The sequence below is a fragment of the Oncorhynchus keta genome, chromosome 9 (assembly GCF_023373465.1).
Source record: "Oncorhynchus keta strain PuntledgeMale-10-30-2019 chromosome 9, Oket_V2, whole genome shotgun sequence".
NCBI classification, from domain to species: Eukaryota; Metazoa; Chordata; class Actinopteri; order Salmoniformes; family Salmonidae; genus Oncorhynchus; species Oncorhynchus keta.
In genome coordinates, this window is record NC_068429.1 from 18,799,676 (window position 1) to 18,943,854 (window position 144,179).

Here is a 144,179-nt window from a genome sequence, read left to right on the forward strand (position 1 = left end):
CCTCTATAGATATGAAATGTAGGCATTGTTGATAAGTACATTTTTAAACATCATTGTTCTGTGGCGTATTATTCCTTTATTGTTCGGATGGGCAGTGCCTATGGCAAAGGACTGACTACAGACAGCAGAAAACATGCTGAAAACATGCTTGTTTTAAAAGAGTGATTATGTTGAAAAGTTAAACATAATTATGACTTACCTCTCATTCTCCTTTTCTGTTTCCACCTGATAACTGCTATGAACAGAGCAATTTGAGAAACTATGAAAACACCAACTCTGGCCACAATATAGGTCCCAATGGGTGTTTTAGGAAACAAATCACCTGAAACAAAAAGTTGTTTTAAGCATCATGATGCCTACAGAGGGAAGACAGGGTGAACTTTCATCTCGTTTTCTCATTGTCCCATGGCACTCCTTCAGCTGTGCTCCCAGCTTTGTGTCTGTTTGTTTGTTTGTATATTGTGACAGCAAAATGATCAATTACCCTTGAACAAGGAACAATAATGTATATGTACTAGGCATATATATATATATATATATATATATATATATATGCCATTTAGCAGACGCTTTTATCCAAAGCGACTTACAGTCATGTGTGCATACATTCTACATATGGGCATACCCAGCAGAATGTGATGTGATGGTTTTATTTGATGTTTTCGGGTGGAGTTCCATCCTATTCTACTGAAATAACAGTTCTTACCTGGAATATTAATATTGTGTTGTGTGATCGATCAGCTTCTGTTGAACTCTGCAGATGAACCTGTTGGTGTCACGGCTGTAAACAAACACATGTCCTGTCACAGTATAGAAGTCATCAGCGTCCCTGTGTGTCTCTGCAGGTTCAGAAGTGAGGATACCTCCTTCACTGTCCAGCCACACCACTTCTGGCTCAGGGTGCCAGCCTGTAGATTTACATATCAGATCCAGGCACACAGTAGTATTGTACTGGTACCATATCAATCTTGTTTGCATTTGTCACACAACAGTATTGTAATTTTATTGTTATTCTAAAACACTAAGTTTCCCCAATGGAGAACAGTGGTATAGATCCTGCACCTACACAGAAGTAAATATGGATCACAATATAATTTTGACTTATGTGACAGGCGGTTAAACTTACATTGGGGAAAATCAAATACCTGTATTGTAAATGTACTATCAATAAACAATCACAATTGCTGATGTTTGACCAAGAATCCTTCTTCTAAATTCTAACTAATAACATCGCTTAAAGTGCATCATAAGTCACAGGACTCATTTAAAAATTGTCAGTGTTAAGGACTGATTGCATCCCTGCTTAAATATGTAATCAATAGATGGAAGTCAATTTGACAAACAATTTATAATGTTGTGCATCTGAATTACTCATGCCTTTAACAGAAACTTCAAGATCAGCCTCCTCAAACCAGGTCGGCGTCTGAACCGAGCATTTCAATTTCCCCTCGGCAGAGAGTTTCACTTGGATCAGTTTTAATGACATGTTGCCTCTCTGAAGGTCCTTTTAGAACAGAGCTGATCTTTCTCTGTAGGAGTCACTCGGCCCCTCATCTATGTCTCTCTGGTTTTCATAAAGATGGACAGTAGCGAAGGCCATATCTGGTCTGGGCCACTGTACCTTCATGCCCACAGCACTGATGCTGGGTTGAAGGTTACAGGGCAACATGACATAATTCCCCGCTAACACAACAGGACCAGGTCGATCTAAGAATTTAAGTAAAAAATAAGTACGTTTTCATGATATCCAGGCAGTTGATTATCACGGACAGACCCAGCAGTGGGTTATAGGTAAACATTCTAGTGACCACAGGAGGGTTCTGAGAGGATGACGGCTCATAATAATGTCTGGAATGGAGTTAATGGATTGGTATCAAACGCATAGAAAACGTGCTTGATGTGTTCGATGCCATTCTATTAATTCCATTCCAGCCATTACTATGAGCCTGTCCTCCCCAATTAAGGTGCCACCGGCCACCTGTGCCAGTGATACATAGGCTAGTGGTCAATCGTCAAAAAGGGCTTTCGTTTTTGAGATACCCCTACCGAAGGTACAACCATGCTTTTCCATATCTCTAATGTCTCCCATTTATGAAATGGATGGTTGTGTAAAAATATATATACATTGTGACACACCCCCTTAAGTCAAAAAGTGCAGAACAAAGGCTGGCTGGTGGGGGGATGGGCCACAGGAGTTCATGTAACCCAATATTACAAGCTCTGATATTTCTAAAATTCAAAAATACAAGTAGTGTTGTCTGCCCTACATACACTAACAGAAATACACTTAATCTTGGAAATATAGACATGTAAACAAAGAGATACAATAGGCGAAAATATCAACTATGAATATTTATGATGAATGTAAGCTTGACTTTTTGCTAGCTGATGCAATAATTCAAGTGAAATCTGCTCTCATTTAGTGCTGTATTTTGTGGCTATTGTAATCGGCTCTAATGAAAGCAAGTGGCCTTGCTCCTATATCACACCTATAGCATAATTGTGCAAAATTGTATGCAGCATCATCTGGATATGTGTGTAACAAAAGATCAAAATTCACCTTCTGCTACCATTTCCGTCAAGCCGTCTACTCAAAGAGTCTGATGCATAGGTTTGATAAATCCAACATACGCACCACACAGAACTCACTGCAACGCAATGCTGCAAGGCAAACGTAGCATTCCACTGGAACTTAATATACAGTGGGGCAAAAAAGTATTTAGTCAGCCACCAGTTGTGCAAGTTCTCCCACTTAAAAAGATGAGAGAGGCCTGTCATTTTTATCATAGGTACACTTCAACTGTGACAGACAAAATGAGAAAAAAATCCAGAAAATCACATTGTAGGATTTTTAATTAATTTATTTGCAAATTATGGTGGAAAATAAGTATTTGGTCAATAACAAAAGTTTATCTCAATACTTTGTTATATACCCTTGTTGGCAATGACAGAGGTCAAACGTTTCCTGTAAGACTTCACAAGGTTTTCACACACTGTTGCTGGTATTTTGGCCCATTCCTCCATGCAGATCTCCTCTAGAGCAGTGATGTTTTGGGGCTGTTGCTGGGCAACACAGAATTTAAACTCCCTCCAAAGATTTGATGAAAATTACAGGCCTCTCTCAGCTTTTTAAGTGGGAGAACTTGCACAATTGGTGGCTGACTAAATACTTTTTTGCCCCACTGTATATCATTGAGTTAATAAAGCTGCATACAAACATGGGTTCGACTCATTCATTGCTGTATGTTCCTGCCTTACAAAATACTTAGTTATACATGTTTTTCTATGTTGTGGCTATACTAATCGGCTATAATTGAATACATCCTTGGGAGGTCCCTACCCCATTGAAGTTGAAATGTAAAATGGTTAATGGTAGGGTTATGGTTGGGTTAGGGTGGAGGGGGCTAGATTTGGCCTCAAATCTAATATGAAGTCCAAAATCCAAGATGGCTGCCTTAATACCATCTGATGGAGGTTAAAACTATTCTATCGCGCCCAGAAACCTGCTCCTTTTACTCTCTGTTCCGAATGTGCTAGAAAACCAGTTCTTACAGCCTTTAGCCATACCCGTATCCTACTCCTCCTCTGTTCCTCTGGTGATGTAGAGGTTAATCCAGGACCTGAAGTGCCTAGCTCCGCTCCACTCCACTCCTGCTTACCTATTGCAGATTCAGTCTTCCCAGCCTGGTGCAGGTCTACAATTTTGTTTCTGGTGTCCTTTGACAGCTCTTTGGTCTTGGCCATAGTGGAGTTTGGAGTGCGACTGTTTGAGGTTGTGGACAGGTGTCTTTTATACTGATAACAAGTTCAAACAGGTGCCATTTAATACAGGTAACGAGTGGAGGACAGAGGAGCCTCTTAAAGAAGTTACAGGTCTGTGAGAGACAGAAATCTTGTTTGTAGGTGTGACCAAATACTTATTTTCCACCATAATTTGCAAATAAATTCATTAAAAATCCTACAATGTGATTTTCTGGGGTTTTTTCCCTCTCATTTTGTCTGTCATAGTTGAAGTGTACCTGTGATGAAAATTACAGGCCTCTCATCTTTTTAAGTGGGAGAACTTGCACAATTGGTGGCTGACTAAATACTTTTTTGCCCCACTGTATATATATATATATAGCAATACAGAGAACACCATGGTGTTTGTGAGTCTCCCTTTTCCATAGTGGGCAAACCGTTTGGACGTTACAGACGTTTTCGTGAGACTGATTTTTGGGATGTCTCATGGTCTGACAAACACCGCTGTAGCTCTGCCACCTTTCACCGTAGACGCGGAAGGCCGCCATAGGCGGATGCGGTGGAATGAGATATCAGATATCTCTAGTTTAAATTGAAGGATGTTGATGGGGATTTTTTTATGTTACTTATTATGTCGACTCTAGAGGGTTTTAAGAGCGCCGCAACGCAACAGAATGAGAAATGAAGATATGGTCAATCAACGTCAGTCATATGCATCAATAGGAATTTATATAGATCAATGTTACATTAACACTCACCTTCATCAGTAAGATTGGACCATGTCAATAACATCAGTCAGTATCGGTGATATTGTTGAATAATGTGTCTGGCTGGTTCAAGGCTTTCTAGGGCAGCTAATAACAGACAAAATGTGAAGGGAACTTTTAATACCTCTACAGTGTTCCTCATCAGGGGAAACTCTTGTCCATTGTTTTTTTCTGTGCTCCTCAGGCCTCATTTGCACGACACCTGCGAAAGTGACTCAGCTCGCTAACGTCCTATCAAAAATACGAACATCAATTCCATTTACGTAACGGTTCCAAAAAAAAAATAGTACTTTAAGCTTAAAAAAGCTTGATATAATTTCTATAGATTTGGACGAGACAGTGAGGGTTGTCCGAGAATTCCCCACATATAACACACAACTGGAGAGACCACTGGTCTGCTAAACAAGACTCTGCACTCTTCCGATGAAGAGAGAAGAAGTTCAAAACGCCATTCTAGAATTTACTCATTCTAAAATAGCGCTCACATCCTCAAATAACAGTTTATCTAGAAACTTCTACAAAGCACATCAGTGTCTCATGTCATGCTGCTCTTCTCAAGCTTGGCATACAGCTGTCAATCAAGTAACTTCAATATAATTCGTCACTGTTTTGCCATGTGGTCATTCTAAATATACAGTAAATAGATGAAAAGAAGAGTAGAGAAAAGAAAGCAGTTTGTTGACAGTGTCGGTTGGAAACATTCAACAAGGTGTTCCTTGACTGGCTGACAGACAGATGCCAGTAAGAAATCAAGGCAGAGCAGGAAGAGATGAGAAAAGTCAGTTTCAGGAGAGTTCATTCTTTTTGGGATTGTTGTTGTTATTTGTGCTAAGTGTTTGGCCTCGTGGGTTAAAGCAGCATTCATAATGTTTCTCAGACTTAAAGCCATTTCACTGTTCCAGTTTCTCCACTGTCCATCCTGGAACAAAGACCTACATCTCTATTCTAAGGCCTTCAGAGAGAGACTCTGTGTCCTGCCGTTGGCGGCGTGTGTCTTCAGTTTAGTTATTAGCCACGCCTGATTGATTGGCTGTTTGTGTACTCAGGTTCTGTCAGTTTGTCCAAGGTCCTCTGAGCTCCAGCCTTTTACTTTGAGAAAAGACATCCAGGCTGTGTGTGTGTGTGTGTGTGTGTGTGTGTGTGTGTGTGTGTGTGTGTGTGTGTGTGTGTGTGTGTGTGTGTGTGTGTGTGTGTGTGTGTGTGTGTGTGTGTGTGTGTGTGATGGCACATACAGTGTTTAACAGTTTTTGTGTTTCCATGTGCGAGACTGTGTGTGTTAGACAGTGTGTGTGATGTAGAAGATAAACTCCATGTCCATGGCTGTCTGTGGCACTCTTGCTGAACCTCCGTGGATGACGGGGATCAGAGCGCTGTCTAGCTCGTTCATATAGCGCTGGGGTAGGAGCCTGCCTCCTGAACCGGCCTGGTACTCCACCTGACACACACACACACACACACACACACACACACACACACACACACACACACACACACACACACACACACACACACACACACACACACACACACTTCAGTTAAGATCCTTAATATCCTTACAGTTTTGTTTGGCTCCAGTGGGTCTCGTTTCTAGAATATTAAATCAACCAAATGTTTTTATAGCTCTCTACATTTGTCACAAAGTGATACCCTTTCATAGCATTACAGTGTGTTAGTACATTAGTTACCATGTCAGTGTGTGTAGAGACTCTGAGGGCGAGGGAGTTGATGCCGCTGGCTGAGAGGACAGAGAGGTGAGGGGTCAGAGCACTACAGCTGGCCACAGCCATCTCCCTGTGGAACACACTGCAGGACGGCAGCACCGCAGACAGGGACATGTCTGGACTCTTCAGCCAGTAGAACACCTGGAGGGAGAGACAGACAGAAGGATGGCGTTCGACAGGTACAGACAGACAGGTTTGAGTGACTGAATGTGTGTGTTTACAAGTGTGTGTTTCAGAGAGATGTGACTCAGAAGGTGAACAGAACTCCATGTCTGTATGTATGACCTATGTGCTTGTGTCCTACCTCAGTACACCTGATGGTGCGTCCGTCCGACTCAAATTCTGTGTCCTGCTGCATCCTCACACTGTGGACCCCCTCCAGAGGTTTCCTGTCTACACCACTGGTCACACTACAGGGACATACACACATAAATTCATGTATTGACCAATCATGCACCAGGGAGAAGATCCCCATTATGTATGAGTCTGTATGTTTTGGTGTGTATCATATCCCTTACCCAGCGTTGACGGGGGAACTCCAGTCAATCCAGCGGACGGTGACATTGTCCCGGAGCTCCCCTCCGTCAGCCTTGCCACAGGGGATGTGGAAGTCAGTCTGCCCCCTCAGGGCGGCACGCAGGGCCTCCATGGTCTCTGGGGGGATCTGAACCATCAGGCCGTCCTCCACGATGCTTGACTTGGCGATGAAGCCTGACGAGGCCTTCAGGGCCCCGTTGAACACCACGAAGCTGGCCCCCGTCACTATAGAATAACACAATAATACACTGGTTAGAATAACAGAATATCATAGATAAAATCCCAGCAGATTTACCCATTTCGTTTGAATTCTGGTTTGGTACTGATAAAAGACAAAGACACAAATCAAGTATATTCTTTCATTTAATTACAAATAATATGTTTTAACAAACAGAATGACAAGCAAGGACTACTTAATGTTTCAACTAGTCAAGACCACAACTCCAAAAGAAACACCTGCTTCATATGTGGGACGTATTCATTATCCACCAAATAGGAAAAAAACACTGACTGAAACAGGGGTGGGCTACATGTCGTTGTCCAATAAGAAACATTCTTTATCATTTTCTGTTGCAAAACATTTGAGATTTTGCTCTAATGAACACAACCCTGGTTTCTGAAGCAAAAGAAACAAACAGTTTATTCGGACCTCTAGTGGGCAATCTGGGTTGTTTACTGACCTGTGCGTGTCTTGCCAGGCTGGCTGTTGGCCTGGGTCTGATAGGTGCCCTCGTTGTTCTGGAAACAGACCAGGTGGGAGTCAGCCTCTGAGCTGAACCCGGCACCCACACTGATCACATGCTCGTTAGACGCATTCACAACCTTCAGCATCTGGAAAACACGCACATATACACTACCGGTCAAAAGTTATAAAAACACTGTTATTCTACAATGTATAGGTGAAGACATCAAAACTATGAAATAACAGAAATAGAACCATGTAGTAACCAAAAAAGTTTTAAATAATTCAAAATATATTTTATATTTGAGATTCTTCAAATAGCCACCCTTTGCCTTGATATCAGCTATGCAGACTCTTGGCATTCTGTCAACCAGCTTCACCTGGAATGCATTTCCACTAGTCTTGAAGAAGTTCCCACATATAGCAGCCACACATATAGCACTTGTTGGCTGCTTTTCTTTAACTCTGCGGTCCGACTCATCCCAAACCATCTCAATTTGGTTGAGGTCGGGGGGATTGTGGAGGCCAGGTCATCTATTGCAGCACTCCATTTAAAACAAATATTTATTTTATTTTATCTTTATTTAACGAGGCAAGTCAGTTAAGTACAAATTCTTATTTTCAATGACGGCCTAGGAACAGTGGGTTAATAACTTCCTTGTTCAGGGGCAGAATGACAGATTTTTACTTTGTAAGCTCAGGATTCAATCTTGCAACCTTTTGGTTACTAGTCCAACACTCAACCACTAGGCTATCTGCCGCCATCGCTCTCCTTCTTGGTAAAATAGCCCTTACACAACCTGGGTCAGTGTTGGGTCATTGCCCTGTTGAAAAACAAATGATAGTGTGACCAAGCTCAAACCAAATGGGATGGCGTATCACTGCAGAATTCTGTGGAAGCCATACTGGTTAAGTGTGCCTTGAATTATAAATAAATCACACAGTGTCCCCAGCAAAGTACCCACACACCATAACAACTCCTCCTCCATGCTTTGCGGTGGGAAATACACGTGGAAAACATCTGTCCACTCACACCTCATCTCACAAAGACACGGCAGTTGGAACCAAAAATCTCCAATTTGGACTCAAGATCAAAGGACAGATTTCCACCGGTCTAATGTCCATTGCTTGTCTTTCTTGTCCCAAGTAAGTCTCTTCTTCTTCTTGGTGTCCTTTAGTAGTGGTTTCTTTGCAGAAATTCGACCATGAAGGCCTGATTCACACAGTCTCCTCTGAACAGCTGATGTTGAGATGTGTCTGTTACATGAACTCTGTGAAGCATTTATTTGGGCATCAATTTCTGAGGCTGGTAACTCTAATGAACGTATCCTCTACACCAGAGGTAACTCTGGGTCTTCCATTCCTGTGGCGGTCCTCATAAGACCCAGTTTCATCATAGCCCTTGATGGTTTTTGCAACTGCACTTTAAGAAACCTTTTCCATTTTGACTGACCTTCATGTCTTAAAGCAATGATGGACTGTCATTTCTCTTTGCTTATTTGAGCTGTTCTTGCCATAATATGCATTTAGTCTTTTACCAAACCCCCCCGAGTGGAGGCAGTCAGCTTTTCTGAAACGATTTCAACATAATTGTTTAAAACAAGGACTTTCTTTGTTTCAAATTCCGAACATAAGAATTATGGAATTATTTTATATATACAGTGCATGCCCAATTGTTCAGTTTTTGATTTGTTAAGAAAGTTTGAAATATCCAATAAATGTCGTTCCACTTCATGATTGTGTCCCACTTGTTGTTGATTCTTCACAAACAAATACAGTTTTATATCTTTATGTTTGAAGCCTGAAATGTGGCAAAAGGTCGCAAAGTTCAAGGGGGCCGAATACTTTCGCAAGGCACTGTACTTCCTCAAATGACATTCAAAACAGTATTTATCATGTTCTATTGGTTTTTAAATCAACTTTCTCCAGCATCTAAAGGCACAACCCGTGTCATATTCACAACCCTTGTTATATTCACAACCCTTCTCATATTCACAACCCTTGTCATATTCACAACCCTTGTCATATTCACAACCCTTGTCATATTCACAACCCATGCTTGTTGTTCTTTATATCTTCCCTCTCAACATTTCTAAAAGAGATGTTCATCTCTGTCACATAGGCTATGGAACTGCTCGCATCATGTGCGCTGTTTAGAATGGTGTTTTCCTGGGAACCCTGAGACACACACACACACACATTGGTCTAACCTCAGGGAAGCTGCTCTTGGGAATGTCAATGTAGCTGTGGCCCATCTCCATGTGGATCCTCAGACCCTCCACAGCAGGCAGACTGTACTGGTAGTTCCTCAGGTCCTGTGAATGATCAAAACACACACGTCACCGGTTTATTTTGGGGACATTAATAGTATGTGGCCTACACTACTCTTTAAAGTCATTATTGGACAGAAATTACACACTGTGAGTGAGTGAGTGAGTGAGTGAGTGAGTGAGTGAGTGAGTGAGTGAGTGAGTGAGTGAGTGAGTGAGTGAGTGAGTGAGTGAGTGAGAGAGAGAGAGAGAGAGGTTCGTTCATGTGTTCTGAAGGCAGCAAACCTAACTGCTGTACCACCTGAGACCACTAAAGGCTCCCCTCTCCTTCCGCCAGACAACAGCTGGCAGGGAACCAAACTACTGCAGTATGTTCTCCCATCAGAGACCTGATCTAGCTCTGTGTGTCATTTCGGTCCTCTGTTTCTAATTTTTTAAAATTATTTCACCTTTATTTAACCAGTTAGGTTAGTTGAGAACAAGTTCTCATTTACAACTGGAACCTGGCCAAGGTAAAGCAAAGCAGTGCGACACAAACAACAACACAGAGTTACACATGGAATAAACAAACATACAGTCAATAATACAATAGAGAAAGTCTATATACAGTGTGTGCTAATGAGGTAGGACAAGGGAGGTAAGGCAATAAATAGGCCATAGTGGTGCAATAATTACAATATAGCAATATTGGCTGGCCTCCTGTGGGAAAACACACTGCACAGCATACGGCTCAGTGATCATCACAGACGATCAGCGAGACGGGTCTCAACTTTACATCAGGGCTAGAGACCTACATTTACTGCCTGGCTTCAGTGTGATGTGAATGGTTATTATCAATGTTTTACAGTGATCAAATTGCTAAAAGAAAAGGAAATACTCTAAAATACATGAGATTTACAATAAAAGACTCCAGCTATTCTTTATAACCATGTGTGTGTGTGTGTGTGTTTTCAGTACTTACAGCCAACAGGTTCATGATGGTGTGTCCTGTCTCTCTGAACACAGTTTCTCTGAAGCGGACGCTGACCAGAGTGCTGGGGTATAACCATGTGTGTGTGTGTGTGTGTTTTCAGTACTTACAGCCAACAGGTTCATGATGGTGTGTCCTGTCTCTCTGAACACAGTTTCTCTGAAGCGGACGCTGACCAGAGTGCTGGGGTACACTGCAAAATAACACAAAGGTCATTAGAATCAGGCTCCACATTCATCTAAACACTTGTTATAATCATTTCATTATTATTTCACCATGTCATTATTGTAAGTTATGGGCACATGTGTAAAGTGAAAGCAGTGGTGATCGCAGTAGCCTCCAGTCTACAGCAGATATCAAGTTCAAAAGTTTGAAACAGCTATCAAAACAGATTTGACTTTGAAAACCAGTCAAAGTGAAAAGCCTTCTAAAACGAATTACCATGAACACTACATGACCAAATGTGGACACCTGCTTGTCGAACATCTCATTCCAAAATCATGGGCATTAATATGGAGTTGGTCCCCCTTTGCTGCTATAACAGCCTCCACTCTTCTGGGAAGGCTTTCTTCTAGATGTTGGAATATTGCTGTGGGGACTTGCTTCCATTCAGCAAAAAGAGCATTAGTTAGGTCGGGCACTGATGTTGGGCGATTAGGCCTGGCTCACAGTCGGTCTTCCAATTAATCCCAAATGTGTTTGATTGTGTTGAGGTCAGGGCTCTGTCAAGTTCTTCCACACAGATTCCACACAAACCATTTCTGTATGGACCTCGCTTTGTGCACGGGGGCATTGTCATGCTGAAACAGGAACGGCCCTTACCTAAACTGTTGCCACAATGTTGAAATCACAGAATTGTCTAGAATGTTATTCTAAGCAGTAGCATTAAGATTTCCCCTTCACTGGAACTAAGGGGCCCGAACCATGAAAAACAGCCCCAGACCATTGTTCCTCCTCCACCAAACTTTACAATTGGCACTATGCGTTGGGGCAGGTAGCGTTCTCCTGGCATCCACCAAACCCAGATTCGTCCTTCGGACTGCCAGATGGTGAAGCGTGATTCATCACTCCAGAGAATGCGTTTCCACTGCTCCAGAGTCCAATGGCGGCGAGCTTTACACCACTCCAGCCAATGTTTGGTGATTTTAGGCTTGCTCGGCCACGGAAAACAAATTTCATGAAGCTCCCGACGAACAGTTCTTCGGCTGACGTTGCTTCTTGTGCTGACGTTGCTTCCAGAGGCCGTTTGGAACTCGGTAGTGAGTGTTGCAACCAAGGAGAGAGGATTTTTACACACTACGCGCTTCAGCACTCGGCGGTCCCGTTCTATGAGCTTGTGTGGCCTACAACTTCGCGGCTGAGCCGCTGTTGCTCCTAGACATTTCCACATCACCATAACAGCACTTACATTTGACCGGGGAAGCTCTAGCAGGGCAGAAATTTGACCAACTGACTTGTTGGAAAGGTGGCATCCTATGACGGTGCCACGTTCAAATTCACTGAGCTCTTCGGTAAGGCCATTCTAATGTCAATGGAGATTGCATGGCTGTGTGCTCGATTTTATACACCTGTCAGCAATGGGTATGGCTGAAATAGTAAAATACACTAATTTGAAGGGGCGTCCACATACTTTTGTATATATAGTGTACACTGAGTGTACAAAACATTAAGTATAACTTCCTAATATTTAATTGCACCCCCCCTTTTGCATTCACGACAGACTCTACAAGGTGTTGAAAGCGTTCTAAAAGGGATGCTGGCCCCTGTTGACTCCAATGCTTCCCACAGTTGTGTTAAGTTGGCTGGATGTCCTTTGGGTGGTGGACCATTATTGATACACACGGGAAACTTTTGAGCGTGAAAGACCCAGCAGCGCTGCAGTTCTTGATACTAACAAGTGCGCCTGGCACCTACTACCATACCCCGTTCAAAGGCACTTCAATCTTTTGTCTTTGAATGGAACACATACACAATCCATGTCTCAGTTGTCTCAAGGCTTAAAAATCCTTCTTTCACCTGTCTACTCCCCTTCATCTACACTGATTGAAGTGGATTTAACAATTGACATCAATAGCTTTCACCTGGATTCATCTAATCAGTCTAAGTGTTGGAAAGAGCAGGTGTTCATAATGTTTTGTATACTGAGTGTATTTATTTCCACTGAACTTCGACAGGCTAGTAACTGTTGGGGGCTCACCACTGTGTTCTGCTCCCAGCCGTAGCAGCAGTCTGAGGGGGAACACCTTGGCCCAGGGCACCTCCAGCCTCTGGATGAGCAGACCACAGAGGAAGGGCTGTGGGGGCAGACAGAGGCCCTCCAGGGGCTGGAAGGTAGGGGAGTAAAACAGCACGCCGCCGTGCTCCTTACTCCCCAGGAAACGACCTGTGAATGCCACGTTGCCCAGCTCCTCTACATACTTCCCTGGAGGTGAGGAGGGAGAGACACATAGTGGGCAGTGTGTGTGTGTGGCTTTCTAGGTGTCCTGGTAGATGGAGTGGTGTGACAGAGTGTGTGTGTGTGTATGTGTGTGTGTGTGGGTGTCCTGGTTAGTGTGTTACCTCTCTGTGCGTCCTGGTAGATGGAGAGGCGTGACAGAGTGCGTGTGTGTGTGTGTGTGTGTGTGTGGGTGTCCTGGTATGTGTGTTACCTCTCTGTGCGTCCCGGTAGATGGAGAGGCGTGACAGAGTGCGTGTGTGTGTATGTGTGTCCTGGTATGTGTGTTACCTCTCTGTGCGTCCTGGTAGATGGAGAGGCGTGACAGAGTGCGTGTGTGTGTGTGTGTGTGTGTGTGTGTGTGTGTGTGTGTGTGTGTGTGTGTGTGTGTGTGTGTGTGTGTGTGTGTGTGTGTGTGTGTGTGTGTGTGTGTGTGTGTGTGTGTGTGTGTGTGTGTGTCCTGGTATGTGTGTTACCTCTCTGTGCGTCCTGGTAGATGGAGAGGTAGAGTGTGAACAGGTCTTTGGGCAGAGCCCTCTCCTCTGGCAGAACCTCCAGGATGAACACCACCTCCCTCTGTCCCACAGTCTGTAGACCACTGGAGCCCAGACACCAGCACTTCCTACAGCAGTCTACAGCACAGTAGACATACACACAGTGAGGATACACAGACAAATACAGACACACATTGCCTGCAAAACACCTATAACCACAATCTGATAAAAATAACAGAGATACACACAGGATACACATTCGTTTTTAGAATGGGCCTAGGGGTACATCGCAATACTCTCTCCTTGTCACCTTTCCTTTAATAAGAACTGATCTGAAAGAATTGGACAGGTGAAAGCTAGCCCCCAGTAGGCATCGGGTATCGCACATTATTGAGATGTACCCCAGGAAGAATAGGAGAGTAGAGCGGGTAGGCTACATTGTTTCACTTGTCCCGTCTTTACAGATCAGTAAAGATGAAGGAAAGGAGACAAGAGGAAGACACTTCACATTATTGAGATGTACCCCAGGAAGAATAGGAGAGTAGAGATGGGTGTTCAACTCACAGGTGACCAGTTTGATGTTGACCAGCAGGTTTGCGTTGAGGACAAAGGTCAAAGGTCGCGGCCCTCCCTCCTCCAATAGGAGAAGGATCTGGCAGGGGGCGGGGCGCTCCTCCACCAATAGATCCCCTCCTCCTTCCTCCTCTCCGGTGGTGATGAGTAGAGGTGGCAAGCCCTCCTCATCCTCTGGCAGCAGACTGGGGCTCCTCTCTACACAGCCCCCCACCCCACACAGTAGGCTGTAGTCCCAGGGTCCTGACACTGGGGGGCGCACCACCTCCGACACACCACCCTCCGACACCGCTGCAGAGCCAGGGGACACTCTGCTGCCAGCCTGGAGGACACAGACGGATAAGATATGGATGAATAGACGTATTAACAGACAGAAAGAGAGATAACTGTATGTTTGTGTCCAGGTTACATGTGTATGTGCTCTTTATGTGTGTTTCTGTGTGGGGTCTAGCCACATATGTGTGTCTCAGTGTGTGTGTGTATGATGCCTCTTACCGTAGGTGGGTCAGGTGTGACAGGGCTGGACTCCTGGGAGCCCCTCCTGCCAGTCACAGAGAGCCTGGTGGTGTTGGCCACCTCTCCATTGGGCAGGATGCCATCTGCAAACCACACACGCTTCTGCTCACGAGGACAACCTGACACATGCACCACACAGGGACAGGAACTTCTGTCACTTTCCCTTTCATTTAAACTGTTGTTTAGATTAGAGTGTCAAAATTAATATAAATGTGAAACAAACAGAAAATAGAAAATCAGAATAAAAAAAAAAATAAAAAATGTAATCATAACCAAACTGTAGCTGAATAAGCTATTCTATGGAGAGTACCCGGATGTTTACGCTTTTGGGACTACTGTTACACAACTAGCGACTACAACGGCCCATGTAGGGTTGCATACGTACCGTCGCTGCCAGGGTATTTGAGCACGGAGACAGGCACCATGACGGTGGGCGGAGGGGAGTTGAGGGTGCCTGCAGCCCGGGCCTGCTGCAGGGGGGGGATGGTGCTGCAGTACTCTGACGGGACGTTGGGGTTGGGGCTCGGACCTGGCGGACTCCTCATACGCTCCAGCGCCTGGGCTAGAGGGGAGAGGGAGGGGAGAGACAGGTAGGTACAGTCGTGGCCATAACTTTTGAGAATGACACAAATATTAATTTTCACAAAGTCTGCTGCCTCAGTTTGTATGATGGCAATTTACATATACACCAGAATGTTATGAAGAGTGATCAAATGAATTGCAAAGTCCCTCGTTGCCATGAAAATTAACTGAATCCCCAAAAAACATTTCCACTGCATTTCAGCCCTGCCACAAAAGGACCAGGTGTGAGTGTTGACGAGGACAAGGCTGGAGATCACTCTGTCATGCTGATAGAGTTCGAATAACAGACTGGAAGCTTCAAAAGAATGGTGGTGCTTGGAATCATTGTTCTTCCTCTGTCAACGATGGTTAACTGCAATACTTATTTTCCACCATAATTTGCAAATAAATTCATAAAAAATCCTACAATGTGATTTTCTGGATTTTATTTTCTAATTTTGTCTGTCATAGTTGAAGTGTACCTATGATGAAAATTACAGGCCTCTCGCATCTTTTTAAGTGGAAGAACTTGCAACAATTGGTGGCTGACTAAATACTTTTTTGCCCCACTGTATAGAGATAGAGGGTGAGATATATATATAGAGAGAAGGTGAGATATAGAGAGGGTGAGATATATATAGAGAGAGGGTGAGCTATATAGAGAGGGTGAGATATATATAGAGAGAGGGTGAGCTATATAGAGAGGGTGAGATATAGAGAGAAAGAGGGTGAGATATATAGAGAAAGAGGGTGAGATATATAGAGAGAGGGTGAACACCGCTCAAAAATATAAAGGGAACACTAAAATAACACTTCCTAGATCTGAATGAATGAAATATTCTTACTGGCCTGTCTCCTGGTAGCGCCTCCATGCTCTGGACACTACGCTGACAGACAAAGCAAACCTTCTTGCCACAGCTCGCATTGATGTTCCATCCTGGATGAGCTGCACTATCTGAGCCACTTGTGTGGGTTGTAGACTCCGTCTCATGCTACCACTAGAGTGAAAGCACCGCCAGCATTCAAAAGTGACCAAAACATCAGCCAGGAAGCATAGGAACTAAGAAGTGGTCTGTGGTCACCACCTGCAGAACCACTCCTTTATTGGGGGTGTCTTGGTAATTGCCTATAATTTCCACCTGTTGTCTATTCCATTTGCACAACAGCATGTGAAATGTATTGTCAATCAGTGTTGCTTCCTAAGTGGACAGTTTGTTTTCACAGAAGTGTGATTGACTTGGAGTTACATTGTGTTGTTTAAGTGTTCCCTTTATTTTTTGAGCAGTGTATATACAGAGAGGGGGTGAAATATAGAGAGGGTGAGATATAGAAAGAGAGAGGGTGAGATATAGAGAGGGTGAGATATATATAGAGAGAGGGTGAGATATAGAGAGGGTGAGATATAGAGAGAGAGGTTGAGATATATATAGAGAGAGATATATATAGAGAGGGTGAGATATAGAGAGGGTGAGATATAGAGAGGGTGAGATATAGAGGGGGTGAGATATATAGAGAGAGAGGGTGAGATATAGAGAGGGTGATATATATATAGAGAGAGGGTGAGATAGAGAGGGTGAGATATCGAGAGAGAGAGGGTGAGATATAGAGAGGGTGAGATATATATAGAGAGAGGGTGAGATATAGAGAGTGTGAGATATATATAGAGAGAGGGTGAGATATAGAGAGGGTGAGATAGAGAGAGAGAGAGGGTGAGATATAGAGAGGGTGAGATATATATAGAGAGAGGGTGAGATATAGAGAGAGAGAGGGTGAGATATAGAGAGGGTGAGATATATATAGAGAGAGGGTGAGATATAGAGAGGGTGAGATATATATAGAGAGAGGGTGAGATATAGAGAGGGTGAGATATATAGAGAGAGAGGGTGAGATATAGAGAGAGAGAGGGTGAGATATAGAGAGGGTGAGATATAGAGAGAGAGAGAGGGTGAGATAGAGAGAGGGTGAGATATAGAGAGAGAGAGGGTGAGATATAGAGAGGGTGAGATAGAGAGAGAGAGAGGGTGAGATAGAGAGAGAGAGAGGGTGAGATATAGAGAGAGAGAGGGTGAGATAGAGAGAGAGAGAGGGTGAGATATAGAGAGGGTGAGATAGAGAGAGAGAGAGAGGGTGAGATATAGAGAGAGAGAGGGTGAGATATAGAGAGGGTGAGATATATATAGAGAGAGGGTGAGATATAGAGAGGGTGAGATATAGAGAGAGAGAGGGTGAGATTTTGAGAGGGTGAGATATAGACATAAAGAGGGTGAGATATAGAGAGAGAGGGTGAGAAATATAGAGAGAGGGTGAGATATATATAGAGAGAGGGTGAGATATAGAGAGGGTGAGATATAGAGAGGGTGAGATATATAGAGAGAGAGGGTGAGATATAGAGAGGGTGAGATATATATAGAGAGAGGGTGAGATATAGAGAGGGTGAGATATAGAGAGAGAGAGGGTGAGATATAGAGAGTGTGAGATATATATAGAGAGAGGGTGAGATATAGAGAGGGTGAGATAGAGAGAGAGAGAGGGTGAGATATAGAGAGGGTGAGATATATATAGAGAGAGGGTGAGATATAGAGAGAGAGGGTGAGATATAGAGAGGGTGAGATATATATAGAGAGAGGGTGAGATATAGAGAGGGTGAGATATATATAGAGAGAGGGTGAGATATAGAGAGGGTGAGATAGAGAGAGAGAGGGTGAGATATAGAGAGAGAGAGGGTGAGATATAGAGAGGGTGAGATATATAGAGAGAGAGGGTGAGATAGAGAGAGGGTGAGATATAGAGAGGGTGAGATATATAGAGAGAGAGGGTGAGATATAGAGAGGGTGAGATATATATAGAGAGAGGGTGAGATATAGAGAGGGTGAGATATAGAGAGAGAGAGGGTGAGATATAGAGAGAGAGAGGGTGAGATATAGAGAGGGTGAGATATAGAGAGAGAGAGGGTGAGATAGAGAGAGGGTGAGATATAGAGAGGGTGAGATATAGAGAGAGAGAGGGTGAGATATAGAGAGGGTGAGATATAGAGAGAGAGAGGGTGAGATAGAGAGAGAGAGAGGGTGAGATATAGAGAGGGTGAGATATAGAGAGGGTGAGATATATAGAGAGAGAGGGTGAGATATAGAGAGGGTGAGATATATATAGAGAGAGGGTGAGATATAGAGAGGGTGAGATATAGAGAGAGAGAGGGTGAGATATAGAGAGGGTGAGATATAGAGATAAAGAGGGTGAGATATAGAGAGAGAGAGAGAGAGAGATAAAGAGGGTGAGATATAGAGAGAGAGAGAGAGAGAGATAAAGAGGGTGAGATATATATATATATATATAGAGAGAGAGAGAGAGAGAGAGAGAGAGAGAGAGAGAGAGAGAGAGAGAGAGAGAGAGAGAGAGAGAGAGAGAGAGAGAAAGAGAGTAGATGATTCAAGGAAAGTGAGTGATGACCTCATGGGGGGAGGAGAGAAGTGCTGACTGGGCTCTGGACTGCATTATAGTGATGTAACGTCATATGATCTTTATCAACCTGGTTGGACTGGCCCGTGCTAACAGTCTGTCAGGCTACCTGTAGAACACACAAACACACACAGGGACACACACATACACTGGAACACATACACAAACACTGAAGAGTTTCAGACAGTTGAAGAGTTTCACCTTGATCTCAGACTGACAGAATGACACAGCATAACAACGCCAGCAGTCAGTGTCCTTCACCAAGCTGGGAGCAGACTCAACAAGCCCATTCAGATAAACACAGACATGACCTGAAATACATTCAGTGCGTGTGTATGTAAGCAGTCTGTGTGTGTGTGTGTGTGTGTGTGTGTGTGTGTGTGTGTGTGTGTGTGTGTGTGTGTGTGTGTGTGTGTGTGTGTGTGTGTGTGTGTGTGTGTGTGTGTGTGTGTGTGTGTGTGTGTGTGTGTGTGTGTGTGTGTGTGTGTGTGTGTGTGTGTGTGTATGTGTGTGTGTTTGAGACATCAAGCAGAAAGTTCTCCACGTTGCGCACCACAACAACAAACAGAGAATGAGATGGTGACAGATAAACCAGTATGAGAGAGAATGAGATGGTAACAGATAAACCAGTATGGGAGAGAATGAGATGGTAACAGATAAACCAGTATGAGAGAGAATGAGATGGTAACAGATAAACCAGTATGAGAGAGAATGAGATGGTAACAGATAAACCAGTATGAGAGAGAATGAGATGGTAACAGATAAACCAGTATGAGAGAGAATGAGATGGTAACAGATAAACCAGTATGAGAGAGAATGAGATGGTAACAGATAAACCAGTATGAGAGAGAATGAGATGGTAACAGATAAACCAGTATGAGAGAGAATGAGATGGTAACAGATAAACCAGTATGGGAGAGAATGAGATGGTAACAGATAAACCAGTATGAGAGAGAATGAGATGGTAACAGATAAACCAGTATGAGAGAGAATGAGATGGTAACAGATAAACAAGTATGAGAGAGAATGAGATGGTAACAGATAAACCAGTATGAGAGAGAATGAGATGGTAACAGATAAACCAGTATGAGAGAGAATGAGATGGTAACAGATAAACCAGTATGAGAGAGAATGAGATGGTAACAGATAAACCAGTATGAGAGAGAATGAGATGGTAACAGATAAACCAGTATGGGAGAGAATGAGATGGTAACAGATAAACCAGTATGAGAGAGAATAAGATGGTAACAGATAAACCAGTATGAGAGAGAATGAGATGGTAACAGATAAACCAGTATGGGAGAGAATGAGATGGTAACAGATAAACCAGTATGAGAGGCAATGAGATGGTAACAGATAAACCAGTATGAGAGAGAATGAGATGGTAACAGATAAACCAGTATGAGAGAGAATGAGATGGTAACAGATAAACCAGTATGAGAGAAAATGAGATGGTAACAGATAAACCAGTATGAGAGGCAATGAGATGGTAAAAGATAAACCAGTATGAGAGAGAATGAGATGGTGACAGATAAACCAGTATGAGAGAGAATGAGATGGTAACAGATAAACCAGTATGAGAGAGAATGAGATGGTAACAGATAAACCAGTATGAGAGGCAATGAGATGGTAAAAGATAAACCAGTATGAGAGAGAATGAGATGGTGACAGATAAACCAGTATGAGAGAGAATGAGATGGTAACAGATAAACCAGTATGAGAGGCAATGAGATGGTAACAGATAAACCAGTATGAGAGAGAATGAGATGGTAACAGATAAACCAGTATGAGAGAGAATGAGATGGTAACAGATAAACCAGTATGAGAGAGAATAAGATGGTAACAGATAAACCAGTATGAGAGAGAATGAGATGGTGACAGATAAACCAGTATGAGAGAGAATGAGATGGTAACAGATAAACCAGTATGAGAGAGAATGAGATGGTAACAGATAAACCAGTATGAGAGAAAATGAGATAGTAACAGATAAACCAGTATGAGAGAGAATGAGATGGTGACAGATAAACCAGTATGAGAGAAAATGAGATAGTAACAGATAAACCAGTATGAGAGAGAATGAGATGGTGACAGATAAACCAGTATGAGCTAGAGCATCAAGCTTCTCCTTCTCTTTTTACAAAAGTCCGTTCCCATCTTACCTTTTCCTCGTCTGCACTCCTCCAAACTCCCAGGTAAGACAGCCCCCTTGGTCACGCTAACCTACTTAGCCTTACTGACGCTAGCCCCAGTTAGCTGAATGTAAATTGTCTGTATTAGCTGAAGCTAACTATATTAGCCTTGTTACAGTAGATGCTAGTGACTGAAGCTAGCTCTGTTAGCCCCACTGGGCCGTTAGCTGCGTTAGCCGCAGACTCCAGGCTGGCAGGGGGGTGTACTGAGAACCTCACAGGCTGCTCCCCATACTGATGAGAGCAATGAGGGGGGGATGGAGGGAGGAAGGGAGCATCGCATCACTCTGTCCCAGCACTCACAGGCCCAAGCAAAGTAGACGGCCCCCTCTCTCCTTCACACGCAATCTCTACCACACTCACACAGCAGACAAGGAGCCGAGAATAGAATAGTCACACCAGCCTGTCCCTGGACCGCAGAGAAGCTCGGAGTATGTGTGTCTGTGCCAGAAAGGGAGTCAAGGTGCTGTGTGTGTGTGTGTGTGTGTGTGTGTGTGTGTGTGTGTGTGTATTACACTCTCACTGCGTCAGGTGGCTCCAGTCCCACACTCACAGTCAAGGACACACACCAACGTCCTGACTCCTCTCAGCCATAACTACTTAGCTCTCTCTCCCCCTTCTCTCTCTCCCCCATCCTCTCTCCCCCCATCCTCTCTCTCTCCCCATCCTCTCTCTCTCCCCATCCTCTCTCTCTCCCCATCCTCTCTCCCCCCCACCCTCTCTCTCTCCCCCTCCTCTCTCCCCCCCACCCTCTCTCTCTCTCCCCCCTCCTCTCTCTCCCCCATCCTCTCTCTCCCCATCCCTCTCTCCCCCCACCCTCTCTCTCCCCATCCTCTCTCTCCCCATCCTCTCTCTCCCCCATCCTCTCTCCCCCCACCCCTCTCTCTCTCCCCCCTCCTCTCTCTCCCCCATCCTCTCTCCCCCATCCTCTCTCTCTCTCCCCATCCTCTCTCTCTCCCTCATCCTCTCTCCCCCATCCCTCTCCCCCATCCTCTCTCCCCCCACCCTCTCTCTCTCCCCATCCTCTCTCTCCCCCATCCTCTCTCCCCCACCCTCTCTCTCTCCCCATCCTCTCTCTCCCCCACCCTCTCTCTCCCCATCCTCTCTCCCCCACCCTCTCTCTCCCCCATCCTCTCCCCCCCACCCTCTCTCTCTCCCCATCCTCTCTCTCCCCCATCCTCTCTCCCCCACCCTCTCTCTCTCTCTCCCCCCCTCTCTCTCCCCATCCTCTCTCTCTCCCCATCCTCTCTCTCTCCCTCATCCTCTCTCTCCCCCATCCCCTCTCTCCCCCATCCTCTCTCCCCCATCTCTCTCCCCCATCCCCCTCTCCCCCATCCTCTCTCTCCCCATCCTCTCTCTCCCCCATCCTCTCTCCCCCACCCTCTCTCTCTCCCCATCCTCTCTCTCCCCATCCTCTCTCCCCCACCCTCTCTCTCCCCCATCCTCTCTCCCCCACCCCCTCTCCCCTCTCTCCCCATCCTCTCTCTCCCCCATCCCCTTTCTCCCCCCACCCTCTCTCTCTCCCCATCCTCTCTCTCTCCCCCATCCTCTCTCCCCCATCCTCTCTCTCTCCCCACCCTCTCTCTCCCCCCCACCCTCTCTCTCTCCCCACCCTCTCTCTCTCTCCCCACCCTCTCTCTCTCCCCATCCTCTCTCTCCCCCATCCTCTCTCTCCCCATCCTCTCTCTCCCCATCCTCTCTCCCCCCACCCTCTCTCCCCCCACCCTCTCTCTCTCCCCATCCTCTCTCTCCCCATCCTCTCTCCCTCCCCACCCTCTCACTCCCCCCACCCTCTCTCTCTCCCCATCCTCTCTCTCTCCCCATCCTCTCTCTCTCCCCACCCTCTCTCTCTCCCCATCCTCTCTCTCTCCCCATCCTCTCTCTCCCCATCCTCTCTCTCTCTCCCCATCCTCTCTGCACCAGTCATAATGTCCTGACTCTAACCTCAGCTCAGTCTCTGGAGAGGATAAAGTCCTTCATCACCTGACTGGGGAAGCAGAACCATAGAGAAGGGATGCATAGAACAAAAACGCTTTTTAATTCCACATTATTTATCTCCACTCACCAATAACTGCATAGAGCAACGTAAATCACTGGTTAGTAGTGATCTGCGAGCACATAGAAAAGCATTGTTTTCAATGGGGATGGAGGTTCTAGCCATTTTGTTTCTATAGCAGCTCAGTCTCCCAGTGAAGGATAGAGTCGTTGTTCAGTAGAGCAGGAGACGACAGGAGATTGGAGAAAGCAGACACACAGAGAGACAGGGGCGCACACACACACGCACACACGTACACACACACACACACACACACACACACACACACACACACACACACACACACACACACACACACACACACACACACACACACACACACACACACACACACACACACACACACACACACACACACACACAACCTGATCTTAAGTTTTTACGCAGTCCCACACAGACACACTCAAACAAAGTAAACACTTTCACTCAGGCTGTGTAAGTAGGCACTAGGCTCTCTGATACAAGGTAGCCATTTTAGCCTTGAGATTACAATGCACATGTAACTTCACTGATCATTCTTAGGCTGCGTCTGAAAACTTCACTTGCTGTTAAGTCCTTGCTTCCTCAATTCCTCAGAAAGCCAATTAGAGGAGGTCCAAGAGAGGGACATTGGGTCCTCTCCTCCAATGAGCTTTGAGATAAATTGAGGAAACAAGGACGGAGGAAGCAAGCATTTCACGGCTAGTGACGTTTGCTACACTGTGACCATGCCACAAACAAGCACAACTAAAAAATAGGGCTATTCATCAGTCATGTATTGCTCTAGATATGATGAACCTTTATAAAGCGACTCTTCTAACACCGTACCCAAACCAACCACACGGGCGCAAATTGATTTTGTCCCCCCACACCAAACACCATCACAACACGCAGGCTGAAATATCAAAACAAACTCTGAACCAATTATATTCATTTGGGTACAGATTGAAAGCATTAAACATTTATGGCAATTTAGCTAGCTAGCTTGCAGTTGCTAGCTAATTTGTCCTGGGATATAAACGTGGCGCTGTTATTTTACCTGAAATGCACAAGGTCCTCTACGCCAAACAATTAATTCACACATAAAACTGTTAGCCAGATCGTTTCTAGTTATCTCTCCTCCTTCTAGGCTTTTTCTTCTTTGTACTTTATATGACGATTGGCATTTAACTTTCGTAGTTATCACGACGACTGACCAAACTCAGTTCATCTTTCAATCACCCACGTGGGTATAGACAATGAGGAGATGACACATGGCTATCTGCTTCTATAAACTAATGAGGGCGGCAGGGTAGCCTAGTGGTTAGAGCGTTGGACTAGTAACCGGAAGGTTGCAAGTTCAAATCCCCGAGATGACAAGGTACAAATCTGTCGTTTCTGCCCCTGAACAGACAGTTAACCCACTGTTCCTAGGCCGTCATTGGAAGTAAGAATATGTTCTTAACTGACTCGCCTAGTTAAATCAAGGTTAAAAAAATAAGAAATGGTGAGATGACCCGCACCGAGTTCAGTGTCACAAATAGAACTGACTTCTATTTCAGCGCTTGGCAAGGTTGGCGCGAGTGTGGGTGCAATATAACAATAACAATATGCTTAAATATATTGTTGTGACGCGAGTGGTGTGGTCAGCATATAACAGACCATGTCTGTTAATGACAACTCCAGACATGGTCTGTTAATGACAACTCCAGACATGGTCTGTTAATGACAACTCCAGACATGGTCTGTTAATGACAACTCCAGACATGACAACTCCAGACATGATATGTTAATGACAACTCCAGACATGGTCTGTTAATGACAACTCCAGACATGGTCTGTTAATGACAACTCCAGACATGGTCTGTTAATGACAACTCCAGACATGGTCTGTTAATGACAACTCCAGACATGGTCTGTTAATGACAACTCCAAGTTGAAACAGTTTAAAGATGAATGAGTCACCTTATAGGGCTAGCAGTTCAGAGTCAACATAAACTGGGTTCCTTTCCCTGCATCGTTCACTGACAACAGAGCTCCCTTCTTAAACATGTGTATGATCCTCTAGACGAAAACACACTCAAACCTTGTGTCTTACTTCTGTGTACGGTCTCGAAGCAGACGACACACACCCGGGCCTCCTTGTCCAGGTACTTTAGCTTGCATCTCCTGTTGCAGCAGATGGCACAGTACACCTGCATCACGGGTGGGAGGACAAACATCAGGCAGGAGACAAACACTACTGCAACACACCACTATACGTACACGCAATCTACATGAAGTTATTCATGCAATGTTAAGTGTGTGACCCATGTCTTGCCCTAGCATAAAGAAAAGCAGTAAATTAAAGGAATAATTGATATAATTGATTGTGCAGCAGGGCTTGGTATTACTACATGTAATTTGGTCATTTTGAGTGAAGTTACTTTTATTAATCATCTCTGCTGTCCTGCACCTGACTCCACTGTACCTGACTCCACTGTACCTGACTCCACTGTACCTGACTCCACTGTACCTGACTCCACTGCACCTGACTCCACTGTACCTGACTCCACTGTACCTGACTCCACTGTACCTGACTCCACTGTACCTGACTCCACTGTACCTGACTCCACTGTACCTGACTCCACTGTACCTGACTCCACTGTACCTGACTCCACTGTATCTGACTCCTCTGTATCTGACTCCTCTGTACCAGCTACACCCAGGCCATTACAGGTTTGGTTAGCTAAACTAACAAGTCAGTTTGTTTGGTTAAAAAGGCAACTAGTAAACTTGCTAGCTACTTCAGTGGATGTTGAACACATTTCTACTGACAAATAAACACATTTCTAGAGGCAAATGTGTTCAATTATAGCCATGGTATAAAAGGGATAATCAATTCGGGGCTCTATGTGTTCTCCTGAAAGTAATGCAACTCTGTGGAAGGTTAGTTCCACGTCATTCATTATTTTCCACAGAACACGTAGCCCCTCGCTGATCATCCCTTCCATATCCTGTAGTACTGCAGTAAGTAGCTTATAGTGTTAATACCCCTGGGACTCCTGTGTAATGCTGCTTTAAATCAGTGTGGGATTAGTCACTGGGTTGTTGGGGCCTTAGCTCTGGCTTTAGTCACTGGGCTGTTAGGGCCTTAGCTCTGGCTTTAGTCACTGGGCTGTTAGGGCCTTAGCTCTGGCTTTAGTCACTGGGCTGTTAGGGCCTTAGCTCTGGCTTTAGTCACTGGGCTGTTAGGGCCTTAGCTCTGGCTTTAGTCACTGGGCTGTTAGGGCCTTAGCTCTGGCTTTAGTCACTGGGTTGTTAGGGCCTTAGCTCTGGCTTTAGTCACTGGGCTGTTAGACCTGGCTTCTTAGACCTCAGAGAGGAGGAGATATATAGAGAACCTGGAATAAGAATAATTGACATGCCTCTATCTGAGTAAGCTATATATACAGTGGGGCAAAAAAGTATTTAGTCAGCCACCAATTGTGCAAGTTCTCCCACTTAAAAAGATGAGAGGCCTATAATTTTCATCATAGGTACACTTCAACTATGACAGACAAAACTACTATGACAGAGAAAAAAAATCCAGAAAATCCCATTGTAGGATTTTTAATGAATTTATTTGCAAATTATGGTGGAAAATAAGTATTTGGTCAATAACAAACGTTTACCTCAATACTTTATTATATACCCTTTGTTGGCAATGACAGAGGTCAAACATTTCTGTGAGTCTTCACAACACACTGTTGCTGGTATTTTGGCCCATTCCTCCATGCAGATCTCCTCTCGAGCAGTGATGTTTTGGGGTTGTTGCTGGGCAACACGGACTTTCAACTCCCTCCAAAGATTTTCTATGGGGTTGAGATCTGGAGACTGGCTAGGCCACTCCAGGACCTTGAAATGCTTCTTACGAAGCCACTCCTTTGTTGCCCGGGCGGTGTGTTTGGGATCATTGTCATGCTGAAAGACCCAGCCACGTTTCATCTTCAATGCCCTTGCTGATGGAAGGAGGTTTTCACTCAAAATCTCACGATACATGGCCCCATTCATTCTTTCCTTTACACTGATCAGTCGTCCTGGTCCCTTTGCAGAAAAACAGCCCCAAAGCATGATGTTTCCACCCCCATGCTTCACAGTAGGTATGGTGTTCTTTAGATGCAACTCAGCATTCTTTGTCCTCCAAACACGACGAGTTGAGTTTTTACCAAAATGTTATATTTTTGTTTCATCTGACCATATGACATTCTCCCAATCTTCTTGTGGATCATCCAAATGCTCTCTAGCAAACTTCAGACGGGCCTGGACATGTACTGGCTTAAACAGGGGGACACGTCTGGCACTGCAAGATTTCAGTCCCTGGCAGCGTAGTGTGTTACTGATGGTAGGCTTTGTTACTTTGGTCCCAGCTCTCTGCAGGTCATTCACTAGGTCCCACCGTGTGGTTCTGGGATTTTTGCTCACCGTTCTTGTGATCATTTTGACCCCACGAGGTGAGATCTTGCGTGGAGCCCCAGATCGAGGGAGATTATCAGTGGTCTTGTATGTCTTCCATTTCCTAATAATTGCTCCCACAGTTGATTTCTTCAAACCAAGCTGCTTACCGATTACAGATTCAATCTTCCCAGCCTGGTGCAGGTCTACACTTTTGTTTCTGGTGTCCTTTGACAGCTCTTTGGTCTTGGCCATAGTGGAGTTTAGAGTGTGACTGTTTGAGGTTGTGGACAGGTGTCTTTTTATACTGATAACAAGTTCAAACAGGTGCCATTAATACAGGTAACAAGTGGAGGACAGAGGAGCCTCTTAAAGAAGAAGTTACAGGTCTGTGAGAGCCAGAAATCTTGCTTGTTTGTAGGTGACCAAATACTTATTTTCCACCATAATTTGCAAATAAATTCATTAAAAATCCTACAATGTGATCTTCTGGATTTTTTTTCTCATTTTGTCTGTCATGGTTGAAGTGTACCTATGATGAAAATTACAGGCCTCTCATCTTTTTAAGTGGGAGAACTTGCACAATTGGTGGCTGACTAAATACTTTATTGCACCACTGTAGCAGCAGAGGATGGGGGTGTGGTATATAGGCAATATCGTGCCTTACTGTGTGATCAAGTGTGACGTATGTAAGCAGGGAACTCCGTGTTGCTTTGTAAACACGAGCCTGGAAGTGTTCTCTCTACAAACAGAAGATAGGTAACAGTCTGGATGAACTAAATCATAGGTAGGTCACTGTTCCACATTGTAACCCACATTTACACTTGAATCCTGACTCAGTAAATACAGAAATGTGCTTCATTGGAATTGGCAGTATCGCTGCTGTATTGACGTTTACTGATTGTATAATTATGTTTCATTGTTTCATTATGAGAGGAAGAGATTACCCTATTTATTATTTTCTTCAGCTTCCATTCATATTCAGGATCTTTGTGACTGGGTCACACACTTATACTCAACAAAAATATAATCTCAACATGCCACAATTTCTAAGATTTTACAGAGTTACAGTTCATATAAGAAAATCAGTCAATACATTCATTAGACCCTAGTCCATGAATTTCACATGATGGTGGACACCACTTCAAATGAATGGATTCGGCTATTTCAGCCACACCTGTTGCTGACAGGTGTATAAAAACGAGCACACAACCATGCAATCTCCATAGACAAACATTGGCAGAAGAATGGCCTTACTGAAGAGCGCAGTGACTTTCAACGTGGTCCTATCATAAGATGCCACCTTTCCAACAAGTCAGTTCCTCCAATTTCTGCCCTGCTAGTGCTGCCCCCGGTCAACTGTAAGTACGATGGCTCAGCTGCGAAGTGGTAGGCCACACAAGCTCACAATGGGACCGCAGAGTGCTGAAAGGTGTAAAATTGTCTGTCCTCGGTTGCAACACTCACTACCGTGTTCCAAACTGCCTCTGGAAGCAACATCAGCACAAAAAACGTTAGTCGGGAGCTTCATGAAATGGGTTTCAATGGCCAAGCAGCCGAACACAAGCCAAAGATGACTATGCGCAATGGCAAGCGTTGGCTGGAGTGGTGTAAAGCTCGCCACCATTGGACTCCGGAACAGTGGAAATGCGTTGTCACACTCCTCTTCAATGGCTGTGCGAAGTTGCTGGATATTGGCGGGACCTGGCACACACTGTTGTACACGTCGATCCAGAGCATGCCAAACGTGCTCAATGGGTGACATGTCTGGTGACTATGCAGGCCATGGAAAAACAGTGACATTTTCAGCTCCCAGGAATTGTGTGCAGATCCTTGCGACATGGGGCTTTGCATTATCATGCTGAAATTTGAGGTGATGGCGGCGGATAAATGGCACGACAATGGGCCTCAGGAACTTGACATGGTATCTATGTGCATTCAAATTGCCATTGATAAAATGCAATTGTGTTCATTGTCCGTAGCTTATGCCTGCCCATGCCATAACCCCCACTCAAAACTTGAGACATCTGTGGCATTGTGTTGTTTGACAAAACTGCACATTTTAGAGTGGACTTTCATTGCCCCCAGCACAAGGTGCACCTGTGTAATGATCATGCTGTTTAATCAGCTTCTTGATATGCCATGCCTGTCAGGTGGATGGATTATCTTGCAAAGGTAATATGCAAACAAATTTGTGCACCAAGATTTTTGTGTGTATAAAACATTTCTGGGATATTTGATTTAATCTCAAGAAACATGGGACCAGGACTGGGGCTGGGGCAGTTGGGCAGCTGGGGGCAGTGTCATAATACAGGGAGTTTAGGTCAGGGAGAGAGTGTGGAACTGCATGTTGCATTTATATTTTTGTTCAGTGTATGTTAGAGCTCTTTATTATGTGTTACTATGTAAAAGTATATTTAGCTACTAACACCTAATGTCAATAAAAATGAATATCTTCAAAACACCAAATATGTTATCAACAACAGTGCAAAAGATGACCCTAGAAATTAAGGTAAAGAAAGTCCCTTCATGGCCAGATTTGGGTACGTACCTTCCCACAGGCCCGGCAGTGGTGCCTCCTCCTGGTGAAGGTGAACTTCTGCCAGCAGTTCATACAGTTGGGTGCCTCCGAATCCGGCACCCAGGGGGGCTGCTTGCACCCCAGCCCATCTGCATCCTCCGCCTCCCTCCCCTCTGAGGACACGCTCCCCTCTCCAGCAGGTTTGCCAGGGTAGGGTGGGGGCTCAGACAGTTCGTCGTACCCCACACTGCTCACATAGAGCTCAGGCGGGGAGTAACCTGGACAGGGTACACCTTGGTTAGAGGGGTCCTCGGCAGGGTTGGGGCTGGGAGGAGAGGGGCTTTGGTCCACCTCTTCCCCAGTGTCGGTGCGGTCTGTGGGGCTACTGGGCCCTTGGTCCTCCCCCGCTGCTGGAGGTGCTCTGGGTGCTTGACAGTGCAGCTGTTTGGGTCGGGCCCCTCCGTAGTAGGGTGGTGGGAGGTTACTGGGACTACAGGGGCTGGAGTCTTTGTGGCTGGGGGAGTCCTGGGAGGGAGCGGAGAGAGCTCGACTCACGTTCCCCTCTGCAGACAAGATCCTGTCACTCTCCCGGGAGGCCAGCCTCTCCAGCCCTTCCCCTAGGCTCCGGCTGCAGCTCCGCAGCTCCTCCTCCACTAGCCGCTCCTCCAGGTTCCCGTTGAGCTCGGAGAAGCCCTCATCCTGGAGGTTCTCCCCGGGCCTCCCGCAGTCAGGGACCCCATTGTCCTCCTGGCCATGGGTCTCCCCCCGGAGGAAGGCGTCCAGCTCCTCATCTGTCACAAGCAGCCCGGCCTGGTCGCTCTCCGGCAGGTACTCAAACCCAAACGCAGGTGGGTCCATTGGGTTGGGGCTGGGCTCTGAGGTAGGGGAGGCTGGGCGCTGTGGAGCCCCTGTGACTGGCTGCTTTCCCACTAGGGAGAGGCTGACCTTCAGTGGCCACTGGGAGACGGTGGGAGCCGAGGCTGCCATGTGGAAAGGCATGGTGGTTGTCTCTGGGCTCTGTGTGCTAGGTGACTGGACAGGTTTGTTTTCAGGGGCATCATCAGGGTTGGTACAGTCCCCCACAGTCTCAGGGTTCTCTGGGAGAGTAACTTCCTCCTGGACTTCGAAAGCAGACAGGGACTCTGCCTCTAAGGTCTCAGTTAGGCCAGACTCCCCTCCCCCCTCTCCCATGCCTTCCTCAGGGTTCTTGGATGCCACCAGGGCCCCACACATGGACACACCCATGGGCAGGCAGGACAGCGAAAGCTCTGTCTCTGCTGATGGGCTCTCGGCCACACCACCACTGCCGTCCTCAGGGTTAGGTTCCTGTCCAGTGCAGCTCCCAGAGCTCTCTGCTTCAGTCAGCTCAGAGGGCTCCAAAGACCCCTCACCCTCCTCCCTGGCCTCTGTGTCGATATCACACGTGGGAGTGTCCTCTTTTTTAGTGTCTATGGCAACAGGTGGGACACTAGCCTGGTCCTGGTGGGATGGTGTGATTTTCAGGTGTTGATTGACGAAGGCCACCTCTGTCGCTTCTCCCTCTCTGTCGCTCTCTTCCTCCGTCTCTCCAGACTCAGAGTTCCTCAGTGAGGGGGGCCTCTCCACAGCAGCAGGGAGAATCACATCCAGGAGACTGAGAGTGGCAGAGTAACCACCAGAGTCCAGCCCCAGCAGCCCCTCCCCTCCCCCGGCAGCCTCCCTCCCCTCAGTCCTCCCAAGGCCGGGACCCAGACCTGCTGAGGAGTCCTCAGGCAGTGCCACCAAGGGGCAGGTGAAGTCCACCAGAAGCTCCTCCCCCAGCCGTCTCTCCACCACATCCAGCTCACTGAAGGCGTCGTGGCTGTTGGCCCGGAGGAGGAGGTGGGCTGAGCCTGTGTCACTGACCAGGTCACACACAGGCTTCAGGGCTCGCTTGGGGAAGGGTGGCGCACAGCTCTTAGCAGCCCCCCGGCCGTCCACAGAGGAGAGCAGGTCAACCCCCATGAGAGGCCGTCCCTTGGCCTCGCAATCTCCAGGACTGGGGCTGGGACAGTCAGGGCAGCTGGGGGCAGTGCCATAGTGCAGGGAGTTTAGGTCAAGGAGAGAGTGCGGAACTGGAACTGTGGAGGTTTCCGGAAGGAAACCCTGGGGGCCCAGAGAGTGGCCGGGGTACGCAGGAGGTGACAGAGAGACTGATCTGTAGTTGTGCTCATCTGGTCGGGAGGGAAAGAGAGATTTATCCGTTAAACAATTCTGTCGTTAATATCGCAGCAGAACATGTGAGCAACACGTTTTAAGTTAGCAACTACAAAGTACAATGTGCACCACATGTACAAGTATCAACTAGTTTAAAAACAATATTCATTTTTCAGTTCAAGGTGCAATATGCAGAATTCGCTCCACCATTTCCTGGTTGTTAAAATTCGAATAGTTTGCCTTATTTGAGTTCATGTGACAAAACAAGCAATGTTTAGCGTAGAGAATCATTGTACCATCTAAACCGCTGTGAAATATATTTTCAATACCCAGAAATATTGTATTTTTAGCTGTTTGAAACTGGTGTACAAACCCAAAGTAAAAGACGCACAAAACTTTAGAATGGGAAGCATAGAAATAGGGCACATAGAACAGATCTACTGCTTCTTAGACTTGCTTTCAATGCGAATGACATATCTATAACTCACATTTCTATGTAAAGTTGGTCAGGTCATCCAAAAAGTTACATTTTGCAGCTTTAACACCACACCCTCCCAACCCACATAGAGAAAATAAAAATAAATATATGCCATCAATGGGGTTTTTCATAGTAACCACATCTAACCTGTATTGAGCTCAAAGTCATCCAGAAGCTTGTCCAGGTCACATACAGCAGCCTTGAAGAAGTTGTCCATGCTAGGCTGTTGGCGGGAGAGAGGCTCCACTCACTACTTCACCTCCTGAAAGTAGAACAAAACAAAATAAAGTATTGTTATCTGTTATCTATTGGTCTTATGTGGACTGGGCGAATGCATTTCAATCAACATTTCGGTTTCCATTTCAGTTTCCAAGTCAGTGTAAAAATGTTGTAATTAGTTAGGTATAGCTTAGGTATAAACCGAAGCCTTCATCCACAGTTTCCACTCCTCAGACAGGTTGATGAATTAATAACATATCAATTGTTGACCAAACAGCATCTCAACGTTCTCCAGCTTTGTGTTATTGTGTACTTCAGACTCTGACCCCTGCTCTCCATGTTTATGGAGAAATCTAATTCAAGATCTACTATTAGGGAAGATACCAAGGGAAAGAATAGCCCCATAGGGTGTCACAATAAACAAGTCTGTCACAAGTTTACAGCAGCCTCATCCGTTTAAGGACACAAAGGAATTGTACAATGCTTTATGTGTATTGCACCAACTATTTGGTGTGGAAATGTGACTAGGGCAACCCTTAATGTGAGAAAACAGCCAGCTAGTCATTGTAGATGTATACAAATGTTGAAATCGTAGCAACAAATGGATACCAATCATGAATTATACACCATTTATTCAACTACGTGACAAAGACACTATCCACTTTATATTTCTACATAATTTGAAGGACGTTTTGGGGGGGTTTCTGTACTTTTGACATTTTTGGCAACCTTTACTCCACTACATTCCAAAGAAAATATATACTTTTCAAATGCTTAGCAGGACAGGAAAATTGTACAATTCACGCACTTATCAAGAGAACATCCCTGGTCATCTACTGCATCTGATCTGGAGGACTCACTAAACACAAATGCTTTGTTTGTAAATTATGTCGGAGTGTTGGAGTGTGCCCATGGTTATCTGTAAATTCAAATAGCATTTATGTTCTATTAATGTTCTGTATTATGTCATGTTTCATGTTTTGTGTTGGACCCCAGAAAGATTAGCTACTGCTTTTCATCAGTTATTCTGCGCTCTGGCACACTCAGACGAGAGTGCTCTGAAATCGGAGTAGATAGCCAGAGTGAATTTATGTCCATTATGTCCATATTTCCGACAGAGATGGCCGCCTCGCTTCGCGTTCCTAGGAAACTATGCAGTATTTCGTTTTTTTACATGTTATTTCTTACATTGGTACCCCAGATAATCTCTAATCTGCTCTTGCAACAGCTAATGAGGATCATAATAAAATATCAAATACCAATAAGAACAAGAAAATCATGCTTTCTGGTTTGCTTAATATAAAGAATTCTAAATTATTTATTATTTTTATATTGATACTTAAGTATATTTGAGCATTTACTATTACTTTTGATATTTAAAAGCAGATACTTTTAGACTCACTCAAATATATTGAACAACAGTGGTCTAGGGCACTGCCTCGCAGTGCTAGCTGTGCCACCAGAGACTCTGGGTTCGCGCCCAGGCTCTGTCGCAGCCGGCCGTGACCGGGAGGTCCGTGGGGCAACGCACAATTGGCCTAGCGTCATCCGTGTTAGGGAGGGTTTGGCCGGTAGGGATATCCTTGTCTCATCACGCACTAGCGACTCCTGTGGCAGGCCGGGTGCAGTGCACGCTAACCAGGTCGCCAGGTGCACGGTGTTCCTCCAACACATTGGTGCGGCTGACTTTCGGGTTGGATGCGCGCTGTGTTAAGAAGCAGTGTGGCTTGGTTGGGTTGTGTATTGGAGGACGCATGGCTTTCGACCTTCGTCTCTCCCTAGTCCGTACGGGAATTGTAGCGATGAGACAAGATAGTAACTACTAACAACAATTGGATACCACGAAAAGGGGGAGAAAAGGGGATAAACATTTTTTAAATTAAAAAAAAAAACATATATATATATATATTTGTCTTAATTTTAAAAAATGTTTAAAAAAAAATATATATATATATATATATATTGAACAAATATAAATGCAACATGTAACAATTTCAATGATTTTACAGTTTATAAAAGGAAATCAGTCAATTTAAATACATTAATTAGGCCCTAATCTATGGATTTCACATGACTGGGCAGGGATGCAGCCATGGGTGGGCCTGGGAGGCCATAGGCCCACCCACTGGATAGTCAGCCCAGCCAACCAGAATGAGTATTTCCACACAAAAGGGCTTTATTACAGACAAAAATATGCATCAGTTTCATCAGCTGTCCTGGTGGCTGGTCTCAGACGATCCTGCAGGTGAAGAAGCTGGATGTGGAGGTCCTGGGCTGGTATGGTTACATGTGGTCTGCGCTAAAGATGCCGGTTGGACGTACCATGTCTCTAAAACGAGGGCTTATGGTAAAGAAATAAACATAACATTCTCTGGCAACAGCTCTGGTGGACATTCTTGCAGTCATGCCAATTGCACACTTATGCCTGCCCATACCGTAACCCCCATTCAAAACATGAGACATCTGTAGCATTGTTTCACAAAACTGCACATTTTAGAGTGGTATTTTATTGTCCCCAGCACAAGGTGCACCTGTGCATATGGAACATTTCTGGAATCTTTTATTTCAGTTCCTGAAACATGGGATCAACACTTTAGATGATGCGTTTATATTTTTGTTCAGTATAGTATTTTACTGGGTGACTTTCACTTGAGTCATTTTCTATTATGCATCTTTACTTTTACCCAAGTATGACAATTGTGTACTTTTTCCACCACTGCCTATTGTGTACATATGTTGTACTACTATGAATACTACTAGGGATGTCAAACGTTCAGTGTTTGTCTATTGTTGTGACCTAGATGAAGATCAGATCAAATGTTATGACCAATTTATGCAGAAATCCAGGTATTTCCAAAGGGTTCACATACTTTTTCTTACCACTGTAAGGAGGAAATAATCACATTTGCAGCATGAATGGAGAATGTTTTAGGTACAAACCGGTTCATGGGGGATACAAGTGAAGACAATAGCTGTGTTCGAATACCCATACTAAGTATTAGTTCATATTAGTGTACTGTAAATGAACGGTATCCTTTCAGTGAGCATACTAGTGCTACGCCTATCTACCGGAAGTTGATTATCTTGCTATGCAACCACTTGCTAGCTTGTTAGCATAACAAATTACTAGATATCATTTTTTTTGTGTTTGTAAATTCTTAAATTCAGAGCGTTGTCAGATTGTACATTCGTAAATTCTGAGCGTTTCCCCTCTCAGAGCATTCAGAGCGCACACTGGCGGAGGAGTAGGGTTGATCCGAGCGTTCTGACAATCACAAGGCAGTCAAGAAAACAAGCTAACTGGCAAGCTACTTCCAGACACAAATGAGAGAACACCTCACTAACAATTTTACTCGCCATAGCAGAGCTGGTTAGGCTGTTTTCATGTTATCTACAGCATTGGTGACTAACTGTGCTGCCGACGGAAGCACAGTTAAGGCAAAACACAGGATCCGCTTCGGGAAAGTCATATTCCTGGTCGAAATGATGGTGAGTTGACGTTGCTCTTATATTCAGTAGTTCCTCCCGACTGTATGTAATGAAACCTAAGATTACCTGGGGTACCAATGTAAGAAATAACATGTAAAAAAACTAAATACTGCATAGTTTCCTAGGAACGCGAAGCGAGGCGGCCATCTCTGTCGGAAATATGGACATAATGGACATAAATTCACTCTGGCTATCTACTCCGATTTCAGAGCACTCTCGTCTGAGTGTGCCAGAGCGCAGAATAACTGATGAATTTACGAACGCTCAACTTCCGTTTAATATGGCCGGTGTCCGTAAACGTCTGCAGCACAGCCGGCGACACTAAACAACGATGCCGTAAAAGGGGCAAACGAAGTGGTCTTCTGGTCAGGCTCTTGACAACAAGGTTGATGAAATCCGAGCAAGGGTTGCCTTCCAGAGGGACATCAGAGACTGTAAGCTCCCGCGCTCAGGTCTGTTCAACGCTGGTCCGACCAATCTGATTCCACGCTTCAAGACTGCTTCGATCACGTGGATTGGGATATGTTCCGCATTGCGTCCAACAACAACATTGACGAATACGCTGATTCGGTAAGCGAGTTCATTAGAAAGTGTATCGGCGATGCTATACCCACAGCAACGATTAAAACATTCCCAAACCAGAAACCGTGGATTGATGGCAGCATTCACGCGAAACTGAAAGCGCGAACCACTGCTTTTAACCAGGGCAAGGTGACCGGAAACATGACCAAATACAAAAAGTGTAGCTATTCCCTCTGCAAGGCAATCAACGGCTCAGACACAAGAGGTATGTGGCAGGGTCTACAGTCAATCACGGATTACAAAAATAAATCAGCCCCATCGCGGACCAGGATGTCTTGCTCCCAGACAGACTAAATAACTTTTTTGCTCGCTTTGAGGACAATACAGTGCCACTGACACGGCCCGCTACCAAAACCTTTGGGCTCTCCTTCACTGCAGCCGACGTGAGTAAAACATTTAAACGTGTTAACCCTCGCAAGGCTGCAGGCCCAGACGGCATCCCCAGCCGCGTCCTCAGAGCATGCACAGACTAGCTGGCTGGTGTGTTTACGGACATATTCAATCAATACTTATCCCAGTCTGTTGTTCCCACATGCTTCAAGTGGGCCACCATCGTTCCTGTTCCCAAGAAAGCTAAGGTAACTGAGCTAAACGACTACCGCCCCGTAGCACTCACTTCCGTCATCATGAAGTGCTTTGAGAGACTAGTCAAGGACCATATCACCTTCACCCTACCTGACACCCTAGACCCACTCCAATTTGCTTACCGCCCCAATAGGTCCACCGACTACGCAATCGCAACCACACTGCACACTGCCCTAACCCATCTGGACAAGAAGAATACCTATGTTCATCGACTACAGCTCAGCATTTAACACCATAGTACCCTTCACCCTACCTGACACCCTAGACCCACTCCAATTTGCTTACCGCCCCAATAGGTCCACCGACTACGCAATCGCAACCACACTGCACACTGCCCTAACCCATCTGGACAAGAAGAATACCTATGTTCATCGACTACAGCTCAGCATTTAACACCATAGTACCCTCCAAGCTCGTCATCAAGCTCGAGACCATGGGTCTCGACCCCGCCCTGTGCAACTGGGTACTGAACTTCCTGGCGGGCCGCCCCCAGGTGGTGAGGGTAGGTAACAACATCTCCACCCCGCTGATCCTCAACACTGGGGCCCCACAAGGGTCCATTCTGAGCCCTCTCCTGTACTCCCTGTTCACCCACGACTGCGTGGCCATGCACGCCTCCAACTCAATCATCAAGTTTGCGGACGACACAACAGTGGTAGGCTTGATTACCAACAACGACTAGACGGCCTACAGGGAGGAGGTGAGGGCCCTCAGAGTGTGGTGTCAGGAAAATAACCTCACACACAACGTCAACAAAACAAAGGAGATGATTGTGGATTTCAGGAAACTGCAGAGGGAGCACCCCCCTATCCACATCGACGGGACAGTAGTGGAGAGGTTGGTAAGTTAAGTTCCTCGGCGTACACATCACGGACAAACTGAATTGGTCCACCCACAGACAGCGTTGTGAAGAAGGCACAGCAGCGCCTCTTCAACCTCAGGAGGCTGAAGAAATTTGGCTTGTCATCAAAAGCACTCACAAAATTCTACAGATGCACAATCGAGAGCATCCTGTCGGGCTGTATCACCGCCTGGTACGGCAACTGCTCCGCCCACAACCGTAAGGCTCTCCAGAGGGTAGTGAGGTCTGCACAACGCATCACCGGGGGCAAACTACCTGCCTTCCAGGACACCTACACCTACACCTACGATGTCACAGGAAGGACATAAAGATCATCAAGGACAACAACCACCCGAGCCACTGTCTGTTCACCCCGCAATCATCCAGAAGGCGAGGTCAGTACAGGTGCATCAAAGCAGGGACCGAGCGACTAAAAAACAGCTTCTATCTCAACGCCATCAGACTGTTAAACAGCCACCACTAACATTGAGTGGCTGCTGCCAACATACTGACTCAACTCCAGCCACTTTAATAATGTAAATTGATGTAAAAATGTATCACTAGCCACTTTAAACAATGCCACTTAATATAATGTTTACATACCCTACATTACTCATCTCATATGTACTGTACTCTATACCATCTACTGTATCTTGCCTATGCTGTTCTGTACCATCACTCATTCATATATCTTTATGTACATATTCTTTATCCCTTTACACTTGTGTGTACAAGGTAGTAGTTGTGGAATTGTTAGGTTAGATTACTCGTTGGTTATTACTGCATTGCCGGAACTAGAAGCACAAGCATTTCGCAAACACTCGCATTAACATCTGCTAACCATGTGTATGTGACAAATAAAATTTGATTTGACTACACCACTTAGCTTAGGATGACGTGAATAATCAAATCAATAAACGTTGGGCAGTTAGTTAGCATATAGTTAATACACTGGCAAGTTCAATATATTAGTAGCCAACTAATGAGGTAACTAACTAACATACCTACTGCTGTAATGATATGCGGTTCGTAAAGATAGCGTAGCCAACACATTGTGAGCCAACAAAACGTGTTGTGTAATTTATTTGAAAAGTCATTCGTTTATTACATTGCTCAACATTTTCTTAACATTTGTCAAAATTAGTTAAAGCAATGAATTTGTATCTGCTCTTGTCGGACTGTATATTTTCCTCCTCAAATCTGAAAACGGTGTGAAGCCACGCACATTTTCTGAAGAATTTCATTATGGGCCTTAAAAGTACAGAAAGTGTCCTCTGAGTGAATTCTTCATATTTTGTAGAATGTAGTACAGCTGGGAACTTTTGGCATACTAACTATCCATACTATGACCAATAAGTATACTACATACTCAATTTACATCACAAATCGTATGGTTAGTGTGGTCGAACACAGCTAATGTGTTTGGACCTATGATGAAACGACTCAATATCGCCATCTGCTGGTCGTTGGGCTATATCATGACTAACGATCAGCTAGCTAGCTTACTATTAGCTATCTAATTATGCTGCTAGTATCCATGGTGACCAAAATGTCCTAATCATGACAATGAGTAATACTAGGGCTACAATCCAAAAGACACCCTCATCCACTTATGCCCTTGGGGGAATCCCCGTCGCCATCTTGGAGGGTGGTGAAAATTATTAGCTAAGCAAGGGAAGTTTGCAATGTCAGCCCCTCAGTCCTCATTTTTAGTCGGCTTCGCGAGTGTTCACTCCGGGCCTGAAACTCCCCATAATTCAATTCGCTATGATTGTACATCCGCTAAGAAAAGTCCACGAAAACTTAAAAACAACATCAATGGAGAAGTCAACCTACAAGTGTAAGTAAAAACAAATGCAAATAAGTTAGACATTTTGCTACTACATAAAAAGTAAATGTTTTTGTTTGGTTATCTTTTGGAAATTGTAGAAATATGTTCCAGCTAGACAGGCTAACGTTTGTTAGCTAATTAATTTGCAAGCTATCATACAGTAGGCGTATATTAATAATTATATATTTAATATAAGTAGACATACACTCATAATTGACTGTAGCGCATATAAAAACACCCACAAGCTACGGGTGGCTGAGAACACAATCATCACGGGATGAACGAGTGACGAGTTTCCGGCCAAGTGTGGTCCATTTAAAAATCATTCATACCTCGCCCTAAAAGTGTATACTCGTCAGACGTAATCAGAAGTGTCCACTTAATTTGAGGGTGTGTCTTTTAAGTGTTTGGACCATAACCTAGGTTATATCTAGAGGTGGTATGGCTATCATTTGCTCAATTAGCTAGCAATTCATCTCCCAGTTGTTAACTAGAACGCCAGGTAATGTTAGCTGGCTAGTCCGATAACGTTAGTTAACTAGTCCGTTAGCTATAAATTAACTAGCTAATGTTAGCGAGCTAGCTAAACAGTTTGACATTACCTGCTGACATTACCTGAAACACACATCACTGTTATCAAGTCATCATTATCGTGCATCATCATCCGTGAATATCACAGGTTACATTAGCTTAGTTAACATTAGCCGGATAGCCAATGCAATTTGTCTATATTTACAGTCAACAATCAATTTTCTGTGTCATTACCGGAAGATTCATCATTTAGCCTTCCAACCGTTTTACGATTCTTCTGGTTATAACGAAGAATGTGTGTCTACTCTTGATTGCATCCTCTTTGCCCTTTTGTTATTCCTGAAGTTTTTAAAGCTCAGTGCAGTTTTTACTCCGGCGTCCATTTTGGATCTATCCACCGGTGGAATCGGTTACCATAGCCACAAAGTCAACATTGGCTATCGTAAAAATGGATTGAAACTAAAATTAGATTTTGGTCTTAATTTGAAGTTAAGGTTAGGCATAATGTTAGTAGTTTCGTTATGGTTCACATTTTAAGAAGCGAAATTGTAGGAATAGGCGGGGTTAGTGGCTGTGGTAACTAGTGACGACCGGTGAAATCGCAACCTTCCTTAATTAAAGTGAGCGCACTTATTTTGCTTTGTTTACTTGGGGCAAAGCAGTCGGTCACCTTTGGTAGTGGGTGACTAGGCAAGCACATTACCTGGCTGAAGGAGCCCAGACCTATGCCGAGTTTACATGCTGTCGGAATGAGTTCCCAATGGGAAATGTCACTTGAATGACCCTTTTAGTGGGAATTAAAAGTGGGGAAGTGAGAAAATCATGCCGAGTTGTGAAGTTTCACCACTGATTTTTTGCATTTTCAACCAAAAGATGACTGCAAATCCGTTTTGGACAATTACTAACATATCAATATGTATAATTTAGCTAGTATGGCCATTGTCAATGTTAAGCAAGCTAGTTAACTTTATTACTAAAACATTTTGTTAGCTAAAGTCTTAGGCTATTGGTTGAATAATTGTTCCGAGTGTAATAGCGCATGAACACAATCATGTCGCCAATTTTACGACTTCCCAGTTGCCCAATTCCGACAAGCGCGTGAAGCCAGCACTATTGATACACATAAACTCACTTTATGTTGGAGGTAGTGTTTCCAACTTACTGCTTCCATCTATTTAGCCCTGTCAGATACGTGATCAAGGGGCTGTAGGTAGAGGTTAAGGCAGTCACAATGTTGTCGCCCTGAACTACCTCATCTGATTAATCAAATCAAGGGTTATGTTCCACTGCTTAGACCTTGCCAGATCTTACAACGCCTGGATAGGTACTTTACCTATCAACTAACAACATCATACGTTATAGCAATCTGTCAGTTGATGAAATATGCCTGCATTCAAAACAACTTGGAACTCGGAAATCTCTGACTTCAGTGCGTTCAGGACCACTGGGAACTCTGGAAAAACTAGCTCCAACTGGGATAAATCGTTTTGAACAGTCATCCAACTTGGAATTCCAACTCAGTAACTCGGGCCTCTTGCTAGAGCTCCGACTTCCCGACCTGAAGATCACGAACGTCATGATTTGACCTCGTATTTTTCTGAGTTCCCAGTTGTCTTGAACGCACCAACATGCCATTAAGTCGATGACACAGTCACAGTTGATTACGTAGGACTCAACCATTGGCCGCCCATCCTTTTTTTGCCAGAGGAAGCAGGAAGGGAAGGGATTAACTGTGGAGGAGTTTGTGGTCCAAACGAATGTGAAATCATTGTGACTTCCTAACAAGCATTATATTACACTCTCTCTAAAGTGATCCTAAGACTAATTAAGCAGACACATTGGTCCCGTACTATTAATGTTATTTAAATGTATTTTTGAAATGTACTGTTTCATCATTTTAGATTCAGCTACCAGTGTTTATCATAATCAGTTGAAGAATGAAAAGATTGTTAAAGAATCTAAAAGAAGATTAATTGAGAACTGCTCAATTAGATGGAATGTTAGCCACAAAGTTAACCACTTGGCTTGTACTATTTCTTTTTTTAAGGAGTGGAAATTGTCATTTTATTTAACAGATAGGACAGTGGAGAAAAGACAGGAATGCAACTCACAAGGGCAGTGGGTCAGATTCAAACCCACATCGACCCCCCTGGTATACATGGGTCAGCAGCGGCACCAACTGCTGGACCTCACAAGCCACTGCTATTTTAACTTTATTACCAATATATCTCAGATTAGCATCACTGGGTTACATTTGGCGTGGTTTGTTTGACCAGATGGTATTGGAGTGAGATGTGGGGTTATTTTTAAATGTGTTTATACTATAGGCTGTCTCCACTGCAGGTTTTGACTTGAGGGTGCATCTCTGCATCCGTTGGCCTCTTTATCCCCGCCTTAATCCCAGAGTGGGAGGTGACAGCCAGAATGTGTCTGGTTGTAAATTCACTACATACTGATGTGAGACAGGTGATGGTCACTTTTATGGGCCCCAGAGAGTCAGACTAAGATGGCTTTTGCGTGGAGTGTCTGGGGTCATGGGGAGCTCAAGTGGCTGTTTATGGCACCCTCTTCTCTGTCTGGGATATTACAATTGCTATACAAAATAGCTTAGAGACAGCCATGTTACAGAAAAAACAGGCCAAAGTAAGCTAATGCTGCCACATCTTGTTTGGAAACAACAAAGAAGCATCACTTTAATTTCACAATCATATTTCTTACGACATTAAATATTCCGTTTACCTTTATGACTGTCTAATGTCCATTGCCATGTTCCCTCAAGATATAGTCCTGTTTGTGGGGTGGATTGCAGGACTAAACAGCCGTGGTGTGAAAGCCGTTGAATTCAGTGTCCCAGAGAAAACAGCTGCTGCCCAGTATTCAAGGCTATTACTACGACAGCTGCCAAACTCAGGAGACTACCTCAAGTTTTACTATGTAAAGATCCTTGAGCTCTAGAAAAGCACTATATAAATCCAATCAGTTAGGTCTATTATTCTTAGTCTTATTTTTAACTCTTTCATGGACAGACAGGACCATCTTTCCTCAAACAAATGGCCTTCTATCAAATAATCAACATAACACACATTCAGAAATACTTTTGGACTCCTTTGTGTTTCTCAATGTATTTTGGACTCCTTTGCTGTCACTTGCATTCACTTCCTTTCAGGGCTGAACTGGAGGAATCTCCTCTGTGACCCCAGTTACCCGGGCAGCTGCTACTCAAACGACTTCAAACCTGTTAACCTGTTGTAACCTGTGTCTATATAAGGCCATATCCTCTAGCATACAGCTCAAATGGCAGCTGATCACGTTCAATATTCTCTATTAGGGTGGGTTCTAAAGCAATCCCCAGTCTCCAGATTGTGCTGTGATGCTGTATGTATTTCTGACACCCAGTACTTCCATGACCATTAAGTTGCTGTTGGGCTTGTAAATTATGTTGTTATTGTTTACATCTTGTACTTCATCAACTAGCATCCCATTGGGCACAAACGTCAGTTCAATGTCAGTTCAACGATTTAGGTTCAAAGTTGGTTGAAAAAAAGACTACATTCACTTACGTTAATTACTTTTTTAAATCCAATCAGTTTTCCACATTGATTCAACGTCATCACATACAGTATAATTTCTTGGTTGAAATGACATGGAAACAAATGCATCCCAGGTTATTTGCACATGCAAATAGCTTTTTCAATCAATGATACTGTATATCTGTAGTGCCTAATGAATTAGAAAGATTACATTTTAAAAGATGATTTTAAAATATACATAATTGTTGTCTAAAGTGACCTATGACAACAAAAACATGGCGTATTAGGCTTTTCAATTGTGATAAGGTAAGAGAGTGGTACATGAAGGTACAAGTAAGTTACTGTTGAAGTCAGAAGTTTACATACACTTAGGTTGGAGTCATTAAAACTTGTTTTTCAACCGTTCCACAAATTTCTTGTTAACAAACTATAGTTTTGTCAGGTTAGGACATCTACTTTGTGCATGACACAAGTCATTTTTCTAACAATTGTTTACAGACCGATTATTTCACTTATAATTCACTGTATCACAATTCCATTGGGTCAGTAGTTTACATACACTAAGTTGACTGTGCCATTAAACAGCTTGGAAAATTCCAGAAAATGATGTCATGGCTTTAGAAGCTTCTGATTGGCGAATTGACATAATTTGAGTCAATTGTAGGTGTACCTGTGGATGTATTTCAAGGCCTACCTTCAAACTCAGTGCCTCTTTGCTTGAAAATTAAAAGAAATCAGCCAAGACCTCATAAAAAAATTGTAGACCTCCACAAGTCTGGTTCATCCTTGGGAGCAATTTCCAAACATCTGAAGGTACCACATTCATCTGTACAAACAATAGTTCGCAAGTATAAACACCATGGGACCACGCAGCGTCATACCGCTCAGGAAGGAGATGCGTTCTGTCTCCTAGAGATGAATGTACTTTGGTGCAAAAAGTGCAAATCAATCTCAGAACAACAGCAAAGGACCCTGTGAAGATGCGGGAGGAAACAGGTACAAAAGTATCTATATCCACAGTAAAATGAGTCCGATATCTATCTAACCTGAAAGGCCGCTCAGCAAGGAAGAAGCCACTGCTCCAAAACCAACATTAAAAAATCCAGACAACGGTTTGCAACTGCACATGGGGGCAAAGATCGTACTTTTTGGAGAAATGTCCTCTGGTCTGATGAAACACAAATATAACTGTTTGGCCATAATGACCATTGTTATGTTTTGAGGAAAAAGGGGGAGGCTTGCAAGCCGGAGAACACCATCCCAACCGTGAAGCACGGGGGTGGCAGCATCATGTTGTGGGGTTGCTCTGCTGCAGGAGGGACTGGTGCACTTCACAAAATAGATGGCATCATGAGGAGGGAACATTTTGTGGATATATTGAAGCAACATCTCAAGACATCGGTCAGGAAGTTAAAGCTTGGTCACAAATGGGTCTTCCAAATGGACAATGACCCCAAGCATACTTCCAAAGTTGTGGCGAAATGTCTTAAGGACAACAAGGTCAAGGTATTGGAGTGGCCATCACAAAGCCCTGACCTCAACCCCATAGAACATTTGTGGCCAGAACTGAAAAAGCATGTGCAAGCAAGGAGGCCTACAAACCTGACTCAGTTGCACCAGCTCCGTCAGGAGGAATGAGCCAAAATTCACTCAACGTATTGTGGGAAGCTCGTGGAAGGCTACTTGAAACGTTTGACCCAAGTTAAACAATGTAAAGGCAATGCTACCAAATACTAGTTGAGTGTATGTTAACTTCTGACCCACTGTGAATGTGATGAAAGAAATAACAGCTGAAATAAATTATTCTCTCTACTATTATTCTGACATTTCACATTCTTAAAATGAAGTGGTAATCCTAACTGACCTAAGACAGGGAATATTTACTAGGATTGTATGTCAGAAATGGTGAAAAACGTATTTGGCTAAGGTGTATGTCAACTTCCTACATCAACTGTATATTCTTCTAAACCAAAAGGGGTATATTTATTAGTTGGACACTTAAGTTCATAATATATAGCCATTGATTCTGGAAGAACACACTGTATAAATGCCTCATGAGCTTTGTTCAACTGTCTAACCCATCAGAACCCAAAATATAAGCTTGTTTTATGGCTTTGTTTGTAAACAAAGCAATTGCAAACAAACACTGTATATCATAGCCCTGTCTATGAATTTGTTGGTTAAGACAACATATACAAAATTGTTGCATTTCTCCAGGCCCATACTTCAGCAGTTTACTGGTGTCCACTTTGTTATTGTTTGAACTGCAGATTGCCCCTTTAAAGTGAACATCCGACACTGGTCTTCTGTAGACTACACACTATGGAAGCCCCATGATCTACTATGTAACACAGAGATCCGGTGCTGGGAAGCACAGTAAATTGTCCATATTAGTCATCCCAATCTTCACGATACTGAAATCAGTACTGCAATAACCTTGCCACTCAGATATGTTGTCAGGAACATACTCGGGCCTCTCCCAGGTCCCCGTGTTATGAGTTACAAAACACAAGTTTGACTTTCACTGCAGGGACATGAATGATGTAAATCTTGTTATTACAAAATACTGAGAGGCAATAAACTCATGCTGGCAGTTATGATCTCAAAAATGTTCTACCCCAATATAATTTCAATAATCCTTACCGCAAGGGATGGTTTACCTTCTTACTCAATGACAGCAAACAGTTGTTCGTAAGGTTTTGGCGTAATGTTGATAAACAAATATACATATATTTAACTCATTCTTATATGTGTCTGTTTGTGGTTGTGTTTGGTAGTAATTAGCTTACTACAGTAACATCTACAAATGTATGGATAATGATTTGTAAATGACAAACAACTATAAGAAATGATTTAATAAGATACATTATTATAACACATTACCTTTATTTGAAGTTAGCAAAATCCAATTCAAAGACAAATATCACAGAAATACATAGTGGCAAGAGGAGTCAGCCCCCAATTCTCTCCTCCAATCCACATCCTTGATTAGAGGAGCCATAATTAACTTCTGCTTGGTTAGCACTCCAAACTCTCAACCAGATAAATAGAGCCTCAGAGCCGCATCAATGACAGACAGCTTCTACCTCTGTGGTAAGACTAACTTCTTTAACTCTGTTTATTCTAATGTCTCGGCACCTGATAATGTAGTTGTATTGTAAAGTTGCAATCTGTTCTAAATGCATTTGTCTGTTGTGACAGGGTATGAAATGTGTTTTGTGCATGGAATGTGTTTTTAAGTGGATTAATCTGGGATGCCATTCAACTTTTCTTACAACTCTTCAGGTGGGATGAGACTAAGTAATGTGTTTTTAATCATGACACCTCAATGTCTTACAGAACCCTCTAACACACAATTTAATCTGGGAGAGGAAGACAAGGTGAGACATTGTTAGAGTTTTTCACTCACATTTTTTCTATTGGAGAGTATTCTATGAGACAGTGTTATATTAACTACACAAGCTTACTACTTACCTAACTTTGTTGCTAATGTATAAAAGAATGAGCTTACCAAACCCGCTCACAGGATTGGTTAACTCTTGAGGTCCGTCTGGTCTCGACCAATTTAGGTAAATCCTCTTATCCTTTTATTGCCCCCCGTTGTTGGAATAACATGAAACCATGAATTCCCTGGTGCCGTCACGGCAGTTTAGGACTGTGGTGTTGAATCAATTCATTGAGGATTGCAGCTGTTTCAATTGATTGTATAATTTATTTGTTGAAATTGTGGTGTTGAGGTTGTGCCTTATGGTTATATTTATTCTTATTATTTTAATTGTAATGTCAATTATTCTTCCTGTTGTGAGAAAATGTTTGTACTCAGGGCAACATTGGGAATGAGACCTTGGTCTCAATTGGGTTATCCTGAATAAATTAGTGAATTTAAAAAAAAAACAGTTAAAAAAAAATAATTTGTTTGCTTTGTTTATGTTTCTCAGTGAGTCGCCACCATGAGTACCGACGCAGAGATGGCTTCTTATGGCAAAGCCGGTGTATACCTCCGTAAGCCTGAGAAGGAGAGGATTGAGGCCCAAAGCCAGCCCTTCGATTCAAAGAATGCCTGCTATGTGACCGATGTTAAGGAGCTGTACCTCAAGGGTACCATTGTTGGCAGAGAAGGGGGAAAGGTCCAAGTGAAAGTCCTTGACACTGGGGAGGTAAGCCTACAACAGGACAGAATTCAGTTTCAAGTTGAAGTTTGTTTATTCACAATTATATCTCAAAGCAAAATAACTTCAGATGTTGCAGGAGAACTTAAAACTTGTAGTTTATTTGAGGTTTAAAAAGGCTTCTGAATATTGTAATTTCACACATAAAAATGAACATGTCCTGTTGCTGCAGGATTATTTTACTGCTGTAGTAAACTGACTCAAATGAAGATCCTACATCTGTACAGTAAAATATATGACGGACTTGATAATTACTAAATTAAAGCAGTGTCGACAGATTCAGTAACAGTTCTTCCAATTGATCCAAGTGTAATGTAGATTACCGACTGATTTTCAGACTAATGACTTCAAAGAAGCTGATGTCTTCGAAATGAACCCTCCAAAGTTTGACATGATTGAGGACATGGCCATGATGACCTACCTCAATGAAGCCACTGTCCTGTATAACCTCAAAGAGCGTTATGCAGCATGGATGATCTACGTAAGAAACCTATTCTACATATAAATTACTGTATATAGGTATATATACACACTCATAAGTGAACATAGGACACCACCATATAAGGGAAATCTAAAATGCCCAAACTCCAAAATACACATGCTGTTTGTAAATTAAAAACACCTTTGCAAAAATAATGTAACTGAATACAAGAAACACTTGTAAGTGTTCCACAGAAGCTCTATACAGTTTAATAGAAAAGCTGATTTTGTTAATCCCCTAACTTCCTTCCCTTCATCCAGACCTACTCTGGGCTCTTCTGTGCCACGGTGAATCCCTACAAGTGGCTCCCTGTGTATGACGAAGAGGTTGTTAACGCTTACAGAGGAAAGAAGCGCATGGAGGCTCCACCCCATATCTTCTCTGTCTCTGACAGGGCCTATCAGTTCATGTTGACGGGTATGATCTTATACATGTGGATGAACGGATAGATTGATGGATAAATAGATAGAAGCTCACACAAGCAGATATGGGCAGCCAAGGTACTAGCTAGAAAAGTCAATGCAATAATATATTTTTTATTTACATCTAGTGAAAAGCGTGTGCAACACTATCTACTACTTTAAGATAATTGGCAAATGCCATAATGTATCAAAACGGTTTATATTCATATTCTTTGTTGTTTTTTTGCCTGCAGATAGGGAGAACCAGTCTATCCTGATTACGTAAGTTCTCAACTAACATCTAACATTATAGTTAGTTGGATATCATAACAATTATTAAGCGTATACGTGAACTATAGTAAATGAGGAAACATCTCAAAGTGTACTTTTTAGTGATTATGTTTTGAATGTCTGACACTGAAACATGAACCTCTTATTCTCTGTCATATAAACCAGTGGAGAATCTGGTGCAGGAAAGACTGTCAACACCAAGCGTGTCATCCAATACTTTGCCACCATTGCTGTGTCTGGAGGAGAAAGAAAGAGGGCGGCAGAACCCGGCAAAATGCAGGTACAGGTGTAGGATCTTAATTTGATGACCCTGTTGCAGGACAACTTCCAATGCAATGCAGGAAATGTAAAACTTGTAGTGTGTTTTAGGTTTACAAAACCTTTTGAAGTTTCCACTTTGACATTTCAAACTTGATTTCGCCTTAAGAAAAATGTATCAACCCCTACAAAATGTCCATTAATTGTACTAAACAAAAATATAAACGCAATATGAAACCATTTCAAATATCTTACTGAGTTACATTTCATATAAGGAAATCAGTCAATTGAAATAAATTCATTAGTCCCTAATCTATTTCACATTACTGGGAATACAGATATGCATCTGTTGGTTACAGATCCTGTACCTTTAAAAAAAAAGTAAAAAGTAAACCAGTCAGTATCTGGTGTGACCACCATTCACCTTATGCAGTGCAACACATCTCCTTGCATAGAGCTGATCAGGCTGTTTATTGTGGCCTGTGAAATGTTGTGCGACACCTGTCGCATTGTGTTGTGTGACAAGGCTGCACATTTTAGAGTGGCCTTTTATTGTCCCCAGCACAAGGTGCACTTGTATAATGATCATGCTGTTTAATTATCTTCTTGATATGCCAAACCTGTCAGGTGGATGGATTATCTTTGCAAATCAGAAAAACAGGGATGTAAACAAATTTGTGCACAGCATTTGAGAGGAGTACGTTTTTTGTGTATATGGAACATTTCTGGGATTTTTTATTTCAGCTCATGAAACATGGGACCAACACTACATGTTGTGTGTATATTTTTGTTCAGTGTATAATCCACATAATAATTCACATTTCCTGTTGCTGCAGCATTATTTTGCTGCAGTGTCAAACTGGCTCAAATTAAGATCCTACATCTGTAGGCCAGATATATATATATATATATATATAATCACTGCTTATTTTAAGACAGTTCCACCACTGTTGAAAAGGGTGTTCTATAGTACTGTATGTCATGCTGTTTCTGACCAATTTGTGTTCGTCTCCTTCAGGGGTCTCTTGAAGATCAGATTATTGCTGCCAACCCTCTGCTGGAGGCTTACGGTAATGCCAAGACAGTTCGGAACGACAACTCTTCTCGTTTTGTAAGTATGAGGGACACACTTGCCATGCTTGAATATTCCTTATTGATCTAGAATGACATGACAATGAAAGGCTGTACGATTGAGACATATCCAGTATTTCCAAATGTCCGTGTTAAACAACGGTTTAGAAATAAAGGAAAGCCCTATTTTCAGAGTACTGAGATGGACACCATGGCAGTTTCCTTTTGTTGACTCATTCCCTCATTTCTAACCCCCATGCTCTTCTTTAGGGTAAATTCATCAGGATTCACTTCCACAGTAATGGCAAGCTGTCTAGTGCTGACATTGAGACCTGTAAGTTGGGTGGATTGTTTGTTGGATTGTTTGTCATGAATGCACAATGTCCTAAATTCACAGAGATGATGTTTTATGGAGACCAAGCACTGAACTTGATCACTTCTTCTCTTTCAGACCTGCTGGAGAAGTCCAGAGTGACCTTCCAGCTGCCCGATGAGAGAAGCTACCACATATTCTACCAGATGATGACCAACCACAAGCCTGAGCTGATTGGTACGACAAAGTAGAAAGCTGTTTGACTATTTTTCTCGTTTAGTTGACAGGGAAATTGCACCTGAATCAACATATCAGTTTTCTCATATCAATGTGTAAGTGCTACAGTGAGTTATAAAGTTCAGGGTTGTATTACTCATGATTATTGTAATATTTCTAATTGAGATAGAGTTCAATAAACAGGGAAAGGGGATACCTAGTCAGTTGCACAACTGAATGCATTCAACCGAAGTGTGTCTTTCGAATTTAGCCCTACCCCTCTGAATCAGAGGTATGTGGGGGGTGCCTTAATCGGCATCCACGTCATCAGCGCCCGGGGAACAGTTGTTGTTGGGGGGTTAACTGCTTTGCTCAAGGACAGAGTGGCAGATTTATCCACCTTGCTGGCTCGGGGATTTGTACCTGCGACCTTTCGGTTACTGGCTCTTAACCACTAGGCTATTGCATGGCAAACTATTGCATGGAGAACGACTGCATGGAGAACGACTGTACTCCAGTGGAAATTATGGGGTAAAATCAATCAAACAATCCACGACAAAGTGACAATTCACCACTCAAATGTTGCCCTCATTTGATGACAAGTTAAATGGTATTGTGAAAGATGACATTTCCAGCCTCAGTGAGTTGGAGTTGCGCAAACCAATAAAGGTTCTTCCTGTAGTTTAATGTGTCTGTGAGTCATAAAGTCAGCTTCGTATTCCTGTGGTATAGACTCCTAGGAGGAATAGGGAGGGGAAATGATTAAATCCATACGGTTTCATTTGACCGCTCTATTTTGCATTGCATTACATTTGTATTTTGAGTTGCATTTGGCTCCCAATGCAGATCCAGTACGTCCTTTATGTCCGCACTTTCTAACCTTAATCTTCATCTCATGCAAAAGAGGAAAAGGGAGGGGAAAGCAAATTCCATCTAGTTTAACTAACTCTGTCCGGTTCTCTGTCCGCACAGAAATGACGCTCATCACCACCAACCCCTACGACTTCCCCATGATCAGCCAGGGGCAGATAAAAGTGGCCTCTATCGATGACAAAGAGGAGCTGGATGCCACAGATGTGAGTCTCTCAAACTATATACAAGAATGAATAACGTCTCTATCTCCTCTGAATGCAATGCACAATTATGTTGTTACTTAACTCCAAGCAGTGCAGCCCCATGACACTTTTGTCCAGTTTGAAACTCTCTGCACTTGTGATATCTCCTGTATGTGCGTACACTAAGTTTAACTATGGAGTTCCTGTCACTCAGGCCGCCATTGACATCCTGGGCTTCACCAATGATGAGAAGATAGGCATCTACAAGCTGACCGGCGCTGTCATGCACCACGGCAACTTACGTTTCAAGCAGAAGCAGCGTGAGGAGCAGGCCGAGCCAGACGGCACAGAGGGTGAGTCCTTTCTCCAAACACCGGAATAGAGAAAATGAAACTGGTTTCTCTGTCAGAGTAACACTACATTTGTCCCTGTATATGAGTCTGATGCTCTTTCTCTCTACAGTAGCTGATAAAATCGGTTACCTCTTGGGTCTGAACTCAGCTGACATGCTGAAACTTCTGTGCTACCCCAGAGTGAAGGTTGGCAATGAGTTTGTGACCAAGGGACAGACCGTGCCTCAGGTGAGGTCTTTACATCCAAGATGACATAATTGCTACAACACCACAATTCATTTTGTGTTAGATTTTTTTTTAAATCAAGCTCTATACCAGCAAGACATGAGCATTGTCGCACCTGTTTCTGCACAGGTGTATAACTCTGTGAGCGCTCTGGCCAAGTCCATCTATGAGCGGATGTTCTTGTGGATGGTGATCCGTATCAACCAGATGTTGGACACCAAGCAACAAAGGAACTTCTACATCGGTGTGCTCGACATTGCTGGGTTTGAGATCTTTGATGTAAGTATGTGATTATTACAGAATAAACAGTTTATGGCTTTAAGGTCTTATGACAGAAGGTGATTGAACTAATCTTCTTTGAACTTCACTAACAGTTCAACACCATGGAGCAGCTGTGTATCAACTTCACCAATGAGAAACTGCAACAGTTCTTCAACCATCACATGTTTGTCCTGGAGCAAGAGGAGTACAAGAAGGAGGGAATCATCTGGGAGTTCATTGATTTCGGCATGGACTTGGCTGCCTGCATTGAGCTTATTGAGAAGGTACGCAGACTGAGAATTCTACTTAAAAAATAATGTACTTTAGAATGGCCTACAACAGAGTTGACAGGGACGGATGTTGGAGTTGAGAGTGAATTATTATCCCTTTGATACAAGATGGCTGCTATTAATGTTACATTATTCATCAGCCAATGGGCATCTTCTCCATCCTTGAAGAGGAGTGCATGTTCCCCAAGGCTTCAGACACTTCCTTCAAGAACAAGCTGTATGACCAGCATATGGGCAAGAAAAAGACTTTCCAGAAGCCCAAGCCTGCCAAGGGAAAGGCTGAGGCCCATTTCTCCTTGGTGCACTACGCTGGTATTGTGGACTACAACATCTGTGGCTGGCTGGACAAGAATAAGGACCCCCTGAATGAGTCAGTGGTGCAGCTCTACCAGAAGTCTTCAGTCAAACTGCTGGTTCTTATCTACGTTGATTCTCCAGCTGAAGGTCATTTAACATTGTTAAATAATCGTTTTTGCCAATATTCCTGATATCAACATTACATTACACAAACTATTTGGTAGCAGTTTCAAATAGATTATCTCCGAAATAAAATATGGTGTTTACCAAATCACTCATGATTTGAACTATTTTTTTACAGACAGAGCATCCAAGAAGGGAGGCAAGAAAAAGGGAGGCTCCATGCAGACAGTGTCTTCCCAGTTCAGGGTGAGCTTTTCAAACCAGATAACTTTGAATGCAGGTTAACTTATCTGGTCAACATTTTTAACGCATCTTATTGACCAGATAAGTTCATTTGTATGAACGATTTCTGAGACGGCTGTTTGGTGTGTCCCCGCCCTGCAGGAGAACTTGGGCAAGCTGATGACCAACTTGAGGAGCACTCACCCTCACTTTGTGCGCTGTCTGATCCCCAATGAGTCGAAGACTCCAGGTACAAGAAACCTTGAGTGAAATACAAAATTGTAACCCAATGGTTTAGCAGCTAGTGAGATTCAGTACCTTAAAACAAAATAAGTACTAAGTAACTACCTGTACTTACATGTGGTACAAGATAGCTGTTTAAGTTATTCCCATATATTTACCCAGAAATAATGGCACTTACATCACCACAATCTATTAGTAGCCCTTACAATATTTGAGTGTTTCTTAGCTTTAATGATATTTTGTGTTTTTCAGGTCTGATGGAGAACTTCCTGGTTATCCACCAGCTAAGGTGTAACGGTGTACTGGAGGGTATCAGGATCTGTAGAAAGGGGTTCCCCAGCAGAATCCCCTACGGTGACTTCAAGCAGAGGTACCCTTTAGAAATGTCATCTATCTAACATGGCTCCATGTTAACTTTAGAATATAACTGAATTTGACAAAATAATAAGAAACTCAAACTCTTTCATTCTGAGAGCTTAAAATATTACATTCTGAAATCTTAAAATATTACATTCTGAAATCTTAAAATATTACATTCTGAGATTTAATAAATACAGACCAAAACAATGTTTGGCATCAATTGGCCTATGCTAGAGTTCATAAAAGAATGGCTAGAATGTTCCGCTGATTTCATAAACAGTGGTAGAACTGTGACACAGCAACAGAATAGCTTTGTTTGCCCACAACTTAAAAACTGACAGTTGCCAGTCTCTCCTAATCCAGGTACAAAGTACTGAATCCCAGTGTTATCCCAGAAGGAACATTTATGGACAACAAGAAGGCTTCTGAGAATCTGCTTGGGTCAATGAATGTGGCGCACGAGCAGTACAAGTTTGGACACACCAAGGTCAGGGTTCAAATACACTCAGGAAAGCAAACACAAAACATAAGTAAATCAACAATGTAAATGCTAACCACTCAATGCCTTTTTACAATAAATCTTGCCGTGTTGATCCCTCATTTAAATTCAACTCTACTTTCTGACTTCTGATGACATCCATTGATAATGTTGACTTATTCTCAGGTGTTCTTAGTTCTTACCGGTGTCTCGGGCATTTACCTTCCTGTTACATGCTCTCAGGTGTTCTTCAAAGCTGGTCTGCTGGGTGTCCTGGAGGAGATGCGAGACGAGAGACTGGCCTCTCTGGTCTGCATGATACAGTCTCTGTGTCGTGGGTTCGCCATGAGGAAGGAGTTTGTGAAGATGATGGAGCGGAGGTGAGGGATAGAAGATATCTCAAGATAAAGGCTCATCCAAATTCATCTAACAGGGTTGCAGTGGTTTCCATTTAATCTCCAATGATTCCAGGGATCAAATAGAACATGTTATATTCACCTTAAATTTACAAATCCTATACTTTTTTTTATTCATTAATTTAATTTCACTTTATTTTCTCTGAGGAGCTGGAGCGTTGTCCTCTAAATAAAATATTACTATTATTTAGCCATAACACTCACCAAGACCCCTGTCTCCTGTTGTTCAGAGAGGCTGTTTTCACCATCAAATACAACATTCGCTCATTCATGAATGTTAAACACTGGCCATGGATGAAGGTGTATTACAAGATCAAGCCACTGCTGAAGAGTGCTGAGACTGAGAAGGAGCTAGCCAACATGAAGGAGGACATTGAGAAGTGCAAAATCTCCCTGACCAAGGCTGAGGCCCGCAAGACAGAGCTTGAGGAGAAGATGGTGACCGTTCTGCAGGAGAGGAATGACCTGACGCTCCAAGTTGCATCTGTGAGCATCTGTCAAGTGCCTGGCTTGATTGCCCATATTTTATAGAAGACGATGGACAGGAGGTGTGCACTGATTAAATTAATGTCTGCCTATTTTTCTATCATTGTGTAACCAGGAATCAGAGAATCTGACTGATGCTGAGGAGAGGTGTGAGGGGCTGATCAAGAGCAAGATCCAGCTGGAGGCCAAACTCAAAGAGACGACCGAAAGGCTGGAGGATGAGGAGGAGATGAATGCTGAGCTGACCTCCAAGAAGAGGAAGCTGGAGGATGAGTGTTTGGAGTTGAAGAAGGACATTGATGACCTGGAGCTCACCCTGGCCAAAGTGGAGAAGGAGAAACACGCCACTGAAAACAAGGTCTAAAATCTTGACATAGCTGAACAATAGTAGAATCAAACCAAACCTAAACAATGACTGAAACTAACCACACAACTTACATACAAATGTTGTTGTGGCTGTGTTCAGGTCAAAAATCTGACTGAGGAGATGGCCTCTCAAGATGAGAGCGTTGCCAAGCTGACCAAGGAGAAAAAAGCCCTCCAAGAGGCTCAACAGCAGACACTGGACGACCTGCAGGCAGAGGAGGACAAAGTCAACACTCTGACCAAGGCCAAGGCCAAGCTGGAACAGCAAGTTGATGACGTGAGTGGAGTCACACTTTATCGAGTCATGGATTTATATATTGTTAGAGTATACATTTAGCTAGGCAGTGGCATAATCGTTGATTGTTAAAAAACTGACACAAGTATCTTAACATGTAGCTTGAGGCTTCTCTGGAGCAAGAGAAGAGGCTCCGTATGGACTTTGAGAGAGCCAAGAGAAAGCTGGAGGGAGACCTGAAACTAGCCCACGAATCCATAATGGACCTGGAGAATGATAAGCAGCAGTCTGAAGAAAAGATCAAAAAGTACATTAAAAAAAATAGTTTTCTGTAGTTAGGAGTTTGAAAGACTCTTTTAAATGAAAAAATGACTGAGTAGTGATGCATTTATCTTACCATAGGAAGGACTTTGAGACCAGCCAGCTCCTCAGCATGATTGAGGATGAGCAGTCTCTGGGTGGTCAGCTGCAGAAGAAAATCAAGGAACTCCAGGTACAGTAGAGTATCTAACCCCGGCTTTAGTATAGTATTCCATATATTACTAGATGTTCTAGATACTAGATGTTCAAAATACTACATGTTCTAGAGACTACATATTCTAGATACTAGATGTTCAAAATACTACATGTTCTAGAGTCTACATATTCTAGATACTAGATGCCAGTCTTATGTATTTAGCAACTTTCTGTTGTTGCAATAAAACAGTATAAATGCACAACTATCCAGCCTATTTTTTATATTTTTTTGCAAGGTCAGTTTAAATTTCCCCATCCTCCCTTGTTTTAGGCTCGTATTGAGGAGATGGAGGAGGATATTGAGGGTGAGCATTCTGCCAGGGCAAAGGTTGAGAAGCAGAGGGCCGATCTCTCCAGGGAACTTGAGGAGATCAGTGATAGGCTGGAGGAAGCTGGAGGAGCCACTGCTGCTCAGATCGAGATGAACAAGAAGCGCGAGGCTGAGTTCCAGAAACTGAGACGCGACCTCGAGGAGTCGACCCTGCAGCACGAGGCCACAGCCGCAATCCTGAGGAAGAAGCAGGCTGACAGTGTGGCGGAGCTCGGAGAGCAGATTGACAACCTGCAGCGCGTTAAGCAGAAACTGGAGAAGGAGAAGAGCGAGTACAAGATGGAGATCGATGACCTCTCCAGCAACATGGAAGCTGTCACCAAGACTAAGGTGAGTATTTGAATCAAACCCCAAATACTCAACATGAATGGAATGCTGCCAGACAGCAGAATTGCATCCAGCTCTAAAGTTGGACACATTTGTAAGCACACCACAGCTTCAACTGAGTGAGTTAATCCTATGGGCACATAGGGTAGTGCAATGACCTGGAAGGTGCAGGGCTGGAGTAGCATCGCTCCCAAATTACTATCTACAAAACCCTACTGCAAGACAGAAATGTATACAAGCTGTACACCATAAGAAAGTAAAATGACATATCTATATTTCACTAACAGGGCAATCTGGAGAAGATGTGCCGTACTATTGAGGATCAGCTGAGTGAGCTCAAGACTGGGAACGATGAGAACCTTCGCCAGATCAACGACATCAGTGGACATAGGGCCAGACTCCTGACTGAGAACGGTACCCACAACAATGACCAACACATTTTCCATACATAATCTAAATCAGTACCCAACAACATGTGTTAGGGGCTATTGTACAAGGCTGCAGTATTTTTAAGAACAGAAGAATTTACAATGTGCAGTCTCATCCCTTGCAGGTGAGTTTGGACGCCAGCTGGAAGAGAAGGGAGCTCTGGTGTTTCAGCTGACCAGAGGCAAGCAGGCCTTCACACAGCAGGTGGAGGAGCTAAAGAGGCAGATTGAGGAGGAGGTCAAAGTAAGGGAATCAAAATACTCTACCAAGCACAGAGTATAGAGTCAAATGCCTCTTGTCATGTTTATAATAACTAAACCATCCTCAGCAATGTATTACTGTAACCTGTTTTGCTATCTCTCACTCAGGCTAAGAATTCCCTGGCCCATGGTGTCCAGTCTGCCCGCCATGACTGTGACCTTCTGAGGGAGCAGTTTGAGTTGGAGCAAGAGGCCAAGGCAGAACTGCAACGCTGCATGTCTAAGGCCAACAGCGAGGTGGCTCAGTGGAGGACCAAGTATGAGACGGATGCCATCCAGCGCACAGAGGAGCTTGAGGAGGCCAAGTAAGCAGTTACACTTAAAACAACCTTTAATTATAACTATGATCCTAAATGTGCGCGTCTTCCCACCTTCCTAATTTCACTTAGTTATGAGGCATCATGTTTATATGATACATTTATCTGATTACCTGTGGAAGCATTAAAATATTAACTCTTTCCTGTCTCACAGGAAGAAGCTGGCGCAGCGTCTGCAGGACGCTGAGGAAATGATTGAGGCAACCAACTCAAAGTGTGCTTCGCTGGAGAAGACCAAGCAAAGGCTGCTGGGAGAGGTGGAGGACATCATGATTGATGTAGAGAGGGCCAACGCTATGGCTGGCAACCTTGATAAAAAGCAGAGGAACTTCGACAAGGTGAAAAAGTACACTTCACACACTATACCGACTTTTGAAATGTGCTATTAAATGGACTGGAAAAATAAATAGCAACAAATCTGATAGGCATTATCAGTATGACCCTGCTGGTTATCTAGGAACATCTTGGCCATGTTCTGTTATAATCTCCACTCGGCACAGCCAGAAGAGGACTGGCCACCCCTCATAGCCTGGTTCCTCTCTAGGTTTCTTCCTAGATTCTGGCGTTTCTAGGAGTTTTTCCTAGCCACCGTGCTTCTACACCTGCATTATTATTATTATTATTATTATTATATATTATTGCTTGTTTGGGGTTTTAGCCTGGGTTTCTGTACAGCAGATTGTGACATCAGCTGATGTAAGAAGGGCTATATAAATACATTTGATTGATGTGTCTCCAGTGATCATAAGGTATCATGGCTTATTTCTGACTAGAAGGAAAGCTGCATCAAGAATAAATCCCATAAAATCCCATAACATCCAATAGGTTCTGGCTGAGTGGAAGCAGAAGTATGAGGTGGGCCAGGCTGAACTGGAAGGAGCTCAGAAGGAGGCTCGTTCTATGAGCACAGAGCTCTTCAAGATGAAGAACTCCTATGAGGAGGCTCTGGATCAGCTGGAGACTCTGAAGCGAGAGAACAAGAACCTCCAACGTGAGTAAACAACAGGAGTTGTTTATTTGGCCCATTTGGAGTGTACAGTTTACAATCACTTTTTATTGTTATCAGTTATAGATGTATTTTTTTGAAACATCTATGGTACCAAAATACTTTTATGCAAAGCTGTATCAAATCAAATCAAATCAAATTTATTTATATAGCCCTTCGTACATTAGCTGATATCTCAAAGTGCTGTACAGAAACCCAGCCTAAAACCCCAAACAGCAAACAATGCAGGTGTAAAAGCACAGTGGCTAGGAAAAACTCCCTAGAAAGGCCAAAACCTAGGAAGAAACCTATATGTATGTATATGATATTTGGCAACATTCACGAAAATCTCCGTTCTAAACCATTTCTCGGTGTTTGTGCAGAGGAGATCTCTGACCTGACTGAACAGATCGGAGAGACAAGCAAGAGCATCCATGAGCTGGAAAAGGCCAAGAAGACTGTGGAGATGGAGAATTCTGAGATCCAGACCGCTCTGGAGGAGGCTGAAGTGAGCAGATATGATACATCCTTGTGTAGTCGAATAATGTAACAGAATGAGAGCTACAGTGCTGTTCAGTACTCCTGTATTGGTACTTGTTGTAGTAATATAGCTTCCAGTTCTTCACTAGGTGGTGCGCTCCTCGAAATAGCAGACGTGCATAAAGATGGCGGTCTCCATGTAGTTACCACAAATTACCCTCCGTCACTCTTTTTTGTATCTGCATGACCGGTGCATCAAGTCTGACACCAACAGGCTCTTGAACAGCTTCTATCCCCAAGCAATACGACTGATAAATAGCTACACAGACTGAGTTTACCATTTATCTTTATTTACCTTTTATTTCAATCTTTGCACACTCACAGGACCCTACCCACTCTCACACACACACTCACAGGACCCTACCCACTCTCACACACACACTCACAGGACCCTACCCACTCTCACACACACACTCACAGGACCCTACCCACTCTCACACACACACACTCACAGGACCCTACCCACTCTCACACACACACACTCACAGGACCCTACCCACTCTCACACACACACACTCACAGGACCCTACCCACTCTCACACACACACTCACTCCATCATCTGCTCACTCACACATAACATTATACTGACTCTACACACCCACTCACATACTTTATTATATATATTTTTATTTAACCTTTATTTACCTAGGCAAGTCAGTGAAGAACAAATTCTTATTTACAATGACGGCCTACACCGGCCAAAACCCCACGGCGCTGGTCCAATCGTGCGCCGCCCTATGGGACTACTAATCACGCCCGGTTGGGATACAGCCTGGAGTCAAACCAGGGTGTCTGTAGTGAGGCACTGAGATGCAGTGCCTCAGACCACTGCACCACTCGGGAGCATACAAGCTGCTGATACTCTGTTTATCTTATATCCTGTTGCCTAATCACCTTACCCCTATACATATCTACCGCCATCACCCCAGTATCCCTGTCACCTTACCCCTATACATATCTACCGCCATCACCCCAGTATCCCTGTCACCTTACCCCTATACATATCTACCGCCATCACCCCAGTATCCCTGTCACCTTACCCCTATACATATCTACCTCCATCACTCCAGTATCCCTGTCACCTTACCCCTATACATATCTACCTCCATCACTCCAGTATCCTGTCACCTTACCCCTATACATATATACCTCCATCACTCCAGTATCCCTGTCACCTTACCCCTATACATATCTACCTCCATCACCCCAGTATCCCTGTCACCTTATCTACCTCCCCCTATACATATCTACCTCCATCACTCCAGTATCCCTGTCACCTTACCCCTATACATATCTACCTCCATCACCCCAGTATCCCTGTCACCTACCCCTACCCCTATACATATCTACCTCCATCACCCCAGTATCCCTGTCACCTTACCCCTATACATATCTACCTCCATCACCCCAGTATCCCTGTCACCTTACCCCTATACATATCTACCTCCATCACCCCAGTATCCCTGTCACCTTACCCCTATACATATCTACCTCCATCACTCCAGTATCCTGTCACCTTACCCCTATACATATCTACCTCCATCACCCCAGTATCCCTGTCACCTTACCCCTATACATATCTACCTCCATCACCCCAGTATCCTGTCACCTTACCCCTATACATATCTACCTCCATCACTCCAGTATCCCTGTCACCTTACCCCTATACATATCTACCTCCATCACTCCAGTATCCCTGTCACCTTACCCCTATACATATCTACCTCCATCACCCCAGTATCCCTGTCACCTTACCCCTATACATATCTACCTCCATCACCCCAGTATCCCTGTCACCTTACCCCTATACATATCTACCTCCATCACTCCAGTATCCTGTCACCTTACCCCTATACATATCTACCTCCATCACCCCAGTATCCCTGTCACCTTACCCCTATTCATATCTACCTCCATCACTCCAGTATCCTGTCACCTTACCCCTATACATATCTACCTGCATCACCCCAGTATCCTGTCACCTTACCCCTATACATATCTACCTCCATCACTCCAGTATCCCTGTCACCTTACCCCTATACATATCTACCTCCATCACTCCAGTATCCTGTCACCTTACCCCTATACATATCTACCTCCATCACCCCAGTATCCCTGTCACCTTACCCCTATACATATCTACCTCCATCACCCCAGTATCCCTGTCACCTTACCCATATACATATCTACCTCCATCACCCCAGTATCCCTGTCACCTTACCCCTATACATATCTACCTCCATCACCCCAGTATCCCTGTCACCTTACCCCTATACATATCTACCTCCATCACCCCAGTATCCTGTCACCCTTACATATCTACCTCCATACATATCTATATCCTCCATCACCCCAGTATCCCTGTCACCTTACCCCTATACATATCTACCTCCATCACTCCAGTATCCTGTCACCTTACCCCTATACATATCTACCTCCATCACCCCAGTATCCCTGTCATCTTACCCCTATACATATCTACCTCCATCACCCCAGTATCCTGTCACCTTACCCCTATACATATCTACCTCCATCACCCCAGTATCCCTGTCATCTTACCCCTATACATATCTACCTCCATCACTCCAGTATCCCTGTCACCTTACCCCTATACATATATACCTCCATCACTCCAGTATCCTGTCACCTTACCCCTATACATATATACCTCCATCACCCCAGTATCCCTGTCACCTTACCCCTATACATATCTACCTCCATCACCCCAGTATCCCTGTCACCTTACCCCTATACATATCTACCTCCATCACTCCAGTATCCTGTCACCTTACCCCTATACATATCTACCTCCATCACCCCAGTATCCCTGTCACCTTACCCCTATACATATCTACCTCCATCACCCCAGTATCCTGTCACCTTACCCCTATACATATCTACCTCCATCACCCCAGTATCCCTGTCATCTTACCCCTATACATATCTACCTCCATCACCCCAGTATCCCTGTCACCTTACCCCTATACATATCTACCTCCATCACCCCAGTATCCTGTCACCTTACCCCTATACATATCTACCTCCATCACCCAGTATCCCTGTCACCTTACCCCTATACATATCTACCTCCATCACCCCAGTATCCCTGTCACCTTACCCCTATACATATCTACCTCCATCACCCCAGTATCCCTGTCACCTTACCCCTATACATATCTACCTCCATCACTCCAGTATCCTGTCACCTTACCCCTATACATATCTACCTCCATCACTCCAGTATCCTGTCACCTTACCCCTATACATATCTACCTCCATCACTCCAGTATCCTGTCACCTTACCCCTATACATATCTACCTCCATCACCCCAGTATCCCTGTCACCTTACCCCTATACATATCTACCTCCATCACCCCAGTATCCTGTCACCTTACCCCTATACATATCTACCTCCATCACCCCAGTATCCCTGTCACCTTACCCCTATACATATCTACCTCCATCACTCCAGTATCCTGTCACCTTACCCCTATACATATCTACCTCCATCACCCCAGTATCCCTGTCACCTTACCCCTATACATATCTACCTCCATCACCCCAGTATCCCTGTCACCTTACCCCTATACATATCTACCTCCATCACCCCAGTATCCCTGTCACCTTACCCCTATACATATCTACCTCCATCACCCCAGTATCCCTGTCACCTTACCCCTATACATATCTACCTCCATCACTCCAGTATCCTGTCACCTTACCCCTATACATATCTACCTCCATCACTCCAGTATCCCTGTCCCCTTCCCCCTATACATATCTACCTCCATCACCCCAGTATCCTGTCACCTTACCCCTATACATATCTACCTCCATCACTCCAGTATCCCTGTCATCTTACCCCTATACATATCTACCTCCATCACTCCAGTATCCCTGTCACCTTACCCCTATACATATCTACCTCCATCACTCCAGTATCCTGTCACCTTACCCCTATACATATCTACCTCCATCACTCCAGTATCCCTGTCACCTTACCCCTATACATATCTACCTCCATCACTCCAGTATCCTGTCACCTTACCCCTATACATATCTACCTCCATCACCCCAGTATCCCTGTCACCTTACCCCTATACATATCTACCTCCATCACCCCAGTATCCCTGTCACCTTACCCCTATACATATCTACCTCCATCACCCCAGTATCCCTGTCACCTTACCCCTATACATATCTACCTCCATCACTCCAGTATCCTGTCATCTTACCCCTATACATATATACCTCCATCACTCCAGTATCCCTGTCACCTTACCCCTATACATATCTACCTCCATCACTCCAGTATCCCTGTCACCTTACCCCTATACATATATACCTCCATCACCCCAGTATCCCTGTCATCTTACCCCTATACATATCTACCTCCATCACCCCAGTATCCCTGTCACCTTACCCCTATACATATCTACCTCCATCACTCCAGTATCCCTGTCACCTTACCCCTATACATATATACCTCCATCACTCCAGTATCCCTGTCACCTTACCCCTATACATATCTACCTCCATCACTCCAGTATCCTGTCATCTTACCCCTATACATATATACCTCCATCACTCCAGTATCCCTGTCACCTTACCCCTATACATATCTACCTCCATCACTCCAGTATCCCTGTCACCTTACCCCTATACATATCTACCTCCATCACTCCAGTATCCTGTCACCTTACCCCTATACATATCTACCTCCATCACTCCAGTATCCCTGTCACCTTACCCCTATACATATCTACCTCCATCACTCCAGTATCCCTGTCACCTTACCCCTATACATATCTACCTCCATCACTCCAGTATCCTGTCACCTTACCCCTATACATATCTACCTCCATCACCCCAGTATCCCTGTCACCTTACCCCTATACATATCTACCTCCATCACCCCAGTATCCCTGTCACCTTACCCCTATACATATCTACCTCCATCACCCCAGTATCCCTGTCACCTTACCCCTATACATATCTACCTCCATCACCCCAGTATCCCTGTCATCTTACCCCTATACATATCTATCCCCTCCATCATCTCCAGTATCCCTGTCACCTTACCCCTATACATATCTACCTCCATCACTCCAGTATCCTGTCACCTTACCCCTATACATATCTACCTCCATCACCCCAGTATCCCTGTCACCTTACCCCTATACATATCTACCTCCATCACCCCAGTATCCTGTCACCTTACCCCTATACATATATACCTCCATCACTCCAGTATCCCTGTCACCTTACCCCTATACATATCTACCTCCATCACTCCAGTATCCTGTCACCTTACCCCTATACATATCTACCTCCATCACCCCAGTATCCCTGTCACCTTACCCCTATACATATCTACCTCCATCACCCCAGTATCCTGTCACCTTACCCCTATACATATCTACCTCCATCACCCCAGTATCCCTGTCACCTTACCCCTATACATATCTACCTCCATCACCCCAGTATCCCTGTCACCTTACCCCTATACATATCTACCTCCATCACTCCAGTATCCCTGTCACCTTACCCCTATACATATCTACCTCCATCACCCCAGTATCCCTGTCACCTTAACTCCAGTATCCTGTCACCTTACCCCTATACATATCTACCTCCATCACTCCAGTATCCCTGTCACCTTACCCCTATACATATCTACCTCCATCACCCCAGTATCCCTGTCACCTTACCCCTATACATATCTACCTCCATCACCCCAGTATCCCTGTCACCTTACCCCTATACATATCTACCTCCATCACTCCCCTGTCACTTACCCCTATAGTATCCCTGTCACCTTACCCCTATACATATCTACCTCCATCACCCCAGTATCCTGTCATCTTACCCCTATACATATCTACCTCCATCACCCCAGTATCCCTGTCACCTTACCCCTATACATATCTACCTCCATCACCTCCAGTATCCCTGTCACCAGTATCCCCCCTATACATATATACCTCCATCACCCCAGTATCCCTGTCATCTTACCCCTATACATATCTACCTCCATCACCCCAGTATCCCTGTCACCTTACCCCTATACATATCTACCTCCATCACCCCAGTATCCTGTCACCTTACCCCTATACATATCTACCTCCATCACCCCAGTATCCCTGTCACCTTACCCCTATACATATCTACCTCCATCACCCCAGTATCCCTGTCACCTTACCCCTATACATATCTACCTCCATCACCCCAGTATCCCTGTCACCTTACCCCTATACATATCTACCTCCATCACCCCAGTATCCTGTCACCTTACCCCTATACATATCTACCTCCATCACTCCAGTATCCTGTCACCTTACCCCTATACATATCTACCTCCATCACCCCAGTATCCCTGTCACCTTACCCCTATACATATCTACCTCCATCACCCCAGTATCCCTGTCATCTTACCCCTATACATATCTACCTCCATCACCCCAGTATCCTGTCACCTTACCCCTATACATATCTACCTCCATCACTCCAGTATCCTGTCACCTTACCCCTATACATATCTACCTCCATCACCCCAGTATCCCTGTCACCTTACCCCTATACATATCTACCTCCATCACCCCAGTATCCCTGTCATCTTACCCCTATACATATCTACCTCCATCACCCCAGTATCCTGTCACCTTACCCCTATACATATCTACCTCCATCACTCCAGTATCCTGTCACCTTACCCCTATACATATCTACCTCCATCACCCCAGTATCCCTGTCACCTTACCCCTATACATATCTACCTCCATCACTCCAGTATCCTGTCACCTTACCCCTATACATATCTACCTCCATCACCCCAGTATCCCTGTCACCTTACCCCTATACATATCTACCTCCATCACCCCAGTATCCCTGTCACCTTACCCCTATACATATCTACCTCCATCACCTCCAGTATCCTGTCACCTTACCCCTATACATATCTACCTCCATCACCCCAGTATCCCTGTCACCTTACCCCTATACATATCTACCTCCATCACCCCAGTATCCCTGTCACCTTACCCCTATACATATCTACCTCCATCACTCCAGTATCCTGTCACCTTACCCCTATACATATCTACCTCCATCACCCCAGTATCCCTGTCACCTTACCCCTATACATATCTACCTCCATCACCCCAGTATCCCTGTCACCTTACCCCTATACATATCTACCTCCATCACTCCAGTATCCCTGTCACCTTACCCCTATACATATCTACCTCCATCACCCCAGTATCCCTGTCACCTTACCCCTATACATATCTACCTCCATCACCCCAGTATCCCTGTCACCTTACCCCTATACATATCTACCTCCATCACCCCAGTATCCCTGTCACCTTACCCCTATACATATCTACCTCCATCACCCCAGTATCCCTGTCACCTTACCCCTATACTATACATATCTACCTCCATCACCCCAGTATCCCTGTCACCTTACCCCTATACATATCTACCTCCATCACCCCTCCAGTATCCCTGTCACCTTACCCCTATACATATCTACCTCCATCACTCCAGTATCCTGTCACCTTACCCCTATACATATCTACCTCCATCACCCCAGTATCCCTGTCACCTTACCCCTATACATATCTACCTCCATCACTCCAGTATCCTGTCACCTTACCCCTATACATATCTACCTCCATCACCCCAGTATCCTGTCACCTTACCCCTATACATATCTACCTCCATCACCCCAGTAGTATCCCTGTCACCTTACCCCTATACATATCTACCTCCATCACCCCAGTATCCCTGTCACCTTACCCCTATACATATCTACCGCCATCACCCCAGTATCCCTGTCACCTTACCCCTATACATATCTACCTCCATCACCCCAGTATCCCTGTCACCTTACCCCTATACATATCTACCGCCATCACCCCAGTATCCCTGTCACCTTACCCCTATACATATCTACCCCCATCACTCCAGTATCCTGTCACCTTACCCCTATACATATCTACCTCCATCACCCCAGTATCCCTGTCACCTTACCCCTATACATATCTACCTCCATCACTCCAGTATCCCTGTCACCTTACCCCTATACATATCTACCTCCATCACCCCAGTATCCCTGTCACCTTACCCCTATACATATCTACCTCCATCACCCCAGTATCCCTGTCACCTTACCCCTATACATATCTACCTCCATCACTCCAGTATCCCTGTCACCTTACCCCTATACATATCTACCTCCATCACTCCAGTATCCTGTCACCTTACCCCTATACATATCTACCTCCATCACCCCAGTATCCTGTCACCTTACCCCTATACATATCTACCTCCATCACCCCAGTATCCCTGTCACCTTACCCCTATACATATCTACCTCCATCACCCCAGTATCCTGTCACCTTACCCCTATACATATCTACCTCCATCACCCCAGTATCCCTGTCACCTTACCCCTATACATATCTACCTCCATCACTCCAGTACCCCTATACATATCACCTCCATATCCCTGTCACCTTACCCCTATACATATCTACCGCCATCACCCCAGTATCCCTGTCACCTTACATATCCCTATACATATCTACCCCTATCATATCATCCATCCCCAGTATCCCTGTCACCTTACCCCTATACATATCTACCTCCATCACCCCAGTATCCCTGTCACCTTACCCCTATACATATCTACCTCCATCACCCCAGTATCCCTGTCACCTTACCCCTATACATATCTACCTCCATCACCCCAGTATCCCTGTCACCTTACCCCTATACATATCTACCTCCATCACCCCAGTATCCCTGTCACCTTACCCCTATACATATCTACCTCCATCACCCCAGTATCCCTGTCACCTTACCCCTATACATATCTACCTCCATCACCCCAGTATCCCTGTCACCTTACCCCTATACATATCTACCTCCATCACTCCAGTATCCCTGTCACCTTACCCCTATACATATCTACCTCCATCACCCCAGTATCCCTGTCACCTTACCCCTATACATATCTACCTCCATCACCCCAGTATCCTGTCACCTTACCCCTATACATATCTACCTCCATCACTCCAGTATCCCTGTCACCTTACCCCTATACATATCTACCTCCATCACCCCAGTATCCCTGTCATCTTACCCCTATACATATCTACCTCCATCACCCCAGTATCCCTGTCACCTTACCCCTATACATATCTACCTCCATCACCCCAGTATCCCTGTCATCTTACCCCTATACATATCTACCTCCATCACCCCAGTATCCCTGTCACCTTACCCCTATACATATCTACCTCCATCACCCCAGTATCCCTGTCACCTTACCCCTATACATATCTACCGCCATCACCCCAGTATCCCTGTCACCTTACCCCTATACATATCTACCTCCATCACCCCAGTATCCCTGTCATCTTACCCCTATACATATCTACCTCCATCACCCCAGTATCCCTGTCACCTTACCCCTATACATATCTACCGCCATCACTCCAGTATCCCTGTCACCTTACCCCTATACATATCTACCTCCATCACTCCAGTATCCTGTCACCTTACCCCTATACATATCTACCTCCATCACTCCAGTATCCCTGTCTCCTTACCCCTATACATATCTACCGCCATCACCCCAGTATCCCTGTCACCTTACCCCTATACATATCTACCTCCATCACCCCAGTATCCTGTCACCTTACCCCTATACATATCTACCTCCATCACTCCAGTATCCTGTCACCTTACCCCTATACATATCTACCTCCATCACCCCAGTATCCTGTCACCTTACCCCTATACATATCTACCGCCATCACTCCAGTATCCCTGTCATCTTACCCCTATACATATCTACCTCCATCACCACAGGATCCCTGCACATGAACATATGGTATTGAATTGATATTTCCTGTATATAGTATGTTTACTTACTTTATTGTGTATTCATATTTCCTATTCCTTTTTCTCATGTGTTTTTTTTCTAGTAATACATAGCTACTGATTATTATTGTTGGGTTTTGAGTTTGCAAGAAAGGCATTTCACTGTACTTGTGTACATGTGACTTTAAAACTTGAAACATTAGCACAGTATACATGATCCTAATTCTAGCTCCCAGACATCGGCATATATATGTGTATATGTGTATATGTATATATATGATAGTAGATTGTTGATTTATTGGCACATTGAACCATGTTGTGCCCCATAGTTTTAAAAACTAGGATTGTAGTGTACGAACAACGACGTCATACCTGTGTTCTGCCATCTTTATGCACATTGTGAAGAGTGGGCCACTTTTTGATTTATGCAACTGCTTTAGGTCTTATAAACACAAGGGAGAGACAATTGTTACTTTTAGCTGTCTCCAAGTCTTATAATGTTTTAATTGCTGGGAAAACCTCCGATGTCAAGAATTCTGTGACAAATCACTTGTATTTGTCCAGGGAACACTGGAGCACGAGGAATCCAAGATTCTGCATGTGCAGCTGGAGCTGAACCAGATCAAGGGTGAGGTGGACAGGAAGCTGGCAGAGAAGGACGAGGAGATGGAGCAGATCAAGAAGAACAGCCAGCGGATTATAGAATCTATGCAGAACACACTGGACTCTGAGGTCCGCAGCAGGAGCGACGCCCTGAGGGTGAAGAAGAAGATGGATGGAGACCTGAATGAGATGGAGATGCAGCTGAGCCACGCCAATAGACAGGCCACTGATGCAACGAAACAGCTGAGAAATGTCCAGGGACAACTTAAGGTAAAGAATGTCAACTTGTGACTGATTTGTTTTGGTCTCAGATTAATCCAGCAATGTAATAAATTAGAAAAGCAGTCACATTTTTCATAAAGACAACATTCACACGTCCACGCTCTGTCGTTTTGAATTCCAGGATGCCCAAATTCTCCTTGATGACGCTGTCCGTGAGTCAGAAGACATGAAGGAGCAGGCCGCCATGGTGGAACGCAGGAACGGTCTGATGATGACAGAGATTGAGGAGCTAAGGGCTGCTCTGGAGCAGACTGAGAGAGGCCGCAAAGTGGCTGAGCAAGAGCTGGTGGACGCCAGTGAGCGTGTGGGACTGCTCCACTCTCAGGTACGGGTCTGGTCACTCATTGGCAGTGTGATGATATGAGGAATATGCCTAGAAAGCCGTACTACTATGGCTGACCCTGTAAAACAATACATTTCACAGCACCTATCCAGTGTATGTGACAACATTATTTGGGGATAAGGTAAAAAGGGACTAGACAGTGGTTTCATAAATCTAAAGATTTTTCAGGGAGTATATCTGCACATGGGGAGACAAATGGAACTTCCACTTAATGGAACCAAATTAAACAGTTGTCTCCAACATGCCTTTCATGACAATCTTTGTCATGTCCTATTTTAGCTCATTCTAGACACACAGTGCATTCGGAATGTATTCAGACCCCTTGACCTTTTCCAAATTTTGTTACATTATTCTCAAATGGATTTGAGAATAATTAACAATACCCCATAATGACAAAGCGAAAACAGGTTTTTAGAAATGTATAAATATTAGAAAAACATAAATACCTTATTTACATAAGTATTCAGACCCTTTGCTATGAGACTTGAAATTGAGCTCAGGTACATCCTGTTTCCATTGATCATCCTTGATGTTTTTACGACTTGATTGGAGTCCACCTGTGGTAAATTCAATTGATTGGGCATGATTTGGAAAGGCACACACCTGTCTATATAAGGTCCCACAGTTGACAGTGCATGTCAGAGAAAAAAACAAGCCATGAGGTCAAAGGAATTGTCTGTAGAGCTCCAAAACAGGATTGTGTCGAGGCACAGATCTAGGGAAGGGTACCAAAACATTTTTGCAGCATTGAAGGTCCCCAAGAACACAGTGGCCTTCATCATTCTTAAATGGAAGAAGTTTGAAACCACCAAGACTCTTCCTAGAGCTGGCCACCCAGCCTACCTGAGCAATCGGGGGAGAAGGGCCTAGGTCAGTGAGTGACCAAGAACCTGATGGTCACTCTGACAGAGCTCCAGAGTTCCTCTGTGGAGATGGGAGAACATTCCAGGAAGACAACCATCTCTGCAGCACTCCACCATGAAGGCCTGATTGGTGGAGTGCTGCAGACGGAAGCCTCTCCTCAGTGAAAGGCACATGACAGCCCACTTGGAGTTTGCCAAAAGGCACCTAAAGACTCTTAGTTTTGTTTCTCATGGTCTATCTGCTCTGATGAAACTAATATTGAACTCTTTGGCCTGAATGCCAAGCATCACGTCTGGAGGAAACCTGGCTCCCTCCCTACGGTGAATGGTGGTGGCTGCAGGTACTGGGAGACTAGTCAGAATCAAGGAGAGATCCGGGTCAAAGGTTCACAGGACCGGGTCAAAGGTTCACATTCTAACAGGACAACAACCCTGAGCACACAGCCAAGACATTGCAGGAGTGGCTTCAGGACAAGTCCTTGAATGTACTTGAGTGAAGAAACTCCCCAGATACAGGTGTGCCAACCTTGTAGCGTTATACCCAAGAAGACTTGAGACTGTAATCGCTGCCAAAGGTGCTTCAACAAAGAACTTAGTAAAGGGTCTGAATAGTTATGTAAATGTGATATTTCAGTTTAATTTTTTAAAATAAATTAGCAAAAAAGTCTTAACAGTTTTTACTTTGTCATTATGGAGAATTGTGTGTAGTTTGAGGGGGGCAATTTTAGAACATGGTTGTAATTGTAACAAAATGTGGAAAACATCAAAGGGTCTGAATACTTTCCGTATGCGCCGCACATCCATGCCATTTCAGATACTATAGCATACTTTATAAAGTACATCAAAGGAAATTAATTACCTAAATACTTGATTAAAAGCCCCTTTTTAAATATTTCTTCTTTTAACAATCTTAGCATTGAAGAGATTGATTTATGGGAGATTGATTTCCATGGTGTGACTGATATATTGTCTTGAGAAGGCGTTTCAGCCAGTCATTGATTGATGTATATTTCCTCCTCCAGAACACCAACCTTCTGAACACTAAGAAGAAGCTGGAGGCTGACCTGGTGCAGGTGCAAGGAGAGGTGGACGACATCATCCACGAGGCCAGAAACGCAGAAGAGAAGGCCAAGAAGGCCATCACTGATGTGAGTCCATATGTTTGGCCAAAACACAGTACAAGGTCTCCAGGCTAACCACATGAAAGTGTTTGATCTGTATCAAATTCTAACTATCAGTTTTTTTCATAAGATTTTATGAGCGCAACAGTTAATAACAGCAGAATAACCAAGTCAAGACATGCGGTTATCAGATCATTACAGGAAAACCTGTCTGTGTTGCCATAAGGTCTAACCTTCATTAAACCTATTTAATGATATTTCAGGCGGCCATGATGGCTGAGGAGCTGAAGAAGGAGCAGGACACCAGTTCTCACCTGGAGAGGATGAAGAAGAACCTGGAGGTCACAGTCAAGGACCTGCAGCACCGTCTGGATGAGGCTGAGAATCTGGCCATGAAGGGAGGCAAGAAGCAGCTCCACAAACTGGAGACCAAGGTGAGTTATTTAGGCATTTAGAAGATGGGGTAAACAATTTGCTTTCAATAACCCATGTGGATAATGATACTGTCATTATCATTACAAACCCTCCCATTAAATTTGCAAAAAGGACATAGGAAGAGACAAAGCCTATGTGATAGTTGAGTATCTGAACAAAGTCTGTAACTTTCGTCAACACCATGTCTTGACGTTAGCCTGGAGGAAATACCTCTATTTATTTGCAGTGATTTGAAACTGATTCCTCCTCGTAAAATAACATGACCATTTCATCTGTGAAGGTACGTGAGCTGGAGGCTGAGGTGGAGTCCGAGCAGAGAAGAGGTGTAGACTCAGTTAAGGGAGTCCGCAAGTACGAGCGCAGAGTCAAGGAGCTCACATACCAAGTAAGAAAAGCACCTTAACACACAGTAATACAGACAGATGTGTATGAAAGGATGGACACTGATACATCTACTTCTGCCCACAGACTGAGGAGGACAATAAGAATATTATCAGACTTCAGGATCTAGTAGAAAAGCTGCAGCTTAAAGTGAAGGCCTACAAGAGGCAGGCTGAGGAAGCGGTGAGTTTGGCCAAAAATGTATAGCAAGTATAATGGTTTTAAGTTGTGTAGTGAACTTGGCCATAGTAAGCAAAGCAAGAAACAAATATGCCATCCTGAATAAACCACTGTGGTTCTTTGTCCCTCCTCCCAGGAGGAACAAGCCAACCAGCACATGTCTAAGTTCCGTAAGGTACAGCATGAGCTGGAGGAGGCTGAGGAACGCGCTGACATTGCAGAGTCCCAGGTCAACAAGCTCAGAGTCAAGAGCCGTGACTCTGGAAAGGTAAAGATCTGCTTTTAAACCTACATCTGAATAATGTTCAAGTAAGACTTCATCATGATCAATAAAGGCTGTCACAGACTCAGATTAAACCTAATTCAAAACAAATAATAGTTTGGCTGCATTAACATGGCCAAAATTATTATTGGACACAATTAAAGGAGCTATATGCAACAATTCCACCTGTCAATTACAATATAAATCCACAAGAGCAAAACATACCTTTTAGAAGGCCGCATATCACTTTTACAGCTAATTAGCATTTTTACTGTGACTAGCTGGTCCGGCTTTTGTGTACAACTTCCCGAATTATGATTGGTTATCGTTTGAGACGTTCACAACAGCAAAAACATTAGCAGTACAAACTTCTTAACGGCTCTGCAACTGACGTTTTTAGGATTATGACCATGGAGAAGAAGTACTAAGCCGTGCTTGGCGTTTCTAAGCAATGTTCTTAAAAAAACATGAAGAAATTGAATTTAAGGTTAATGTTCCTTTAATCTTAATTTTAAAAGATCAGAGGCATTTCATTCCAAGTAAATTTTAATGTAACCACAATTTTAGTTATTGTTGATCTTGAGCCCAGAACTGGATATACTCATTAATATCTATAACTTTTTCTTACAGGCCAAAGAAGAGTAAACCTATTTTATTTTAAATAGAGAACTTGGACTGAACAATTCTTAAGACAGCCTTACATTATTCTACTACAAGGCAGAGAAACCAGGCCAGGGGCTGGGTGGTCAGTGGGGTTATTGGTATTTCATAATTTTTTTCTCCTTGTAATTTGTTTTTTGTGTTTTGTTGTCCATTTTGTTTTGATGCGTGTTGTTGTGGTTGTCTTGTGTGTAAAAGGGGTAGCCCACAAATTGTTTTGGGAACTTGTTTACACTGTTGTATGCTCCTTAATAAAACCTATTTGAAATGTAAAAACATTTGTACTGTACCTTTGGTGAATTCACTTTACATTATAAAAAAACTGTTAAATTAACATTTTACACAACTAGGAAACATCTTGTAAATGTAGGCCTATAAAGAAATTCAATATTATCCGAAAGCTGTGATGTAACAATTAGATCAGATTCAACCACTGACTCCACACTGTTCCGAAGGCACATTATAAGTATAATATTTAAGTGGTAATGCCAGAGAAGCCGGAGTTTGGAGGATATATTGGCAAGGGTGTTGTTGGGCCCCAGACAAAGTTATTTTGATGAATTTATTCATACTATTACATCCTTCCACAAGATATAGTCCCGACACAAATCTAGGGTTGCTACCCAAGCCGGCTGGTTGTTCGTTCTATGGGTTCAGTTGCTACAGACGCAACCCAGTCGTTCGTTCTAAATGTTCCATACTGGCTGGTAACGTCATTATCCCTTGCTTGATAGCTATCCAACTACTGCTAACTTACAGTCATGTCAAAACATACAGCCAGAATAACAGCAAAGTAGCCACATTTGCATTTGTTTAAGCTGTTTTCTAGTGACATTTATTTGGATAAATCCGTAACAATGAGCTAATGAGGCGCGATTTCGCCTGGCATAGAACATTTTCTGACTCGACAGGAAATGTCTCTGTTGTTCAGTGTTATTATGACAGATGTTAAAGCCCCTCAGGGTATAGTTCTATGGGTCTGTTGTGATGGATTGCAATCTAAATAGCCTGTTAGCGGCTGTTACCTTCAATCCTTTAGGGAAAGCCTTGGTATCCAGTCTCACAGGCACCAGCAGCTCCCCAGTGATCAAGCCAATACAGCAGCTTCCAAACTAAGTGCCCAACCCTGCTGCTTAACAACTAGGCTAATTCATGGTCGTACAGGAGCACTTTACATTATTCAAGCAATGTTACACGTTATCCATGTAACATTGGGGCGACAGGTAGCCTAGTGGTTAGTGTTGGGCCAGTAAACTAAAGGTTGATAGATAAAATCCCCAAGCTGACAAGGTAAAAATCTGTTCTGCCCCTGAACAAGGCAGTTAACCCATTGTTCCTAGGCCGTCATTGTAAATAAGAATTGTTCTTAACTGACCTGCCTAGTTAAATGAGAAAATATATATTTAAAAAATCCACTGTACTTTGATTTAAAGTAATGTGTTTTACTTGTAACTAAATACATTAATAGGCTATATTTGATTTAACATTCATACTACTCTATGACTACTCTATGACATCTCACATTCCAAATCAAACTTTCATGTTTATGGTTTGAATCATGCCACCACCAAATGCAAATAAAAGCCATTACATGAGGTCCATAGAGCACACTCATGATGACAGTTGTGGTAGAACTACTTTGCAACATCAATCATTCTTTCTGGATCGAGTCTCTCTCTCTGCCAAAATGCCACTGCCAAAATTCTGCATACAATCATATACTCGATGACAGTCCATGATGATTTAGCTACTCAATGACAGAAAGTGCTTAACACTATGGCTAGAGTTCAACCCTCACATTATGTGTACTCAATGAGAGCTTAGTGAAACATTTAAAGAGTGGATGACAGGTTGTGTGAAGTGTAAGATAAATCATTTACCATTAAAATACTGTAACTTCAGCGATCCAATGCCATAATCCTTATTCCATTGCCTGCGTGGTGAGCACACACTCTACCCATAAACACGAAGTGGGTCCCTGTTGGAATTTCAGCATGAAGTGGGACGTCATCGCATCATAAACACTGGTGACATGAAGGAAGGTGTTCATTTATGATAACTATTCCCTGTGAGTTATGTTTAGATTATATTGAAGCTGTAACGATATACAGTGCCTTTAGAAAGTATTCACACCCCTTGACTTTTTTCAAATTTTGTTGTGTCAAACCATGACTTTAAAATGTATTAAATTGAGATTGTGTGTTACTGGCCTAAATGTTTACAAATTAATTTAATTTTTTTAAAAGCTGAAGTGTTTTTAGTAAAAGATGATTCAACCCCTTTGTTATGGCAAGCCTAAATACGTTCAGGAGTAATAATTTGCTTAACAAGTCACATGTGCAGTAATAGTGTTAAACATGATTTTCGAAAGACTACCTCATCTCTGTACCCCACACATACAATTATCTGTAAGGTCTCTCAACCACAAAGAAGACCAGGGAGGTTTTTCAATGCCTCTCAAAGGGTCCCTATTTGTAGATAAAAAAATAATTAAAAAACAGACGTTGCATTGTGAAGTTATTCATTACAATTTGGATGGTGTATCAATACACCCAGTCACTACAAAGATGCAGCCGTCCTTCCTAACTCGTTTGCCGGAGTGGAAGGAAACCGCTCAGGGATTTCACTACGAGGTCAATGGTGACTTTAAAACAGTTAGAGTTTAATGGCTGTGACAGGAGAAAACTGAGGATGTTATAACACTGTACAGGACCAAAAATATTCCAAACCTTGAATCCTATTTGCAACAAGGCGCTAAAATAACACAAATTTGGCAAAGAAATGAACTTTTATATCCTGAATACAAAGCTTTATGTTTGGGGCAAATCCAACACAACACATCACTAAGTGCCACTCTACATATTTTCAAGTATGATGGTGGCGGCATCATGCTATGGGTATGCTTTCATCGGCAAGGATAAGGGATTTTATTGTTTAAATAAATGGAATAGAGCTAAGCACAGGTGTCAAACCTGCTCCCGCTCTTCCCCAGCATTCCACACTCCTCCCATCATCATTACGCACACCTGCCTCCCCCCGTCATTCGCATCAGCGATTATTGGAGTCACCTGGACTCAATCACCTCTGTCATTATGTTCCCTATATTTGTCTGGTTCACCGCTATGTTCCCTGCTTCTGCATTGATTGTCATATGTCCTTGTTTGCCCATGTGCAGACGCTGTTCCTGTTACTTGTCTGTTCCTCATTAAATGTTCAACTCCCGTGCCTGCATCTCATCTCCAGCGTCGGTCCTTACAACAGGCAACATCCTAGAGGAAAACCTGGTTCAGTCTGCTTTCCAACAGACACTGGGAGACAAATTCACCTTTCAGTAGGACAATAACCTAAAACACAAGGCCAAATATACACTGGAGTTGGTTACCAAGACATCATTAAATGTTGCCTAGTTGCAGTTTTGACTTCAATCGTCTTGAAAATCTATGGCAAGTCTTGAAAATGGCTGTCCAGCAATGATCAACAACCAACTTTACAGATCTTGAAGAATAGAAAAAGAATAATGTGCAGATATTGTACAATCCAGAAGTGCAAAGCTCTTAGAGACTTAGCCAGAAAGACTCACAGCTGTAATCGCTGCCAAGGCGATTCTAACATGTATTGACTCAGGGGTGTGAATACTTATGAAAATGAGATATTTCTGTATTTCATTTTAAATACATTTGAAAACATTTCTAAAAACATGTTTTCACTTTGTCATTATTGGGTGTGTAGATGGATGATTCATTTTATGTGATTCAGGCAGTAACACTACAAAATGTGGAATAAGTCAAGGGGTATGGGTACTTTCTGACGGCAAAACTAAAATAAGGGATAAATTCATGTAAATGTAAATAAAAATAGTTTCCTGATCTTTCTTATATTTCTCACATAGAAGAGACACTTAAGAACAAACTTCCTTCAGATTTTTTGGGGGGACTATCTGTTCTATGTAGTGAATATATTATTCATTGTGTTTCTATTGGCTAATAGCTGTAATGCCAAATTCAATGTTTCATCCAATACATTTTGTACATATTTTTTGTATATCTTAAGGGGTCTTAAAATTCAAAATCCAATAGCTAAATTATCCCTGGAACAACATTATTTGGGTATGAGTTAACAGAATATGAACTTTTAAAAGTGATATTTTCACTGGACAGTTACTTTAAGTGCTGTTTACTTTAAGTTGTGTCACTCAAGTTGGAAACAGTGCCTTCTGAAAGACTTTTTCCACATTTTGTTAGGTTACAGCGTTATTCTAAAATTGATTCAAAAACTATTTCTCACAATACTCTGTAATGACAAAGCTCTTTTTTTGTGCTAATTTATTAAAAATGTAAAAAATGAAATATCACATTTATATAAGTATTCAGACCCTCTACTAAGTACTTTGTTGAAGCACCTTTGGCAGTGATTATAGTCTCGAGTCTTCTTGGGTATGACGCTACAAGATTGGCACAGCTGTATTTGGGGATTTTATCCCATTCTTCTCTGCAGATCCTCTCAAGCTCTATCAGGTTGGGTGGGGAGCGTTAATGCACAGCTATTTTCAGGTCTCTCCAGAGATCAAGGACATTCAGAGACTTGCCCTGAAGTCACTCCTGCGTTGTCTTGGCTGTGAGCTTAGGGTCATTGTCCTGTTGGAAGGTGAAGCGTCACCCCAGTCTGAGGTCCTGAGCAGGTTTTCATCAAGGATCTCTCTGTACTTCGCTCCGTTCATCTTTCCTTCGATCCTGACTAGTCTCCCAGTCTCAGCCACTGAAAAACATCCCCACAGCATGATATTGCCACCACCATGCTACACCGTAGGGATGGTGTCAGGTTTCCTCCAGACGTGACACTTGGCATTCAGGCTAAATAATTAAATATTGGTTTCATTAGACCAGAGAATCTTGTTTCTCATGGTCTGAGAGTCTTTAGGTGACTTTTGGCAAACTACAAGCAGGCTGTCATGTGCCTTTCACTGAGGAGTGGCTTCCATCTGACCACTCTTCCATAAAGGCCTGATTGGTTGAGTGCTGCAGAGATGGTTGTTCTTCTGGAATGTTCTCCCATCTCCACAGAGGAACTCTAGAGCTCTGTTAGAGTTCCCTTCGGGTTCTAGGTCACCTCACTGACCAATACCCTTTTCCCCCAATTTCTCAGTTTGGCTGTGTGGCCATCTCTAGGAAGAGTCTTGGTGGTTCCAACCTTCTTTCATTTAAAAATCATGGAGGCCACTGTGTTCTTGGGGACCTTCAATGCCGCAGAAATGTTTTGGTACCCTTTCCTAGATCTGTGCCTCGACACAATCCTGTCTCAGAGCTCTACAGAAAATTCCTTTGACCTCATGGCTTGGTTTTTGCTCTGTCAACTGTAGGACCTTATAGACAGGTGTGTGCCAAATCATGTTACTGGTGGACTCCGATAAAGTTGTAGAAACATCTCAAAGATGATCAATGGAAACAGGATGCACCGGAGCTCAATTTCGAGTCTCATAGCAAAGTGTCTGAATACTTGTTTTTATATATACACTGCTCAAAAAAATAAAGGGAACACTTAAACAACACAATGTAACTCCAAGTCAATCACACTTCTGTGAAAACAAACTGTCCACTTAGGAAGCAACACTGATTGACAATACATTTCACATGCTGTTGTGCAAATGGAATAGACAACAGGTGGAAATTATAGGCAATTAGCAAGACACCCCCAATAAAGGAGTGGTTCTGCAGGTGGTGACCACAGACCACTTCTCAGTTCCTATGCTTCCTGGCTGATGTTTTGGTCACTTTTGAATGCTGGCGGTGCTTTCACTCTAGCGGTAGCATGAGACGGAGTCTACAACCCACACAAGTGGCTCAGGTAGGGCAGCTCATCCAGGATGGCACATCAATGCAAGCTGTGGCAAGAAGGTTTGCTGTGTCTGTCAGCGTAGTGTCCAGAGCATGGAAGCGCTACCAGGAAACAGGCCAGTACATCAGGAGACGTGGAGGAGGCCGTAGGAGGGCAACAACCCAGTAGCAGGACCGCTACCTCTGCCTTTGTGCAAGGAGGAGCAGGAGGAGCACTGCCAGAGCCCTGCAAAATTACCTCCAGCAGGCCACAAATGTGCATGTGTCTGCTCAAACGGTTAGAAACAGACTCCATGAGGGTGGTATGAGGGCCCGACGTCCACAGTAGGGGGTTGTGCTTACAGCCCAACACCGTGCAGGACGTTTGGCATTTACCAGAGAACACCAAGATTGGCAAATTTGCCACTGACGCCCTGTGCTCTTCATAGATGAAAGCAGGTTCACACTGAGCACATGTGACCGATGTGACAGAGTCTGGAGACGCCGTGGAGAACGTTCTGCTGCCTGCAACATCCTCCAGCATGACTGGTTTGGCGGTGGGTCAGTCATAGTGTGGGGTGGCATTTCTTTGGGGGGGCCGCACAGCCCTCCATGTGCTCGCCAGAGGTAGCCTGACTGCCATTAGGTACCGAGATGAGATCCTCAGACCCATTGTGAGACCATATGCTGGTGCGGTTGGCCCTGGGTTCCTCCTAATGCAAGACAATGCTAGACCTCATGTGGCTGGAGTGTGTCAGCAGTTCCTGCAAGAGGAAGGCATTGATGCTATGGACTGGCCCGCCCGTTCCCCAGACCTGAATCCAATTGAGCACATCTGGGACATCATGTCTCGCTCCATCCACCAACGCCACATTGCACCACAGACTGTCCAGGAGTTGGCTGATGCTTTAGTCCAGGTCTGGGAGGAGATCCCTCAGGAGACCATCCACCACCTCATCAGGAGCATGCCCAGGCGTTGTAGGGAGGTCATACAGGCACGTGGAGGCCACACACACTACTGAGCCTCATTTTGACTTGTTTTAAGGACATTACATCAAAGTTGTATCAGCCTGTTGTGTGGTTTTCCATTTGGAGTATGACTCCAAATCCAGACCTCCATGGGTTGATACATTTGATTTCCATTTATCATTTTTGTGTGATTTTGTTGCCAGCACATTCAACTATGTGAAGAAAAAAGTATTTAATAAGAATATTTCATTATTTCAGATCTAGGATGTGTTATTTTAGTGTTCCCTTTATTTTTTTGAGCAGTGTATATACATTTGCAGAATTTCGAAAAACCTGTTTTCATTATGGGGTATTATGTGTGTAGATTGCTGAGGAGTTGTTTTTATTTAATCCATTTTAGAATAAGGCTGTAACGTAACAAAATGTGAACAAAGTCAAGGGGTCTGAATACTTTCCAAAGGCACTGTATATACAATTTGCAATACACAGCCGTGAAAAGTGAAATTATAGTTAAACACCACAGAGCCATTTAAATGCTGGCCCTAAAAGACCCAATATATTCTACCAAGAGTTAGGGGATTTGTGTTGCAAGCTGAGTGTTACACTCAAGGTTGGGGTCAATTCCATTTCATTCCAATCAATTCAGGAAGTACACTGAAATTCCAATTATCTTCTATGCTTTTCAATGAGAAACATTTGGAATTGGAATTTGGTTTACTTTCTGAATTGACTGGAATTTAAATTGAATTGTCTCCAACCCTGATAACATTTTCTCTCTCCTCTCTCCTCTTACAGGGAAAATAATAAACACACCCAGATAAACACGTTCCCCTTGTAAGTTGAGGATTCGAGTGCAGGTGGAAGGATGAATTTCTGTAGGAACAAAGACTGCATGGAAACGGATAATTATTTAGTAGCTTTCATGGTCAAACCACATTGAACACCATCAGCCACCACACTAGAACTGTATGTCACTTCCTGTATCAATAAAGCTGAACCCCACACAATTAAAGCATTGGCCAATAGCAAAACAGATCATTAGTTACCAGGCAAAGAAATAGATAACACGCAGTTATTTCCTGTAACACACACCATATTTCAGCAATGTGTATAACTGCCATATAAATTAAAGAATTACTCAGGAAATAATCCTACACCTTGTTTAATAAAATGTGATTTTCATGGTAGAATTCTGAGCATTGATTCAAAAAGGTTGAACATTCCCTTGGTGACTTTGTGAGTTATTACATAAAGAATATGTATTTTTCATATCATAAAATGGTAATACATGATGGGGTATCAATATAATTGTTAAATGAATGTACAGATCTTTGAAACAGATTTTGTGTTATCCCTGAGTGAAAATCATGTATATCTTCATGCTACTTAGGACATACCCTCTCATCTATCTGAATGTTTGCATTGTGGGATGCACATCCTTTGATTCACAGGGCTTAGCTTAATAGTCAGCAGATACAGCACTAACTTGGTTATACTTTTGAAGGATCTACACATTCATGTTTATTCATCCCCCACAAAAAGTATAAATAATGTTAACCACTGCCATAATTCAAAATCCAAACAGAATAGTCGTTGTTTTGTACACCATGTGTTCAATATTCTGTTAACAAATAAAAGTGTTTGGTACCCACATTGTGCAATCTGTTTCATGCCATCGTGTCTACTTTGCAATACCAAGTCAGTGCAGTTGCCTGTTTAAGTGTCACTGTTCACCCTAAAGACCATTATAATGCAGAGGCATAAAAGGTGAAGGTGGTGTAAAGAACACAAAGCTCTATAACGTTTTGATATGATTAGAATTCAAACTATACTTAGTAAGCTGTCATTTGAATTAGGCTGATTTAGGCTGTGGTGTGGAAAGCCGAGGGACACCTCTCTGGGTACAGGGCCTATAGACAGTCTACACCCCCTTTAACTTTTTTCACATTTTGTTGCGTTACAAAGTGGGATTGAAATAGTTGTAGTTGTAATATTTGTAATTGATCTACACAAAATATTCCATAATTTCAAAGTGAAAAGATAATTCTATACATTTATAAAAATTAATACCCTCGGCTTTGTCACGTTCTGACCTTTATTTCCTGTGTTTTGTATTTAGTTAGTATGGTCAGGGCGTGAGTTGGGTGGGCAGTCTATGTTTGTTTTTCTAGGTTTTGGGACCAAGCGGTGTGGTAAAGGACAGCGACGACAGCAGCAGCAGCAGCAACAACAGCGGCCAGCATCAGAGCAGAATCTGGACTACACAACTTGGGAGGAGATAGATAGGTGGGCGGTCGGTCGACCCAGGGAGAGTGCCGGAGCCCGCCTGGGATTCGATGGAGCAATGCAAGGAAGGTTACAGGAGAATGAGGTTGGCGAAGCCAGCACGGCAGTGCGACAGGTACGAGAGGCAGCCCCAAAAAATGTTTTTGGGGGGGGCACACGAGGTGTGGTACTAAGCCAGGTAGCAGACCTGAGCTCACTCCTCGTGCTTATGATAAGCAGCGCATTACTGGTCAGGCACCGTGTTATGCGGTTAAGCGCACGGTGTCGCCAGTGCGTGTCCATAGCCCGGTGCGCTATAGGGCAGCCCCCCGAAAGTGCCATGCGAGTGTGGGCATTGAGCCAGGGCGTATGGTGCCTGCTCAGCGGGTCTGGTCGCCGGTACGCAGTCTTGGTCCAGGTTATCCTGCGCCGGCTCTGCGTGCTGTGTCTCCGGGGCGCTGGGAGGGTGCAGTGCGTCCTCTGCCTGCGCTCCGCTCGTGCCGGGCAACTGTGGGAGTGGAGCCTAGGGGAGAGGTGCGTGTAGTAAGCACTAGATCTCCCGTGCTTACCCACAGCCCAGTTCAACCTGTGCCTGCACTCTGGAGGGTCCGGGCTAGAGTAGTTGTCCAGCCTGGGGAAGTGGTGCCAAGGTTGCGCACCAGAGCTCCAGTGCTCCCCACAGCCCGGTCTTTCAGGCTCCTCCTAACACCAAGCCTCCTGAAGGTCTCCCCAGCCTGGTGGTTCCTGTGGCAGCCCCACGCACCAGGCTGTCTCTCAGTCTCCTCCCTGCAGGTGCTCCCGCCTGTCCGGCGCCGCTGCCGGAGCGTCCCGCCTGTCCGGCGCCGCTGCCGGAGCGTCCCGCATGTCCGGCGCCACTGCCGGAGCCTCCCGCCTGTCCGGCGCCGCTGCCGGAGCGTCCCGCCTGTCCGGCGCCGCTGCCGGAGCGTCCCGCCTGTCCGGCGCCACTGCCGGAGCCTCCCGCCTGTCCGGCGCCGCTGCCGGAGCGTCCCGCCTGTCCGGCGCTGCTGCCGGAGCGTCCCGCCTGTCCGGCGCCGCTGCCGGAGCCTCCCGCCTGTCCGGCGCCGCTGCCGGAGCCCCTCAGCCCAGAGGCGCCAGAGCCCCTGAGCCCCTCAGCCCAGAGGCGCCAGAGCCCCTCAGCCCAGAGGCGCCAGAGCCCCTCAGCCCAGAGGCGCCAGAGCCCCTGTCCCTCTGTCCCGAGCCCCTGCCCCTCTGTCCAGTGGGGTCATTGAGAGGGGTTGCCATGGTGAGAAAGCCACGGAGGCGGACAATAAGGCGGACTAAGACAATGGTGAAGTAGGGTCCGCGTCCCGCGCCAGAACCGCCACCGCGGACAGACGCCCACCCAGACCCTCCCCTATAGGTCAAGGTTTTGCGGCCGGAGTCCGCACCTTTGGGGGTACTGTCACGTTCTGACCTTTATTTCCTGTGTTTTGTATTTAGTTAGTATGGTCAGGGCGTGAGTTGGGTGGGCAGTCTATGTTTGTTTTTCTAGGTTTTGGGAATTTCTATGTTTCGGCCTAGTATGGTTCTCAATCAGAGGCAGGTGTCATTAGTTGTCTCTGATTGAGAATCATACTTAGGTAGCCTGGGTTTCACTGTGTGTTTGTGGGTGATTGTTCCTGTCTCTGTCTTTGCACCAGAGAGGACTGTTTTGAGTTTTCACATTTCTTGTTTTTTGTAGTCAGTTGTTCATGTGTACCTTAACGCATTAAAAAGAACCATGGACAATTACCACGCCGCGTATTGGTCCTCTGATCCGTTTCGCCTCTCCTCTTCGAAAGAAGAGGAGGAAATTCATTACAGGCTTAACATATCACATAATGAGTTACATGGACGAGAGGTCTTCACGGACCTCCAGAGTCTCTGGTGGCACAGCTGGCGCTGCAGTACAGCACCCTTAACCACTGCGCCACCCGGGAGGCCCCTTAAGTAAAACATTTTAATATAGAGAGCCGTTCCGAACGGACCCAAGGACAAATAGACCCGTTCCATATAGGCCTGGTCGATCCAAACCCGATCCGAGTGATGGAGCCAGCAGAAAAGGGATTTTTTAAAGTGACTTTAATAAAGTGTGAGAGGAGGGAGAGATCAGAGAGATGCCGCTGTGTCTATGGCAAGACTGGAAAATTGCTGTCTAGCAATGATCCCTAACACCTTGACATTTGACCTCTACAAGCCAGAACGTTGAATAAAATGATATTTTAAGGTACTTTACTGGTTGTCTGTGCAGTTGGTCCTTTTGGCGGTAGGAATGTGAGACAATAAATAGATCCACAGGACAGTATAGTTACATCAACTTTTAGAAGCGCAGGTATGAATGAATGAATTTGTGTCAAATCACCAATTGGCAACCCATCCCTTATGGGATGAATTGACACAAACAAACATTACAATAATTCACTGTGGTAATTCAATAATAATTCTTCTTCCGGTGTTCTCTGCATTGCGCATCGCATAAAGAGTAAATAAAAAAATCTATACATAACAGTAAATAAAGTTATCCAAACAATAATTACATCCATAGAGCAGTAAAATAATATACATACATACCTACACACTGTATACAGTTGAAGTCGGAAGTTTACATAGACCTTAGCCAAATACATTTAAACTCAGTTTTTCAAAATTCCTTAAATTGATCTAAGTAAAATTCCCTGTCTTAGTGTGGCCGATGTGAAATGGCTAGCTAGTTAGCGGTGGTGCGCGCTAATAGTGTTTCAGTCGGTGACGTCACTCACTCAGAGACCTAGTAGTTGTTCCACTTGCTCTGCAAGGGCCGTGGCTTTTGTGGAGCGATGGGTAACGATGCTTCGTGAGTGATTATGGTTATGTGCAGAGGGTTCCTGGTTTGAGCCCAGGTTGGGGCGAGGAGAGGGACGGAAGCTATACTGTTACATTAGGTCAGTTAGAATCACCACTTTATTTTAAGACTGTGAAATGTCAGAATAATAGTAGAGAGAATGATTTATTTCAGCTTTTGTTTCTTTCATCACATTCCCAGTAGGTCAGAAGTTTACATACACTCAATTAGAATTTGGTAGCATTGCCTTTAAATTGTTTAACTTGGGTCAAACGTTTCGGGTAGCCTTCCAAAAGCTTCCCACAATAAGTTGGGTGAATTTTGGCTCATTCCTCCTGACAGAGCTGGTGTAACTCAGTCAGGTTTGTAGGCCCTCTTGCTTACACACGCTTTTTCATTTCTGCCCACAAATTGTCTATGGGATTGAGGTCAGGGCTTTGTGATGGCCACTCCAATACCTTGACCTTGTTGTCCTTAAGCCATTTTGCCACAACTTTGGATGTATGCTTGGTGTCATTGTCCATTTGGAAGACCCATTTGCAACCAAGCTTTAACTTCAATATAATTTTATTCCCTCATGATGCCATCTATTATGTGAAGTGCACCAGTCCCTCCTGCAGCAAAGCACCCCCATAACATGATGCTGCCACCCCCATGCTTCGCGGTTGGGATGGTGTTCTTCGGCTTGTAAGCCTCCTCCTTTTTCCTCCAAACATAACGATGGTCATTATGGCCAAACAGTTCTATTTTTGTTTCATCAGACCAGAGCACATTTCTCAAAAAGTACGATCTTTGTCCCCATGTGCAGTTGCAAACCGTGGTCTGGCTTTTTTATGTTGGTTTTGGTGCAGTGGCTTCTTCCTTGTTGAGCGACCTTTCAGGTTATGTCGATATAGGACTCGTTTTACTGTGGATATCGATACTTTTGTACATGTTTCCTCCAACATCTTCACAAGGTCCTTTGCTGTTGTTCTTGGATTGACATGCACTTTTCACACCAAAGTACATTCATCACTTGGAGACAGAACGCATCTCCTGACGGCTGCGTGGTCCCATGGTGTTTATACTTGCATACTATTGTTTGTACAGATGAACGTGGTACCTTCAGGCGTTTGGAAATTGCTCCCAAGGATGAACCAGACTTGTGGAGGTCTACAATTTGTGGCTGATTTCTTTTGATTTTCCCATGATGTTTGAAGGTAGGCCTTGAAATACATCCACAGGTGCACCTACAATTGACTCAAATTATGTCAATTAGCAGAAGCTTCTAAAGCCATGACATAATTTTCTGGAATTTTCCAAGCTGTTTGAAGGCACAGTCAACTTAGTGTATGTAAACTTCTGACCCAATGGAATTGTGATACAGTGAATTATAAGTGAAATAATCTGTCTGTAAACAATAGTTGGAAAAATGACTTGTGTCATGCACAAAGTAGATGTGCTAACCTGACAAAACTATAGTTTGTTAACAAGAAATTTGTGGAGTGGTTGAAAAACAAGTTTTAATGGCTCCAACCTAAGTGTATGTAAACTTCTGACATCAACTGTTTTTACACATACATATACACGTACTGAACATGCATACATAACATATACAGATAAATAAATACATTTTTTTTTTAAATAAACAGAAGGCATTTGAACCCAGTCTGGAACAAAGAGAAGATTCATATGGGAGACAAGCCTCTACACCATCTATATACACACGTGTCATTTACCACATAGAATATTCATATGGGAGACAAGCCTCTACACCATCTATATACACACGTGTCATTTACCACATAGAATATTCATATGGGAGACAAGCCTCTACACCATCTATATACACACGTGTCATTTACCACATAGAAGATTCATATGGGAGACAAGCCTCTACACCATCTATATACACACACACACACACACGTGTCATTTACCACATAGAAGATTCATATGGGAGACAAGCCTCTACACCATCTATATACACACACACACACACACGTGTCATTTACCACATAGAATATTCATATGGGAGACAAGCCTCTACACCATCTATATACACACGTGTCATTTACCACATAGAAGATTCATATGGGAGACAAGCCTCTACACCATCTATATACACACACACACACACGTGTCATTTACCACATAGAAGATTCATATGGGAGACAAGCCTCTACACCATCTATATACACACGTGTCATTTACCACATAGAATATTCATATGGGAGACAAGCCTCTACACCATCTATATACACACGTGTCATTTACCACATAGAATATTCATATGGGAGACAAGCCTCTACACCATCTATATACACACACACACACACACACGTGTCATTTACCACATAGAAGATTCATATGGGAGACAAGCCTCTACACCATCTATATACACACACACACACACACACGTGTCATTTACCACATAGAAGATTCATATGGGAGACAAGCCTCTACACCATCTATATACACACGTGTCATTTACCACATAGAAGCTAAATATTTGTACAATTGAATTATAGGTAGCCCTTTTTCTTTTATTCCAGGCTTTATCTAAATATTCTGCAAACGGAAATACACAATGGACAAAAAAATATGTCATCATTCGCCACATTTTTTCAAATTTATTTGAACCTTTATTTAACTAGTCAAGTCAGAGTATATCTGGTGGGCTTTCTGGAATAAGAGCAAGTGTATATCGTGGTAGAAAGGGCAATAGAGGATAACATTATTTTCATTCTCTATTTCTTCAAGGTCACAATAGTTACATAGTCTTTCCACTTCCATTTCATCACAATACCGACCTGAGCTCCAAACATGAAAAGCTTGTTTGTGAGAAAGGAAATATGTTTAACAAATAGTTCTTAAATATAGAGTTCAAATCAAATGTTATTGTATTTCTTCTTTCTGAAAGGTCTGACAAAATAGTTTGGGCTGTTTTTACTTGATTCTTTGACTGTCTTGAATGTGTTTATTAAACTGTGCGGGTCAATCTGACCCATATAACAATGGACTTATTTTTTCCCCCGCAAAGCACCAGGTTTAACTCATCATTCCAATTGGGCTTGTCCGGCTTGTAAACGCTCCTGGACTTGGGGGTGTTTTCTGTATTCTGGTAGTACCATCAGTTTCTCCCCTGAAACACAGGCAGAGCCATGTGAACACGTGCACGAGCTCGGCAAGTATCCATGCGTCTCGTGCATATATTTATATTTTCTGCACATGCTTCAGGTGATAGAAATCTAACGCACCCACCTGCGCTTTGAAAGTTGATGTAATTATACATTCCAGTGGATATATTGTCTCTCATTCCTACAGTCAAAAGGACCAACTACACGGGCAACCGGAAAAGTACATTCAAATATAATTTTATTCAACATTCTGGCTTGTAAAGTTCATGAGAGAAAATGTTCCTGATTCAAACGATAATTTTGCCCAACGTAGAATTCAATGCAATTCAACCTCGGGTTTCCAGGCAAGTCCATAGACTGATTACAGACTAAGGAAACCAATATGTCACTTTGTAATTTGGGTGAACTATCTCTTTAAAGAACGTTTCATTGCAATCTCTCATTTCCATGCTCAGCCCCCAATGTGAACAAACCTGTTGTGTTAATGCTTAGTTGCTTATTTATTTGAGGAACTTACCTCTTTAAACAAGTTGGCTTAGTGGATACAACCTTTCTCCCTGTCAGTCTTTTTTGATCATGTTTATCAAGGGTGGCAATAATTTCAGAGGTGACTATATGTGATGTGTGTGATCAACAGTCAACTCAATAGCCTATTGAGCAACTATGGGGATTACCAGTGAGCCTGCCCTGCTGGTTCTGCTTTTCTTAAAGACTCGTTTCTAGTTTCATAGAACTCTAATGTCAGAGAGCAAGCATGTGTGAGTGGGCTGGAGAAGGTTACTACTGTTTTCTTTCCAACATGATCCATGCCTGTGCAGTTGGCTAGTCTACTAGTGTTGCCGCCCCGGATATCATATGGCATCGGTTTCATCCCTGGTCTTGCCACTCATTTTCTGTGCTATACCCCGCTCACCTGTCTACCATACACATTTAGGGACCACTGCTCTAAGAGCCCTCTCAGTAGACTTGGAGGTGATGTTCAGCCCCTATATCGCCAATCGGGGTGTTGGGGCATTTCCCAAAGTGAGGTCAATAACTCTGAGTCTATTCTTGAAGGTTCATGATTTTAGAATTTGTCCATAGGTGGCCCATATACTACCCACCATTGCGACCTGTAAGCTCCCGTTGGCTGGCCCTCGCTTCATACTCGTCGCCAAACCCACTAACTCCAGGTCATCTACAAGACCCTGCTAGGTAAAGTCCCCCTTATCTCAGCCCGCTGGTCACCATAGCAGCACCCACCAGTAGCACGCGCTCCAGCAAGTATATCTCTCTGGTCACCCCCAAAACCAATTCTTCCTTTGGCCGCCTTTCCTTCCAGTTCTCTGCTGCCAATGACTGGAACAATATTTTTTTAGAACCCAACCCTGATCTCTCCTTCTCCACAACTTTGTCCCTGATCTGTTTGGTCTTCATGGTGCCGCTTGCTTGTTGGTGCCCCTTGCTTAGTGGTGTTGCAGACTCTGGGGCCTTTCAGAACAGGTGTATACTGAGATCGTGTGACAGATCAAGTGACACATAGATTGCACACAGCTGGACTTTATTTAACTAATTATGTGACTTCTGAAGGTAATTGGTTGCACCGGATCTTATTTAGGGGCTTCATATCAAAAGGGAGAATAACATATGCACACACCAACTTTTCCCTTTTTATTTTTGTGTACCAATTTGTATATCAACAACATTGGGGATCTTATTGAAAGAGTGGATGTTAATTTTTATGCAGATGATACTGTTCTTTATTCAAGTGGTAGTAGTTTATCTTTAGCTTTTGAAAATGCCCAAAGAGCATTTAACATCATACAACAGAAACAGTATGATTTAAAGCTGATTCTAAATTTGGGTAAAACAAAATACATTGTATTTTCAAATGCCAGGCATGTTACAAATCATGTCATTGCTACATTTCCTGGACATACTATAGAGCAAGCTAAAGTGTACAAATATTTGGGTGTGTGGGTTGATGATAAGCTGAGCTTCACTGTGCATGTAGAGAACTTGATAAGGAAGCTCAAGCTGAAAATAGGATTTTATTACCGGCATAAGGCTTGTTTTTCTTTTGAGGCCAGGAAGGAGCTGGTACGATGTACATTACTGTCGGTTTTAGATTTTAGTGATGTTATATATATGCAGGCCTCAGCCACTACCCTGAGAGCACTTGATTCAGTGTATCATGCAGCCCTCTGGTTCATTACAAATCAGAAACGTCTAACACATCATTGTGATCTCTACAGCGCTGTTGGCTGGTCGTCATTGACCTTGCGTAGGCTTAAACACTGGTATACACTGATTTATAAGGCTATATTGGGTAAAATGCCATTTTATCTCTGTTCTTTTTTAGTCAGGTCAGTAAATAAATGTCAATTACAGTCCCATTCTGATTTGCTTCTAACAGTACCAAACATTAGAACAGGTCATGGTAGAAATAGTTTTAGTTACTTAGCACTGTGGTGCTGGAATTCTCTCCTGAACATTTTAAAATGTGATGATCTAGTTTCGTTGGTGGAGTTTAAACACTTGATCGATGTATATATCATACAAGAGTGTAATTGTTTTTAGGCCAGCTGTTTTTAGTCAACATGTTTGTGTTTTTAATGTAAAATGTTTGTTATACTGTATGTGTGTTTATAGTTGTGTTTAATGTTGTGTTAGTGTATGTAAGTTGTTTTGTCTGAAACGTTGTTCCCTCTGCTGCTATTGGACCAGGTATCTCTTGGAAAAGAGATGTTATCTCAATTTTACAAATTTAAAAACATTTTTTTTTTTAAACAAGTAATTGCACTTCACCAATTTGGACTATTTTGTGTATGTCCATTACATGAAATCCAAATGAAAATCCATTTGAATTACAGGTTATAATGCAACAAAATAGGAAAAATACCAAGGAGGATGAATACTTCTGCAAGGCACTGTATGACAACATCCATGCAAACAGAGGAAAAAACTCCAAATGAGTGTTCTAGGGATTGATTCAATAAGGTAAGCGTTGGCTGACACCTGGATAGTGCTTGTTTTAGTGGTGTTGGAGGTGGATGTGTGTTAGAGCTGTCATATCTACAAGCGGCGCCTTGTGTTACCTTATATCCTACACTGCCATTGGATGCAAAGAAACCACCCAACTTTATCTGACAAATCCCATGTAGCCACGTTAGAAGTTCCTGCAAGGTCAAACACTTGAATGCATGATGTTTTATTGTAGACTGTCGGCCCTACTCCCTATTGGATTGATAGGCTTTAAATCCCCCCAACCAAATTAACATGAAATTATGCAATAGCCAACACATTCTAACGCCGTTTTGAACTTCTAACGCGGTAGGGATAATCCACTGGTCACAGACGTCAATTCAACATTTATTTCACGTTGGTTCAACCTAATTTCATTGAATTGATGTGGAAACATTGTTGATTCAACAAGTGTGTGCTCAGTGGGAGCAACCATGGGTTAACGCTTGATCTGATTGAATCGAGCCCCTAATTTTAGAAAGAAGATTAAAAGGGCTGGAGTACAGCAGAATCTGTATGAAAACTAGTGATGTTGCCACATCAAATCAATCAATTTTTTTGCATGGATGGCAGCAGACTGGGCTGTGAGTGAAGCAGACCAGGTACTGGTGGCAACAGACTGGGCTGTGAGTGAAGCACACCAGGTACTGGTGGCAGCAGACTGGGCTGTGAGTGAAGCAGACCAGGTACTGGTGGCAACAGACTGGGCTGTGAGTGAAGCACACCAGGTACTGGTGGCAACAGACTGGGCTGTGAGTGAAGCAGACCAGGTACTGGTGGCAACAGACTGGGCTGTGAGTGAAGCACACCAGGTACTGGTGGCAACAGACTGGGCTGTGAGTGAAGCAGACCAGGTACTGGTGGCAACAGACTGGGCTGTGAGTGAAGCACACCAGGTACTGGTGGCAACAGACTGGGCTGTGAGTGAAGCACACCAGGTACTGGTGGCAGCAGACTGGGCTGTGAGTGAAGCACACCAGGTACTGGTGGCAACAGACTGGGCTGTGAGTGAAGCACACCAGGTACTGGTGGCAACAGACTGGGCTGTGAGTGAAGCAGACCAGGTACTGGTGGCAACAGACTGGGCTGTGAGTGAAGCACACCAGGTACTGGTGGCAACAGACTGGGCTGTGAGTGAAGCACACCAGGTACTGGTGGCAGCAGACTGGGCTGTGAGTGAAGCACACCAGGTACTGGTGGCAGCAGACTGGGCTATGAGTGAAGCACACCAGGTACTGGTGGCAGCAGACTGGGCTGTGAGTGAAGCACACCAGGTACTGGTGGCAACAGACTGGGCTGTGAGTGAAGAACACCAGGTACTGGTGGCAACAGACTGGGCTGTGAGTGAAGCACACCATGTACTGGTTGGTTGCTTATACTGGTTATGCATTACGAGTGGAGGCTTCTAAGGCCCAGGCCACACATGCAGGGGGCTGGGACATCAGCAGGAAATGGCATGTTCTCTCTCTAGCTCTCTTTTTTCCTTTCTTTCTCTCACAGGGGTGTTGTACAGTCAGTCAATCACGTTGGAAATGTACCTTTTCTTCCCATTTCTGGCAGGCTTCAGAGATCCATCATCCGAGAAATTAACAGGGCCGGTCCAATTTCCTGTCTCGTCTCCTTTGAGTCGGCTAAACTGTTGCGCACTAATAAGAAAATTAGTCAGTTTATTTGGGGTTTATTGTGCGTTAAGTACCTGAGAACTAACAGTCAGCCAAACATAGACACGTACACAGACCGATACACAAACACTTCCATGTGTGCATGTATGTACACAAATGCACACACACTCCTATACACAATGCACATTTGTGCAAGCAAGCACACACAGACACCATACAGAGGGATCAGCATTTGGCTTAGTATACCAAATCAAACATGGTTAGAATGAACCTAGATAATGTGTGCATGGTTGAAGTGATGACGCATCTAGAGTGTAAAAGGGAAAGTGGCACTCAGTACAGTGACAGGGTTTCCAGGATTATTTCCAGCAACATTGCAAATAGTTTAGAGACTGAGGGACAGGGTCTGGTACTGCTCCAGTTCTCCCTGTCAGAATAAGCAACAGAGGACTTGGAAAGCATATACACTCCTGTAGAAATGGCACTATGGTTATTGTGAAAAGCCTAATTTGTTCCTTTAACTCCGCTTTCTAGTAAGTTTATACAAATGGTAATCTACAATTCTGATAGACTGGAGACTGTCAGAAAACATGGTTGTAACCTTAATGTGGTTGTTATTCCATTGGTTACCTCGAGGCAGATGCCCCAGGCATCACACTCATTGAATATGGCACTTTTAAATGTTAGCGCAATCACTAGTAAAACCTTTCCCATGAATGACCTTATTACTGAGTGCAAAGTTGACTGCATGTTTCTCACTGAAACATGGCTATCAGACCCTATTGCTGCTCTTACTGAAGCCCCACCCCACTACAGCTTTTCATACTCTATCAGAAAAGGGGTGGGACAGCCTATATTTTTACTAATGCCCTCAGCTGTATGGACACTTTGGGTTTAGGACCTATTTAACCGGTCGAGTTGTCACCCTTGAACATAACTCACAAGAAATCATATGTGGCATTCCACAAGGTTTGATTTTGGGTCTGGTACAGTTCAGTTTATATATTAACCCTTTGGCAGTGTTAGGATTTTAACTTCACAAAGAAATTATGACTGTTCTTGTGATTTAAATACTTGGATGGCTCACAACTTCCTCCAGATAAATCAAGACAAGACCATGGTACTCATTGTGGGAGCCAAACCGCTGAGAATCTAGCTGCACATTTTCGTTCACAGGCAATGAAGATACCAGGTAAAATAAATCTAGGTGTTATTTTAGATTCTGAACTTAATTTCAAATCACACATTAGGAAGGTGACCAAAACAGCTTTTTACCACGTGAGGAACATTGCGGCAATTTCTCAGGCAGATAGTCTCATCCATGCTTTTATTACAAGCAGGCTTGACTGCAATGCTCTCCTGTTTGGTCTACCCACGAAAGCTATTGGTCAAGTGCAAAACAGAGAATGTGGAGCACAGGTACTGATCAAGGCCATACGGAGAGCACACATTACACCGGTTTCAAGGTCTCTGCACTGGCTGCCTGCGAGTTCTAGAATACATTAAGATTCTTAAAACCAATCCACAATTTTGCACCACAAAACATGTCAAGACAATTTAAAAGCATATGTACCCAGTAGTTCCCTCAGGCACGGGCCAAAGCCTTAGGACCAATAGGCAGCCTTCAGTTATGCCCCCAGGCTCCGGAACAGCCTGTCAGAGTACCCGAGGGGGGCAAAAACTGTGGATCTAATGTCATTTAAGCTGTTTAGTCATTCAGTGTCATTTTTAATTAGACAAGTCATTTAAGAACAAATTGTTATTTACAATGACAGCCTACCCCGGGCCAATTGTGCACCACCCTATGGGCCTCCCAACCACAGCCAGATGTGATACAGCCTGGATTTGAACCAGGGACTGTAGTGACACCTCTTGCACCGAGATTCAGTGCCTTAGGCCACTGCACCACTGGGGAGTGTTTGTTTTTCCCAGTAAAGCATATCCTGTTGCAGTCCATGTCTGAAATGTGCTGTATAAATACAGCTTGATTTGATAATCACATATCTGAACACATAACCAATCAAATTGGATTTGACTTGGAACCTAAAGCTTTTGCACTTGAAATGCCAGGATTGTGGGTTTGTTTACCAGGACCACCCATACTTACATATATGCATGACTAAGTCAATTTGGTTAAGAAGTCTGCTAAAGGGCATATTTTATAATCTCACCACAGAACTATAAAAACAGTTCTTATCCATACCATTTACATGGCCGTTAGAGGCTGTCAACCAATGATTAAAGCAGTGGCATGGTAATGACTGCTTGCACTAAATTGGAGCAAAAGTACAAGTAGACACAAAAACCTGTTTTCAAAAAATGTAAAAAGGAAGGATAAGAAAATATTTTTTCAATTGGGATTGGTGAACCCCAGTGCACTGCACAGTTCACACTTATCTGTTGTGGAAAGAATTAATGGACGATTCATGTTATACGGAGAAAAAATCCAGACGACTCAAAACTATCAACAGCACATTTATTTAAACAAGTAAATTCAAAGTGTGTCTAGGACGAGCTGGAGGCAGCCACTGCAGCACGCTTAGGCTTTGGGGTGGTCCCTTCCCGGAACCCATTCCTGAAAAGGATGGGGAAAGAAAACATGTGTACATTATGTAGAAGACTTTAATTGTAACCTTATGGATCACCTAAGGTAATAAGCAACATTTCTGACAGTCACTAAGGTAGTCTTCACAGTTTGTGGTGTTATTTGTGGAAGTCTGTTGGATGCATATGCTAGTGCTGATCCAACTACGTAAAAGATGGCCATAAACAGATGTGGCAGAATACGTTGTTCTACGTGGCTCCTAGGTCAGTGGTTTTCACAACTCTTCTCAGGGACCCCTATGTCACAACTGATGGGGCAGTGAAGCTTGCTTTAGTAAAGATCTTTATTTTTTTAATAATCCGCCGTCATCAGTTCAGACATTTATTTTGTGACATAATTGGCAAGCTCATTTCCGCTAGCATTATTTCAAAGCAACAGTTGTAACAGCGCAAACAGGGGGATAGCAGTGGCTTATTGGCCACAACCAGACTCAGATAGATTCACATATAACAGAGCATCAACAACCACAATTGAACTCACATTGTAGAATGACCTGCATGTCTTTAGCATGTGATCAACTAAGGCCCTTAAGAGCCAGTCCTGCAGGTTCTTCCCCCACCCTAACTAATGAATCATTCAAGGTCACCAATTAGTAAAGAAACTCCTAAAAAAAAAACCTGCAGACACTGCCCTCCGTGGAATGAGTTTGACACCCCTGCACTAATGTTAACGGTTGGCTGGAGACCACACAAACCAGGGTAGCAGTGAGAGTACAGGAAACAGGAGTAAACGCTTTGAAAGGGGAATAGCGGCCAACTTGAACTTGTCCAGTAAGAATGCAATTTTCAGATCCGAACTTGTCCAGTAAGAATGCAATTTTCAGATCCAAACATTTTACCATGTGCCTTACTGAATGACCTTGGTTTTCCAGGAAATGAAGAAAAAGGAAAATAATCTCAGCAGTACTGTGTACCGCTGGCTTTATGAGTGCTCACCTGAATCTGCGGTAGACGACTCGCAGGTGTCTCAGGCGGCCAGACCCAGTGGTGTTCCTCCTCTTGGCCTTAGCGCTCCAGTTGTCTACAGAAAGACACAAAAAAGTTAACAAAAATTGTCACAAAGCAGGATCAAAGGTTTAAGGCAAACATTCCCAAATATCCTCACTCCTGTCAACAGATGTGGGGGCACACATTATGGAAAGAGCTGTCAACCAATGTGCATACTTGGAGGTTGGGGTCTCGTCTCAGTCACAAAGAAAGAATCACTGAAATTCATATGTTCAGACATTTGTATTGAAAACATCATTGACGAGACACTGGGCAGTAAACATTAATTGTGTGATGCTGCATGCACGTGTCAAATATTCTAACAAGTCAACAAGGTAAGAAGTAAAAGACAATGCAGTAACAACCCTCATTATTCAACAAGTTAAGACAGAATGCCCACAGGTCTGACATCTTGATTACAATATAGCAGTTTTTACAATGAATCAATTGATTGTTCAAGGAATGGCACTTACACCTTCTCTTGCGTTTCTCCGGATACCCACACTTCCCGCAGGAAGACTTCTGCAGGTGGTAAGCCTTGGAGCCACAGCGACGGCACAGAGCGTGCGTCTTATTACGCCGCTTTCCAAAGGACGATGTACCCTTCGTCTGAAACACATAAGGTCCATAATTTAGCCAACGATCTTTGTCATCCAGTGAGAATGAACGGAGAAGTCGGGATCATGTCTCAGCCAACAATAAATAAATCACTGAAATTCATGTGTAAAGACAGTTGTATTGAAAACATAATTGACAAGACTAGTAATTATTTGCAGTGTCATTTGCCGCACTGCATGCTAAGATAATCAAGATGGACTACGAACGTTTCTAGTCAAATTCCTGGCAACTTAATTCAGTGTTTGCTAGAGGCAAGGTGGCTAACGTTAGCAATGCTTCCTTTGCTAGAAAGTAGACGTTAGCCATGTTAACTACCGGTAGATAGGCATTGAGCTAGCTAGATATATACATGTTCACATTTATTTAAGTCTCGTGAATAACGCATAGTACATTCTTCACACCCGAAATAAAGTGTGCTTTAGTTGAAAGAGCACATTACTTTTCCGGTAGCAAGCTAACTAGCTGAATAGGCAAGATAGCCAGCAAGCTTTTAGGCAAGCAAACATTCAATGTTTTTATACACCATCTAACGTTGCATCAAAAACAATATCGATGAGAACCCATTATTTGTGATTACAAGTCGCAAATCGCAACAATGTATGGTAAAATAAACAGATACATAAATAGATGTTGTACGATACATCTCTGACTATTTTTCCACTCACCATTTTCTTCTTATGGGTGGGTGAAAAGAGACCGGAAAAGCGTTTGGTGTTGCATTAAATCCCAATCGAGGTTGTTCCGGTGTAACAGTAAAATAAGCCCCCTTAATTAGCATAAGCGTTTATTTCAACAAATAGCCGACAGAGTACTAAGGATGTAAACATTTATTTTAATACACTACTCATGGCAAATCCGATCAATTTGTTTTGTTGTTCATGTCAGGTACGGGCCATGTTTAAATACTTTAAAATGCATACTTCCTTCTTCACTGTTACACACATCCAATCATGTTGAATCAGTGATTACTCCAAGGAAGGGAAGAGGAAGAGGGAAGGATATAATTTTTTAAGTATTCTATCTGGGCCACTTCTATAGTTTGCTTCTGAAATGGATATGAATTCACAGATTTCTTCCTTAGCCTATCAAGATAAGGAGTCCACAATGTTCGTCAATACAGAAGTCCTGCTTTGAAAGACTACAAAAGTGCAGTAGCATACAACGCAAATAATACATTTCAATCTGTCAATCAATGTCATATTGTGGTCATCATAGGTTATGTAAAAGTTAAATTTAAAAAATTAAAATAAATATTAATAACTGATGTGTTTGCAACGTCAAATGCTTTTGAGTGTAATATATATTTTTGCCACCAGATGTTGCCATTCAGCTGCTGGTGGCTAGAAGGGACAATGACCTAAAACAGCTTCATCTCCTGTATGCTTTCCCTCATCTGAAACCAATTTAACTGTAAAGTTTAAGTGCATTCCTGCTGGGTATCCGCCACATTGCTATTCACAGATTTGTAAAGCGGAAGGAGAGGAAAATGACAGGGATCCATTCTGGATAAATGGACATGGACTCACTGAATGAGCATGTGATGTGGACTGACTTTCAGTTGAGTTTATGTTGTGCATTTAGTTTTTCAATGGCACAAACAGAATTATGTATATTTCTAACGTGTATATTGTGACATTATGCTCCCGAGAATTGTGTAAACATTGCTGTCTGTGTAACAGTATACTTTTAAACCGTCCCCTCGCCCATACCCGGGCGCGAACCAGGGACCTTCTGCACACATCAACAACAGTCACCCTCGAAGCATCGTTACCCATCGCTCCACAAAAGCCACGGCCCTTGCAGAGCAAGGGGAACTAGTACTTCAAGGTCTCAGAGCAAGTGACGTAACCGATTGAAACGCTATTTAGCGCACACCGCTAACTAAGCTAGCCGTTTCACATCCGTTACATCTGTCTCTCTGACATTAAAAACAATGTTTAAATATTCAAATTGGATCTCCAGCTGTCCCATAGTAATGAACATATCGAGAGTCGGGGATGAGACCAGTGATGCCGGTTTAGCAATTTTGTTGCTAGATTTAGCAACTTTTCAGAGTACCCTAGCAACTTTTTTTCAAACAGCACCTAGCAACACATTTAGCTACTTTTAAAAATTTATTTGGAACTTTTAGCAACTTTTGAAAAGTTACTCAAACACTAAAATACATTTTCCCTCTAAATGACACAAAAACTATTTTTCTCTGTCACACACTCAGTCACAACACACGTGCCTGGCTGCAAAAGTGCATTGTGAGTGACGTCAGCAGTAGACGCTTAGCTCGTGCACAGGCAGCAGCAGGCCAGCAGCAATTTCAGCAAATTGTAAATCATTGTTGGCTGACTGTAGCAGCAGTAGTGTGCGTTCGAGGAGACAAACCCAATGAATATATTTGGTCACAAATGTTTGATCTTGAACAGAACTTACAACATCAATCAACATGTCTCAATCAAAACTGTACAGCCAGAAGTACAGAAAAGAGTAGGAGTCTTTAGCTGAAGCCAGTAATTGGGGATGATTGTTGGGCATACTGTGAGTACTGCAAATCAGATATGCTTGCAAAAATGTATGACATAAAAAATAATAAGATAACTGCAAAAGAGCAGAAGCTACAATGCCAATGGCCATTACGGAGCATTGTTCGCTGCTAGCATGCGAACGTTTAGGTATGGCTTGCAAAGCTGCATTTTCAGATTCCGTGACAGCAACAAACTTCCAAATGCACTGCACCAAGTGCACAGAAATATTAGGGGAGTATTGGCTCTTTATTTTCTCAAAAGAGTAACATCAGATGTGGGGAATGAGAAGTTCAGTCTCCTTTTGGATGAGTCCACTGATGTCAGTGTCTCGAAATACCTGGGTGTGGTGATTCGGTATTTCAGTGCTGAAAAAATAAACGTTGCGTCCACCTTTCTTGGTCTGAATGAATTGGAGGGAGGCAATGCCAGATCAATAGCAAAGGCGGCAGTTGAGTTTCTTGAGAAGTGTAACCTTAAAAAAGAGAATCTTCAGGGTATTGGCACTGATAATGTGTCTGTGAGGACTGAGGTGCACAAGATTTTAAAGGAAGAATGTGCATTGCCCAATTCAGTACTCATTCGCTGTGTGTGCCATTCTTTACAATTGGCTGTCAGTGCAGCATCCAAAGAAACCATCCCTAGGAGTGTTTACTTAATCAGGGAAACCTACAACTGGTTTTCCATTTCCCCAAAATGGCGCGAGGCGTACAAAGCAGTGTATGTTACCATTAATTGTGGCCAGAAACTCCTGCAGATCACCAAAGTGTGTGCCACACGTTGGCTATTGATTGAGCCTGCGGTAACTCATATATTGAGCCGGTGGGAAGAACTGAAAGTCCACTTTGAGGTGACCAAGGCCAGTGAGCATTACTACATGGTGGATGTGCTCCTCACCATGTACATGGACAAGACCAACTATGTGTCTACCTGACATTCTTGAAATCAATCCTGTCTGACGTACAAGTTGCAGTGAAGTCATTTGAGGGAGAGCAAACTGATCCTGTCAAGCTTTTGGACAATCTGGTACACATCTTAACATCAATTTGCAGCAGAGTAGTCAACTCTATGGCAAAAATTGATGTCCTGAAGGATGCCATTGATGGACATCTCAGTCCATCACCATACCTTCGGTACCTTTTCGAGAGCACGGTGTACCAACTCAGTCTTGCGCCAGAGGACAAAAAGGTCATTCAGAGACGGTGCATCAACTACATTGTTGCTTTAAGCAAGGAGCCGCAAGCAAGGCTCCCAGACAACCTTGAAGCCTTGTGACACATGGCCTTGTTCAGTGTTAAGGAAACGCTAAAGCACAATAAAGACACCACTGAAATGATTAAAGTAGCTGAGCTACTGGGGTACCGGCCCCAAACAATTTATAAAATTGTTTCCCAATGGAGAAACATCCATCTGTTTAGGTGGGACTCAACTGAAAATACAGTCTAGTTTTGGAGTGAAGTCAATAACTACACGGACTCTTCTGGGTCAAATCCATTTGAAGAACTGTGCAAAGCTACCCTCTCCTTGCCACCCTCAAATGCGGAGGTTGAACGGCTGTTCAGCCAAATGAGTGTGGTCAAGTCAAAGTTAAGAATGTCACTGCACACTCTCAACTCCACACTCCTGGTGCGGTATGGACTGAAGCTGGCTGGTGATACCTGTTACCAGCATAAACTACCAGGAGAAGTTCAGCAGCAGTTTGGCACCACAGCAGCGAACAGCTTTAAGGCCACTCCATCCTCTTCTGCTGGTTCCAGCTCTGTGACAATGCAGTTGGACAGTGAAGATGATTTCCTTGCCAATCTATGATTCATCATATTTACAGTACGTACACAAGGAGTGGACTTTCTGGAACTGGTGGAGACACACAGCTGATGGTGGCAGTGTGTACTGCAGTGTGTGCGAGAACAGTGGCAATATCTAGAGGAAACCATTAAGCAGCTAGCCAGCCAAGCAGCACAGCAACCTGGAGAGAGATGCCTAGCACACATCATTATTTGAGTTAAGTTGCTTGTTCAATAAGATAGCATATATACCTTGTACCTATAATTGTTGATCAGTTAGGTAGCATGTTATCTAACTACCTATTGTCACTCCCTGACCTTAGAGATCCTTTTATGTCTCTATTTTGGTTTGGTACGGGAGTGAGTTGGGGTGGGCATTCTATGTTGTATTCTATGTTTTCTATTTCTGTGTGTTTGGCCGGGTGTGGTTCTCAATCAGAGGCAGCTGTCTATCGTTGTCTCTGATTGAGAACCATACTTAGGTAACCTTTTCCCACCTGTGTTTTGTAGGTAGCTGTTTTTGTCTGCACCAGGCAGAACTGTTTCGGTCGTGCTTTGTTTTTGTTATTTCAGTGTTCAGTTCAAATAAAAGTATGAGCATGTACCACGCTGCACCTTGGTCCTCTCCTTCCAACAGCCGTTACACCAATACACTGCTTAAAACTATATTTGTTCAGAATGTGTAGGTTTACTAGTTAAAAAGAAAATAAATAATGTGTACTTGTTCAATGAGTTCTTTCTAAATAACAATGTGTATTACTTTTACAAGTAAAACTATATGCTAATGAACAAAATCTAAACTAACATGTCAAATCATATTTTTCAGAGATATTTTTCAATATGAGTAACGTTATTGTGTATTCTACGTAATGATGTCATTGCACAATGACATAACAAGGTCAGCACGATTCAGATCTCTCCAGAGCTGTTTGCTCAGATTCAAGTCCGGGCTCTTGCTGGGCCACTCGGACATTCAGAGACTCGTCCCGAAGCCACTGCTGCATTGTCTTGGCTGTGTGCTAACATCCTGTTATGGATGTATCAAATAAATGTCACTAGAAAACAGCTTAAACTAATGCAAAGGCAGCTACTTTGCTCTTATTCTGGCTGTAAGTTGGCCGTAGAATGTCTCTAACAACCAAACTAATAGAACAAACGACCAGCCGGCTTGGGTAGCAACCCTAGGTTTGTGTCGGTACTATGTCTTGTGGAAGAATGAAATAACATTTTTTTATTAAAATCTAGAAATCACATGTTGGTAACCCATTCTATAAGAACGATAATGCATTCGATGACCGCCTTTGGAGGATATATTTGCATGGTTAGCCAGCCTTGGACTTCGTGTCGGGCCTAACAACACCAGTGTCAATATATCCTCCAAACACCGGCTTCTCGGGCATTATCACTTCAATCATTTTTATCAGTAAGAAAAGGTATTTTGAGTGGTATAGTTGACAGTAATTATTGTTGTATTTTCGCACAAAACTCAGATTAGTTGTATCGGGGTTAGTGCACCTACAACAAATACTATGGTATTTTATATTGTTGGCTCATCGCGCTCTAGCAACTCCTTGTGGTGGGCCGGGCACCTGCAGGCGGATTTCGAACATCAGTTGAACAGTTTCCTCCATTGGTGCAGCTGGCTTCCTGGTTAAGTGAGCGCGTGTTAAGAAGTGTGGTTTGGCATGTCATGTTTCGGAGGAAGCATGACTTGACTTTCGCCTCTCCCGAGCCCGTTATGGAGTTGCACCGATGATACGAGATGGTAATCACAAAATTGGTGAGAAAAAGTTGGCAAAAAAAATATAATCATTTGTTTATCCATTTTGTGTTTTCATCCAAATATTTGTTTCAAATAATTTTGTTGTTTTATTACCCCGTATTTTTAGGATCAAAGACTGTTACATTTAACCACACCTACTGAGTTAATTGTAACATTTCACCTCTGACACTTTTGGTTTGAATTGTAAATGACTGGCATGTCCCAGAAACGTAGTTACAGTGAGTAATGGTAGCTGAGATATGTATGTTGTTTGAGTACAATTTTTTTTGTTTGATTAAAAACATTTCATACAAACAATATATGTGTCTTAGCTACCATTACTCACTGTAACTATGTTACATTTAGCCCCAGTCTACCCTAGCTCAATTTCTTTCCCTCCCTATAGCCTTTTTAAGTAGGCCTATGCTCCCAAATAGTCCTTGAATAGCCTACTGAGAATATTCATCATTGATATTTAGGAATATGCCAATTCACTTTAAACATCTTATTGGGAAAGAGGAAATACATGTAGGCCTAGTGGTATGACATTTATATGGGGTGGGCCTACACACAGAGTAAAAAACACATGGGATAGAAGTGTTGAGGGAAAATGATTCAGGCCCAAAACACCAAAACTTCAACCTACAACCAAACACAACCTAGTCTAATCAAAAGATTATTATTATTATGCAAGTGTGGATTTTGCAGGATGCTTTTTTTGTCATTAAGGAGGCTATAGTCTTTCTATAAGCTTTTTAAATGTTTCTTGTTTGTTTTATAAAATATAGACATTTGGAAATTAGAATGTCATTCCTTGTCAAAAGCTAGATTTTCCCTTTGTAAGGTTAATAGGAACTATTAGACATATAGGTGAAGACGGGTTTTTACTGGGCACTGATTTACTTGTGTGCCCATAGTTCCCAGTAAACACCCGTCTTCACCTATACCGATCCCCGTTAACTGTTGCAAAAGCAGCAGCTACTCTTCCTGGGGTCCACACAAAGCAGGAAGCATGGCATAATACAGAACATTAGGAGACAAGAACAGCTTAAGGACAGAACTACATTTATTTGAGCAATATGAGATGGAACGGAGTTCCACACATTATACCGTACGCTTTCTTGAATTTGATTTGGATTTGGGGACAGTGAAAAGACCCTTGGTGGAATGTCTGGTGGGGAAAGTGTGTGTCAGAGCTGTGTGTAAGTTGACTATGCAAACCATTTTGAATTTAACACATTAATGTTTCTTAGAAAAAGAAGAAGTGATGCAATCAGTCTCTCCTCAACTTTTAGCCAAGAGAGGCTGATTACGATGAAGAGCAAGACGTGCTGCTCTGTTCTGGGCTTAACTAGGTCTTTCCTTGCAGCACTGGACCACATGGCTAGACAATAATCAAAATTAGACTAAACTAGAGCCTGCAGAACTTGTCTTTTGGAGTGTGGTGTCATCTCTTTATTACGGACAAACCTGTCCCCATCTTTACAACCATTGAATCTACATGTTTTGACCATGACAGTTTACAATCTAAGGTAAGGCCAAGTAATTTTGTCTCCTCAACTTGTTCAAATCAAATCAAATTTCAAATCAAATGTATTTTTAAAGCCCTTCTTACATGAGCTGATACCTCAAAGTGCTGTACAGAAACCCAGCCTAAAACCCCAAGCAGCAAGCAATGCAGGTGTAGAAGCACGGTGGCTAGGAAAAACTCCCTAGAAAGGCCAGAATCTAGAAAGAAACCTAGAGAGGAAACAGGCTATGAGGGGTGGCCAGTCCTCTTCTGGCTGTGCCGGGTGGAGATTAAAACAGAACATGGCCAAGATGTTAAAATGTTCATAGATGACCAGCAGGGTCAAATAATAATAATCACAGTGGTTGTCGAGGGTGCAACAGGTCAGCACCTCAGGAGTAAATGTCAGTTGGCTTTTCATAGCCGATCATTTAAAGTAGCTTTACCGCTCCTGCTGTCTCTAGAGAGTTGAAAACTGCAGGTCTGGGACAGGTAGCGCGTCCGGTGAACAGGTCAGGGTTCCACAGCCGCAGGCAGAACAGTTGAAACTGGAGCAGCAGCACGGCGAGGTGGACTGGGGATAGCAAGGAGTCATCAGACCAGGTTGTCCTGAGGAATGGTCCTAGGGAACAGGTCCTCCAAGCGAGAGAAAGAAAGAAAGAAAGAGAGAATTAGAGAGAGCATACTTAAATTCACACAGGACACCGGATAAGACAGGAGAAATACTCCAGATATAACAGACTGACCCTAGCCCCCCCCGACACATAAACTACTGCAGCATAAATACTGGCTGAGGCTGAGACAGGAGGGGTCTGGAGACACTGTGGCCCCATCCGACGATACCCCCGGACAGGGCCAAACAGGCAGGATATAACTCCAACCACTTTGCCAAAGCACAGCCCCACACCACTAGAGGGATATCTTCAACCACCAACTTACCATCCTGAGACAAGGCCGAGTATAGCCCACAAAGATCTCCACCACGGCACAACCCAAAGGGGGGCGCCAACCCAGACAGGAAGATCACGTCAGTGACTCAATCCACTCAAGTGACACACCCCTCCTAGGGACGGCATGGAAGAGCACCAGTAACTCAGCCCCTGTAATAGGGTTAGAGGCAGAGAATCCCAGTGGAGAGAGGGGAACTGGCCAGGCAGAGACAGCAAGGGCGGTTCGTTGCTCCAGTGCCTTTCCATTCACCTTGAGACCGAGTCTGCGTCTCTCACATGGGTAGGCAGACCATTCCATAAAAATGGAGCTCTATAGGAGAAAGCCCTGCCTCCAGCTGTTTGCTTAGAAATTCTAGGGACAGTTAGGAGGCCTGCGTCTTGTGACCGTAGCGTATGTGTAGGTATGTACGGCAGGACCAAATCAGAAAGATAAGTAGGAGCAAGCCCATGTAATGCTTTGTAGGTTAGCAGTAAAACCTTGAAATCAGCCCTTGCCTTAACAGGAAGCCAGTGTAGAGAGGCTAACACTGGAGTAATATGATCCATTTTTTTGGTTCTAGTCAAGATTCTAGCAGCCGTGTTTAGTACTAACTGACGTTTATTTAGTGCTTTATCTGGGTAGACAGAAAGTAGAGCATTGCAGTAGTCTAACCTAGAAGTGACAAAAGCATGGATACATTTTTCTGCATCATTTTTGGACAGAAAGTTTCTGAATTTTGCTGTGTTACGTAGATGGAAAAAAGCTGCCCTTGAAACATTCTTGATATGTTCATCAAAAGAGAGATCAGTGTCCAGAGTAACGCCGAGGTCCTTCACAGTTTTATTTGAGACGACTGTACAACCATCAAGATTCATTGTCAGATTCAACAGAATATCTCTTTGTTTCTTGGGCCCTAGAACAAGCATCTCTGTTTTGTCCGAGTTTAAAAGTAGAACATTTGCAGCCATCCACTTCCTTAAAGCCACACCATTCATTACCAGATTCAGCTGAGGTCTAGAACTAAGGGAATGATTTGTACTAAATACAATGCTCTTAGTTTTAGAGATGTTCAGGACCCGTTTATTACTGGCCACTCATTCCAAAACAGACTGCCACTCTTTGGTAAGGGTTTCAGTGACTTCATTAGCTGTGGTTGCTGATGCATATATGGTTGAATTATAAGCACACATGGACACACACGCTTTGTTTAATGCCAGTGGCAGGTCATTGGTAAAAATAGAAAAGAGTAGAGGGCCTAGAGAGCTGCCCTGCGGTACACCACACTTTAAATGTTTGACATTAGAGAAGCTTCCATTAAAGTAAAACCTTTCATTTCTATTAGATAGATTGCCTTTTTGTGGATTCAGAGCTGAGGTCGAAAAGCCATAACACATATGTTTTTTCAACAACAGGTTACGGTCAATAATGTCAAAGGCTGGACTGAAATCTAACAGTACAGCTCTCACAATCTTCCTATTTTCCAATTATTTCAACCAATCATCAGAAATTTGTGTCAGTTTAGTACATGACAGAGCAGGTTACAGGGAAGATTGAAAACAACAAACTGCAGGGATCTAGACAGCCATAAACCAGAGGCAATCCATGGTCCCAGTCACAATGGCTAACCGTGTCACGGGCTGCGTTCAAGCACTCAAGAAAACCTGCTTGCTTGATATGCAGCTAGCAAGCCCAAATAGCTCCTCGGACCCTTTCCTTGGTTGGCAGGATCACTGGACAGAGCCTAGCAGTCCCAGCAACTGATGCCAAATGCGTTGCGAGATCCAAACTAAAAAGTTAGCTAGCTACTAAGAACTTTCCAATACACTTTCAAAACAACAAACTTTTTTTTTTAAACAACAAAACCAAGCTCTTCCTCGTTCAGTGTTCAATCGGAAGTGAGTGAAAGGTCAAGGGCCTAGGAGTAGCTAATGATTGTCTGTTTGGAAATAAAGAGAGAGCAAGAGAGACAGAGAGAGAGAGAGAGAGAGTATCAGCATCAGCATCTCTGGACCAGTCTGCTGTAATGGAAAGAAGCTGCAATTATCAGCATCACCAAACTGTGCTTCACTTCATGCCATTCTTGTTTGTCCTGATTTTGAGGAGAGCTCTTTCGTATATAGGCTAGGCTACTTCATTATTTTCGATCATGTTGTCTTAAGTATTTAACTGAGCTAGCCCATCCTCACGGTGGAAGGAACACTGGTAAATGAGACTGGAATATCTGCGTCTTTTTCCCAACGCAATTAAGCCAAAACCAAACCCCGTTATTCAGAGGGACGTTCTACTACGCTCCCATTGGCTAGCTAGCGTTGTCTCAATCACAGGCGTTCAGCGCAGAGACAGTGACCTTCCAAGGAAACGATGGAAAGTGTCATTTAACAATTAGCAGGCCTGTTATTATTATGTTTGTGTAACCGAAATGGGTGCGCGCTAATAGCGTTTCAATCGGTGACGTGATTCGCTGAGAAGTGATGGGTAACGATGCTTCGTGGGAGGCAGTTGTTGATGTGTGCAGAGGGTCCCTGGTTCGAGTCCAGGAGAGGGACAGAAGCTATACTGTAACATTTGCCCATGTATTTATTTTCAGAGTTTCAAGTTGTAAAAATGTCTGAGAACTCTGCTGAATTCCTTCAATTGAAGGTCCGCTAAATGAACCTAGGCTACTTAACGTTATTGGAAGTTGTTATATTATCATTAATATTCTATTATCAGGTAAAAGCATATGCTTATTATTCATAATTTCTCAAATATTTATTAGCTAATCATGGGCTCCCGAGTGGTGCAGTGGACTAAGGTTGCATCATATCTGGTCGTGATTGGAAGTCCCATAGGGCTGCGCACAATTGATCCAGCGTTGGCCGTCATTGTAAATAAGAATTTGTTCTTAACTGACTTGCCTGGTTAAATCAAATACAACTCATTCAGTTGAATACGCTATGTTACAGCCATTGAATATGTCTTTGAGCGTTGAGGACGGTAATGGCTAGCTCGGTCCACGTTATTAATATTAATCAGTGACTGAATTTTGCTGTACGTGATATTCACTTCCGAACCTGGAGAGAGCTCACAGCGTTGCAGAACGCCCCTCTGAATAACCGGGCGTGGTTTTTGCTTAACTGCGTTGGGCAAAAGAAAGAATTCCATCCATCTGCATTGCCTGCCATTGTCTGTCCAGCCTCTCGATCGAGCGCACCTCCCACTCGAGAGGTTATCGCCATGATCTCAAAGAAATGTCAGGCATTTTTGACGAAACATTTCATGTTTTGTGTTCCATCAGCCTTGCAAAATACCAGAATATTTGTATTCTACAATTTCTAACCAAATCACTTTCCGTCCGGAATCGTAGCTTATATTTCTATGATTTATATAGGCCAATGAGATCAATGCTGTGACCGCAGCGAAGGATAGGTTAGTAAACATATCATAAAGACATTTGGACAATGTCCTCACGAATGCTTTCACGATAAACCTGTGTGATTGATTCTGAATGCTGCGCCGAGAGAAGGCTAATTCTGGAGTTTTGGGCAACAGTGGATGCTGCGCCGAAGAATGGGATACTCCGACCCTACGTCGGGTAGAGATTTACTCGGCAATAGGTCGCTTTGTTTTATATTCATTTGCGCATTTGGACTGGTTACACTTTTACAACAGATTCTTTATGGCAAAAACTACATTAAAAGGTAAGCGCTGTGAAATATATTCTACATGTAGCCTATAGGCCCAAGTCAAATAATTTGCCATTCATCTGAAGAGGAGGTTGCAAGACTCAATTGTTAACAATTGCATAATGTTGAAATGTAAGGGACAGCCTGATATTTTTCAATTTTGTGAAGCAAATGTCTCTGTTATTGTTATAATTGTAGGCCTATTAATACTGTCATTGTTGTAATTCAGTGTAAATGTGGGAGTAGCCTAGTGGTTGTAGTATTTGCTGCATGAAGGGGAAAATAAGCTAAATGGCTGAAAAGAACAATAGCAATCAGCCTTCCATTTTCCAGTAGCATATTGACACTATTCTCATGATATTTCTGTTTGATATTTTTCTGAAAATGAAGCATCACATTCATGCCATACACAGCTGTTTATGGCAGTGTACTCCCTTTTATTTGATTTTGTCTTTGATTTTCAGCTGTACTGGTCATGCATCTTCTTACATAAGGCTTGGATATCTGCTGATATCACAGTAAAAACCAAAAATTATCTCTTGATTCAGTTTATTGATCAGTATTTTCACTAAATGATCATTTCTACATGTTATGTCACAGGGTTATTGTCATATTTAATATTAGTTACTACCCTGTGGGCTTCAATGCACACATAGCCATGCACTGATGCTGCAATGCATTCCTAAGATGTTTTGTAACACCTTTGCAACAGCAATATCTTTTCTAATAGGGATTAGACCTTTTCTTATGCAATCTATTTTAGCTAATAGCACCCATAGTGAAAGATGTTATTATTAATCACTGGAAGGCATTGACTTCTGCATTATCCTCTGGGATGTTTTTCATTGTGAGACGAGCAGATGCTGAGAAGCAGAGATATTTTCATCTTCAGATAATTAACCCCCCCCTCCCAAAATAAGAACATAAGAACAATTGTCACACTAACCCCCCCCCCCCCACCACCCCTCAGACAGTGCATTATGACTTTGCCTTACAACAAACATACATGTGCTGCATTCTAACTGTGCCCCCCCCTGCCCAAAGCCCCCTCACCCTGTGTGTGTGTCCTGCGGGGACTACTCTGATGACATCCTATGGATTCATGGCATCCTGACACTATGGCTGAGATGGCATGAATCCAGCCCCAGCAATATCTCTATCAACCTATCTATCTGCCTTCCTGCACCGCACTCCTAGCACACCGACTGGAACAGAGGGGAATGGGCTACAGTCACAACGGACCCAGCCAGTGGGCAATAACGGCAGCCATTTTGCTACACAGTAACACAGAGAGAGAGAGAGAAAGTCTTGTTAATTATGTCACTGTGAGATATTCTCTCCCCCCCCATGCTGAAACGATGACAACAAGCTAAAGTCGTTGCAACAGGTCCAACCCCTCCCAACACGTAGCCCAGCCAAACGATGCCTGAGTACATGGGTCTCAATCTCATGAGTTTCTCTCATGCCCCAGGATCTCAGTAAACCATCTTTGCAATTGGCCAAATTCTGTGGGTCTGGAAAAGATAATACTAGAGACACTTAAGCTTCAATGCAATAATGACAGTTGCAGAGAGCACTATGTGAGAATAACCAGCAGCAAAGTCCTCCATTACTCCAAGACTATTTCATATTTTTGCAGCTGTAGACAGAATTAAGCCATTTTGATCTTTTTAATTTTGCAGACTTTGTTTTACCCTCAATGATTTGGGTACGCCTAATATAATATTAAAATTGACAGGCTGATAATAAGACGCTTAGCTCAACGGACAGGAAGAAAAATTGATAGACTCAACAGGATGGGAGCAATAGCTCTTTAATGTCTATAAGAATGACTTCACCAATGGCTCAGTTGGTAGAGCATGGCGCTTGTAACGCCAGGGTAGTGGGTTCGATTCCCGGGACCACCCATACGTAGAATGTATGCACACATGACTGTAAGTCGCTTTGGATAAAAGCGTCAGCTAAATGGCATATATTAATATATTTTTGTTTGTTTTAGTTTTTTTGTTGAATTTTTAGCCTGTTTTTCTCCCCAATTTCATGGTATCCAATTGTTTAGTAGCTACTATCTTGTCTCATCACTACAACTCCCGTACGGGCTCGGGAGAGACGAAGGTTGAAAGTCATACGTCCTCCGATACACAACCCAACCAAGCCGCACTGCTTCTTAACACAGCGCGCATCCAACCCGGAAGCCAGCCGCACCAATGTGTCGGAGGAAACACTGTGCACCTGGCAACCTTGGTTAGCGCGCACTGTGCCCGGCCCGCCACAGGAGTCACTGGTGATGAGACAAGGACACCCCTACCGGCCAACCGCTCCCTAACCTGGACAACGCTAGGCCAATTGTCCGTCGCCCCACGGACCTCCCGGTCGCGGCCGGTTACGACAGAGCGACAGAGCATGGGCGCCTTTTTAGAGACACTGCATCCCTCTGAAGCAGTGGCTGGTGGGAGGAGCATCAAACGTGGTTGTATACCGTTCCATTTATTCCATTCCAGCTATTACAATGACCCGTCCTCCTATAGCTCCTCCCACCAGCCTCTACTGCTCTACTGTAGATAGTTGATGGTCTGCAGGTGTGCAATGTCTGCACCCGCTGCGTGGTTTCTTTAATTTAGGAGCATCCCATAGAAGATCCAGAGCCCTTAAATCCATGTCCTGTTTTAGTGCACTCCACCCTGACTGCAACAGCCATGGGGGGGTGTCATTGAGGTTTTTAAGTGGTTCCTGCAATAATGACATGCGGCCCAAAAAGCAGTGTTAATTTGATCACATAATGTGCTTACAGATAGGCTTTATGTGTAAGATTATTTGCCAGTACACTGTAGTGCTACACTGTGCTGTCCACCAGGCCTTAATGGACCAGAACCAAAGGATTAAATGCACAATGGCATGAATGATCAAATGGTTTTATTTAGATTCCTGTTTTTTTTTTCTTAGTGAGATGGGTCATGCCTTTACTCTTCGCATATGATGAATTAAATCAAACATGTCCCTTTTACGCAAAACATTTAGTGTTTGAATTAAATCATTTTGATTTCTTACGAGTTTGGATATTTGGATTTGCCTTATGCGATTTTGACAAAAATCTGTTCAATCCACCCATGTTACTCAGGGAGGAGATTTGTCTAGTCTAGTAGGGGTCAGCGTTGTGGCCTGGGAGGGTACAGGTGCTATGCACCTTTCAATGTTGGTCTAAATGCCACTTTTGTCTGTAAACCGTTAAGTATCTTTCAGTTTGTCTGTTCTCTATGTAACCCCTTAACCATAAACATGTGGTTCAGATTTATATAATGCGTTGTGGTTTTTCAGGTTGTGCATGAGCCTAATGGGAAAAGTATTCTATAGGTTAACCTACAGAACTAAGATATTCTGCAGATTGGACAAACCACCCTGAAATGGTGACTGATTAGGGGTTTTAGACCTGTGTGAGACGACGGAGTTTTGTCAACTAACCTAAGTTTGACCTGTTTAACCACAATGAATGGACCAAGTGAAGCATCTTTATTTCATGTCATAAAGAAACATAACAAATGATACACACCGTTTTAAACCCAAGTGTGTTTTCTGTTCCACTGCTCTGCAGCAGAGATAGCTGAGACATTAGTGCGTCTGCATTGCATGCCATTCTCAGATGTGAGGAATCGGCGCCAAGAACCACACCAGATGGCCAGACTCGTATGCACGTTGTTATTCAGTCTGAGCTTGGACTTATTTATCCCCTTCTGATTTTAAAAACAATTTTTTTGTTTGTGTAAAAAAATAAAATAATAATCGCTATGTAGCCTATCAATATTCTTTGGTAAGATTTTACATACAAGGCACGTTTGTACATTAAATTATTTTTCCCCTCTTCATTTTAATATTCTGTAATCAATATGTGGTGACTGGGTGTTTTATTCATTTATTACAAATGTGTTACTGAGTGCCACTTTTCCTTTTACACTCTAGATGCGTCATCACTTCAACCATGCACACATTATCTAGGTTCATTCTAACCATGTTTGATTTGGTATACTAAGCCAAATGCTGATCCCTCTGTATGGTGTCTGTGTGTGCTTGCTTGCACAAATGTGCATTGTGTATAGGAGTGTGTGTGCATTTGTGTACATACATGCACACATGGAAGTGTTTGTGTATCGGTCTGTGTGCGTGTCTATGTTTGGCTGACTGTTAGTTCTCAGGTACTTAACGCACAATAAACCCCAAATAAACTGACTAATTTTCTTAATAGTGCGCAACAGTTTAGCCGACTCAAAGGAGACGAGACAGGAAATTGGACCGGCCCTGTTAATTTCTCGGATGATGGATCTCTGAAGCCTGCCAGAAATGGGAAGAAAAGGTACATTTCCAACGTGATTGACTGACTGTACAACACCCCTGTGAGAGAAAGAAAGGAAAAAAGAGAGATAGAGAGAGAACATGCCATTTCCTGCTGATGTCCCAGCCCCCTGCATGTGTGGCCTGGGCCTTAGAAGCCTCCACTCGTAATGCATAACCAGTATAACCAACCAATCTGCTGTACTAACTAACCAGTAGAGAGACGAAGTCAGCAACACATACTTTACTCTTTTTTTGCTTCTGCTTGTTTTGCATTTCTGAGGAATCCTGGTAGAGATGTTTGCAAGGGTGATGATGACACAGGACCCATTCACACTGACGTTTAACTAACTTACCTGTCTGCATGTTGACAGATGTTTCCGTCAGAATTTTCAGCCAGATTCACAGATCTCCGTAATAGTCACACCCTGCCTAGCCGATATTAAGAAGAAAAAAAAACGCTCGCAAAGGTAGGCCAGTCTGAAGGCATTTTAAGTACTTTTACAAAAACCCAAGAATGCCTCTTTCTTTTTCATTGGTCTGAAAGGATTAAACTGTCATATATTTTCAGTGGTGGTTGCACTCCAGATTTGCTCTTGCATGTTGTCTGACCCCCCCCCCCTTCCCTCCGTGACCCTCAAACCCTAACGCCCATCCCCCTGAGAAGCTGGTTGGACCACGGCTGCTCCTTGTACCTCTGTGTCCCATTCAGCATCCATCTCTCAAACGCCTTTCCTCCTCAAACTGTGTGTTCATGCGTTCTGCACAGCTCTGTGTGTATGTCATATACATAGTGGACACGTCTCTCTGTTCCCCTATCTCCTCTTCTCACATATGCATCGTCTCTCTCTGCTACCTACCTGGATTACCTTTCCTTTTGTTTTCCTCTTATGAGAAGACAAAAATATGACACTTTCCCAGCAGGTCTCTGGCTTCAGTGCTTCGAGGACCTAATGTCACTAGGCCCTTTTCCATCTGACCATCGCTCACGGATAGCAGAAAGCCAGTGTGTCATGGATGATCTAAAATAACAATCAGTCTTCTCTTCTAGGCTAAAATACTTATTCTGGTTTCATCATTAGAGCTTAACCAAATGAAGCTAAGATGCTACAGATCTCAGTCTAAATAGGAAATATGATAGATATGTTTTACATAAGGTTTTTTTCAATAGAGACATATTGCTCTAGGTCACTTCAGTATCTACTCAATAACAAGCCAATCCAAAATACACTGCATCATCAGCTTCATTTTTCCTTTCTCATTTTGATTTTGTCCCAGCATCCTGTTCAAATGCATTTTTCTGTCATGTCACCCATGTTGTCCTTTTGTGTTTTACCTCAATTAAATGTATTTCAACAGCCACATCAATCATGCTTTACCACACCAGTCATATTTTTCACAAACATTCTCCACCTCATCCTATCTCACTGAGATAGTATTTGCTCTACAAATTCATCCACTGGTGTTGTACATTTGTGATCACTGCCATCTTGGATTCAACTGATTTACCCCTCACCCAGCGGACAAAGTTTGATACGTGACATTTTTTTTGGCTGTAAATAGTTTTTCTGGTATGGTAGAGAATACTTCATATAAGTAGATTACAACCAGGTAAAGACGACATGAAGATGTGATTGGAAAGACATATTTTGGTTGTTATCTGGTCATATAGCCAAATGACAACCAGATGGACATATTTTGGTTGTTATCTGGTCGTATAGCCAAATTACAACCAGATGGACATTGTTTTGGTTGTTATCTGGTCGTATAGCCAAATTACAACCAGATGGACATTGTTTTGGTTGTTATCTGGTCGTATAGCAGAATTACAACCAGATGGACATTTTTTGGTTGTTATCTGGTCGTATAGCAGAATTACAACCAGATGGACATTTTTTGGTTGTTATCTGGTCGTATAGCCAAATTACAACCAGATGGACATATTTTGGTTGTTATCTGGTCGTATAGCAGAATTACAACCAGATGGACATATTTTGGTTGTTATCTGGTCGTATAGCAGAATTACAACCAGGTGGACATATTTTGGTTGTTATCTGGTCGTATAGCAGAATTACAACCAGATGGACATATTTTGGTTGTTATCTGGTCGTATAGCCAAATTACAACCAGATGGACATATTTTGATGGTTGGTAAAAATAAAAATAAATGTCATTGCAACCAGTTTTGCCCGCTGGGCAGCCACTCCCTCTGTCCCTCCAGTAGACAGAATTCCATTTGTTGGGAGTGACTGTAGTGAGATACTCAACATCACCTATTTGCTATCTACTTTCAAAGATGCTCCGAATAGAAAGTACCTTCTCAATATGTATTAGGAGCCCTAAGCGTTCCACCTTTCCTGGTGCCCCTGAGGCTGACTCCACCAGCCCAGGTGCCAGAGAGGGAAGCCCTTTCCAAAGCTTATACATGGATCAATAGCATTATCCATTACAAACCTATTTAAATACACCTAGAGGGAGATTTGACTCTCTCGTGTGGCTCTCCGCCTGGCCTGACAGGGATGCACCGATTTGGGTTTGTTTCTGCATCTGGTGATGATGATCTCAAAAGGGAGGAGAAGGTGCGACATGTTGGTCGAATCCTTTCTGTCATCTAAAATGACGACCATGTCTTCACTTTTCTTTAGTTTACTTCTCTTTTATATGTCATTGTGTTTGTCTCAAATGTCACACAATCACTACCACCATATTAAACAGATGTTTTTATATTTTTGTTTTATACCATTTCCTGTATAATGTTTCTTTATTTCCTTGTCCGAAACCTCTTGTTAAGAGGTTTTCAAGCCTCTCAAGCATGTAAAAGGTATCTGTCCAATCAAGATTTGTTAATATATCTATGATAAGTATTTGTATAGTTCAATGAGGTGTAAAATCTTCTGAAATGGTTTGAATCTGAGTGAGAATTCTGACTGTGTACAGTATGTACATGATAATTGTGTATGCATGTGCACGTATATGTGTATGTATGTGGGTGTGCATTTCATACCAGATAGGTAATAAGTACAAATGTAGGACCAACCGATTTTCATGTGATCTTCCTCAGTTTTATTTCTACATGCTAAGAGATCTGTAGAAAAACGAGACTACGCTATGGTTAGTCCACACAGGGACTGATGAACTCAGGCTACCCAGCAAGCAACATGTGGCACATGAAGTCTTAAAGATGTAATGTTCTTGTTGTAAACTGGTGGAGAACACATCTTATAACCAGAGTACAACAAATTGGTCTTTGTTACAACTGGGTAAAGACGCCCATTTCGTGACAAGACCAAGCCATCATGGGAAAGATGTCATATTTTGGTTGTTATCTGGTCAGATAATCAGATCTAATACAACCAGACAAAGAGGCCTTCTTGGTTGTTCAAAAGACATGGAAAATAAAAACTGTGCAACTTGACTATAGCGGCATAAGAGACGTCCTAATGACGTTGTTGTAACCAGTTGTGCCATGTGGGTAAGTTTTCTGTGTCTGCCCTATGCAGTGAAACAGCCTCCCCATTATTTGCCATTGGCATCATACAACAGTCATTTTTCATACTGTACAGTTCACTCTAACCAACATACTGTACATGTCACAAGACACAGACACACCTCCATGATAAAGGTGGTGCGTTCTAGGTGCTCCTGCCATCAAGATCTGGTCATATTTTCTCACAATTTACCACAAGGTTTTTCTACCCCCCTTTTCACTATGTATTTCACACTTTTTGTTGTTTACAATGACTCTTGTTTTTTGTTGAGAGAATGTCAGTGTTAATTGTTGTTCCCCATGTCAAGTCCAAATTCCCATGTCAAAATACAATAATGTATGTTTAAAATCTGAAAACATAACAGAGAAATTGTATCGCTTTCTGTTTTGTCACCAACTTTGGTAGTTGGTGACAAAAAAGTGTCCAGGATAAATATTGTGGGTCCCCTACCCATAGGAATGATATCACACCTGCCAGTCATCTCACAACAATGTCTTTACATTAAAGATGAATAATAATAATACATTTTAAAGTATAGCCAATTGTTATGGAATACAGTTAAGTGTATCACAATTTATAAAATATTTTCCCGAACCCACTGTGCTATGTGTTTTGTGGCCCAGTCTGTTCCATATTAATGTTGATTATTGTGTAATCGTTATGTTGACTGTGACAATCCCTCCAGGTATCTGGATTCATACGATGGATCCTATGACTACAACTCCACTGCATGTAAAGAGCTCAGACAGGAGATTATGGATGTCAAAGTCCTGACCATGTGAGTGTATCGCCTGTGTTAGGAATGCAGTGATGGACAGATATGGTCCTCCAGGGCCTGTGTGTCTTGCTGGTTTGTGTTCTTTCTGAAATGAGTTTCTAATTTAGATCTTAGATGAAACAACAAAGCCTGTGCACTCAGTTCCAACATTCAGACCATCCCTTGTTCTTTGATTTGTTGTTGTTGTTGTAAAGAATGATTTGATGATAGTGTGGTAGCTACGGGAAAGATAGATGGGAAAGTGGTCCAGACTGGCCTTGAGCCGCTGTCGCCATGGAGATGTACAATCAGCAGCAGCTCTACCTCTAAAACAGACTCCGGCACAGGCGTACATGTTCTTAAGACTGTTCCACACAGTCCTACATGTTCTTGAGACTGTTCCACACAGGCCTACGTGTTCTTGAGGCTGTTCCACAGAGGCCTACGTGTTCTTGAGACTGTTCCACACAGGCCTACGTGTTCTTGAGACTGTTCCACACAGTCCTACATGTTCTTGAGACTGTTCCACACAGGCCTACGTGTTCTTGAGGCTGTTCCACACAGGCCTACGTGTTCTTGAGGCTGTTCCACACAGGCCTACGTGTTCTTGAGACTGTTCCACACAGGCCTACGTGTTCTTGAGACTGTTCTACACAGGCCTACGTGTTCTTGAGGCTGTTCCACACAGGCCTACGTGTTCTTGGGGCTGTTCTACACAGGCCAAGTGTTCTTGAGGCTGTTCCACACAGGCCTACGTGTTCTTGAGACTGTTCTACACAGGCCTACGTGTTCTTGAGACTGTTCCACACAGGCCTACGTGTTCTTGAGACTGTTCCACACAGGCCTACGTGTTCTTGGGGCTGTTCCACACAGGCCTACGTGTTCTTGGGGCTGTTCCACACAGGCCTACGTGTTCTTGAGGCTGTTCCACACAGGCCTACGTGTTCTTGAGGCTGTTCCACACAGGCCTACGTGTTCTTGAGGCTGTTCCACACAGGACTACGTGTTCTTGAGGCTGTTCCACACAGGCCTACGTGTTCTTGAGGCTGTTCCACACAGGCCTACGTGTTCTTGAGGCTGTTCCACACAGGCCTACGTGTTCTTGAGGCTGTTCCACACAGGCCTACGTGTTCTTGAGGCTGTTCCACACAGGCCTACGTGTTCTTGAGGCTGTTCCACACAGGCCTACGTGTTCTTGAGGCTGTTCCACACAGGCCTACTTGTTCTTGAGGCTGTTCCACACAGGCCTACGTGTTCTTGAGGCTGTTCCACACAGGCCTACGTGTTCTTGAGGCTGTTCCACACAGGCCTACGTGTTCTTGAGGCTGTTCCACACAGGCCTCCGTGTTCTTGAGGCTGTTCCACACAGGCCTACGTGTTCTTGAGGCTGTTCCACACAGGCCAAGTGTTCTTGAGGCTGTTCCACACAGGCCTACGTGTTCTTGAGGCTGTTCCAGCTAGTTATCACACCTGTAAGAGGAGCTTGCTGAGGGGCAGTTTGCCAGGCAGCAGACAGACAGACAACCGCCCATGGCTCTGCCAGCAGTGACAGTACAGTGACTGGCTTTCATTACACTACATCAAGCCCTCTGGTGCTTTACCTCCCTGAGCAAGTCAAATGCCACAATCATCAAGGGGGAATGTCAGTTCAAGGGGAGCTATTCAGAGACCTATTTCTGGCTATCACCATCTTCTCCTCAAGACTGTGGACTCAAGGCGTCAGTCAGAGGTAGTGCCTGGGCGCAATGCTAATCCCAGAGCCACAGAATGCAGTGTCATTCTCATGTTACACCTCAGCGCGTGTTCAATATTCATATTATAGAGCAGAGCCACGTAGCATGCTGCAGTGTAGCTCCATGCAGCCCCGTGCCCCTGTTGGTCAGTTTTATATACCTGTGCAGTTTCCACCCCCTCATTGTGACCATATACTGAACCTACACTGAGTGTACAAAACATTTAAGAACACCTGCTCTTTCCACGACATAGACTGACTAGGTGACTTCAGGTGAAAGCTATGATGTAGATGAAGGGGAGTAGACAGGTTAAAGCTGGATTTTTAAGCCTTGAGACAACTGAGACATGGATTGTGTGTGTGCCATTCAGAGGGTGAATGGGCAAGACAAAAGATTTGTGTCTTTAAACGGGGTATGGTAGTAGGTGCCAGACGCACTGGTTTGTGTCAAGAACTGCAGCGCTGCTGGGTTTTTCACGCTCAACAGTTTCCCATGCATATCAAGAATGGTCCACCACCCAAAGGACATCCAGCCAACTTAACACAACTGTGGGAAGCATTGGAGTCAACATGGGCCAGCATCCCTGTGGAACGCTTTCTACACTTTGTGGATTCCATGCCCCAATAAATTGAGGCTGTTATGAGAGCAAAAGTGGGTGCAACTCAATTAGGAAGGTGTCCTTAGTGTTTTATACACTCAGTGTCTGGTATAGGACCATTTCCTTATTCTTAAACATACATGGATCACTTGACTCTTCTCTTTGTCTGGTTTTTATGTGGGGTTTCCCTGGCTGTCTGCCAGGGTGAAGACGTCGGAGCTGTTTGAGAGATGGAGGAACCTGCAGGTGTGCAAGTGGCAGCAGAACATGGTGGAGACTAACAACTTCAAGTAAGCACAATTGACCCTTAAGGCATCACAGAGATCGCGTTATTAATGGTCTTCTACCGTACATCACACACATTGGCCTCCTCCTTTGTTGTACTTCTACTCATTATCAACCCGATCCATTTCCATCTAGTTGGACTAGCGTTGCAAAATTCCAGGAACTAGTTTTCAATAAAAATAAATCAATAGGTAATATGCAGGAAATCCGGAATCCTCCATGTCATATTATTCCACATTTAGTTCTATCATCAAAGCTACACATGTCCTATTATTCCACATTTAGTTCTATCATCAGAGCTACACATGTCCTATTATTACACATTTAGTTCTATCATCAGAGCTACACATGTCCTATTATTCCACATTTAGTTCTATCATCAGAGCTACACATGTCCTATTATTCCACATTTAGTTCTATCATCAGAGCTACACATGTCCTATTATTCCACATTTAGTTCTATCATCAGAGCTACACATGTCCTATTATTACACATTTAGTTCTATCATCAGAGCTACACATGTCCTATTATTACACATTTAGTTCTATCATCAGAGCTACACATGTCCTATTATTCCACATTTAGTTCTATCATCAGAGCTACACATGTCCTATTATTCCACATTTAGTTCTATCATCAAAGCTACACATGTCCTATTATTCCACATTTAGTTCTATCATCAGAGCTACACATGTCCTATTATTCCACATTTAGTTCTATCATCAGAGCTACACATGTCCTATTATTCCACATTTAGTTCTGTCATCAGAGCTACACATGTCCTATTATTCCACATTTAGTTCTATCATCAGAGCTACACATGTCCTTATTCCACATTTAGTTCTATCATCAGAGCTACACATGTCCTATTATTCCACATTTAGTTCTATCATCAGAGCTACACATGTCCTATTATTCCACATTTAGTTCTGTCATCAGAGCTACACATGTCCTATTATTCCACATTCAGTTCTATCATCAGAGCTACACATGTCCTATTATTCCACATTTAGTTCTATCATCAGAGCTACACATGTCCTATTATTCCACATGTAGTTCTATCATCAGAGCTACACATGTCCTATTATTCCACATTTAGTTCTATCATCAGAGCTACACATGTCCTATTATTACACATTTAGTTCTATCATCAGAGCTACACATGTCCTATTATTACACATTTAGTTCTATCATCAGAGCTACACATGTCCTATTATTACACATTTAGTTCTATCATCAGAGCTACACATGTCCTATTATTACACATTTAGTTCTATCATCAGAGCTACACATGTCCTATTATTACACATTTAGTTCTATCATCAGAGCTACACATGTCCTATTATTACACATTTAGTTCTATCATCAGAGCTACACATGTCCTATTATTACACATTTAGTTCTATCATCAGAGCTACACATTTAGTTTATTACACATTTAGTTCTATCATCAGAGCTACACATGTCCTATTATTACACATTTAGTTCTATCATCAGAGCTACACATGTCCTATTATTCACATTTAGTTCTATCATCAGAGCTTATTACACATGTCCTATTATTACACATTTAGTTCTATCATCAGAGCTACACATGTCCTATTATTACACATTTAGTTCTATCATCAGAGCTACACATGTCCTATTATTACACATTTAGTTCTATCATCAGAGCTACACATGTCCTATTATTACACATTTAGTTCTATCATCAGAGCTACACATGTCCTATTATTACACATTTAGTTCTATCATCAGAGCTACACATGTCCTATTATTACACATTTAGTTCTATCATCAGAGCTACACATGTCCTATTATTACACATTTAGTTCTATCATCAGAGCTACACATGTCCTATTATTACACATTTAGTTCTATCATCAGAGATACACATGTCCTATTATTACACATTTAGTTCTATCATCAGAGCTACACATGTCCTATTATTACACATTTAGTTCTATCATCAGAGCTACACATGTCCTATTATTACACATTTAGTTCTATCATCAGAGCGACACAGCAAGTAGCTGAATGCTTTTCATGATTAGTAAGCATACGCTGGTTGGACAAGAAGGAAATTTAGTCCAATGTTCCCCCACGTTTTTTTTGTCACAGCAAATTTCAGGTCTGCTGAGCACAACTTGAATGTTGTGAAAATTCTGTGCAACTTCCAGCACACATTTACTGTGAACACTGAGGCTGTACCTGTTTTAAGTTACAGTTTCAGACACTGATCAAGTAGGGTACTGTGGCTATTTGATTATAATGTAGGCCTACCAGAGTGGCCTACCATCAAAAACAACAGAGAAAATGCATCCCATAACATTTTAACACGACAATAGCTGTTCTATATAGAGAGAGACATCTGAGCAATCTTTATTGTGTGACTGTAACCCAACTTCTAGAGATACTTTCTATTGCAGGGGTGCAACGTTCTGTTCCTCAAGGACCAGGCCTGCTGTGTTGCTTGTTTCTCCAGCAGCCTTGTTCGACTACAGTTTGTTTAGATCCGACAGGAACTCCGTCCTTCTTTTGTTCTCTCCACTAGGATGTCTCTGTCGCGTTGCTGTAATGCACCTTCCTTCTTGTTCACCACCAAGAGGAACACCCCAGCAGGCACCAAGCTGAGGTATGAGGTGGACACCAGTGGCATCCTGCCCATCACTACTGAGGTCTTCAAGATGTTCCCCGACGTGAGTGTTCCAACTATAACAATATATAGTATAGCATCCTGTAAGACTACCATGCATCCAATGCATCCATCCATGCATCCAATGCTATACCTCCCACCCTAAAGTGATGGAACTGACACTGGTTCCGTTTCATTTAAAGGACATGCCGTACTCCAAGTCCCAGTTCAAGAAATGTGCTGTTGTTGGAAACGGAGGAATCATCAAGAACAGCAAATGTGGGAAGGAAATTGACTCAGCAGATTTTGTGTTTAGGTACACTGCATCTTCATCCCGTAGTGCTAAAAATATTTACCAGCATCACTTGAGCTGATTTATTTTGGTCTGCAGATTTCACATGGCAAGATCTAGTATTGAACTACTTTCAATCTTCTCAGAATCTGCATTGAATAATGTGAATAATTCTCCTTCCTTCAAAGATGCAACATACCACCCATCAGCGAGAAGTATTCTGCTGATGTAGGCTCCAAAACAGATCTGGTGACGATTAATCCAAGTATTATAACAGAGAGGTACTGTAGGCTATGTCACCAAAAAAGTGTATTGCCATTAACATTGCATTGTCATTGTGCCACACACATACACACACACAGACAGACAGAACATCTAGACTTGAAATGTATTAACGGAGGCAGTTACAATGGGTGTGCACTTAGTGAAATGTAATGTTGGGGCACAGAGCTGCAGCACTCACATCTGCTCCTCTCAAACACACACCCCCTTTCCCTCCCTCCTTTTAAACACGAATCACTTACCTCGACTCTCCTCCTCCACCAGGTTCCAGAAGCTAGAGAAGTGGCGGCGGCCATTTTATGAGGTTCTTCAGAACTATGAGAACTCGTCGGTGGTCCTACCCGCCTTCTACAACACGCGTAACACTGATGTCTCCTTCCGGGTAAAGTACATGCTGGACGACTTTGACTCCCAGAGGGGTGTGTTCTTCTTCCATCCTCAGTACCTGCTCAACGTCCAGCGCTTCTGGGGTGTCCAGGGTGTCCGCGCCAAACGCCTCAGCAGCGGCCTGATGCTGGTCACCGCCGCCATGGAACTGTGCGAGGAGGTCCACCTCTACGGCTTCTGGGCATTTCCCATGAACCCCTCAGGCATCTTCATCACGCACCATTACTACGACAACGTCAAGCCCCGCCCCGGGTTCCACGCTATGCCCCACGAGATCTTTAACTTCCTGCACATGCACACGCGAGGCATCCTCCATGTACACTCGGGAGCCTGCACGTGATTGTGAACCAGAGTCACGCCCACACTGCAATGTATCGTGGGGAGTCACCATTTGTTTTTGTCTGTCTGTCAGCATCTGTTTATGTCTGTTGTACATTTTTCATACCTTAATTGAAAGGTACAATATTTTTTATCTTACAGTTGACAAGAGCCTTTTAAACTCACGCCGTATATCTGGGGGCTCTACAGTAGCTCCATGAATTGGAGGTTGCTTGCTTTAATGCAAACACTGTCTACTTAATGTGTTTCTTACTCTCTTGCTGAATAAGCAACTCCAATGACCGCCGGTATTTCTGATTCTGTTAATGTAGGTTGCTTGTTTTAATGTAAAGTGGTCTTTCCGAGTGATGTCGTTTTTGTGAAATCTTAGTGGCTCGGTGGTACTACTGCTGTACAGATTTGAACTCAACGTTGCACAAGTATTTACACTGATATAGGGCCACTCTGTGTCCCTCACCTCCTCCTGTACCTTGTCTTTGCCACTTCCTGTGTTATGATTCCCACCCATCTATGTGCTATCTTTCTCAGACACTGTGGGTGAGGCAGCTTTTATGTATGTCTGTGTAAAAAGCCTGAACACTATTGATGTTGTAGCAAATCCAAAATATATCTTCAAAGATCCAACAGTTCAACGTTCTGTTGTCCAGCTACATTAACCTGTTTTACATGGGTAAATATTTCATATAAAACACTGTTAACACTCCTGACCAGAGATTACCTTTTTCACAGGTCCACTTTCTTCTGTATAACTAACTTGCCAAACGCTGGAATATATCCTTGGATATTATTGATGTGAAATGGTGGTGTTTTAATTGCTCGCTGTTTTTGGACAAAGGCCAGATGATGAATATTTTCTAATCTACACCACCATAGTAAAATGTCTGACCTCCAGAACAGACAGTCCTAGTCACTCTGCATGGCCAGGAGTGTTTCCTCACCTTGGGACCTGACTGGGAACATTCTAGGTCCTTGTTGTAGCCTATATTATGTTATAGCCTGTAACTAGGGCTTTGAGGTTTTCCTGGTCAGGTCACATAGTCAAAGAACGATACCCTGGCCCTAGTTATTGGGTACTGTTGAGCAATCTGATTTGTCGCTGTCATTCATGTCTTAAAACCACGCTGCCTTACTGTACAAATCCTCTCTCAGATATGCAATTCACCCCTGCATCACTTATCTAACGGATGATCATATCAAACAAACTCCTGGTCTTACTGTCTGCTGACAGTGTAACCTCATTAAGAAAAGGCTCACTTCTGCTGTTGAAATGACTTAATATTCTATAATTACTGTAAAATAGAATACCATTTGCATACTCGTGATGCTGTGCATGATGATACTGTATTATTTGCTTTGTGTGTGCCTGCAACCACCACTGAAATATGTTTACAATGATCAGCTTCTGCTAAAGCTCCCAGTGCACTGCGAGAGATGGAACCTTTTACATCACCGAACCTTGAATAGATTTTAAAAGAGAATTGAGTGATGGATGCACTTTTTCACAGATGATGGAAAGGAATGACTATTATCGGCCCGTTTTGAAATAAGATAATTATTGTCACTGCATCGTGTCATTTTCCCTTTGTGACAATGTACCCTTGAAAGCATTGTGGATCTCGGCCTTGGAATGCTGTATGTTTCTATTAATATTTATTGTGTTTAACTGTGACAGAGAAGAGGAACATTGCTGACTGAACTGAAAACATAGGACCGTTCTTCTGTACATGCAATGCCCCAAATTACCATGATATTTAAAAGACATTACTCCTAAAAAATGTGGACGATTCTTTCACCTGTAACTCAGTCACACAGATTGTGTGTAAAAGATAAAATGCACAAGGTACATTTATTCAATCTGTATGAGCACATTATTAAACCTTTTCAGTTTGACTCAGAATCACAAAATATCATACATTTTATAGAGTAAAAAAAGAACTAAGTAGAAGAATTGGTCTGAAAATGAATGGATAGAATGAATACAGCTTGAACAGTGATACAAAACCTATATTCTGGATCATCTTTATATTGTGTCTGTAAATAAACTTGTTTGGCTTTTCTGCTTGTCTTGCTCATTTTGTTTCTATATATAAACATCTGATCTACACAGAAATATGGATTTTGGTCAGGAATTTTTCTCAACCAATCATTTTAACCCTCCAATCACCACACAGCCAAAATCTACTGTACTAACACTGCAAATGGGAAACGCAGCATAGCATTATAGGCAATTGAATACACCCACTGGGCACAGATGTCAATTCAGCTTGTATTCCACATTGGTTCAATGTAATTCAACCAGTGTGTGCCCTGTGCGTAGCATTTGGAGTATTTATCAAACTATAATCTGTTTGAGGGAGTGAAATTAACATGACAGGAAAATGAAGTTTCTCCCAATGCAGGACAGCTAATACTATCTTTTCATCTGAAGAGAAGTCTTCTGTCTCCAGTTGATGGGCACATCCGGGCCATGATCATTAGGGCATTCAACAGAAAATGAACGTCTCTTATGCCAAGTCCAAGTAGTTCCTCCGTGTTTCAGTCAGTTTTCTTCCATTTAGTGCATAATGAAAATAAACCTGTATGTGCTCCAAATGGATGGTCCGCAACCACATGGTGTAGAATTGACCAATTTACCGTCTCGTTTCGGGTCAGTTGACCTCTGGTTTGTCTGCTCCAATTAGCTCCTTAAGCAAAGCTACTGTCAGTGCCTCAATAATTAAGCAGACGTGGTGTCTATGTCCTGTCCGCTCACTGAATCACTAACGGAAGGCAGCTACTGCTGCCTTTACAGATGTAGGATCATAATTTGACCATCCTGTTGTTGAAGTAAAATGCAAACTTGTAGTGTAATCAAGGTGTAAAAAGGCTTCTAAAGTTTGTAATTTCCACTTGAACATTTTACTTGATTTGCTCTGCAAAAAAAAATCATAAATTATAATCCACATAAAAATACACATTTTCTGTTGCTGCAGGATTATTTTCCTGCTGTCTGAAACTGGCTCAAATTAAGATATGGCATCTGTACATCATAATCAAGTCCCACTGAGTCACCATATACCATAACTATTAGGTGCAATAGGAATACACCTGCCATGGCAGTGAAATCTGAGAAAGACCATGCTATTATATACGAGATGTTGGGACCCCACACGTATCATCTATTAAGTAATGTTGGACACACATGACATGGATAAATCAATGAAACTCTTACAGATGTAGGGTAGGTGTCCTCGGATGGGGCCACAGTGTCTCCTGACCCCTCCTGTCTCAGCCTCCAGTATTTATGCTGCAGTAGTTTATGTGTCGGGGGGCTAGGGTCAGTTTGTTATATCTGGAGTACTTCTCCTGTCCTATTCGGTGTCCTGTGTGAATCTAAGTGTGCGTTCTCTAATTCTCTCCTTCTCTCTTTCTTTCTTTTCTCTCTCTCGGAGGACCTGAGCCCTAGGACCATGCCCCAGGACTACCTGACATGATGACTCCTTGCTGTCCCCAGTCCACCTGGCCATGCTGCTGCTCCAGTTTCAAAGGACCATGTCCCAGGACTACCTGACATGAGGACTCCTTGCTGTCCCCAGTCCACCTGGCCATGCTGCTGCTCCAGTTTCAACTGTTCTGCCTTACTATTATTCAACCATGCTGGTCATTTATGAACATTTGAACATCTTGGCCACGTTCTGTTATAATCTCCACCCGGCACAGCCAGAAGAGGACTGAAATGCTCTCTCTAATTCTCTCTTTCTTTCTCTCTCTCGGAGGACCTGAGCCCTAGGACCGCGCCCCAGGACTACCTGACATGATGGCTCCTTGCTGTCCCCAGTCCACCTGACTGTGCTGCTGCTCCAGTTTCAACTGTTCTGCCTTATTATTATTCGACCATGCTGGTAATTTATGAACATTTGAACATCTTGGTCATGTTCTGTTATAATCTCTACCCGGCACAGCCAGAAGAGGACTGGCCACCCCACATAGCCCGGTTCCTCTAGGTTTCTTCCTAGGTTTTGGCCTTTCTAGGGAGTTTTCCTAGCCACCGTGACCTGCAAGGCTGGGTGTACAGCACTTTGAGATATCAGCTGATGTACGAAGGGCTATATAAATAAATTTGATTTGATTTGATTTGATTTGATTCTTAATTTGAGCCAGTTTGCTACAGCAGGAAAATAATCCTGTAGTAACAGGAAATGTGAATTATTATGTGGATTATAATTAATATACATTTTTCGTAAGGGAAAATCAACTCTGAAATGTCAAACCGGAAATTACAAGCTTAATAAACCTTTTTGACCTCAAATACAAACGCATTGCAGGAAAGTTCTCCTGCAACAAGGTGATCAAATTAAGATCCTACATCTGTAGGTGATGTGATACACTTCATACCTCCACACCATGAATGAGGTATCAAGGCAGACCTGGCCTACAGTATAGTATCCACCACCATGTGCACCATATACTGTGCATTCGGAAAGTATTCCGACCCTTTGACTTTTTCCACATTTTGTCACATTACAGCCTTGTTCAAAAATGGATTAAATAATTTTTATCCCTCATCCCACAATATCCCATAACAGATTTTTAGAAATAAAAAACACACCCTTTGCAATGAGACACAGGTGCATCCTGTTTCCATTGATCATCCTTTAGATGTTTCTACAACTGGATTGGAGTCCACCTGTGGTGAATTTAATTGATTGGGCATGATTTGGAAAGGCACACATCTGTCTATATAAGGTCCCACAGTTGATAATGCACGTCAGAGCAAAAACGAGGTCGAAGGAATTGTCCGTAGAGCTCCTAGACATGAAGTTTGGAACCATCAAGATTCTTCCGAGAGCTGGCTGCCCGGCCAAACTGAGCAATCGGGGGAGAAGGGCCTTGGTCAAGGAGGTGACCAAGAACCCGATGGTCATTCTGACAGAGCTCCAGAGTTCCTCTGTGGAGATGGGAGAACCTTCCAGAATGACAACCATCTTTGTAGCACTCCACCAATCAGGCCTTTATGGTAGAGTTGCCAGACGGAAGCCACTCCTCAGTGAAAGGCACATGACAGCCCATTTGGAGTTTGCCAAAAGGCACCCGAAGGACTCTCAGACCATGACAAACAAAATTCTCTGGTCTGATGAAACCAAGATTGAACTCTGACCTGAATGCTAGGTGTCACGTCTGGAGGAAACCTGGCAGCATCTCTACTGTACAACATGGTGGTGGCAGCATCATGCTGTGGGAATGTTTTTCAGCGGCAGGGACTGAGAGACTAGTTAGAATCAAGGAAAATATGAATGGAGAAAAGTACAGAGAGATCCTTGATGAAAGCCTGCTCAGGACCTCAGACTGGGAAGAAGGTTCACCTTCCAACAGGACAACGACCCTAAGCACACAGCCAAGACAATGCAGGGGTGGCTTCAGGACAAGTCTCCATATGTCCCTGAGTTGCACAGCCACTTGAACCAGATCGAACATCTCTGGAGAGACCTGAAAATAGCTGTGCAGCGACGCTCCCATCCAACCTGACAGAACCTGAGAGGATCTGCAGAGAAGAATGAGAAAAACTCCAAAAATACAGGTGTGTCAAGTTTGTAGCGTCATACCCAAGAAAACTTGAGCCTGTAATCGCTCGCCAAAGATGCTTCAACAAAGTACTGAGTAAAGGATCTGAATTCTTATGTAAATGTGATATTTCAGGTTAATAGGTTTTATACATTTGCAAAAATGTCGAAAAACCTGTTTTTGGTTTGGCCTTATGTGGTATTGTGTGTAGATTGATGAGGAAAAACATCAATTGAATCAATTTTAGAATAATGCTGTAACGTAACGAAATGTGAAAAAAGTCAAGAGGTCTGAATACTTTCCCGAATGCACTGTATAGGCCTAATGCATTTCACAGGCCTAGCATAATGCTGAAACCGTTGAGCTGTCAGAACCACTAGGTATTTAGATGTACAGGGTAGGCCCCCGAAACAAGTCAAAACCATTTCCTGTGCAGCAAAAAAGCGTATTTGAATTGAGAATGTGCGTAATTAAGTTTTCCAGATCCTACATACACTATGTATCAAGCTCCGTGTAGCTTTTAGAGGAATAAAACACAGTCAATATCTGCCCAAAACATTTGACACTGACCGAGAAGCCACAAGAATCACAATATTCCCCTTTAAACATAGACCTTTCAACATAACCAACCTGTCTGAATCCTAACCAAGTAAACTTCAATCACTGTGTCTCTCCTCTTACAGTATAATCACAAAGCTTTCTCTGTTTTCACCTGTTCTAATTAAATCCAAGTTCACTTTCCACTGAATGGTGTTCTCATGCTTATTTAAAGAGGTGACATGGGGTATAAAGGGAGCAGAGTACAAGGGATTGACCTCGTGATCTTCAGGTCACCTCACTAGCAGGTACGGAGGAGAAGATTCAGAGAAGTCAGCAGGGTTATAAAGAAAATGAAGAGGTCGGGTAGGGATACAGGTGAGCAGTTATCCAGTTGTGTAGATGCATGTTGTCACATTGATTGTGATGATCAGCAGTTGATAGGATATGGATGAAGAGGTAAGTCCTTAAGAAGGTAAGAAATTAATTATTTGTTAATGATGGGTTCCAAAAGTGTTCTTTGGCTGACCTCGTAGGAAAACCCTTTTTGGTTCCAAGTAGAACCCTTTTGGATTCCATGTAGAACCCTTTCTACAGAATCAAAAATGGTTCTCCTATGGGGACAGCCAAAGAACCCTTTCAGATTCTGGATAGCACCTTTTTTGTATGGTGTTTTTTACATTTAACTAGGCAAGTCAGTTAAGAACAAATTCTTACTTACAATGACGGCCAAGGAACAGTGGGTTCACTGCCTTGTTCAGGGGTAGAACAACAGATTTTTACCTTGTCAGCTTGGGGATTTTATCTATCAACCTTTGGCTTACTGGCCCACCACTCTAACCACTAGGGTACCTGCCGCTCCAGGTGTGTATGGTGCTTTGTTAGCACATGTAGTTGTGTTACAATACTGTGTATGGGGTTTTACTCAAGTTTGAAAATGTGTTGTTTTGAAATGAATTGTTTTATCGAAATGTGGGGAAATAGGCATGGGGAAAAGTTAATTGGCTTCTTAAAGGAATTCAAGTGAGTCATTCTGAATGGTAGATTATCACCACAAAATGATACATTTCACATCAATATCAACAAAGGGAAAACTAGTCGTCAACTGTTTTGTAACATCCCACAACTGTCTGAATACATGTGTGGGGTTGAATGTGATTACCTCAACAGAGCTTGTGGAAAGTAAAGGTCCTGAGTGTATTGGCCTGACTGGAGACTGTAGCATGGAGATCTGGTATACCAGAGTAAAACCCACAAAAAAAACCACACCAAAATAAAACCCAGATAATGCACTTCAGAAAAAAGGGTAGAGTAAGAAGTATTCATGACTTTTATTTTGGAGCAATACCCCTAAAGGACACTTGCTCATATACAGTGCATTCGGAATGTATTCAGACCTTTTCAAACTTTTGTTACGTTACAGCCTTATTCTTAAAATGGATTAAATAGTTTTTTTCCGCTCATCAATCTACGTACAAAAGCCGATAATGACAAAGCAAAAACAGGTTTTCCTAAATATTTTTATATGCATTTTAAAAATATTATAAAAAGCAGTTTTCGCTTTGTCATTATGGGCTATTGTGTGTAGATTGATGAGGAAAACATATTATTTCATCCATTCTAGAAAAAGGCTGTTATGTAACAACATGTGGAAGAAGAGAACGGGTCTGAATACTTCCTGAGTGCATTGTAAATACCCTGGTTTCCTTTTTGATCAATATATGACCTTTGAGGAGGGTATCAAGTCCATATCTGACTCTGAAAGTAGAGTGTTGGGGTCCATTCTTAGTAAATTAGTAAAGACCTTGGTACATATTCACAGCTATATAATTCATATGTGTGTCCTATAACTATGCTGCTGGAATCTGGGTTTGTAAAAAAAAGCCAAAACAGCAACCTCTATTCAGAATAGAGGCATACAATGTTTTTTAGCAGTGCATAAGTTTGCCCCAAGTCTTGCTATTCAATGAGACATGGTTTTGGAGCCCATGAAAGGGGGGTCAGAGGGGTGAAATGATTAGGTTATGGAACCATGTTATTGATGTGCCAGAAGACAGAATAACAAACATGGTTTTCAACTAGGATAAAACACAACTACCCTTGGACAAAGGAACTCAACGACATATTTAAGGAAGCTGATTTACAACACATACTGTATTTAGAAATAAGTTATGATGCAATATCAAAGTGATCAAACACAAATGAACCCTAAACTACAAAGAGAAATGGTCAACTGACAGCTAGGATCCAGAACCTCATGTCACCTCTCACCTAACCAGAAACCAAAGGTCCCTGTGTGCCCAGTTGAGAACCGGGATACCTCCTCTGGAAATGGAAGTAGGTAGGTTCAATGCCATAAACAAAGAAAAGTGGCTATGTACAGTACAGTCTGCGATGAACTGCACTTTTTATTTTACTGTACATTATATGATGATTTAAGAGAAACCTTGTTTGAAAAAACCGGTAACAACAAAAACAGAACTATTCTGTAGTAGTTCTGAAGAAAACCTTGAATGACAATTCAGAGAAGAAGTGTTCCTGGTTGCAAATTTGATCTCCAAATCTTGGAAGACGCGACAAGAGAAGTTTTATACTTAAAAGGCTTTTGTTTTGTTTTCTCAATTGTATGTCACTGCCGTATATACTGTATACTGTATGTGAACATCAATGGAGGCTGCTGAGGGGAGGTCCGCTCACAATAATGGCTGGATCTGAGCAAATGGAATGGCATCAAACACATGGAAATAATATGTTTGATACTATTCCACATATTCAGCTCCAGCCATTACCAGGAGCTTCTCCTCCCCAATTAAGGTGACACCAACCTCCTGTGGTGAACATATATATATATATATATTATTTATTTATTTAGCTACAGCAAATGCAGTGTTTTATAAGTCCATGTGGGCTGGGCATCCTGAAGATGACCAACACTATAATAATAAAACAAATCAATCAGTCAATCATGTAGCTATTTTTAGATATGCTCTGCGGTTAACTGCTGAGACGAGACCTGACTATCTGCAGTCATTTGTGGATTGTGTATCATCAGACAGTTGATTATAGAGATATGAAGATTATTATGACGATCTCTTTCCCTCCTCTCCAATCCCCTTCCTTAATCTCCTTCCCCCCTGACCGCCTCCTGTCTAGATGAGCCGGTATCTGGTAGCAGCAATAAGCCTAATGGAACAGTTTGGCTCATGCACAGGTGCAGATATGTATACGAAAGGTTATGGAGTGTGCCACATGTGCACATGAACTTGATTCCGAAATAATACATTGTCTGAGGTTACTGTTTTCTTAAAAACTTCTCAACCCTCAACAGGAAGTTGTGCTGACCTTTTCATTTGTTTTAGCATTCATAGAATGCAGGATATCAAAGTACAATGCAGTACTACTTGAGATTGGATTTTTATCCAGGATTAGATCAAGTGTTACTTTGCCTGTAGCTTTGTGTAAGTGGTTAACCTGTCTTATCGTCTGTCGTCTATTTGAATCGTTTGTCCATGTGAATTAAACATGGGTCTGTGTGATTAAAACATGTTTTATTCAACTCCATTTAAAAGAGTAGGAGAAACGGCTTAAGAGATGTCCTGCATTTCCTGATTAAACAAGCAAACTGAAACCACAACCATGCACAGTATTTAACCTACACCAAACTCTAGTAAGTAGGCTACAGTAGATGATAGTTTGTATATCACAAGCTAAATAACTTGTTCTTGCAGGATGTGGTCAGAGGTGAGGCTGGGTTGACCTGACTCCTTCTAAACAGCAGAGGTCATTATGGATGGAGCTTTACTGAAGGTGTGACTGAAGTAGCTATATACTATACATGATTTGTATTAGGCGTTATAAACTGGGTGGTTCGAGCCCTGAATGCTGATTGGCTGACAGCCGTGTTACATCAGACCGTATACCACAGGTATATTTTTTTAGTGCTCTAATTACGTTGGTAACTAGTTTATAATATAAATAAGGAACGTCGGGGGGTTGTGTTGTATGTTGTATGTGGCGTTGTACATAAGAACAGCATATATTGGCCATATACTACACCCCCTCAGGCTTATTTTTTTAACTAGGTAAGTCAGTTAAGAACAAATTCTTATTTTCAATGACGGCCTAGGAACAGTGGGTTAACTGCCTGTTCAGGGGCAGAACGACAGATTTGTACCTTGTCAGCTCGGGGATATGAACTTGCAACCTTTCAGTTACTAATCCAACGCTCTAACCACTAGGCTACCTTGCCGCCCCTTATTGTTAATTTATAGAACTTTTCATCATAATGCATCATACAGCTTGGTCATAATACTTTATGAATGTAGTTATAGATGTTTATGAACAACTCATAAGGCCTTACTAATGAGCTTATAATAAAGTGTTACAGAAAACACTAAATGGTGTTGATTAGCATGAAATGCTGTTTTCTTTGGTCAAAAAACATCTGAACTTATTTTTTTGTTTTACTTTATGGTTAATGGTTGTCAGATATGAAATATTTGCTACAACTAAATTCTCTAACCAGCTCTCTGAGGTGCAAAGTGGATCCATAGCACCAGCCATAACATAATCATTGTTTGGACATTCGTCTTACAGCTGGACTTTTAGTTTGACTATAGACTAGCTGCAGGTAAGCGCTCCATGCATAGGACTAATATGAGTTCAATACACTTAGGCCTTGTATGTTCAGTCATGTCCTGCAGTTGTTCATGATAATGCATTATGTGTGTCCAGGCGTGTTAGGTGGTGGAGAGGGGTGTGTGTTGTGTTTGTGCTTGTAGGTGTGTGAGTGTGCGTGTGCTTGAGTGTGCACATAGGTAAAAGCGAGACGCCCCCGGCCCGTAAAGCGATCCTGACACTATGAATAATGGAGAACACAGCGCGGGGCAGAGAGGATAAGTTCTCTCGGCAAGGCTCCTTTTTCACAGGGCTTTCTCCTGTGGGTCACGTGAAGCCAGTAATTTTTCATGAGCAGAGCGTGTTGGCGGCCCTGCCCCAGGAGGAGCGCTCCTGGCCAGACAGAGCTCCCTGCGGCCCCAGCATCCTCCTCCCGCAAACCCACACACCAGCCAGTCCAGTCCAGTGTACCCAGGGGCCACTGCGCGGCCTGCCGCCACGGGTCAAATGAATTGTCTTACACCTCCAGAAACTCAAGGAAGCTCTTACGAAACTGAAGGCCAGGGAAGCGGATGAATAAAATATGCCCTCAAAAGAGAAAAAAACTGCAGGAACGGAGGAAACTGAAGAGGTGGATTGCGACGTGGAGGAAAAGGAGCCAAAACCGAAAGGGAAGAGCAAGTCTGACGCCAGCGGAGACACCAAGCCAGACGGAGCGAAGAAGAGGAAGAAACACAAGAGCCCAGAGGAGTCTGACGAGGAACCAGAGAAAGAGAGGAAGAATAAAGGGGAACGCCACAATAAGGTGAAAGAGAAAAAAGAAAAGAAGAAAAAGAAAGCAGAAGATGATGCAGAGAAGAGGGAGGGGGATGAAGTGATTGAAAATGAGGAAGAGGGAGATGACGAGCAGAACAACAATGACACCATCGAAACCAAACCCAAGAAGAAGAAATCCGAAGAAGAGGACATGACTGAGGGAGAAGTTAAGGAGGAAAAGAAGAAGAAAAAGAAGTCGTCTTCTGAGGGAGACCAACAGGCAGAGGAGGAGATGGGGTCCAAAGGCAGGAAGTCCACAGATGGAGGGAAGAAGAAGAAGAAAGCTCAGGATGAGGAGCCCCTCTTGGAAGATCAGGAGGGAGAAGAAGAAGACTCCAAGAAGAAAAAGAAGAAGAAGCCGAAGAAGGGATCGGCCGACAGCGATGAGGACAAGAAAGACAAGAAAGGGAAGAAAGGGAAGAAGCCCAAGGCCAAGCAGGTGGATTACGCTGAGATCTACTACAATGAGCTAATGACCTACCAAACAGACTCCTCCGATGGCTATGAGGAAGAGTACCACAAAAAGAAAGGTAGGACCATGGGACGGCTCCCAGCAAGGGCATGACAGTACCTCTACATAGTTCAGCTGTAAGTCTGGGTTGTAAGGTACTCCAGTTCTAAGCAGTGCTGTATTCTGAAGTGGCACTGAGTTCTATTTCTACAGCCAAGCTGGACTCTACTGTGTTGTTGTAGAGCCTGTCTTGGGACCCCTCTGTGATTGTCCCTGGATGAAAGCTCAGTGTGTTCCACATGAATGAAGGCCGACAGCTGCTTGGAGTCAGGCTGGGGCCAGGGCCTAGAGCCAGGGTTGGGAGGAAAGGTTGGGGTAGAGCTGAGAGCAACGCTGGGGCCAGGAGCAAGGACTGAGACCAGACACACACACACACACACACACACACACACACACACACACACACACACACACACACACACACACACACACACACACACACACACACACACACACACACACACACACACACACACACACACACACACACACACACACACACACACACACACACACACACACACACACACACTAAGCTGGGCCTTACTGAAAGAGCTATAGCAAGCCTTTCAATAGCTCACTAAAGACCATTTTCCATTTAAAGTAATACTGTTCTGCTCTGTGACTGTGATGGAGATGCAGTTTGGGTTAGTGGTGTCTCATCATTTAAGGCCTAAGGAGGATAGGTGTCTGTCTTCTCAGTTACCTGGCTTTGATAAAGTGAGGCTTGGCTGAAGGCTTGGCCTGCTAACCTAGGCTCCAAAAGGAGAACTCTCTATCTTCTACACATATCAACTCAGGTTCAGCAGGTCATACCATTATCACATCTCTTGTTATAATAATTTATCAGGTCTTTCTCTGAGATCAGGTTTAATCATCTCTCTTTATCAAGTCTTTCTCTGAGATCAGGTTTAATGATCTCTCTTTATCAGGTCTTTCTCTGAGAACAGGTTTAATCATCTCTCTTTATCAGGTCTCTCTGAGATCAGGTTTAATCATCCCTCTTTATCAGGTCTCTCTCTGAGATCAGGTTTAATCATCTCTCTTTATCAGGTCTCTCTCTGAGATCAGGTTTTATCATCTCTCTTTATCAGGTCTCTCTGAGATCAGGTTTAATCATCTCTCTTTATCAGGTCTCTCTCTGAGATGAGGTTTAATCATCTCTCTTTATCAGGTCTCTCTCTGAGATCAGGTTTAATCATCTCTCTTTATCAGGTCTCTCTCTGAGATCAGGTTTTATCATCTCTCTTTATCAGGTCTCTCTCTGAGATCAGGTTTAATCATCTCTCTTAATCAGGTCTCTCTGAGATCAGGTTTAATCATCTCTCTTTATCAGGTCTCTCTGAGATCAGGTTTAATCATCTCTCTTTATCAGGTCTCTCTCTGAGATCAGGTTTAATCATCTCTCTTTATCAGGTCTCTCTGAGATCAGGTTTAATCATCTCTCTTTATCAGGTCTCTCTGAGATCAGGTTTAATCATCTCTCTTTATCAGGTCTCTCTCTGAGATCAGGTTTAATCATCTCTCTTAATCAGGTCTTTCTCTGAGATCAGGTTTTATCATCTCTCTTTATCAGGTCTCTCTGAGATCAGGTTTAATCATCTCTCTTTATCAGGTCTCTCTCTGAGATCAGGTTTAATCATCTCTCTTTATCAGGTCTCTCTGAGATCAGGTTTGATCATCTCTCTTTATCAGGTCTCTCTCTGAGATCAGGTTTAATCATCTCTCTTTATCAGGTCTCTCTGAGATCAGGTTTAATCATCTCTCTTTATCAGGTCTCTCTGAGATCAGGTTTAATCATCTCTCTTTATCAGGTCTCTCTCTGAGATCAGATTTAATCATCTCTCTTAATCAGGTCTTTCTCTGAGATCAGGTTTTATCATCTCTCTTTATCAGGTCTCTCTGAGATCAGGTTTAATCATCTCTCTTTATCAGGTCTCTCTGAGATCAGGTTTGATCATCTCTCTCTCTCTCTCTCTCTCTCTCTCTCTCTCTCTCTCTCTCTCTCTCTCTCTCCCTCCTCTCCCCTCCCTCTCTCTCTGTCTCTCTCTCTCTCTCTCTCTCTCTCTCTCTCTCTCTCTCTCTCTCTCTCTCTCTCTCTCTCTCTCTCCCTCTCTCTCCTCTCCCTCTCTCTCTCTCTCTCTCTCTCTCTCTCTCTCTCTCTCTCTCTCTCTCTCTCTCTCTCTCTCTCATTCTGCACTCTAATGAACATGTCATCCATACTGGTAAACACAAGTGGCAACAATCAAATACAAATAGAGAACATATGTCATTGATTGAACACAACCACTCAAAACTGATTTAACCTCTTTCAAATGATGTGACACAACCAATATAAGCCAGTTCAGAGAGCAAACAGGTTGTTGAAGGTGGGAAGGAGAAAGTCTGAGAATGGATACTGTAGTACAGTGCATTGTAGGCTGTATACTGTACAATGGACAAATTGTATGGCCCTGAACATTGTGCTTTCCATTTATTAACAGTACCGACTGCTCAGTAGATGTTGACTGGTTGCAGGTTCATATCAACAAAGAACATTTTGAGCTACTATGATAGAACATGTTTTCGTTCATCAAAAGACAATGACGGAAAAATATGAATATTTTTTTAGATTAAAAATGTACTTCTCCCTGAGAATTGTATGTTTTGAACAATGTGTTTTCTATTTTTCGGTTTATTGTTTACTGACTGCTTGAGAGTGTGTATATCATTTTGATCACTTTGTTTATAAACTGTTTTGAGGTGAATGTTTAATTTTGCAAGAGGAGTCAGAGGTTATGTAAATAGTGTTTGAAGATGAGGTTTTGTGTTTAATGTTTTCAGGAAATGGAGCAAGGTTTCAGAAATTGTGATTTAGCAATTGAGAAAAACTGTAACCATGATCTGCATGTTACCTAATGCTATTGACAGTCCAGGGGGTTTTACCCAAACGCCTTGGTTACATTACTCTATAGCCCAAGCTCTATCCTATTACCACCATGTGCAAAAAAGGTGCTATCTAGAATCTTAAAGGGTTCTTTGGCTGTTTTCATAGGAGAACCCTTTGAAGAACGCTATTTGGTTCCATGTAGAACCCTTTCCACAGAGGGTTCTACCTGGAACCCAGAAGGGTTTTTATCTGGAACTAAAAAGGGTTCTACCTGGAGACAAAAAGGGTTCTTCAAGGCGGAAAGCCAAAGATTTTTCTAAGTGTACTTTACCTTCAGTTCTCAGTCGTATAGAAAACGCCTAATAAAGCCTGGTGAAGCATGATGAAGCCTGATGAAGCATGATGAAGCCTGATGAAGGAAGAAGACATAATATAACAAAGGAAATCATTCGGGAACCTATAACAATCCAGGTTCATATTGTTTGTATAAAAAGAGCAATGAAATGTAATCACACCAGACTCAAGGAATTATAGAAAGCCCTTCCACTGACTTACAGCTTTAGCAGCAAAACAAATACATCTACACATGCTTTAGTCACAGACATAAACACAGAGAGACGGGTGTGGTGGGTTCCAAACAAACACAGTCACACGATACTGAGGAGTGTTCATCTACCTTCCTCCCTGTCTGTTTGGAGGCTGTCAGTTAGTCAGACAGACAGACAGAGTGAGAGGGAAAGGGAAAGAGAGAGAGAGAGAGAGAGAGAGAGAGAGAGAGAGAGAGAGAGAGAGAGAGAGAGAGAGAGAGAGAGAGAGAGAGAGAGAGAGAGAGAGAGAGAGAGAGAGAGAGAGAGAGAGAGAGAGAGAAATCCAGCTCTGAAATGTGAGAGAGAAAGCCTTAGTAGGCTTGCAGCCAGGCATGGATTCTCCAACGGCAGATCATCTGCAGTGAGTTCCCTGGCAGCCCTCTATGGAAGGAAACATAATGCTACTAATTGCGCCATCGTAAAAGGCTATCAACATGTTTTCAGGTGACACACTGCCAGTTCTTATGATCTTACTTTTATCCTATTTGTTTATGAAGCCTGGTCAAACTTATGGAGAAATAGATTGGACAGGGTTCAGGCCCAATGTTTAGCTGACGCTGTAAAGCGAGGTCATGCCCACAAGCAGAAGGACAACATTTTTAATCTGCGTTTCAGCAGGGCTTCTGAATAGATTGTTGTGTTGTGGGCTCAACTAATGTATCAAATCAACTAATGAAATTATGCCCCCCTCTCTCTCTCTCTCTCTCTCTCTCCCCATCTCTCTCTCTCTCTCTCTCTCTCTCTCTCTCTCTCTCTCTCTCTCTCTCTCTCTCTCTCTCTCTCTCTCTCTCTCCCTCTCTCAGTGTATGAGGTGGTGACTGTCACAGGTGATGTGAGAGGGGCAGGCACAGACGCCAATGTGTTTGTCACTCTTTTTGGAGACTTTGGCATCACTCCCAAAGTGCACCTGGCCAGCAAGTGAGTTCAATGGTATTTTCTCCTAATGCATATGTCAGCTCTGCGGTATTACTAAAAATAAATGCTGGAATACATCACTTACTATAATGAACTACTGACTCACAGAGGGTCAGGGTTATAAAAGGACCCCATCCCAATCATGTTCCATATTATCTTATAAACGTAATCCTCAACTCAAAATGCTCTGTCAATATGTTGCAATCTTTAGTATTCATTTATTGCTAGCATTGAATTATATAAACTGTGAATCATTGACAAGGCATACATTTTCATCCTAATTCATGAATGTACAATTTGGATGTTGTGAATGGGATGTACAATGTGGAATTGTACTATTTGTGCAGAAAAAAAAACATTTTCTATGCCAACTGTTACTCTTTAACCTTTAACCTTTGCATTTCTCTCTGATTCTTCAGCACAGAAAAGAGGTATTTTTATCGGTCTACCTAAGGATGATTATTACAGTAGGATTACCTGTGTTGTGTTGCATTGTGGGTATGAGGCTGTATAAGAGTGCAGTCCTGTAACTTTAACCACATGAGCCTCACATGAGCTGACTTAGTGATGCTGCTCTGACCTCAACTATCAAATCAATACATTTATCAAACCACAAAAAAAGCTACTGATCATTTTAAGAACTGGCCTTATCACGTTTGCCAGATGGTCATAGAAATGATGTGACTGATGGATACGATCCATTATGAGAGGAAGCAAAGCTTGCAATGCGTTTGATAGAGGCCTGGCTAAAGTACGGGATGCACTCCGTACACATAATGGACACACAGAGTATCTGGAGTAAGGAAGAACTACGTGACATGGCCGGTCTTCTTTTCATTTAGAGCAAATGAAAGAAGACCACGATGTCATTTCCAGACGACACACTAATCTGTGTCGTAATATGAGGACCCATAGTACAGGGACTGTTATCATGCAAGTCGCAGGCTCTCCTTATCACTACACACCCATGGATACGCAGATAGATTTACACGCATACAGTATCCTGTACCTAGGCCTCATCTATAGTACAGTTGACTACACCTTGTCACTCACACCTGGAAGTCCTGTCATTCTCCCCCATCACATTAGACACATTGACTCAATATGTCACAGAATATACAGATGAACATACGAAGATACTGTATATATATACAAATGTACAGTATGTGCATATAGTATGTATGCAGTCTGCTGTGTATATTCATGTTTTCTAGGTCCATGTGTCA

General features: G+C 43.1%; 5 protein-coding genes and 1 non-coding gene across 10 annotated transcripts in view; 3 read left to right on the plus strand and 3 right to left on the minus strand.

Moving 5' to 3' along the window:
- Nucleotides 1-3,806: 3,806 nt before the first annotated feature.
- On the minus strand, nt 3,807-41,111 carry LOC118387366 (zinc finger FYVE domain-containing protein 16-like). 3 transcript variants are annotated; one of them, XM_052525430.1, is made up of 16 exons: nt 40,825-41,111; nt 32,660-32,774; nt 29,890-32,051; nt 25,012-25,120; nt 15,091-15,267; nt 14,685-14,788; nt 14,181-14,511; nt 13,599-13,754; nt 12,886-13,110; nt 10,799-10,881; nt 9,659-9,763; nt 7,447-7,597; nt 6,748-6,991; nt 6,534-6,639; nt 6,194-6,370; nt 3,807-5,943 (listed from the first exon to the last, which is right to left on the minus strand). In XM_052525430.1, exons 2-16 carry the CDS (start codon nt 32,727-32,729, stop codon nt 5,785-5,787), a joined length of 4,359 nt encoding a protein of 1,452 aa, XP_052381390.1. In that variant the 5' UTR covers nt 32,730-32,774; nt 40,825-41,111; the 3' UTR covers nt 3,807-5,784. The 3 variants fall into 3 exon arrangements, with proteins under 3 accessions (XP_052381390.1, XP_035631543.1, XP_035631542.1); XM_035775650.2 differs by having other exon boundaries at nt 14,685-14,824; nt 25,024-25,120; nt 40,825-41,110; XM_035775649.2 differs by having other exon boundaries at nt 14,685-14,824; nt 40,825-41,110.
- Nucleotides 41,112-47,458: 6,347 nt separating this feature from the next.
- LOC118387367 (myosin heavy chain, fast skeletal muscle-like) lies at nt 47,459-75,725 on the plus strand. The gene is made up of 40 exons (XM_035775651.2): nt 47,459-47,500; nt 48,059-48,277; nt 48,627-48,770; nt 49,031-49,187; nt 49,426-49,453; nt 49,628-49,742; nt 50,739-50,831; nt 51,062-51,125; nt 51,243-51,341; nt 52,293-52,396; nt 52,590-52,728; nt 52,838-52,956; nt 53,083-53,232; nt 53,328-53,498; nt 53,645-53,948; nt 54,103-54,170; nt 54,309-54,396; nt 54,642-54,759; nt 55,113-55,236; nt 55,471-55,607; nt 55,874-56,129; nt 56,245-56,487; nt 56,596-56,772; nt 56,892-57,037; nt 57,133-57,223; nt 57,518-57,907; nt 58,192-58,318; nt 58,458-58,576; nt 58,702-58,898; nt 59,065-59,248; nt 59,736-59,901; nt 60,279-60,403; nt 70,893-71,201; nt 71,335-71,538; nt 73,442-73,567; nt 73,804-73,974; nt 74,256-74,360; nt 74,444-74,539; nt 74,673-74,804; nt 75,429-75,725. Exons 2-40 carry the CDS (start codon nt 48,071-48,073, stop codon nt 75,441-75,443), a joined length of 5,808 nt encoding a protein of 1,935 aa, XP_035631544.1. The 5' UTR covers nt 47,459-47,500; nt 48,059-48,070; the 3' UTR covers nt 75,444-75,725.
- Nucleotides 75,726-97,529: 21,804 nt separating this feature from the next.
- LOC118387368 (60S ribosomal protein L37) lies at nt 97,530-100,099 on the minus strand. The gene is made up of 4 exons (XM_035775652.2): nt 99,942-100,099; nt 99,132-99,267; nt 98,608-98,692; nt 97,530-97,642 (listed from the first exon to the last, which is right to left on the minus strand). The coding sequence occupies exons 1-4, from the start codon at nt 99,942-99,944 to the stop codon at nt 97,573-97,575; spliced, it is 294 nt and encodes a 97-aa protein (XP_035631545.1). The 5' UTR covers nt 99,945-100,099; the 3' UTR covers nt 97,530-97,572.
- Nucleotides 98,848-98,926, minus strand: LOC118388136 (small nucleolar RNA SNORD72). Its single transcript, XR_004826518.1, has one exon. It is a non-coding gene; the product is annotated as a small nucleolar RNA SNORD72 (small nucleolar RNA).
- A 10,637-nt stretch (nt 100,100-110,736) lies between the features above and the next one.
- st8sia5 (ST8 alpha-N-acetyl-neuraminide alpha-2,8-sialyltransferase 5) lies at nt 110,737-128,617 on the plus strand. 3 transcript variants are annotated; one of them, XM_035775653.2, is made up of 9 exons: nt 110,737-111,455; nt 115,678-115,785; nt 116,138-116,233; nt 119,937-120,029; nt 122,543-122,629; nt 125,180-125,324; nt 125,464-125,576; nt 125,741-125,833; nt 126,099-128,617. In XM_035775653.2, exons 1-9 carry the CDS (start codon nt 111,310-111,312, stop codon nt 126,559-126,561), a joined length of 1,344 nt encoding a protein of 447 aa, XP_035631546.1. In that variant the 5' UTR covers nt 110,737-111,309; the 3' UTR covers nt 126,562-128,617. The 3 variants fall into 3 exon arrangements, with proteins under 3 accessions (XP_035631546.1, XP_035631547.1, XP_035631548.1); XM_035775654.2 differs by lacking the exon at nt 116,138-116,233 and having other exon boundaries at nt 110,750-111,455; XM_035775655.2 differs by lacking the exons at nt 115,678-115,785; nt 116,138-116,233 and having other exon boundaries at nt 110,759-111,455.
- A 9,221-nt stretch (nt 128,618-137,838) lies between these two features.
- The window catches only part of LOC127906092 (lipoxygenase homology domain-containing protein 1-like), a 40,416-nt gene continuing 34,075 nt past the window's right edge, over nt 137,839-144,179 (plus strand). Inside the window, exons 1-2 of the mRNA XM_052526030.1 lie at nt 137,839-138,601; nt 142,842-142,956. Coding sequence (XP_052381990.1) covers nt 137,839-138,601; nt 142,842-142,956 — 878 coding nt within the window. The remainder of the gene's footprint in view (nt 138,602-142,841; nt 142,957-144,179) is intronic.

Excerpts from the sequence above, each read along its gene's own strand:
- LOC118387366 (XM_035775649.2), bottom strand. The coding sequence starts at position 32,729 with ATGGACAACTTCTTCAAGGCTGCTGTATGTGACCTGGACAAGCTTCTG. Across the intron at positions 32,052-32,659 it reads TGACTTTGAGCTCAATACAG|ATGAGCACAACTACAGATCA; the intron begins GTTAGATGTGGT and ends CCTCCCGACCAG. Across the intron at positions 15,268-25,011 it reads ACACAGAAGTAAGACACAAG|CCCAGGCGCTGGAGCGTATG; the intron begins GTTTGAGTGTGT and ends TCTCCCCTCTAG.
- LOC118387367 (XM_035775651.2), top strand. The coding sequence starts at position 48,071 with ATGAGTACCGACGCAGAGATGGCTTCTTATGGCAAAGCCGGTGTATAC. Across the intron at positions 51,342-52,292 it reads CCACAAGCCTGAGCTGATTG|AAATGACGCTCATCACCACC; the intron begins GTACGACAAAGT and ends CTGTCCGCACAG. Across the intron at positions 74,361-74,443 it reads TCAAGGAGCTCACATACCAA|ACTGAGGAGGACAATAAGAA; the intron begins GTAAGAAAAGCA and ends TTCTGCCCACAG.
- LOC118387368 (XM_035775652.2), bottom strand. Across the intron at positions 98,693-99,131 it reads GGAGAAACGCAAGAGAAGGT|ACAACTGGAGCGCTAAGGCC; the intron begins GTAAGTGCCATT and ends GTCTTTCTGTAG. Across the intron at positions 97,643-98,607 it reads GTCGTCTACCGCAGATTCAG|GAATGGGTTCCGGGAAGGGA; the intron begins GTGAGCACTCAT and ends CATCCTTTTCAG.
- st8sia5 (XM_035775653.2), top strand. The coding sequence starts at position 111,310 with ATGCTGCGCCGAAGAATGGGATACTCCGACCCTACGTCGGGTAGAGAT. Across the intron at positions 120,030-122,542 it reads GATGTCAAAGTCCTGACCAT|GGTGAAGACGTCGGAGCTGT; the intron begins GTGAGTGTATCG and ends GCTGTCTGCCAG. Across the intron at positions 122,630-125,179 it reads GTGGAGACTAACAACTTCAA|GATGTCTCTGTCGCGTTGCT; the intron begins GTAAGCACAATT and ends TCTCTCCACTAG.